General features: G+C 41.2%; 4 protein-coding genes across 6 annotated transcripts; 2 read left to right on the plus strand and 2 right to left on the minus strand.

Moving 5' to 3' along the window:
- The first annotated feature begins 4,844 nt into the window (after nt 1-4,844).
- On the plus strand, nt 4,845-95,762 carry svep1 (sushi, von Willebrand factor type A, EGF and pentraxin domain containing 1). Of its 2 annotated transcripts, XM_022764181.1 has the most exons (49): nt 4,845-5,870; nt 29,304-29,559; nt 31,316-31,492; nt 49,688-49,846; nt 50,527-50,706; nt 54,104-54,283; nt 56,393-56,587; nt 60,000-60,118; nt 60,313-60,442; nt 62,135-62,242; nt 65,027-65,158; nt 65,410-65,601; nt 65,856-65,977; nt 66,071-66,176; nt 66,282-66,485; nt 66,830-67,063; nt 67,259-67,420; nt 67,674-67,835; nt 68,292-68,453; nt 69,507-69,595; nt 70,002-70,098; nt 70,810-70,923; nt 71,447-71,560; nt 71,648-71,849; nt 71,989-72,146; nt 72,433-72,631; nt 72,851-73,026; nt 73,245-73,369; nt 73,604-73,733; nt 73,943-74,113; nt 74,837-75,010; nt 75,143-75,262; nt 75,476-75,652; nt 77,501-77,585; nt 77,744-77,935; nt 78,475-78,642; nt 79,131-79,803; nt 80,336-83,046; nt 83,476-83,710; nt 84,059-84,214; nt 84,904-84,967; nt 85,609-85,782; nt 85,878-86,054; nt 87,193-87,375; nt 89,072-89,242; nt 90,968-91,063; nt 92,602-92,697; nt 93,566-93,659; nt 95,460-95,762. In XM_022764181.1, exons 1-49 carry the CDS (start codon nt 5,322-5,324, stop codon nt 95,488-95,490), a joined length of 10,881 nt encoding a protein of 3,626 aa, XP_022619902.1. In that variant the 5' UTR covers nt 4,845-5,321; the 3' UTR covers nt 95,491-95,762. The 2 variants fall into 2 exon arrangements, with proteins under 2 accessions (XP_022619902.1, XP_022619903.1); XM_022764182.1 differs by lacking the exon at nt 89,072-89,242.
- A 95-nt stretch (nt 95,763-95,857) lies between these two features.
- On the minus strand, nt 95,858-100,531 carry LOC111235661 (thioredoxin-like). Its single transcript, XM_022764183.1, has 5 exons — nt 100,414-100,531; nt 98,405-98,509; nt 97,669-97,734; nt 96,606-96,671; nt 95,858-96,263 (listed from the first exon to the last, which is right to left on the minus strand). The coding sequence occupies exons 1-5, from the start codon at nt 100,435-100,437 to the stop codon at nt 96,201-96,203; spliced, it is 324 nt and encodes a 107-aa protein (XP_022619904.1). The 5' UTR covers nt 100,438-100,531; the 3' UTR covers nt 95,858-96,200.
- A 1,923-nt stretch (nt 100,532-102,454) lies between these two features.
- Nucleotides 102,455-106,955, minus strand: ptgr1 (prostaglandin reductase 1). Its single transcript, XM_022764149.1, has 9 exons — nt 106,883-106,955; nt 106,171-106,314; nt 105,920-105,965; nt 105,715-105,774; nt 105,018-105,185; nt 104,043-104,316; nt 103,795-103,900; nt 103,356-103,474; nt 102,455-103,246 (listed from the first exon to the last, which is right to left on the minus strand). Exons 2-9 carry the CDS (start codon nt 106,274-106,276, stop codon nt 103,136-103,138), a joined length of 990 nt encoding a protein of 329 aa, XP_022619870.1. The 5' UTR covers nt 106,277-106,314; nt 106,883-106,955; the 3' UTR covers nt 102,455-103,135.
- Nucleotides 106,956-108,548: 1,593 nt separating this feature from the next.
- haus3 (HAUS augmin like complex subunit 3) lies at nt 108,549-116,634 on the plus strand. Of its 2 annotated transcripts, none has more exons than XM_022764140.1 (6): nt 108,549-108,617; nt 109,916-110,980; nt 111,108-111,317; nt 111,747-111,979; nt 112,138-112,423; nt 115,168-116,634. In XM_022764140.1, the coding sequence occupies exons 2-6, from the start codon at nt 109,952-109,954 to the stop codon at nt 115,390-115,392; spliced, it is 1,983 nt and encodes a 660-aa protein (XP_022619861.1). In that variant the 5' UTR covers nt 108,549-108,617; nt 109,916-109,951; the 3' UTR covers nt 115,393-116,634. The 2 variants fall into 2 exon arrangements, with proteins under 2 accessions (XP_022619861.1, XP_022619862.1); XM_022764141.1 differs by having other exon boundaries at nt 108,561-108,617; nt 109,921-110,980.
- Nucleotides 116,635-120,802: the final 4,168 nt, after the last annotated feature.

The following is a 120,802-nucleotide window of genomic DNA, read 5'->3' on the forward strand; positions in this document are numbered from 1 at the left end:
TTGTTTTAAACGGTCTGTAACGTTTCCAAATGATGACATTAGCCCTGAATACAATTACAAAGAGTTTCCCTTTCAGTCTAAATTACTCTTCAAAGGAAGGCTCGTTTTTATCAGCTAGCTAACAGCCACCAAAAGCTAAGAATTGCTTCTTTTGTTTATGGCCATTTGACTGTCCTCGAGCAGAGACAATAGACATTATTAACTAGCTAGTATTCCGCTGTAAACGAAGAGTCGTTACAGGAAAAGTGAACTTACGGTAGACGTAGAGTGATGCCAGGCGACATAAGTTACATTATGGCCCTTAAAGGTTAAAAGCAATGTTTTATTTTAAACACTTATCTCCTTATTGCATCCTCTTGCTTTGCACATTTAACCCAGAGGCAAACGTTTGACTTAAAGCGGGTAATTAAATCAAACAGGGCACACCTGTGCTTTTTCACGCAAGTAGACATGGGAAATGAAGTTTACAATTGTAGTTCCCATGATTCCAAATACATTGGAAGCTGCACAAAAGGTTGCTCAAAGACAATCTGGAAACTAGAATAAATGAAATGTATATGTTAGGGATGGGACAAACAATGGTTTTCATTTTTAGTTAATCTACTTGTTTTTCTGGTAAACATTTAATTTTAAAATTCCCATCACAGAAACCCAGGTGACATCCTCAAATGTTTTGCATATTTTTCAATTTACAGTGATATAAAACAGAGAAAAGAAGCATTATTAAGCATTATTTTTTGCATGATAAGTGTCTTAAATGATTAAATTATTAATTTTCTTTTAATTTACCAACTAATTTTTTTGCAGCACTGATCTAAAGCATCATGAAAAACAAAGCACAAATGCTAACATATGTGTTTAGTTCAGCATTTTCTCTCTTTCCTCAAGAGAAAAATATTTAACCTGGATTTAGATCAATCTGTGAAGCGGTGAAGGAATGTTTTGGAAAGATTATCCTCCTGCTGAAATGTGTGCTTCATCCTTCAGGCCAAAAATGCCAAGAAATATGAGGAATACGCTGTCAGGTGTTGCTACTGTTATCTGCTGCTCCAGCCTGCTGCCAGGAGGTTACGGACAGGTGAGGGAACAGGTGTGTGGATGTGTGTCAGAAATAGATAGTGATAATAAATATGAGATGAGTCTCTTTTAATTTGACTGCCATTGCGCGATACACTCTCAGTGATGCTATCTGCACACTGTTTGAGCATAGATCTGATGACTTTCATAGACTTTTTAATACTTCTTACAGATAAAAATACAATTTTCATTAAAAAAAAGAAAAGAAAAAGAAAGACACTGAAGACTTTCTAATCTTTTCTTCAGCCTTCAAGGTGTTATCTGAAAATGTTTAGTGAAAAAGTGAAAAGTGTCAAGAATCAAGCTTTTAGCCACTTTGCCAGTGACAAGATGTGATTTGCGTGTGTGCGTGCGTGAGTGCGTGAGAGAGACTGGAGGACAGCATCAGAGCACTAACCACAAGAAAAACTGTTCTCAGATTCTGTGTCTTGCATTCTGCTTGTGTCTTTGTGCGCATATGATCTCTACAGATACATGGTTACGCCCTATCTGCTTTGTCTTTTGTCCAATATTTATTTGGTCGGTGCATCTGCATTTGTAAGTCTAGTATTTGCACACATCCATCATCTTGTGTTTGCATGTTTCCCACAGATGCAGAAAAAGTCGTCATTTTTGTTTTTGAAAGTGTAGGTCTTAAAACTGAGGGCCTTAAATTGTCTGGGATTTAAGAGAGGCAGACATTAAATTTGATCTGTGGCAGACTGAATGAGAACGTCTGCTTATTTGTTCTGTCTTTTTGTATTTTGTTTAATTTTATATCTGGCAAACAATAACAATTTCCACTGCTTTATTTGGATTTTAAATGGTTTAGACTCTGCTAAATAGGTGGGTGCATGCTTTGTGTTAACTCGCTGCACATTGTAACCCAAAAAGAAGAAGAAGACAGCAGTTTGTATATTTGATCTAAAAGTTCAAGGAACAATAAGACTTCATTGTCTTTATTTAGACCCGTTTTGTAATGGAAATTGTATTTTTATCTAGGAAGTTATATAAACTTCCTAAAAGTTAATAAATTTGTTCTCAAAATGTGATACCAGATACCTTCGTAGAGGCCTTGTACTGTACAAATGGGCCACCCTTCCCTCATAGATTTTGGTTAGATATTCACTGTGACCAACACATAACCACCCCATCAACAAACACACACACACACACACAAACACACACACACATTTCAAAGCCTCCTCTCTATCCACCAACCCCCTGTGTCCCTAGAGACCCCCATGAAAGTCTGGTGAGGGGTCTCCAGTGCCAAAAAGCAGGAAGTCACAGCTGTGCTCATCCCCCTTTCAGCATGTGTGAGAGAGTGTGTATGTGTTTTCTTGTCTCTATCTGCATCGGTGTGTAGATCTGGGTCAGTGTGTGTGTGTGTGTTCTAGTCTCTATATGTCTGTGTTTGTGTCTCAGCTGCTCTCCCATCCAGTTTATCTGGCCAGTATGACGCTACTTTCTATTCCCACTTCTTTGGTGCAGAAGTTTCCAGTGCTGTTAAATCAGAGAGAGAGAGAGAGAGAGAGAGAGAGAGAGAGAGAGAGAGAGAGAGACCCTGGCTCATACAGACTATTAAACACTGTGTGCCTGAGCTGTGTGTCATTGTGGCTAATAGTATAAGACTGACTGCACTGGACTGCTCTGGTGGAAACACACACACTCTGTCAGCTCTGCTTTTTTATTGTTTCTGTCTCCTCCTCCTCTTGCTCTTTACTTTGTTAATTCTCCACTCTCTCTTTCTTCTTGCTCCCTCTGTATCTGTCTCTCTTTCTAAGCACTATGTAGCCAAAAATTTGTAGACACCCCTGACACATATCTTTGGTGGTTTAAGCCAGACCAATTGGAGCTGAAACAATTAGTCAATTAATTGATAAACCATTTCGATTATGGATTAATTGTTTTAGTCTGACCAAATATTCATTGGTTTCAGCCTCTCATATGTGAGAATTCGCCACATTTCTCTATCTTCTCTATGTCTATGTCACTATAATATACTATATTGAATTTCTTTGAATTTTGGATGGTTGTTTGTGGACATCACCTTGGACTCTCGTCTGTGAAATATCAGAAAATAGTGAAAACTGTCCATGAAAATATCCGTAAGTATGAAATAATTTGCAGACTAATCAATACTAATCAAAAGAAAATATTTAGTTGCAACTCTAGTTCCAATCAAGCAAAAGTTTAATGCTACTGCGTACAATGAAGATACAGTACGGACAATAGTATGCTTCTAACTTTGTGGCAACCTTCCTGTTTCATCATGGTTATTCCTCCTAGCACAAAACATCGACCATAAAGACATGGGTTTCCCTACTTTGGTGCTGAAGGACTCGACTTGCCTGCACACAGCCCTGACCTCAGCCCCATTCAGATCTTGTGGCTGAAAGGGAGTAAATTCCTGCACCCAGGTTCCAAAGTCTTGTGGAGAGCCTTCCCACAAGAACAGAGGCTGTTATAGCAACAGATTAAAGCCCATTGTTTTAGTATGAGATGATCACATATGGGTGTAACATTTGGATGTCCACATACTTTTGGCCATGTAATGTATCCGTCTCTCTCTTTCCCCTTATCTTTTTCTACATTGCTCACTCCCTTCATCTTCCTCGCCCCGTCTCATTCTCTGTCTTTTCTCTGATTCTTTCTTCTCCGTGAGCCTCTGCAGCTCCTTGTGAAGCCAGCTCTTTGCTGTAAATCTCAGGCCTTTGGTTTAATAGGCGCAGTGTGCCTCTGTAACACCGGCTGCCTTTGTTTTGGTTACAGATAAAATCACTGAAGGAAAACACGGCAGCAGCAGCAGCAGAGAGAGAGAGAGAGAGAGAAGGAGAACGAGGGAGAGGCTATAAGAGATGTAGAAAAACAGTGCAGTGAAAGAGTGTGTGCGAATCCCTGTGGTGCAGGAAGAAATAGACAAATCAAGAGAGCAAGAAGGGCAGTTGTTCCCTCCTCTTTTTTTATTTCTTGAACAGGGAAGACAGGGACGGAGGGTGAGGAGATGATGGCTACTAAAAGAGTGATGATTTGACAAAGCATGTATCCAGAGCAGACTTAACTGCTTCCCAGCTCTTGAGTATAGATTGAGATTTCAGTCTCGCCTCTAAGCTCTGCCAAACTTTGCTTCTATATGATATTATTTCTTAATTCTTGTCTGAGTTTTTAATCCGTATAATCTTTTTGTCCTCTCCTCCCTTTATCCCACCCTTCATTCTCACTTTGTTTGATCTCATTCTGATGTTATCTTCGCGTGCACGGTGAGTGTGCATGTGTGGACATATGGAGTTGATCACAGCGCCTGTTGCTGATGTTTTCTTTGGGAATGTTGACAAGTTGACAGGCGAGGCGCTGCACTGACATCGAACCTCACTCTGCTGTCAGGGCGAGAGAGATAGACAGATACAGGGAGAGAGAGACAAGAAGAGGAGGGTGCAAGGGGGAGGGTGAGAGACACAGAAAGAGATAGGGAGAGAGGGGGAGGTGAGAGAGAGAAGGAGGAGGAGATCTGAAGGGGGAAAAAAATGACTTCACGGCCACGGCTGGACTGCCCCCTTTTTTCCCCTCAGCCTCTCTCTGTCTCTCAACTTTTTTTCCTCCCTCCTCCTCCTCTGTGTGTTTTTTGAAATGATTTGGGGAGAAGAGGGGAACAAGCATTCGGAGCTTGGCTGACGGTGCAGGCAGGAGCGTCACATAGGCAAACAGGAGCCTGAGGGGCAGCACACAGGGACTGAAGAGGACTGAAGAGGCTTGGGGGGGGATTTGGATCTGATGCACAAACTAAAAGATTGACTGACAGAGCAGACAGGCAGGAGAGTGAGAGAGAGAGGACATATTGATTTTTACAGACACTTAACAAGCTTTAAAAAATAAATGTACCTATACAGACTGTACAAAAAGCAAGGATAAAGGCAGATATACTGTACAGATTTATTTTTGTAGAAAAGACCTTGTGAGCCTAAACATTTTTCCAGACGGGACTGTAGTTTTCTTCAACTGGAGAGGAAAGAAGCAGATGAACAGAGGCACATTTTGAATGACAGGAGAAGAAGCCTCCTCTTCATCCAGCAATGCTTTTGAGGAACTTTGCACTGGACTGTTGCTGTCTGCTATGTTCCTGGACGCTGATGCAGGCATAAGACATATATTTTCACTGAATTACTCTTAAGAAGAGGATCCACGTTTTGCTTTTTCTTTTCTTTTCTTTTTTTTTTTTTAAAACAAAGTCTTTCTTCAGTGCAGGTGTTTTGCTGACTGTCACTATGTTTTCTCAAAGGTACTCTTTAACACCATTATGGACTTCTTGTCTTCTGGTCCTGTGCATCCTGGATGTATGGACCACAGCCTGGCCAGCTGCCCAACAGTCCCAACCCCAGCTGAAGTCCCGCCGGTCCAGGCAAATGTCACCCCTAACCACCTCCTCATCGGCCGGAAACCTGTCAGAAAGCGCAGAGAGCAAAGTGGAGCGCCTCGGACAGGCTTTCAAGCGTAACGTCCGTGAGCTGCGTGAGAAAAGCTCCTGCTTGGACCTGGTCTTCCTGGTGGACGAGTCGTCCAGCGTGGGGGCCAATAACTTCCTGAGTGAGCTGAGATTCGTACGCAAGATGCTGTCCGACTTTCCCGTTGCGCCGGAGGACACGCGGGTGGCTTTGGTCACCTTCTCATCCAAGACCCATGTAGTGACGAGGGTGGACCACATCTCAGCGCCAAAGTCCCACCAGCACAAGTGTTCCCTGTTCAACCAGGAGATCCCGGCCATCAACTACAGAGGAGGAGGCACCTACACGAAAGGAGCCTTCCAGAGGGCAGCGGTGAGTCAGATCTAATGATAAAGTGAAAGTGGATCGAAAGCTGATCTCAGTTAAGCATGTGCGTCAGTCTGTGTCCCTGAATGTGCCAACACATTCTTAGATTTTGCTCACGCTCTCATTTTCCTTGAATTTTGGCCCATTTCTTTTGCAGAAACCTTTGTGACTGCACAGTATCGGTATGTGTGTGCGCCAGGGAGTGATTGTGGCTCAGTAAGGTTGATGTTAATTAGACCCAGCATGGCCTTGCTGCTGCTGCTCCTGCTTCCTCTATATTACACTCCAGCAGATAGTGAGGGGAAGCCACTTGCCAGCTAATTGTTCAGGAGTTTCCAGTGATAAAAACACCATTAAGAGTGAACACACACACACGCACAACACACACTCACACACACACACAGATGTGAGCACATGGAAAACCCACAGGTATGGAATAGCGGAACAGATAGCAGGACACACATAAATCAAGTCAGGGTTTTTTTTGTTGGTGTATGTGACGCGTGGGCAGTGCATCTTAAATGAAGCTTTGTGGGTGAACATGAATTACTTCAGTGTTACTGATAAGGTTTTTTACCAATACCCCCTTTGCATATTTTCATTACTCCAGACAGTTTTGGCTCTTAAACAGAAGCATCACAGGTTGTGTGGCTGTATTTGTTGTAGAGGCAGGGATTTGGGGGTTATGTGGGGTTACATGGATTCAAAATGTTACCTTGTTTAAGGTTTGTTGATTTGAACTGCCTGACACCCATCCGCGTGCACACACACTGAAACACACATGCACCTAACATATGGCCCAGTTCATCCGTCAAGTCCAAACAGCCCAGCTGTAAAAGCTGTGTTGGTGGTATACAGGCTGGTCCTGTATAAACACACACACCTCAGCTCATGCCTCAGATCTGCCTTCAGTTAGGAGCTTGAACGTTTTTTTAAGAACACACAGGACAAAATTCAGGTGCTGTTGGGGTCAGCAGACATGTTAAGAAATACTGCAGCCTGTTATTTCTGTTATTTTGAAGTCAGACGAAAGGAGAAATGGCTAAAATCATGGTGTGGTCACAAATATGCAAAATAGGTGTTATGACTGGGACTGACAGGAAACAGACTTCACTGACTTAACTGCAGGCCCACATGAAAACAGAGCTAATAGCTGTCCAAATAGCTCAGCTTGTTGCTGACTGTTGCAGCATCATCTGCTTAAAGTCAGTGATGTGGTGTTAAACAAAAAGATGGTTGAGGAGCAGCAACGACTACATCCAGCCAGTGATCATGCTAAGGTGAAAAATCATTAGTTTTAATAATAATATTGTCAGAAAATGACAAATTATGCCTTTTCACCCTAAAACCTACACGCACTGAGCACTTTATTAGGAACACCATACTAATACGGGTTTACACTTCCCTTTGCATTCAAGATAGCGTAATTCTTTGTGGCATGGATTTAACTCATTGTCATATTCATGAAAAACAGTTTGACACAACTTTTGCTTGGTGAAGAAAACATTTCCCAGACCATGACACCGCCGCCACCAACCTCAACTTTTGGCAAAAGGCAGGTTAGGTCCATGAATTCATGCTATTGACACCAATTTCTGACCGTACCATGTGCAGCCTCAGCAGAAATCCAGATTCATCCGACCGGGTCAGTTTCTGCAGTCTACAACTGTTCAGCTCTGCTGAGCCTGTGCCCACTGCAGCCTCAGATTTCTGCTCTTGGCTGACAGGGGTGAAACCTGACATGCTGTTGTAGCCCATCCACCTCAAGGTTCAATGTGTTGTCCATTCTGAGATGCTTCTCTGCTCACCACCTACATCAGCAGGAATTTATTGCTGCTACATGATTGGCTGATTGGATAATTGCATGAATAAGCAGGTGTACAGGTGTTCCTGATAAAGTGCTCTAAATCACTTTGATGTGTTCTAACGTTTAATGAATGCATCACATCAGCCCAGCCAACTTTTGGCAGGTTTACCCTCCACTTCATCCATGTGTAAAGCTAATAGCCTTGGACCGTATTCTCCGGCTTAGCGCTGAAAGCTTGGCCCTCAGGACAGATTTTCAGCTTGCCTCCTTAGTTAAGTGCTGATAAGGAGACCGCTGGCTGTTTCCCAGCTGTTCAAGACCACAACAATACCAAGAAAAGGCTTTCTTGGGGAACTTTAGTGCCTTATCGTTATTCACAAACACTCACATTGATTTGGGTGATTTATCAAGTGATGTAGTTGTCTGAATCATCCAAAGATGACAGAGTGTACTGCTACTCAGGCTTTTAAGTTGGCTGTCATTGATTAAAAGTCTGATTAAAATAAAAGATTGAATTTCTGATATTCTATCTCTGATATCCACATAGCCAACAAACACTCCTGTATTTCTTTCCAGTATTGCATCTGCATGGTGAGAGTCCGTAGGCCGGCTTGAGTGATGTATGAGTAATGGGAGAGCTACGTGCAGCCTACACACAGAGCTGAGATTTTTTTGGAAAGATAGATGAGCCTAGCAGATACCGACCGAGACGTAGCACACCAACCAGTACTCCAGAAACCACACCACACCTGATAGATTCAGTCTGGCGTTTGCCGTGTCTTTGCATGATCAAGGAAATCAATGTTAAGAAAAAAAAAAACCAAAAAAAAAAAACAGGCCATCTGTGATTTATCGCCTGATCTCATTTTTTTTTTTTTTATCATCCGTCTGAATCTGACTGGAAAGAGAAAATAAGGACTGTTTGTCGTCTCTTTCCATTAGCCATATAAAGGATGGGTCTGCTAACACTAATCTACGAGGCGCATATCCGCCTGTCATCGTGGACTGACTGAACTGTACAGCAACTGTCCCAGTGTGTGACTGTGCTGAACTGGGAATTTTGCGATGTGTGTGAGTGCATGTAATTACTGATTTTTGTACTTTTGCCCCGACACGTGCCCTCGTGTATTTCTGCTCCCACGTATCCATCTTAGGTTTCAAGGAAAAATAATGTGTGTGTGTGTGCATGTGTGTTAGACAGAAAGAGAGACAGTGAAAGTAAGAGAGAGAGAGAGAGAGAGAGAGGATAATTGAGAATTGCAGTATAATAATAATGATGCCATATTTTATTCCCTTGGCTGGTCTTGGCTGTTCTAAGTGCTGTAGAAAGCTGGAATCCATTAAGAGAGACATTTTTCCACCAGCCGTGCATGTAGAGACAGGGCTCTCCTCCAGCACTCTTCATCTCTGTCTCTCTCTGTCTCTCTGCTGTCTCTCTTTTCACCTAATACATCATACAGTAGGTTTAAAGCATCAGTGTATGCAGCTCCCAAAATGATTCCTTATTCAGGAGTTTTTCGCTTAGTTTAGGCAAATATTGTAATTAGTGTTAATCTAATATAAATACACATTATATATTTTATATGATCAATTCTCTTCGCCCCTCCCTAGCTCTCTCTTATGCTATCACATGCTTCAAGAAACCAGCCTGTGTGATGTGTCATCTGACCACATTTAAAGACAAGTGTCTTTAGCTGTTCTTAATAGTCTCACTCGAAAGTGGTCTCTGTGCTCCGTCCAAACTGCTATTCGGATGATCACGTAGCCCTCAGACATCCCCCTCCTGGCATCACACACTTTCGACGGTGAATAAGGAGATGTCTGCGACCGACTGACTGATGATCTGGCATTCAAACCAACTTCACGCTGTGATTGGTCAGCTGTGCGGAGGTGAGGCAGGATACAAGGATTAAATTTCTCCTTCGAGTTCTATCATTTTGATTTGTTGCACAACTATTTGTGTCATGTACATCTGAGTGCAACACTGTGAATATCTTCCTGTAGAGACTGCCTGAAAACGTCCGCCATTATGAGATCACATCTCCTCCCTCACTATGACGGCTGACATGAATGAAATGTACTTAATTGTTAAAAAAAAAAAAAGCTTTGGACAGTCTTTCCTTGAAGACATTCATGGTTTTGCAGTCTTTTACACAGATGAAAATTGACAGAAGTAGTTATGTAGAGAATGAAAAAAGGGTAGCGTGAAAGAGACGTTCAATTCCAGCCTACTTTCACACCTCTGCACATCTGGCCAGTCGCTGTGTGAGGTGAATATGATTGGCGGTTTGTCTGTTATCCACATGGACGCGGTACCAATTCAGTTCCACCATAGGGAAGGGTTTTTCAAATGCTGAATCTGATAAGTTCTTTATTTGAGGCATACTGAGTCCTATAGGATGTCGTTTGAAATGTTTTGACACCAGCGCCAATGTGATACTGTTCCCTTTCTCCGTAACAATACCAAAACAACGGTAAACTTACAAACATGGGCTGGTTTTCCCCATTTAATTTACATCACGGTTTCATCATGTCATAACAATTGCTACAAGAATAAAGCAGTAGTACATAAAACTATAAAATCATAAACAATATAATAATAGATTTAAGAAAAGATTTCAATTCAATTCTACGGAAATTTCGGCAGTCAAACATACTGAGGTCTGATACCAAGTCTTTCTCTCCCTACTGAATAAAAACCATCATTCTGTGTCTGTGAATGAAATAATGTAGATGGGGGTAAATGTCATACACGATGAGTTAACTAAGAGTGCAGCTCTTTGCTGTGATGATTCGCAGCGCCTCATTTTGGGATCTGTCTCTCCTCAACCTCGTGTCAGACATGATAACCTGGTAACTGATGACATCACTCACCCTGTAGTTTTCCAGCGTATTCCCGACCCTCCTACAAAGGAGCTGGTTGATGACTTTATAAATAACTATGGTAATGTACCTGAGACAGAAGTAGTTCAATCATCTCTCCTCTGCTTACTGTAAAAAGCAATCCATTTTCCTGTTCTTTTCAGCTCTCATTTTTATTTATTTTCCATGCATTTGCCTTTCAACATGGACAAATATCTCCAAGGCAGTATGGCTCAAAACCTTTTATTTTATTCTGTTGGTTGCTAGTAATCTTGTTGATCCAGGAATTACGTTTTTTTCCATTGTTGCTTTTATTAGAGCTTGCTTTGGATACGAATGTCAGCCATAAAAATACAGGGAGAGAAATGACTGTATCTGTAATAGCCAGTAAAAAAATTGCAATCCTGCCACCACTTGTTTTTTTTGTATCATCGCTTGTCTCCATCCTGAAGATTTGCCTCTGGGGTTGCCATGTGTTGCCAGATAAAACCCCCTCTTGCTCTCTGCAGGCAGGCCCGGCTTTGGCAGAGAAACACTGAGCACTAAACTGGACTTGGCGGCCGCACTGTGTCAGTCTGCCTTCACAGTTGCATAAGACACAGACAGATGGGCAGCGTGTGAAGAGATGATGAAAGAAAAAGAGTGGGAGAAAGATGGAAGAATGACAGGAAAAAAAAAGTAGAAGAAAGAGGGGGAAAAAGCCCTGGATCGAGGAATTGGGAGAAAGAATGTGGCTATAATGTTTTTACCTGACTGTTGGTTAGTGGTGTGCTGCCTTGCCTGAATCTGGGTCAAAACAGATATTGGAGTAGTTTAACAGCGTTAAAAGGAGCCACTTAATAAAGGGAGCTTTCTGCTCTGCCAGCCAGTGTGCTTCTGGGACTGAAATCTGTATAAGTTGGACTAGCAGGTGGGTTATTTTCCTCTGCTTCCTCAGTGAAAAGTTCCAGTGACTCCTAATGTGCCCAGCTCACTGGGAAAACACACGCATTCACGCTCATTATTCACACACAATTCCCTCACACACAGAGTTTATGTAGCAGCTGCATGTCTTTACATGGTTGTCATCATATATAAGTCAGAGAGGTCATGTTATAGACTGCAAACTGGAGTGTGTGCATGGGAATGTGCGTGCTTGCATTTATAGACATACTGTATGTCTGCAGGATGTCTATAAATGTGTAAAGTCAACCTACAGCCTGTAAACTCTGCTGGATTTTAGTCCTGCAAACATCCACCAAAGATGTTTTAGACAATATTATGGAAGGAGACTTTGTGGAGCTGTTTCGGTTTCATTGTGAATTTGAATCTTGTCTTGATGGCTCCCAAACCATGTAAACAAGTGCTGTAATTCAAATAGTAATTGTAGATTTGAAATGAAGCGTAATACAGTTGAAAGTTTCTGACCTCGTATTATTCAGAAGCACTTCTTGCTGGATAGTTTAGGTAGTTTTTCCAGTTTGAAAATCTGAATCAAAACCAACCTTTCTCCAGTGTTGTCCAAGTTGATGTTTCATAGAAGGAAATCACTTGTCAATCACACTTCGTACAACTCCACATGAAATGATGCCTTTCTTTACTGAGCTTTGCCAGACCACAATAAATGAAATAAATATTGTGGGCTGGGTCTGTGAGGCCTCATTCCAGTGGGTCAGCGTTATTTTTCCCATTTCTCCCATTTCTATGACTTTTCCATCACGCTCTCCTCCAGAGCCACAGACATCCCCAGCAGCGTTTTGGGCAGGGGAATGTCATCGTCATCAGCTTTGACGCATTACAGCAAAAATATGCAGTATTGTCTTTCAAAACATTTTCTATTAGATTAAATGAGGCTTGTGTAAGTTGCTCATATTTGGCCTGTGGAAATGAACTGTAGAGATCCTGGATATTCTTGGCCTTTCTGAAGCACAGACACAGACACATATATACACTTGATGTTAATGTCTGAGCCTTCTTCTGAATTTCTGAATAACCAGTAATGAGATGTAGAGCGCAGCAAATTAAGGTGGGAAATGAACACCATCCATCACCTGGATGCTGGAAAATTTTGTGCATGGTGGGGTGATTTTCAGGTGCTTTTTCATTTCTAGAAAACATATTTGCTCACCGAAGCGTTTTTTATTCTCCTGGCTGGATCACAGGGGAAATTTTAAACAAGCCAGTGAGTTCTCACCAGCAGCTTTTGATAAATTCGAGCTAAACTCTCAGGAAAGAGTCATAAGGATAAAGCAAATAGCCGCAATTTCAGCGAAAGAGCCGATGCAAACGAGGACTCTCTGCAGCAAATGAAAGCAAGGTGCATCTCTTTGATCTGGTCCCCAAGGCTGGACCCAGTCATGATAAGATGATAAGAAAAGACTCTGTTTCCTGTCTGTGCAACTGCCACTTCCCGCCATCTCACCCTTAATCATTTCCTCCCCCTCAGTGTGTCTGCGTCTTCCCTCTATTCAGCCCCTTTGCCTCCTCCTCCTCCTCTTCCTCCTCCGCAGTATCAAGAGGGTCTGCGGCAGGGATGGGTGAGACAGAAGGATGGAGCAGACAGGCCGCTTCACCCTCCAGCTCAAAAAGCCCTGATAAGACTGAGGCCAGACAGGAACGTCCACAGACACTCGACAGCAGATTTACATTTTCTGAGTCTGCAGTGGGATGTGGGTCACTACCATTACTGTATGTAGCACCTCATGAATCTGTGAGGTGTTTACTCAGGACTGTAAAGTATTTCTTTAACGCCGCACAGATTGCTTTTTGTCATAAAACAAGATCAGTGGTGGAGAGAACAATCCTTTTTACTCTGGTGACATTCACATGAGTAAAGGAGAATTTATTTCTGTTTCGCACTTAAAGCTGAAACCTGTAACTTAACGTAGGTTCAAACGACAGCAAGGATAATGTAGGCTCTCGTTTTTTAAGCTCTTTCACCATGTTGTAGTTGGTACGCAGTGACCAGAGTAAAATGCTGATGGATGTTAACTCCAAATTACAGCTTGAAACTTCTTCAGTACATGTTGAAGATCAGTTAGATCAGTGCGGTTCCCAACATGTTTGACTGTAGTCCCATTAAACATAGATGATACATTTCAAATGTAAGTTTTGTTGTAACGCGCACACACACACACACATGCACACACATAATTTACTGGGTGCTTACCTGGCACTAATGCTCAGGGCGTATTTGGAAAGTTAGTCAGACACTGTCATGGTGATCGACACAATAGACTCAACATGACTGTGTGTGCTTTGTGTGTGTGTGTCTGTGTGTGTGTGTCTGTGTCTGTGTCTGTGTCTGAGTGTATGTTTTGGGTTTAGGAGGAAGAAATGCATTAGTCTCAGGTTCTGCTCCTCTGGGCCTCTTCACACTGAATCACTCTGACAGGAAAATTCTCCATTCTCTGATTTTATAGCTTTGTCCATCAACCTCAAATATGCTTTGGAGCATTTTTCTCACACAAGTCTTTGACTGAGCTGCTCTTTGTCAGTGTTGTCATCAACAATACTTCTGTTTGAAGGAGAAGAAACTGAGAGCTTTGAAGTGATATTTCAACATCTCCTTACTGTTTTATGAAATTAGCCTTGATCTAGGAATATTAGTATTTCACTAATCAAAACTATCTCCATCATTTAACATCAATTGGTAGCCCTTTGGTAGGACTCTTTATATTTAATTCCCCCCACCTTCTTTTTATTACTCTATCCATTGCTTTCTTGAAAAGATTTTTGAGGGTACTGGGTCCTAGAGCTGCACAGTTTCCTGGTTTTCAAGGTGACATCAACAACAAATTACTTGATTTGTTTGAGCAACAATCAAAAATTACTTAAAACCAAGAACAGCTGCACATCTGCTTTACTTGAGAGGCTGGAACCAAATAATATTTTTGCTTAAAAAGTGACTTATATTACTTAATTACTCATGGCTAATTGATTGTCAAAATGGTTGATTCATTCAACTTTATTGATGAATCAACACATCGTGTCAGTTCTGCTAAACATAAAAGTTAAACCTTACACTTGCAGCTTGTCAAACTGATGCTGCACAGTCACTCCAAGCCTGAGAAAAATCATCAACATCAGATGACACAAAGTGTGACATATATTTTGTTTTACAGATTTGTTTTAGAGTGAAGCCTAAATTCTTGCATAACTGACCTTCCGTGAATTCAGGCTGCGTACATGCTGCCCTCTACATTGGTTAAACTGCGCTCTGTCTTCTTATGTCTAATTGAACAGACAGTATTTGCCTTTGTTACTCAACGGCAGCCACAGCACTCCTGTTCCTTCTCTCGTCACACTCCGCTCACCCCTGCCCTCCTCTCTGAAATGGATACTGAATATTTTCCAGAAATACGGGAACTATTTTCCGACCTCTGAACGCCTAGAAGACCCTGAGGGCCTCCTCATTCGCCATTATCTCACACACACTCAGACAGACGCACGACGTAACATGCAGACTGGCCTGATGTAACTGGCCTTAGACAAAAAGCAGAGAGAAACAGAAATGAAAGCTTAAAAAGAAAATTGGTAGAAAATAAAGACTTGGCTACTGTGTGAGAAAAGATGAAATAAGGAATTGGCAATGGAGGAGTTAAGATTAAAAGTGAGCATGACATTAAAAAACAAGAGCCCTGATGTGTCATTTATTAAATAGTCCCTCTGTGAAACCATCTTTCAGACCAAATCCAAGCCAAAGATGTGATTTATAAAATAATTTTATTCCCAGAATCAGCGTTTCAGTTTTCTGTGATACATCAAAACTCTGAATATATTTTTGACCTGTCTTTTAATGTTTTGTACAGTGCTCATAAAAGGGTTTTATTCTCAAGGGTGTGATTCAGCTCATCCCTCCGTTCTCTGTCACCATATATTGATATCTGAGGGCCTTTTAAAATTCTCTGATTATCACATATCTCTGGGAAAGTGTTGACAGGTAGCCAGTTGAGCAGAAATATGCACACGGAGAGTTCAGCTGAGTTCAGTGGTCATGGCAGCGAGTGCATCTGCAGCTCGCCACAGTGCAGAAAGGCTCATAAGAAGCCCGAACCTGGATCAAACATGTGCAACCTGTCAGAAAACTGGGCAACGGATCCTCGCAGGGATCTCTTTGAAATAGTCCCAGTTGCTAGAGATGCTGCAGTCTCTTATCTTTGAAGTCAGACACAGCCGATCAATAAAAGTGCTTCAATATGCAAATTATTTTGTCTGTGAATGTGCCATTTTGTTGACTAAGAAGTTAAGTCGAACAATTGCTGATTTACAATCTCAAAAATACCAACACAAGTTTGTTTCAAGCGTTTTGGTCTGAACCATTTTCGAATAGATTTTCCAAATGCTGGATATCTCATTTGGAACAAAATGCTTCAGTTCAACAGTTTTTTTAAGCCCAATCCAGGGTCATTGGTTTCCTCCAACAACTCTCCATGCATCCTGCTCCCATCTGTATTCACTACAGCAACCACAGACTTGGCGATGTAAGACCTCAACAGATCTGCTTTATCCCTCTTCATCTTCTTTACATCTTTCTTTAGGAGATCAGTGGGTCTTCCCCCGTTAGGAACATCCCATGAGGCATTAAACAAATTCAGAAAAACCCAAGCTTAGGTTTCCACTCGTCTCGTCTCACTGTTACTAAAAGTCCTGGTGTCGAATTGTTAAGGAGACAGGTTCAGAAAGCGACATGGTCTGATTAGGTTTCACACAATACCACTTAATTTTTTTACCAGTTTCTTCTGTCTTTGGGTGGGTGGTGGCCTGTGTAGCTGAGTGTTGAAAAACCCTCATTGAGACAAACTAGTGCATGTCGGATAGATCCTGAAGGAGCTGGCAGCTGCCGGTGGCTTTGAACGAATTTGAAATAGATGGACAGAATCTGAATCTGTCTTTGTTTTACATCAATATTTATGTCGAATGTGTGTTCAGCTTTTTCGACAGCTTGAAAAGTTTTGCTGTCCGTCTGTTTGGAATTGCAAAGTGAAAAACCCCAAGTCAGTCTTTGTTCGGTTGTTCTAGACTTTGTTGAAAGGTTGTAAATTACTGCAGTTAATGCTGATAAAGTATTTGGCTGCTGAGTTTGGAGTCACTGTCTCTTTGACTGTAGTTTGAATCACACCGACTGTTTTTCACTGTCTCAGTCTTCCAAAGGTGATCTGTCCATCTGTCTCTCTTTTATTTCTGTTTCCAGTTTGTCTTCTCTCCCTGCATCACGCCTAATTTTCCTGCCTCGAGGGTCTGCCCCAGCATTTTTCAGTAGACTTCAGTGTATACAGCACGGTCGGGTTTGGATGCTGTGGAGTGTGTCCCACTTGGCCTCGGGCTAAAGCTGCTGCGGTCAAATAACTGGGCTTTTCTCTGGCCAAAACCAGCGACTTCAGTTAGAGAAAGAATTAGAGAATGAAAATGAGGTGATTGAGGCCAGTGGAAACAACAGGGAGCGCGTGTGTGTATGTGTGTGTTGAGTGTATATGAAATACATATGTGTGCTTAAGCAAGTTTATGAGCATTTATTTGTGCAGCCAGGTGCCGATTCTGATATGTCAAAATCAGGGCTTCTTTATTTTGCTCCTCATAACTGACTCTTTTAAGTGTTAGGTAACACACATCATACATGCATATAACATATACTTTTAAGACTTTTAACCATCTTTAATTATTTAGTTTTATTGGTATGCATATGTTTACAACAGCAACTAAAACTGTAGACAGTATAATGTGAATAGGTCAGATGTGGCTTAATTTGGTCAGGATTGGCTCTGATAACCAATCCAGTGTATCAGACTGATGTATCAATAGCTTACAGGTGTTTGTACACTAACTTGGAAAAGATTTAAAAAAAAAAAAACATAACTCTTTATTTTTACTGCCATCAGTGTGCATGTTCCTTTTCTGTGCTAAACAACTGTTTATTTGTATGCTTGAAGATGGGAAACACACCCAAAACCGCCACTTTAACCACACTACAACCCATCACCAGGACAATCACTCAGCCAAATTCTTAGGGGAAATGACTGTGGCTCTGCGGTTGTGGATACTTATCAGTGTTAGTCGCTTACATCTTTCCATATCTTCGCTATATCTGTAAAAAAAGGGATCTACATCATGATTGAATGTATGAAAATGCATAAAGAGAGGAAGAGGAAGTAGGAAAAGCCAGGGACAATGCAAGTGACTGATTTAATTTCATTAACATGTGTCACACAAATGTTCCGTTACCTTTCCTCGAGGTATTCCTTATTCTCGCTCGCTCTGTTCTCCTGTTACATGCATCAAGACTCGGCCGCTTTGCCAGAGTGGAAATTACCACGAATCACTTTGTCGTTCAACCAAGGCTCAAAAGAAATTATTCACTTGCTACTTGCAGGACTGGAGTCAAAATTACCCTCCGAATGTCCCTCCTTTTTCGAACATTGGAATGAGCTCAGCAAAGGGCGAGGACAATCTTTACATTTCCCAGCTCTGTAAAACACAGATGTCAGTAAACCCCCTCGTCGGAAACAAATGTAATTTCAGACCTCTCCACGTCGGCCCCTACGCATCCATCACTGTCGTTTTTCGCGTATAACCTACATACAGTTAATTGTTCCCCAGTGATGAGGTTTTTAATTTAATGGCTGCAGAGAGGAGGAGTATAAGCTAGTCATAAAAATGAGATGTACGGTAGAAAGTGGGGAGTCTACAGAAGCTGCTGTTAGCTTATAAGGGCGAATTATTCACTGCAGCTGCAAACATGAATAGGACACACACACACACACACACACACATAAAGTAGACTTTGTTACTGTCACAAAACAGTTTAATGCTTGGTTGACTTTTTCTGTTGTTGATTTAGACCCAACGATGAACACTCATGTTAAGTCTCATGTGCCTAAAGAGATGCCCAAAGAGAGCTGCATCGATTTTCTCACTGCTAGTCACCATTTCTTGCTTGGAATGGATTCTGGCTCTGGTACAGGCATTGATGTTACCGTTATTAAACATCACCTACAATGCTCAGATTGGCTTGATTGATTTGGAAAAAAAGTGTGGAAAAAGCTGCCAGTGATCACAACACCAGACCTATTTCAAACCCTGAAAAAAAAACAGAAGATGTGGGTGGTGATTCAGACATCTGGGACCAGGCTAGAACTGAAGACCTCTACTTATGTTTCTCTTCAGCAGACGTTATTTTCACAGCAGACATATTGACTTGTCATAGCAGGAAAATCACAGATGTAAGTGATAACGTTCATGATGGCTTTGTACCCTTGGGGTAAACCATGGCAGCATGCGAAGTGAGCCAGCATACACACATGCAGAGGGATTAGAACCAATAACTACAATGCAACCTTAATTAAGGTTGTTAATCACACCTGCTATGTTCCTGGCATCACGTCACACCGTCTGTCCTACCGCACACTTTCCAGCGTAAGTTTTATTGATGGAAATGCATCTAATTTACATTTTAGTTTCTACAACATTTTCAATAATTGCTCAAAATTAGCTTCACCGTTGGATGCAAAAATAAAGCATTTACAGCTTTACACCATTTGGTAGCTTTACACATATGGTCGTGAACACACACTTTCCTACACACATCACGCTCACTCACTTAAACTCACACTCTGTTCTTTCCACTGAGCGTGCATGCACACATGTACACGCACACACAGATTCCCTCTCACTTAAAATACTGCTCAGCGATTGATAGGCGCTGCTGACACCAGCCTCTGTGTGTGTGTGTGTGTGTGTGTATGTGTGTGTGTATGTGTGTGTGTATGTGTGTGTGGAGAGGCATGCAGTGAAATGTGCGATTCAGAAACGAGTGGTGAGGAGGCTTTGAAGAGTAATACCCTGTTGGCAAGGTGAAAGGTCAGGGAGGCGTCAGGAAGGACAGGAACTGACTGTCAGCAGCTTCAGTGGCCTGGGTTCAACTGCCTTGATCAACTATGTATATGATTAGAAAACAGTGGTTTCTTCCTTTCACTGGAAAAAGTGTTTCCACTGGGCCGCCGTGCTGTTCAAACCATGGTTCTTTAAACCGTGCCACATATTTTTTGGATGAAGCTTCTTCTATGTACCAAAAGGAAACCCCACTGAAAGAGGATTTCTGAGGCTGATATTGATAAAAATGTTTGAGAATTGAAATGACAGGACATTTGAATTCGTACTCAGCAGTTATAATTGGCATATTTCACGGCTCTGTCACATTATCTAGAAAATCAATAAAAAATGATTTGCAGATTAATCAGTGATGAAAGTAATCATTAAGGAACCTTTAAATTGGTAAACTAAGACTAAACTTGTCAGTGATTTCTGGTGGACAGACTAGGTAATAGAAATTAAATCTTTGGGATTTCGGTGCTGCGACATTCAGATGCTAAAATCGTCTGATAACATCTGCCATGCCGACATATCAGCTGGCACAAACATGCATTTTCGATAAAGGCATAAACTGCGTATGATTATGATAAATCAGTCACGTACTGTACCTCTGAAATGCTGGTCCATGCTCACAAAAGCTAATAAAGTCTACAGCTTTGTAATTAAAGACACAAATCACACAAGTGCTTTAAGCGTATGGATTTATTTTGGCATCTTGAGATTAGGATTTACCAAAAGCGTCATACATTGGCACCTAAAGAAACCAAAACTATTTCAAAGAGCCAGTAGTGGCAAACTAAATAACATGTTTTTATGGGCTAAAGCGTGTAGGTCTATTAGTAAACCACTTGCTATGTTGAGGTTAGAGTTTGAGAGTGCCAGATTCCATTGGCTTGTTTTCTTTGCTGAGTGTGTGTGTGTGTATGTGTTTGTCTGACTGTCTGTATGTCTCTGTGTGAATGACTATAAGTAGGTAATTGGTACATGAATGTGAATCCACAAATAAGCCAACATCCTGTTTTCTTCTTTGTTTGCTTTTTATGTGATTTTTTAAAACAAAAAAAATCATGCCTTAGGATACTAAGGCATGATTGTGCAAGATTTCAATTTCTGGAACTATTGACACCCCTTTTTCAAGTATTTGCCCAAATATAGAGACAAAATACGCACTTTCCTCAACTTTAATCAGTTCATGTTTGAAATGTTGTGTGCTGGCAAGAAACTCGTCCCCCAAGACACGATACCAATCACCCAAAACCCCCAACCAATTTCCAGTGGAGAACACTAAAGCATAGAAATATAATCAGTTTTATTTCAGGGTATCCAAACACTAAACACAGGTGTTTCCCAGCAACAGCATATTTGTATTGGTATTTTAGTGAGTGTTTTTGCAGAATGAGTATGTGCAACATCGTTCTATGCTCCAAATTTCTCTTGATTTATGGTGAGGTTTAGAGCTTTTTTAGAAATCAAGGCAACCAAGGCCAAGTCCATATGATCTCCAAGCAATACCACCCAAAATGTGTCCTCCTCCTCATATGACCTCCCAGCATGCGCTTCCTCTTGATGTTATGAGGTCTAATATAATTTATCCTAACAACGAGGGCCGAGTCCAGAATAAACAAGAGAATCAATAATTTGAAACCTCTCCATTAATCTGTACTACAAACACTGACGTCTCTCCAATTCCCCACTCTATAAGAGGAAATCTCCCCCTCCAGCTGGGGCCAAGACAAACAAACCCCTCAGGAGAAGAAAGAAGGGGAGGACAGTAAGAGAGAGAGAGAGAGAGAGAGTGGAACATGAGGAAGAAACGCAACTACAGCAACAACAGTCAACACAACAAAGGAAAATGCTGCGTCTGTCTGCGCAGTGTGGTCTGAGCTAAGTCTGGACAAGATGGGATACATTTACATGGATGCTTTAAGACGGCGACAGTCCCCAAATCATTCCCTGTGTATAAGCACTTCTCTCAACACTCCAGTCTGGAGTCAAGAAAAGCACAGCACTTCACCACACTGTTGCCTTTGTTTATTTCAGAAAAATCGAAGCTCAAGCCTCAGAGATGATGCTGTGGCTGCCCTGTGCTCGGGTAGTGAGGTAATGATCTCATGAAAGTCACCAATATTACATAACTCATGGGATCTCCTCCACTCTTCAGCGTAATTCTGTGGAAAATAGCTTTTTATGTCACATGTAGGTGATTTTCAACAGAGCCACTCAGTTTAGTGGCCCTCTAAAATACTCATAGTTACGTATCAGGCTTTGGTGTTTTGATGCTGGTCGGTGATATGGAGATCAGTCAAGAAAACTTTTACTATGCGATCACTCTCACCACCTATGGTTAAATTTGAACATAGCATTTTTTTTAATGCCGGTTACTCAAAGCCATGATAATGATTATTTCCTTTATCGATTAATCAGCTCATTATTTTCTTGTTTGAGATCTTGTCTGTAAAACATTGGAAAATGGTGAAAAATTTACTTAGCAATTTCCCAGATTCCAGGATAATGTCTTGAAATTGCTTTTTGTATTATTTCCCAAAACCCAAAGATATTCAGTTTTCAACAGTATAAGACTGGAAAAATTGGCAAATCCTCACATTGGACAAACAGACCCCATCAGAGTTTCACATTTTTACTTAAAAATGCACATAGCTGATTCATTGATTATCAGAATAGTTGCAGTTGCAGCACACTGGTCTTCATCAGATTAAAAACATCAGATTAAAAGTGTAAAAGAAGCAGGCCTCCAAAATACACAGTGAATGAAACTGGCCAGTAACATGCTCTCAGCATTATGTTTCATATTGTGCAGACTATGTGACTGTACATCTACATTCAAAGTAAAACAGATGAGGTCACATATTCTATAGTACGAACACACACCATGAACACATAAAACAGATTATAATCAATACGAATAACCAAAACAAATGACATAAGGCAGATTGCCAAACCAGGCTGAGCCCAGCATCGTCCAACTGGCACTCGGACCGTAACTGCTCTTGTTATTCTTCCTCCCACTCAATCAAACTGGCTTTCCCATTCCAATTACCCAGAATGCTGTGTCCGATTGGAGCACGGTCAGTGCCTAAAATGTTTCCCTCGGTGCTTCGTTTCGCCAGCACAGCACAGAGGCCGGTGGACAGATAATTGAATGAGTTTCTCATTTGCCAGCCAAGATAGCCTTTCCCCTTGGCATCACATTGTGGAATTAGCCTCTCTCTCTCTCTCTCTCACTCTCTCTCTCTGTGTCTCGCCCTCTCTCATCGTTCCTGGTTGACTTGTTGAGTTTGATGAATGGTGTTGTGACAGAAACCGTCAAGCTAACACACACAGCCGTCCAGCCTACCGTGTCTCGCAATTAACTGACTGTCCGCACTCTCTTCTCCAACACTCTGGATGCCATCGCACTACTCAGTGAAAATGGGTTCACTTTGGGCCTGCTTACAAATCCACATTACACAGGCAGACTTTAGTGAAGACTTTAAAATCATTAGGTAGCGGTAAGTCAGTGGTTGCCAAATTGGGAGTATTTTCCTGTAATGGCTCTCCTGTTCTAGGAATAGTTTTCCATCCCTTAAAATTTTGCCAGCTATACCCCAGACAGGTTAACAATTATCTACGTAGTGTGCAACTTCAAAAAAATCTTCTGTGGTTTTTGAAAACCCCTACTTTAAGCACAATGATTGATGATTGATCTTTCTTAAAATATTGTACTCCTTTTTGCATTTACTTTTCTTAAAGTACAGATACCTGCACATCAAAATCTCTCTGTGATGGGAGGTTGTTTCATATGCAGACAGAGTTCTCCAAGACTTATACATTGATGTTTGATATATTAGTAATATTAATCTAAATTAAATTGATCAGGACATTTTTTTTTTCTCCATATAATCTCCATAAATCCACTTCAGGTGCTCCCCCCATAATCCTGATAGTATAATTATGCTATACTGGGTTTGACAATATGAAAACTCTCAAATTGTGACTTTTAGGACCTTGAAATTATGTCAGGGGCCAGAAACCCTTCAATACATGCCACTGACATAAATTCACACATTCCAACAACTTGTACTGCTGTACTAAGTTTTTTCTGTATTAGTCATAAATCAGAAACAGAATTATTTTTCCAACTGTAAAAGCAATACTTGCAAATACTTGTTACTTGTCAGGAGCTACAGACAGACGGTGTACAGTCATCCTGACAAGGTGTCCTGGTTGTATGTTTGTGACTTTATCTGTCACATACGACTGTCGAGAAACAGCTGGAAAGCAGCACGGGTTCAGCTGTCTGTACTGCCATGGGTAGAGAATTAATTCACCATATGAACTTAAATATAAAAGGTTTGCATACTTTCGTCCAACAAGCTGTGCATGCTTCATTGCATAGCATTTGCCAAAGCATATCATATGTTTTTAGATAATCCATCACAGAGAATGATTTCTTCAGGCTTTATTTATTTATTTTTTAGCTACTATATGAGCAAGGACCGTTTGAATTGTCTTACGAACATCAGCTTTTTTAAAACAAAGAACTGCAGGTTTGGTTTCTCAGTCGTGGATGTCGGAGCCTTCCTTGAATGCACCAGCGTGAGAGAGTTCAGGCGATGATAACCTAACATTGCCAAAAACATGATAAGACATTTATGAGATGGCTTGCCTGCTGTATCGGAGACAAGATACAAGTCTCTGCAAGTTGATTAACATACCACGCAGTGATGAACAAAAACTGACAAGCTGAGCGGAAAATCAATCTAAAAACTTAATTTAAGGGCTTTAAGAAATGTTTATTGTAAACAATACATTATTTGCAGTTTATATGCTAAAACATGCGAGGCCACCTGTATGGACTTTAGCATCCTGGGTGGCCCATGTGGAAACCAAGCTTCTTACTTACTGTGTGAGACTTGTCCACTACTCTCTGAGCACAACAAGAGCATGGAAAGTTTTGTGAAATAAAGTTAGCAAGACAGAGATTATGTAGCATGAAACAATGTGTGAGAGGCTTGATGGCAAATATTTAGCAATACAAACAGAAAAGGGGATACATGTGCTCTCTAGTCAAAACATTTCAGGATTAATTTACCTTTAAAAGAATCAAATCACAGTTGAAAGTTAAGACACTTTGAAGCAGAATCATCTCAGCAGATCACAACAAATGTGCTATTCCTGTGAGGCACGCGATGTGTGAGGAACGAAAACAACATGTTCGTGGCACAAAAGATCGTGGCTTTTCACTGATTTGAACAGGAAACTTAGTATTTTTGCAAGTGACCTAGTTTATCTCAAATATCCAAAGTATGTGTCCCTGAGATGTTGCTCAACTATACCAAAGCTGAGTCTAGTGTCTGTAATTGTTGAGATCCTGCAGTGTTGTTGTTGTTATTCTTACCACCCAAGCCAAGAGCAGATAGCCTGTAAAAACAAGCGCTCTCACTTCCGACCGATGGGGAGAAAGCTTCCCGAACGGATGCAGTTGAGTTGCATTTTTTTTTTTTTTTTAATCCGCTGTGGAATGCCTGCAAATAAGGTTTTTGTTTTTATTTTTGGAAGGTGGATCTCAGGGAAGCAAGAAATCATATAATAGAAGAAGGGATAGACTCTCATGCTGTGGTGTGGTGTTCATTCTCCATCAGTGACACAAGAAGAAAGAGTCTGAAGTGAAGGAGATGACTGAAAAAGTTCAACATTAGAGTTTATAAACCAATATTTTTTAGGACCCCATTTACACCCTTATCTCATTTAAGTGACATGAAAAAGCAGCTCCAGCAATTTTGACACATATGACACATATTTCATTCATTTCATTTCATTTATCTTTGAGTCTCGAGCTGATACTCAAGATAATGTATTGCAACTGTGCATTTCTTTGAGCGTGTTTAATAGTGAACCACATTTAAAAAAAAAAAAAAAACACTTGGCAGTCAGTGAAAAAATACAAAGAAACATTAAACATTTGACTCACGTACTGAACTTGACTTTGTGTGTCTTTCCATCCCCCTTTTTCACTGCTGTGGTTCCCACTGCTGCAAATAGAGAAAGAAACAAATCATTAACCAGCTTTGCTCCAAGCCAGGTGGGTTCAGGCTCTGATCAAAGTCACAGGAGGGGCTGATTGGAGGCCAGCAGTGTGGTGGTGATGGGGTGGGGGGTCCTCATTTAGCATTCAGAATAGCTGCCATGCATATATAAGCCTTTGATTAACAGCTGGGGTACCTTGGCACCATCATTAGCCCCTCAAGGTGTGGAAAGGTTTCCTAGTCCCTCTTGCCAAATGCAGCGAGGTGCCCGCTTTTGAAGTTTGAATCATACAAGCATCTGTTTGGAAACGCTGAGCCTGTCAGAATAAGGATTCACATTTTCATCATTGGACTGAAGCTTTTATTTATATGGTTTATTTATATCAGTGGTTCGTCGGTGGGTTGGAAAATGACAGGGGTATGGTGCATATGGCATATCTCATTTCAAGTTGTGATAAATTTCGTATTGAATTCTTCAGCACTTCTCCCATTTATTATTCCTAAAAAAAAAATAAAAAAAACTTCAAGTAGTTATTTATCAAAACTTTGAATGGCAGTCTGTCAAACCACAAATATTATGGCCAGTGTAATAAAAGAGTGTGTATGTACACTTGTATCTTTGTTGTTTTGCGACACCCTCCAACTGTATTTTATGCAGTAGTATTATCCCTTTGTTGTACTATGTTACTGTGTGTACAGTTTAGTGTACGTGTATACTGTAAAAACAGCCACCAGCTCCACATATGGAGCATCATCGCTCTCTCTCTCTCTCTCTCTCTCTCTCTCTCTCTCTCTCTCTCTCTCTTTCTCTCTCTCGCTTCTTGCCAAAGTTTGAGGCATGTTGGAGCGGGGACAGATTCACTGCTCTTACCACTAATCCCTCCGGGCCCGCTCGTCACCGTGCTATCACTGCTGCTTTGACAGATATCATCGGCTCCACAGCAGACACACTTAAACCGTCCCATTGCTGCTGGCTTATTATCTCCTCTTTGGACTAACGCCGGCATTGAAGGGTCTGCCAAGTGAGTAATTGAAAAAATACATGGGATGTACAACATAGAGTGGCCTTGAGCTTGACACACAGCTGTTCAAGGTGTTTGTATGCTATAAGATGGGAAACTTGACAACATAACACTTAAATCTCTGTTCTCTGCATATGACTCCTCCTGATTGTTTAGGGGATCTTTACATCAGATCAGTATTGAGGTCCAAGTCAATTTGAAGAAGTTGGCTTAAATAGTTTTCAGGGATAAAACAACATTTCGTTAATGAGGCTGTTGCAAATGTTTCAGACATGACACAGTTAAGACCATAAGCAAAACACTCTCAACCATTTGTTTCATGCAGCTTTTAACTTGATTTCGGAAAGATTAACTTTTTTTAGGAGTGATACGAGAGAATAAATGACTTGCAGTTGCCAGAACTTTTATAGCATGTTGGCTGACTCTCACACATGTCTGTTAACCTTTTGAGGTTTAACCTTTCTTTTATCCTTAAGTTCTTACAGAATTACTTGTTTCTTTTCTTCTTGTGCAATAATGATCAGAAGATTTTCATGAGCAAAATGTGCTGAAATTTAGACAATATTTATTAGTTTTTATTCACTCGTTTTCTTCCCCGTTTGTGAATCGTATGCATATTGTACCTCTCTACCACCTGCTGTCACCGTTTGCAGCCTATGTGATTGTTTCAGTTTGTTAGATGCTGCAGCTGCATCATTATTTGCTGCTCTCTGTATCCAATGTCTTGAATGATAAGGTGCAGGCAGAGAGTTACTGTAAAGGGCATCCCCTTCCCACACACTGGCTCCTGTGGTTGCCTTTATGTTAATACTCTGACCTAAAGTATGTGGAGACTATTCAGAAGGGTGTTATTAGTGGGTATGCATGCGTATGCTCCGTTTGGTGGCATCTCCACACTCGCTAACACCAGCCACTGACTCATGGCTAAAGCAGAAACCACTGTGACCCAGCAGCACTTTGAGCAGACGCCTAATAAAAGACCTAAAAACACCCCAAAACATTCAGCATGTACACATAAAGAGGAGATGGCCAAGCATACCAACATGCGTGCACACACAGATCCACTCATTGTTATTGTGCTCTGGCATGAAAAGACTATAAATGTTAACACTTAGACACAAACATCACTGTGCTGACAGCTGGTGGGAGCCAAGGAGAACCAGGGAGGGTGGCAGCCTGATGGGGTGCACTGACAGCTGGGAGCGTGCGCAGCGAACCTCCCCTGAGCTGAGAACCAGAGCTGCAGGCAGCCCGAAGCTCTGAGGATCAGAGAAAACCAGGCTCTCCCTCTCCTCTATTCTCTCTCCATCTTCCTTTTCCTCCTTCACTCCCTCGCTTCACGGGCTCTGTAATTACGTCGCTCCTGCCAGAGCCGCTTGAAGTTTAGCCAATTAGACAATAAAGACCAGAGCTTTCTCTCCTGCTCTGTTTCCCTCCCTCGGTGGTCACACCCTTGCATGTCTCCTCTCTCCTCGCCTCCTGTATTTTACATTCTGTCATGTGTAGCTATTACGTCCTGTTTGGACTAACACACATCCTTTGTTTCCCTCCAGTCTTAAATTCTTTACAGTATACCCACGACCTCTCTGGCTTTCAGTAAGTAAGTAAGTGGATATCTGTCCTACTGACTTCATCTTGGCTCATTTTCTCTCCACCTTATGCTCCAACTTCTTTTTCTTTTCATCCATTGTTCACTGGTTTTTATCCACATACCCTCTTAACCTCATTTAAAGCACGCTTACAACAAACCCAGACACTTTCAGCTTGGCCTCCTCAGCGAAGCTCAGCAGATGGTCCTGTTTTTTTTTTTTTCGTTACTCCAGAGAAAATAAAGATATGTTTCTCTGACTTTAATGTCCTGTCTAATTGTATGTGGTGGATTGTAAACGGTGGCTAAAGTTAGTTTGGGAACTATAGCCGGTGTCTGGGGCGGACGCAGCAGCCTGGCCTGTGTTGCCCAGTGTTCTCTCGTGGTTTTAGACCACTGGCAAGCAGTCTCTAGTCTGTAAGAGAAATAACTACAATTGTAGAGCTTTCTCCTTTTTTTTTCTGCCCCTCCTCCCCGTCCTGCCCTCTCTGCCTCTCTTGCTGATGTAGGGTTTTGAGGAACCCTAGAATTGAGGGCTGTTTTTAGTGGTTGTGTGTGACGTTCTTCGTTATTCAATTTAGTCATGTCACTAAAGCTGGAGCTATGTTGGTAGCATGCTGGCAGGCAGAGCAATGTGTGGGATGTGTGTATTTGAATGGATGACCTTTATAATAAATACAGGAACAGCACATCTACATTATCAAAGGCACAATTTTGACTCGCTTGTCAGCTTCATCTTCATGGTTTTTTGGAAGTGCAATGTCTATCATGAGTCCACTCTTTTTTTTTTTTATTTAAACTTTATTTCCGAATTTAAAGGAATAGCTCAACATTTTGGGAATATAAGCTTATCTGCCTTATGGCTTTCATATCTGCCCATTCAAAATGAAGCTGGAGCCAATGGTTAGCTTAGCTTAGCATAAAGACTGGAAACAGGGATAAACGGCTAGCCTAGCTTTGTCATGACATAACAAAATTCACCTACATATCATGTTATGGTTGTTTAATCTAAACAGAAACCGAGATGTAAAAATTACAGTATGTGTTTCTATGGGAGATCATCACAGTGATGACAAGACTCCAGGAAGTCACTGTTTCTGGCCAAGAAATAGTCCAATACGTAATTCCCTGTAAAACCACAAATTGTCGCTTTTATACTTTGGTTTTTTGGGTTTCATGATGCAACTAAATTGAAAGTTCCTCTCGGAGTTTAACCAACCAAGTGGTACAAAGATTTGATTCATTTTTCTTCTCCACTTAATGAGTTTATATTTTCCCCTCTCACAGCAAATCCTGCGTCACTCTCGTGCTAACGCCACCAAGGTTATTTTCCTGATCACTGATGGCTACTCTAACGGAGGAGACCCTCGACCAGTGGCGGCAGCTCTGAGGGAACGCGGCGTTGAGATCTTCACTCTGGGCATCTGGCAGGGTAACATCAGGGAGCTCCACGACATGGCCTCGCAACCCAAAGACCAGCACTGCTACCTGGTGCACAACTTCGCAGAGTTTGAGGCCCTGGCTCGTCGTGCGCTGCATGAAGGTAAGAAAAACAGGCGAGGATTACTTAAATTGATTTGTTGTTATTTTACATCTTGTAAAGACAGAATCACAGCCCTCCTGAGGTCATGTAACTATGTTCAAAGAAACATCTGTAATGTCACTTCACAGCTGCAAAGACATATCAGATCTCACCCGTTTTCCACTTGCACAATTTAGCTGCAAGGTAGTTACATCGAGCCTTATGTTTTGGGAAATTAAAATTTAAGCTACCACGGCTACTCTTTTTTCTCTTTGAAGCCTCATTGCTCCATTTGACCTGTAGCAATATTTCTTATATGAAGTTTTTGACCCTGTTAAAATTCAGTGTTTACTTAAAAGGAAGCAGATAATATTTTAAAAGGAATCTGACAATGTACATTTCACATGGTCTTTTTTGCTGTGTACTGCCAACAGCCATTAGGCCTCACTTCTGTACAGATTGGACAGAGCAAAGCACTTTTCCCACACTTCAGGGGGACTTCCCACAATTTGGTGAAAAAAGGGATTCAGTCGTATCTTTAAAACTTAAAATACAGCCATAAAATATCACGGCTAAGTGCAACACTGAGCGTGTAAAAAACTGTAAATCATGCACATGCACTTGCGAACTGTTTGTGCACGTTCACACACAGTTTCTGAAATCCCAGACGGTAGGTGCAGCAGTAGAGATCAGTGAGACGGCGCAAGGATAAGTCTGCAAAAGCCAACACAGACCGTACTATCAGCTCAGCGTCCGCCGTCTGTCACGCTCTGTCCTGAAGTGTGCCCCGGCGACTCTGCCAACACAAGCACAACATGTTTTCAACATGGAGCCACATTTTGAGCCACTCTTGCTGCCCATGGATCAAATCACATAAGTTACACCAGAACTGTCTCCTCTTCTTCTTCTTCTTCTTCTTCTTCTTCTTCTTCTTCTTCTTCTTCTTCTTCTTCTTCTTCTTCTTCTTCTTCTTAGTTTTTGTCTTCTTTTGTTTCATCTTTTTGGTCTTCTTTGGCTTTGTCTTTTTTCTTCTTCATCTTCTTCTACTTTCTTCCTCTTCGTCGTGTTTTTCTTCATCTTTTTCATCTTCTTTGTCCTTGTCTTCTTTCCCTCTATATCATTTTCTTCTTCTTCTTCGTCTTCATCTTCTTCCTTTTTGGCCCTGGAAAGACCATCAAAGGAAAACGTCTCAGCTCAGATTTATGGGCTTTTATTACTGATTACTGTCTTTCGGAGCAATTTTTAATAAAGGGAGAAGAGGATGTGGCCGTTTGCTTTTAGTCAGTTGTACATGTGTGGCTTGTAGCTGCTGCAGATTTTTATTTATACACTTCTGCGGTTAAGGTGTTTTGTTCACTTTGCTCTCTGATTTCATGAGACATCAGAGGCTGAATTTAAAACCAACTTCAGCCTGTAGTCTGTCTCAATTACACACTGTACAGAACCAGAAACAGACATTTTAGACTGTCCTTTGCAATTTAGTTTTTTTATTACAACATCACGATATGAAGAAAATAAACTCCAGCCACACTAGTATTAAGAACAACCTTACTGTCAGACAGATGTGTTTTGGCTTGCTGTGGAGAAAACTGTTGCTGGATCTTTTACTCCTAAGACAGTTTCCTCTTCTGCACCGTCGGCCCTGTGTGGCTTCTAAAATGCAGCTATAACAGTCTCCAATTAACTGAACACTCAAAATAAATTTTCTGATTGCAAGGTGGTGTAATTTGATCCTGCTGCAACCTGCAACTTTCCTGTGTTTGTTTCCCACCCACAGACCTCCCCACAGGCAGCTACATCCAGGAGGATCTGTCACGCTGCTCCTCTCTGTGTGAAGCAGGCAGGGACTGCTGCGACCTGATGGCGAGCTGTAAGTGCGGCACACACACCGGACAGTACGACTGCATCTGCGAGAAGGGATACTACGGGAAGGGTCTGCAACACGAGTGCACAGGTAGGACAGAGGGATGTATACTTGTATATTTCACCAGCCTTTCCTCCATTTTTCCTGTCTCAGCGAACTCATACTTTTTTTTTTCATTCTCAAAAGTCCTCTTCCTTTCCTTGTCAACTTGTCTGAGTTGAAGGTGCTTTCAGAAAGCAGTGACATAATAGTCTAGCAGGTTAGAAACGATCTGTTTGCCTGAATTTGAGGAGAGTTGAGTTTTTAACTATAAATCACTCATATTACCATTTATTCTGTGCCAAACACTGATGCTGATTGATTCCTCTTACAACTGTCACATGTGGTAAGTGAAAGATAAATCAACCCAAAGTACTCGTAACATGAGCAGCTACGTTTCTGTGTCTGTGTGTATTTTTCTTTGTAAACGAGTCATAAGATCTAAGCACAACAGTGTGCTGCTCGTCGTCTCCTCGTTACCGAGTGCAAATGTCACTTGTCTTGACAAACTGTCGATTTGAAACAGCTCCTAACTCGAGCAGTGGCAGCCAGCATCGGAAAAACAGCACCACTTGAATAAGCAGACAACAAACCCAGTAAAAGCTGTGTCTGTGGCATGTTTAGCATTGCTGTGTTGTTTTTGTTTCTTACCACTTTCCACAAACTGACCAACATTGTTTTTGCCCAGATTTTGTTGCACTAAAACATGCTCGTGCCTTAGAGATTGACCTTTTTGGAATTCCTTTTAGTTTCTCTTGTTCTTGTCTTCTTTACCTGCTGGTGTTTCCTCCAAATCACGTCCACTTGGCCTCAGGTTGCTGTCGAGCTCACTACGGGTGAAAGTTAAATAAGCAGCCTTTCCACCACTCAGTGTAAGCTGTTAACAGGGCAGATCACTATCAACAAACCCAATAATGTGGAGGGGGTGGAGGACTGAGACAGACTCCCAGCTGGACCCACCACATCCTGCTCTCCACCTTCAGTTTCCTCCTTTAAATCACATCTCATGCATTCATTTCTTTCTGCTCTACATTCAATGAAAAAACGCTGCTGTCATTTTAAAACTAACTGACTTTTTTTTTGTGGCTGTTATTGCTTTGCCTCCCACTTCTGTTTCATGCATATCCATCCGAGGAACTAAAACATCTGTTTCATCTGTTGCCAGAGTGCTTTGCCTTTTACCCTTCTGTTCCTTACTACTGGTTATTTATGATGTTGGGGCTCTAGGAGTTATTATTCTATTATTGTACACAAATTTGATTTTAGAGCAAAAGTTGCACTCGTCTATTTGTGTGTGCGTAGATGCAAACGCAGGCGTGTCCATGTATAAATGAATGTGGTGTACACACATATATGGAAATATTTCCGGGGTTTGGAAAATTATACAGATCCATGAGCTGTAAATTCAAGTTGAAATGGTAATGATATAATTTCAAATACACAGGCTAAAGTGCAGGAATGAATAATGAAGAGTGAAAATATGGGATGTAGAGAGCTTTGTCTCTTTGTATTTTCTTCTTCATAAACACAAACATTTACCTTTCTTTTCATCTGTCTTGTAGTCTCCTCACAGTCTCCTTTCTGAATCTCCTTAAAGTCTGAAAATATGTTTTAGCTAATATCATTTAAACAGCAGTATTTTAAATGATGTGAAGACGATGGAGCCTTTTGGTTTCAATTTAAATTCAGGGACATGCCAAACAGTTCTATTACTTCCACACCATCATTTGGTGGAGATCAGAAATAATAGAAACACTCTCTGTGAATGAAATATATATATATATATATATATATTCATCTTTATTCCTCCCCAGACAGAAATGTTGGATATGTCTTTGCTGAGTGGAAGTGGTGAGGCAGTGGCTCCTCTTTCTGTCAGGAAACCCTCATATTCAGCCTTTAATTCTTCTGAAAGGTCCCACCGCAGAATTGATAGATGATCTTTGTGGCAATGCTTTAATTATGTTTTGCTTGAGTGTGTTGCTCAAAATCAAGCCAACACTGGAGACAATCAAGCTTTAACACTTGCCAGCAGCCTGTGTAATGACAAATTAATTTGCCTTCAAAATGTCCATCCTTCGGTCTGTTAAATCTCCATGTTGCACAGCGTAATGCTGCAATTTGATGCAGGTGGTCTCCATCATTTAAGAATAAAGTTAAAGGCTTTTTTTTTTTTTTTTTTTTTTTTACTGAAAATGCAAAGAAACAGATGCACTGGCTGGTGTGTGTGTCTGTGTTAATGTAACTGCTGTGTTTGACCTCGGTCATTCAGACACTCAGGTGAGACAGGTGGGGAGGAATGGGGAACTAAGAAGAAAATCAGTGCTGAGTGCACAGACATTTGCGTAACTCAACTCTAAGAGGACAGACACAACCAGGACATAATCTGAGTTGTGTTTGCCCTCTGTGTACCTGTGCGCATGTTTGAGAGACGTTTGAGTGACAGATAGGTTTAAACGATTCTGATAAGTGTTTAAAATTCAGAGGGAGAAAAAGAGAGCGACAGGGGGAAAGCCAAAGTAAAGGGCATCAGGGTCATCGTGCCAGAAAGCACGCCTCCTTAATTCTCATCAGATGTTGTCGAGACTGGAGCCCCACTCCGCTTATTAATCTGTTTTAATGGTTTAATTAATAGCAGAGAGCAGACTGCAGAGTTGGCTCAGTCAGCGAAAGGAAGGAAGGACACAGTGAGGCGCTGCAACCGCAACTGAGGATTGCTTCCTCTGACTGTCTGTCTGTCTGTCTCTGACTACCTCATATAACAAGGTCTCATGGGAGAGCAGTGGGCTATTTTGTTGTGGACACTTAATTGTCTATAACAAGTCATCATCCTCGTGGTATAGAGCTGACATGTATCCATAGTGCGCCGACCCATGCTGGAATTTGTGCCACTGCAGTTGCTGTTGTGGATATGTTGGCAAGCTAAGTCTCTATTAGCTCTGTTCAGCTTAGTTTTGGTTTTGTTAAATGGTGCGAAATACCCTTGTATGTGTTTCTGAGCACTACATTTATGGAGGGTTTTATCCTCTAATAACTTGCGAGGCTCTTTTGAAGTAGTGGTGGCTCCAAAACCAATTAGGTTTGCAGTGAGAAGAGTACGTAACCAAGGAACATACAAGTAAACTCGACAAGCCCCCGCTGTTTTCAGAAAAACCCAGCGTTCTGCTGTAATATTCTGTTGCTTTAACCTCAATGAGCTTGGCTGAGCCGTAGGTGTTGTGCGAATTATGGGTACGCCGTGTGCTTCGGTAATGCCAGGGCTCTTGAGTGGCAGACAGACGCAGCCATACACTGCCAGAGTTATATGGTCGCTCTGGTTTGCATGAGCTCGATGGTGGGCGTGAGGCTTCAGGTGAGTTTGTTGTCTGGACTGAAAGTTTGGAGAGTTTTCTGTTTTTCTGACTTTGTTTTCTCACATCTAATAGTCTTTGACACATCTGAAAATAATATGAGCAAACCGTAGGCCTGTCAGTGAATTATTGTTATCATTGGCTGAAAGGCTCTGTTGGAAACACTATCCAAATCCCCACAGTGCACAGCAGTGTTGTTTATGAATCTGTCGACAGCCAAGTGAAACAGCCTCTTCCACAAAACACAACTGGAATCCCAGCAGATAGAAAACGAACGATGAACCCAGATCCTGCGCATTTTGGTTTACTCCGACATGTGAAGCAGGACAGTGTCGTCTCCCTTCTAGTATCAACCTGAAGCTCTCAACATCTGTATCACGGAGGATCACCGGTGGAATGGGGAAGTGGATAAATGGAGTGAGAGGTTGAGAGTGTATGTGGGGCGGGGGGGTGCATGTTTTCCTCCTGTCACACATTCGGGCTTATCAGCCTCTTCTGTAGCCCGAGAGAATGACAGGAACTCTGGACTGTGTTAATGTGGTGTCAGCACAGGCTTTGTTCTGCTCAGAACGGCTTTGCTCGGGGTGAATGGGGGAGTGAGAGAGAGAGAGAGTTAGAGAGGTAAAGAGCAACAAACAGCTTGAAAGCATGAAGGAAAAAACGAAATGGAGAGAAAGAAATAGATAGAAGAGATGGAAGGTGTGTGGAAGGTGCGGATTATTGCATCTTAAATAAGCAAGAATCACTTCAGACTGGCATACATCTGATAGGAGCTTTGTGGTAGGTATTATATTGAATAGTTTAATATACTATATGTTGTTATTATTCAGGGCACTCAAGCATTCATTTGAGTTCTTTGTTAACACAAAATAAAGTGAAAACTAACGAGCCCTGTTGAATGAATAGTCGTGACAGCAAACCGTCTGAGAGATGGTGTATGGAAGGATTTTGGATTCACCACCACATTAGCTTGTCACTCAAGAGAGGCAGTGAATTCATGGAACTTCGTCACTTCTAGGCTTTAGGCTTTGTGGGTTGTATTTGGAATTAATTGCTTCTCATTTGTTTGAATTCTGTGCATCTCCGCTTAGTGCACATGATAAATGTAATAATACAAACATGTGGGATGTGCAAAAAAGTCAAAGAATTAGAGATAAAGTTGAGATAAAATACTTTAAATTCAACATGAATGTTATTTATTAGGCAACTGTCCCCTTACCAGCTAATTCTGGAGCAGCAGATGGAGTTTGCGTAGTTGACATGGCTCAGATGGCTCAGTTGTAGTATAATAGTAGTATAGTCGTATCTGAACAATCTCTGTGACAACTGACTAAACAAACTGAAAACTCTAAGGAAGAGTGAGAGGAGTTTGGAAGCTCCAGAAAAAGCTTATGTGCTGTTTTCTTTTCAAACTGTAACTCTCAGGTTTACTATAACATATACATCGCTGTTCCTTTGTTCTTTAAACATCCATTAATTTTGTTTATTGATGGATGTTTGTGATTGGAGTATGAGGAAATATATTTAGATGGCCTACCCTTTTTCTCTTATCAGGATATGAATTGCTGACTGGAATGCTTTGCGTGTAGAAAAACATTTCCTCAGAATTGACACTGGTAAAATTGCACAATGTTTACAATATTAATTTCATAAAAGCCTCTTGATCCCTGGAGGAGACGCGTGGCTGCGGTGAGCTTCGACTCGACCCCGAACATAACGCATCTATCTCTCGGCGGATGGACTGGACTTCACCGCATCTGCATTGTAAATATTTACGGTCTCGATGTGAACGACCGAGAGACTTCAGGAGGGGAAGCCTCGAGGTGGACATAAATTGAACAGAGGAATTAAAATGACAAGGGGAGAGGTGGAATTTGTTCAGTGCTAAGGAGTACAATGAAAAGTGTTGAAATGGGAGGAATGTTGCAATCATTATTTCTTTTCCTCTCTCCTTTCACTTTTTTTTGGCTTCACCGCCTTGCAGATGTCGCCAGTGTAAATGAAACACAGTCAAAATAAAAATAAAAAAGCTACAAAGGATAAATGTTTTTTGTGAACTCTCAGGAATGCAGCTGAACTTGACGCCGCACTGGTTATCGCCGTCTCAGTCCTCGACGCTCTGCAGCTCATCCCGCTCTACACGATCACGCTAACACTTGCTTACACACAGTCATCAACACACACGCACAGCCGTGTGTTATTGGCGTGCTTTGCATGCCCACACCTCTGACCCATTTAAATATACCACAGTCAAGCATCTGACACATACCAGATGCCTGTCTGAGGAGGCAATAGTGCACAGTCTGTTTATACCGCACACACTACATTGACATAATACATAACACTAGTGAGCTTCTAAATCTTACATGTTTAAATACACCGTTAATAGGCTTGTTGCAGCTCACTCAAAATATAACTCTTTTTTTTTTTTTTAGATCTGTATTAAAAGGTAAACAAACAATTCTGCAAGGATGTAAACACAGCAGTCTAAATAAACAGTATAGCTGATGCCTACACTAGGCCTTACTGGAAGAATCATTTCATATGTGCCGTCACACTAAATATGGAATAAAACATAAACAGCTTCACTGAACATTTCAAATTTCATGGCAATCTGCCAATTATATTTTGATATTTTGTGGGAAGAAAAATTGTGGTCTGTGATGATACTAGAGGAAAGTCAGGGGGACAAAAACATTAATATTCAAGCCCCAGGGATCACGAAAAACATGAACTAACTGCCCTGCCGGTAGAATGGCTGAAAAATGACAAGAGTCAGAGATGAAAGATATTGAGATTCATCTCTTGGAGACCATTAATATTTAACATTGACCAGAAGGTTGTTTCTCAGTGGTAAATGTCAACCCCCCAGGATTACTAACATGTTAGATCGTTCTGGACCAATGAGTTGGATGGACAGCCAACTGACATCCATTAGCGTCACTGCCTAACCTTGCAACCTTGCATCCATCTCGTCAGATTGCAACTTATTCGCTTAACTCCGGACCTCAGTGGTTTGGTCCAATCAGCGTCCTACGAGGGAGGAACTGCTGGCAGCTACGGAGTCGCAACAGTGTCTTTTAAGCACAAATTTTCCTTACAAAGACGACAAGAATCGTCTCCCTACATGCTAACTAGCTTTCAAAGCTCCTCAGACCGTCTGTTGTTGTGTTGCGTTTCCTCTGCGGTGCTCTCCCACTACGTCATATGATGGACAGATGGTTCATCCAATCACCTGCCAAGTATTTTTTTTTTTTTTTAAGCACTTGCCCTTTCCAAAGAGTTTCCAGTGAAGCCTTCCCAGATGGTTCTGTGTAACAAACCATCTGGTGCGTCTGGTCAGCCACTGCCAGCAGATGGATGAAAGTGGCCTAATATGTGACACTGGACTTCTGTTTGCTCAATCTTCGTAATTTGCACTTAAATGTTTTCAAAAGTAAATATGTTTCTACCAGAGGAGTGTACTTAGTCAGCTCATCCAACATGTTACATAAACTCTCTCATAAAGACTCTCTATTTCCTCCGACTGCATAAATCCTAATCCCCACAGCATCAATAACCACAGCAGACTGTCTGCTTCTGTACAGTATGTCTGCATCTGTCCAAGTCCTTGTTTCTCAATGTTTTTGTGGTGAAAGTAAAAGCTTCAGTTGCTCAACACCAATTCTGGCTCAGTTTTGGTTTAGTTGTGAGCAGGAGGCAAATGCCTTGGATCTCCTGAGGACAAGTGGAGGAGGGTTTTTGGGGGGTCAAGTACCACCACTCCCCCCTACTCCCCAAACCCCCATTAATTGCTTAAACTGATTGGATGGAACTTTAGGTTTGTGTTTTTCTTTGGTGAGCAGAGAGTGGAAAGAGAAAGAGGGGAGGGCGATTCCTTCCCCCGGAGCCATGCGTCTTTTGTGGTGGATGGATGGAGAGCTTTCAGTGACTGGGCAAAGATCAGACTGGCTCTGAGCCAGACGGACAGAGAGGGGGAAATACTACCACTAATAAGCTCAGTAATAAAGATTATTTATATGGAACATAATTGCAAAGTGATTTACAACCAGTAACATATTATGTGATGTTATGTTAATAAAACCCAGACAAATAAAACATCAAAATGTGATTATGGAGGAATGAAATGGGCATATAAGTTGGGTTCAAACTATTTATAAAGTGTGCTGTATAACATGTGTAAACCTACCTGTGGAATTGTATTTATGAGTGAGTAAAAAAGATAACCTTAACACCTTAGTAGGACTAGCTGCGGCTCCCCATCTTTTTGGCGCTTTAATGCAAAGAAACAAATTTAATCCCAGATTTATTGCCAATAAATGCGTTATTGAATAATAGGCGTTTTTTTGTTTTGTTTTTTTAACAGTTTTGTTTTTTGTATCTTTTACTAACCAGAGCGGGAAAATGCCCAGAAAGGTGTTTTTACTGCTGGTTTTAAAAGGTCCCAGTGTTAAACTGCCCTCAGGTGCTTTCGGACAGTCTTTAATGTAATTTGGTGTTTGAAGTTTTTACTTTAAAGCAGATTGTATACATCAGGCTTACTGTACAGTGCGGTGTGTTAAAATCCATATTAGTCCATCCCCCAGCACCACATGTTTTAGCCCCATTCCACCCTCTCTTCCCTCATTAAATGACACATATAGGTCTGTAAAAGGCCTTAATTGATGATTACTGCTGCCGTGTTTGTAGGTCAGGGATGCTGTAAAGCAGACATGACTTGTGTTATAAGCTGAGGCCACTCTGTGGGTGAGTGTGGGTGTTTGTGTGTGTGTGTGTGTGTGTGTGTGTGTGTATAAAAAAGAAGACAGAGATGAAGGAGTGAGGAGGCAGCAAGGCTATAAACTGGCCCTAATAGGACCCTCCTCTGCAGGAGAGCATGAAGAACAAGGAGCCGTGAAACAGCCAGCGGTGCGAAGCAGAACCTCACTGTGTCATTAACACTCCACCTCTGTCCATCCATCCCTCCACCTTCCTTTCCATCGCTCCGCCAATTTCTATTTTATTTTCCTCCTGCCTTCTACCGCCTAGGTCTCCTCCCTGCTCCCCGCCCTCACAGCTTCCCCTCTGTCAGCCACTGTACCGTGTCACCAGGTGCGCCAGACACAAATTAGCCATTTACAGAGGGATATTTTAAACACACCAGAAACACCTCTTTTTAAGTCTGCTCTGATCTGATTCCAGCTCTCAGGAGCGACCAGGGGCAGACACACAAAGTTCGGATATGCTGACAGTCATGAATTCATAACTTATGATTACTTTTACTGTCAGTTTGTGCTGATTGATTTATAATTTACAGAAAATGTCAATCACAGTTTCTTAAAGCGGAAGGTAATTTCTTGTTTAGTCTGAACAACAGTGTCACAACTGAGAAACTGAAACCAAGGGAATCTTTGGTCATTTTGCTTGATGAGTCAAGTCAAATTTTATATTTAGAAATTTTATATTTTATACAACCCAAATCATAAATTTCTCAATGGACTTTTACAGTCTGTACAGCACACACCACCCTCGGTCCTTAATCGGATAATTAAAAACTCTCAGGAAACCTCAGGAAGAGCAAAAACCACAGTTAGGCAATCGTTCATATCATTACTCTGTGTTGACTGACAAACTTAATTTCAGGTCTTCCTTGTAAAACTAATTACTGTGAGCAATTTTCATTTATAGTTTTGGAATTAAGATATGGTTTGTCTGAATTATCATTTGTTTCTTTGAAAATCCTTTTTACATTTTATTGAAAACTTATTTGTTACTTGTTATTTCAGTAGTTCTGCTCAGTGACTTCTGCTACTACTGACAAAACAAAAACTATTCATAAACAACATGATCAATAATGATTCCCACACTGTGGCCAGGAGTGATAACACTGTTTTTTCTTATTCTTGTTTGAGCTTTTTCAAAGGCACACACTGTTTGAAAGCACAAATTCAATCATCGATCAATGTCTTCTCCACCTTGACTTTTTGCTCTTCAAATATCTTAACTTTTTTCTGCCTCCATTTCACTCTCACACATAGTTTAGATTGACAAATGTACCCATGAGAATTTAAGGTGGGATGAATCTGCTTTAGCATCTTAAGTGCTTTTCTCCAGTATGTTTTTCAAGGCCTTTGCCCTCCTTCAAATCCAACATGTTTGTCCCTTTCTGTGACCCTCGTCTGCCTCTGGATTCTTTCACTGACCCTCCCACTTCCTTTCACTTTCTGATCTCCTCACTGTGTGGAGTGTGTGAGCTGACTGACTGAAACCTCTCTGGTTGGAGGGAGGCGATGAAGAGGGACTCGTCTGGCTACGTCAGAGGTCAAAGGCTAAAAATGGAGGAAATCAGCAGCTGCCAGCTTTCAGGAAAAGCAGCATTTTTCTCTCTGTTTTTGTTTCTGCTCTGACACAACGGCCTCTTCGACTCCAGAAAATGAGTTCAGTTGAACCAAAACAACAAGCAAAATGAATGCAAATGATTCTGTGTGTGATAGTGTGAAAGAAAGATACATAAACACACTAGCACCCAAAAGTGGGTGGATCTGTGTCCTTTTAGTGAATCTGTTTAGCAGGATCCCTCCCTGAACTCCCACTGGGAAACACCAACTCTGAGGCTACTGTGGGAATGAATAAATGTGTGTGGTGGTTTAGTGTGTGTGTGTGTCTGTGTGTCTATGTGTGTGTGTGAGAGTGAGTGTGTGTGTGTGTGAGAGTGAGCGAGCGTGCGCGTGCATCTGGTGGGATGTTTCATGCTACGTTTGTGTATGTGTGCATGCACAATCTGATGACACATCAGCCTTCAAATCACATCAGGAAATGTGAAAAACATTCAGGAATCTGGTGAAATGGTGACGCAACAACTGAAAAGGATATGAAGACAGGCCTTTTTTTTGTAGACGTGTTAGTGTTAACATGCTTAGTGTTATGCTATGTTGTCCCGAGTGAACTGAGATCATGCCGCGGCCTTCTATCGCAGCGTTTCTCGGCACACTGACATCTGTAATCAGGCACACCAGACTGGAGACCAACCTGTGTTTGTACAGTTGTTTAGCGGTTTGCCTCGCTCTCCCGATCATTCCCAATGTTCCTGGAGTCTGTAATAAGCAAGCAGGACAAATCTCCCTGTCCTTGGGAATCTGTAAAATGTGTCCAGTAATTGCGGTGAAATCATTCTCCTTTGGGAAAAGGATTGAATAATAAGCAGGAAAACAGTGTTGGAGCAAGCACTAAACAACTAAACTTCCTTAGTTTCCTCTCCAAAGACCACCTTGCATCACATTGCAGGAGTTTCACATTCTTTGGATAAGGGGGTCCGTGGAGGTCTCCCTCCCACCCGATGGAGGTTGTGTAGGTGGACAGCTGTGCAGCAGCCACATCTCGCCCACATCCACCCCCCCACACCCCCCCACCCCCCTTTTTCTTACTCTGCAATCCAGCTGGAGAGCAGACAAGACTTCAATGAGACTCTGGCGATGTGATTTAGAGCCTCCTGACATTCCATGAAGATAGGATTCCCAAACTTTTTCAGCTTCAGGTGACCCACGTATCGAGGTTGGAAAATTCCTGTGACCCTTATTGTTGCAAACACGGTCTCATTGCACGTCTTGGTTTCAGTCTTTGACTTGATGAGGGCACAAAGTGTCTCCCCAAGTGGAACCATAACTAAACCAGGTGACAGCTGTCTGTAGGATGGCTGCATGATTTTTCTCGGTCTTATTCTGAAACCAGCTGCTGGATGTTTCCTGGTTCATGATAATTACCTGAAATGGAAGTTTTATTACAGCTGGAAGGGTTCCAGTGTCTTGCTGAGGGACACTTCAGCAGGGAGGGATTTTCCTAGTGACCTTATATTTGCCACTCATTTTCTCTTGTTCATATTGTCACTTTAAGAACACATAAGAACACATATGGCAGCTTCTTGGTTCAACGGGGCCTCACAGATTCATTCACTCTTCATATTCCTGAAGCAAGGGAAACTCAAGTCAAACCCTGCCTTATATAGCGACTGGTGCTGGTGCTCTCTCTTGTCATGGCGGCTTGTCACTGAGGAAACCATAAGTGACATAGTGATAGTGTGGTCTATAGCTGAATCTGGAGGTGTGGTATTTAATCAGGGCCATTAGGGATGAATGTGTTTTACTTTCTGACATTTAAAGGATTAAAATATCCATCATGACCGGACATATGTATCATTTACATTCTTCACATCCTGCCATTTTAAGCTCCCCTGGTGGTCCAGATGAATTCAATGTGAGATGCATATAGTGTGCTGGCTTTGAGTAAATGTATATACAGACTGTGTTTACCTGAAATGAATCATTCAAACTGAGCAACAGTTTCTTCATGCCTTTGTCAGCCTACTGCGTGGATACATGTCTGTTTTTGTAGCGTAGACTATACATTTTAATTGTCCATTTCCATTGTCTATTTATGAACCTCAAGTGTGCATGAGAAGTCTCAGTTAAGAGCGGAAAAGTTCCTTGCATGTGAACATTGTTTTCTCAGTGAAAAACCCTGGAATTTAAGGTCCAACCTAACAACATTTCTCGTGTGAGAGAGCCTTCGACCACAGGACTCCGTCCAAATTTAGAGCCTATTTGCAATATTGCTGGACTTCCTCTGTCTCCATTGTTTGGCTTTGAAGGCGACAGACAGACAGATCTGGGTCACTGAATCATGAATATTATAGGGTCACAAAAATATCCGTTACTTTTATTGTCTGTTTTGCACATCCTGACCATAATGTTACCTATTCATTGTGACAGCGCCTGGTCGTGTTATCTTAGGCCTGTTAAGTTATTCTTTGATCAGATATTTTCTGATCTAATACAGGACACTTGTATAACTTTTGACCATATTTTAAGCAGTTTGGCATGTTTTATAAAATGTTTAGAGTTTGAAAAAGGTATTTTACCTCCATCAAGGTGGTTTTAACATGTGTCTCTTTATTTATTAGCAGGATCACACAAAAAGTACTTAACTGATTTGTACCAAACTTGGTGGAGGGATGGGGCATGGGCCAGGGAAGAGACCTTTAAAGTTTGGGGCAGATCCAAATCATTTACTGAGAAGTTGAAGTTTATCTCTGAAGTCTGGTGTATGTTGTTTGACATTGGTCTTGGCAAAGGTCTGCGGTCTCTGGGTGGCCTTCTAGTTTTGGAGATGAACTAGAAACAATATTGGCACAGATATCGAACATTTTCAAGTGATACCCAGTCATAAGTGTTTTTTTCCCTAGTTTTCACAAGTGAAAAGCTCAAACAAAAAACAAAAAAATCACAGGGGGAAACTGTTTCGTTGGCATTTTTAGCTGGATAGCATTTCAGTGGTTTTAGATGTTGATATCAACAGTTCATAACAATGTTCAGTATGTGGAAAATGACCATACAGAGATGCTATGTGTCAAAATAAAAGAATAGTGAATCAAGTCAAAGTAAAACAGGCATTTCTCTGTTCCCTTAACTGGCTGACTACCTTTTTGGTCATTGCCTTTGTTCATCATTCATCGTGATTCATCGTCCTGGAAAGTACGTCTCCCGTTGTAGTTCTGTATAAATCTGCCTGATTCAGTTGGTGGAAACTGATTATCACTCCCAGCTTGCCAAGTTTGTGAATAGGTCTGGGTATTGTTTAAAGACTTTTTGAATGGTGATGTAATACCTTAATACCAATACCAATAATATATATTTTTGAAAACCTTTTGATTCATCTCTGTAGTTACCTATTTTCAGTTTGTTTGCAAAATGTTGTCTAATCACAAGCAGCTGTGCAAAAACTTTGCCCAAATAAAATTGGCCAAATTTCTATTGAAATCAGGCACAAGGAGAATAAGTAAACAAGATGACAGACCTGACCAAATGTATGATGCATCCTAGATAGTTTTTAACACTCTGTGCTACAGATACATTTAAGTTGGTACCAAACATGTTTTGATTTGATGCCCAGCTCTACTACACACTGACCTACAGTTTAAAACAGTTTCTAGCTGGATTGGAGTTGAGATGTCATTTTTTTTAGTTCATTCTCCCTTAAAAAAAATAACATAAATCGTTTATGTTCAAAATAACATTTGGGAAGCAGTGTGTGTATGAGTACTATATGGACTGGCATGTGTGTTTGCAAGCGTGTGATTGTGGATTTTGTTGGACGGAGCAGAATATGTCCCTCTAAGATGAAAACCACTCTCTCACTAACTCTCGCTCTCTCTGTTTGTCATTGTGGCTGAGGAGGCAGATGTTCTTGCTCTCCCTCTGGATCTCCTTTCATCGTTTCAAAAACCAGTCTGTTTTTAGGCCTGGCTAATCGAACACAGCATCCCCCAGAGACACGAGAGATTCTCGTGTGATAGTAACTTTGGCTCCCAGACCAGACGTTGTCTGCCAGTTTAAATGACTTGCTTCATATTAGGAGAAAGGAGTTTAACAGATGAACAAGCCTGTGCTTGGTTTTGTCCTTGCTTTTTCTTTTTGACTTCCTATTTAATCCAAAGAGAATTGATTCATATTTTTCCCCATTTTAAATGTTCACTAAGCTAAGGTATTTTATTCTCACATGAGTCTTTGATTTTAGAGGTGAGCTGTCTGAGTGAGGGTTATATCTTAAACACCAACTCCACCAATTTTACATGACATAGTCTGTTTATTTTGGGAGGACTCCTGCATATGAGAAAAGGTTGTATCAAGCCTTTTGTGGTAATGTAGACACCACAGTTTGACAAAGAAGAAGAATGTGTGGAATAAAAAAGATGATGTCATTGTTTCCGCTACATTTTTTAACTGTCCATCGTGAGTCTGTTAGCAGTGTCATGTTAAATTGATGGAGTATTCTTTTAAAGGACAATGCTGCTGAGATTCTGTATTTTTCTTATTGTCCATGAAAACACCAAAACCAACAATGCATTAGAGTCATTCTCAATACTTTCCAACTTGCCAGCGAACCTGCTGGTTGCTACTGTAAATGTAAATCTTTAAAAACAAGTCATAAATGTACAGTATGATTTCATTTGGAAAAGAGGTTAAGTAATTTCCCTAAACAACCGGGAACTCAAACGGGAGTAAATCATGAATTTGTTGGGGAATTTTAGGAATTTGGTGCATGAGTGAGTATTTACAGCAACAGGACAGTCCATGAGGAACTGACTTAAAATAAACTGTAGTTCATGATACTGAAGGAACATGTCACCCTGTACAATCGTGTGGGTCACTGATGTGTTTTTGGGCAGCAATGAAGCTCCATGGCAGAGAGAAATAAGATATATGTCAGGCTTTGGCTCCTGTACACAGGCAATAATGGTTAAAAGGATAAATTCTTTTTTTGGTTTTGGTCTTTTTATGGGGTTTGTTTACAATAAAATACAGAATGTTGCCAGACTTGTGCTTTAAAAGGAGGCAAAGCGGACCTCAGTGCAGTGGTTAAGGGAGTCAAAGCCGCTTGCCAGTTTGTAGGAGTGATGAAGGAGGCATGCCATACTGGAAAATCAGACATCCATTTCGTTATCTATTTTTAATTTATCTAACTGTCTCCTCTCAAAGTGGATAGTTTGGCCTGCTTACAACTTCTTTTATTAAAGTAATATTTCTCTCTGAGCAGATTTTTAAAGAAACCATTTGAAAAAATAAAAAGGACGTTGTGAATCAGAAAGTATTAAAGCTGGTGATGTTATGACATGTCATTTCACTTCGTTATTAGTCATCAGGATCGCTCAAATATTGTTGGAACTCTAAGTAAATAGCTCCTGATCTTTGAGGCTCATGCTTTCCTTTCCTAAGATCATTAGTTTGTACAGTAGTTTTCTTTGACCAGCTGCTGTCTCTACCTGTGGTTACAGCCAGTTCAGACACAGCAGGCTCTTTCGCTCTTTCTGTTTTATGGTCATCTGGCCGCTGTCGCTCCACTTCCTCTCTAAATGAAGGGTACAGTGCCGCAGAGTTAACGCCACAGCCATAGACAGTAAGTAGATGGACCCAAAATGAAACGATTGGCTGCTGCGTAATTCAAACCAGCACAGGGTCCAAACACACTTAGTTCCACTATGGGGTCTGTTTTCTGGCTGAAGTCATGGATATATTTTAAAGGAAATTTACACAGTTTTCTCCATGTTCACCTTCCAGCTTTTCTGTTTAATTTTAGATTCATGGGTACTTGTTCTTTCATCATTTATCCCTTCCTGTTCATCCCTCCCTCCGTCCTTCGTCCAGGTTCCCGTAGCTAGAAGCCGGGTCTGGTCTTTCTACACTCTGTGTGGGGATGTGTGTGTGTGTGTGTGTGTATTTGTTTTATGTGTGTGACGATACATCTGTCTGTGTACACTCTACCTGCCAGCACATACAACATGCCAGGAATTGAAACTTTTTCTTTTTGGATACAGTATTTCCACTGTTGTGCTGCGGGTGAATTATTATTCACATTAAAAATAACTAGATTTCCTGTAAACCTTAAATGAAGCTGTAAAACAGATTCCCAAGCACTTGAACAGGGGACACTTTTAGCTGTCGTTCCTTCTTATGTAAGACGCCTCCTCTGAGTTTAAAAGACACACGATGGAGAAGTTGCTGCTTTTCTTATCAAATGAAAACTGCAGACAGGCTGAATGACACAAACGCACTGTCTGCACCAGAACAGGTATATTCTGTGTGTGTGTGTGTGTGTGTTTGATATGGGTTACTGGGTGCGTTTTAGTGCCAGTAGTCAATGCTTGCTTTACAGTCGGTTAACATCTCCTGGCTGACCTGCTGCTGGGTTTCAGCTGAGAGGGAAGGGAGGGAGAGTGAGTCTCAGGCTGGCACTGGCTCAGCAGTGGAAATTCACACCTGGCCTCTGGCTTAGCGGTGAGTAAATGAGTTGTGAAGAATATTAGGACTGTGGATTCTCTGTCGCACCTACAGTACAGCTTATAATTGAACCTGCTTGTTATATGTTGCTGTTTGACAGTTTATTAACTAGATACGTCTGAACTGCCTCCAATAAACTAAGATTGTGACAAAAAGTCGTATTGTAATTGTTTATGTTAGATATTTGTAAAGTTTATTACTTATGTTGGTGCTAACAGTAAAGGGCTTTGAATCCATCAGATATCCCAGTGGGATACAAGTTTGTTTTTTCTTATTTATTTAAAGTGTTTAAATGATGTGTATGGGTGTGGGTCAAGAGAGTTTATGATTTTCTCATTTGAAGTGCATGGCACCAAATTAAACTGTCTAAGAAGCTGTCGGAAACTCCCTTTTTCCTTGGAGCCTGTTTTGATTTGGGAACTGCCTGCACTCAATATTATATGGGTTTGTTTTTCCAATTAATGCAAACAACATTTGGATTGACTTGAATAGCCTATGACGTTAGTAACAGTGCAGCAGCGCCCAGGAAAGAAATGACACCTGTAATCTGCTGCAGCTACAGTGTCAGACTTGCAGATGGTAAACAATGGCATCCGGAGAGAGACAAGCTTGCGACAGCCATCTGATTTAACACACACTTTAACACGCGTTCATTAAACATATGTCATATGTGGGTGCTGTGAATGAAAGTGGATCAGAAAACTAGTCAGATTAAAGAGAAGACTATGTTAAGATGTCACTGATTACTTCACACTTGATTGTTCTCAAATGTGTTTGAACATGCGTTCATGCTCATGAATTCTTCACACCAATTTACAAGCATTAAGTTAACCAAACAATTCTGCAGTAATTCCTGAGAGGGTTGTGTCAGCTATGACTAAGAATGTGATGTTGAAAACAGTTAGTTTGAGTCATGTATACATGAAAATAACAACGGCAGTCATCAAAGATATTGTGGCTTTTTTTTGCTGTTTTAAAAGCTTCCTTTTAAAGTAGTTTGGATACACAGGAACAAAACCAACACAGAAGAAAATTGCTTAGAGTTCAGTTTGCAACTGATAAAGGTTTTACCCCTCTAAGTGGACCAGTAATAGCCGTGAATTACGGGAACTGTCAGCACACCAAATTGCTTGTGTGAAACTACCCATACTATGGCTGATAAGGGCTGTTGTCCCTTGTAATAACATAATTCAAATAATCATAAACTGAATTTTAGAGATAATTCAAAGTAGTTAATTTAAAAAACATCATAGACTCATTAGATCACTGGATATAATGGAATAAGATCACGTCAATGAAAATATCACAGCGAATTACATCAGTGATCGCGCTTTTAACCAGGAATAACCCATGAATAAGCCCGTGTGAAAGTAACCTTTGAACCCTGATAAGACTCATGTGATGGATTCAGTCATTCATTTTCACTCTGTGACACAAGCGATGCACTTGCTGGTTTTTGGAAGTTGATTGATGGCGAATGAAAGAATGCTGGAGGAACTTCATATGACCCCCGCCTCTTCATCTTTACAGCATGTCCTCTGATCCGACTCAGGTGATGCTAATGGAAAACATACCCCATTATGTCTGCGTGTATCTGTGAGTGTGTGTGCGTGTGCAGGTGATCAAAAGGGGTTTTTTTTCTAATGTAGCCCATGTGTGCTTACATGCGAACCATAACTGGTTTTAGATGCTCATAAACCTTTCTTTGATTGTTGCATTTCTCTCTAATGAAAATGGTCTATGGTGTTCGGCGCCACAAAACAGTTTTCCCTGCTTGGAATAATTAAGATGTTGAGCTGAACTTGTCTTTTTTACCTAGCCAGTGAGATCATTGTGTCATTTTTGCCACATTTTCCGCCACTACATGTCCAGACATGAATATGATCAAAGTCTCCACATAAATCTGCAAAGCTGTTTTTTTGGTTTCGGTCACGAAGATTTTTAGCTGTCCTGTAGTAGTGAGACAGTTTTTCATTTCAGCTAAATTTCTTTCTAAGTCTTTTCTTGTACGTGACGTTACATAAATGTATAATGAGCAATTTTAGGATTCCTTTCTAACTATATCTCCTCTCCTCTCATCCCACCAGTGTGTCCACCCGGCACTTACAAACCAGAGGGAACACCAGGAGGTCTGAGCACCTGTCTGCCATGTCCTGACCTGCAGCACACTTCCCAGCCTGGGAGCACTTCCCTTAGTGACTGCGTCTGCAAGCCAGGATATCAGCGAATCGGCATGACCTGCCAGGGTAAGAGGGACTGTTCACAGTATACAGATTTCCTCTCATACTCTCTCTTAGGAAATCAAATTTCTCCTTTCAAATGTACTGCACATGGCAAGTCAGTCAATACAGATCAGCAGTATTTGTGTAGGCCTCCGACTGGAAACCTGGAAAAGTGTAACTTTCAGGTCACATGTGGTTATAATAATGAGATATAGGGTTTAACACATGAGTGAATATGCTCTATAGAAGAAGAAGTATGGGAGAATTTATTGCCAATAAGGCCTCAGAGTGAGGGCAGTGAAAATCAGATGCTGCCAAGAAAACCAGGAGGGCTGGTAAATGCAGTGATATACTGATGAATCAACTGGAACACAAATAGATTAGAGCATCCTGTATCGTGACCCGGATTCCAGTTATTTCAGTGACCCTCCCATTTCTCAAAGAATGAGCCAATGATTTCCACACAGCAGTTCATCTGAACACAGTGATGCTCATCAATCACCAGTATCATGGACTGCATCGTGCTTCATCTTACTCCCTCTGTGCAGATTGGGGAGGTGATGTTTGACAACCTGTAATTTTCTGTTTCCAAGATTTGTTATTGTTTTTGACAGGAACATTAAGTTTCTGGTCTGTCCCACAGCAGCCTCCGCCACAGCACCATCAGTATTGTCTTTTTTAACTTCCCTTCTCTTCTCTTTCAGTGGTTTACTGTCCAGCGCTGTCTCCTCCAGAAAATGGCTTTTTCGTCCAAAATGTATGTAACAACCACTTCGATGCGGCCTGTGGTGTGCGATGCCAGCCAGGTTTTGACCTCCAGGGGACCAGCATTCGACTGTGCCAGGCTGATGGCATCTGGTCAGGGACACCTGCCAGCTGTAGAGGTGAGGAGGGAGCAGGAGGGAAGCAGGTCTTCTCTTAACAACCTTGAAACTTTCTCTCATTGAAAAAGAAACAGAGCTGCAGCTATAGATTTGCAGATTATCATTATCATTGTGAAAAGTGTGCATCAGAATTTCACAAGTTTCATATTTGAGAGGCTGGAACCAGAGAGTTCTGGGTGTTTTTGGTTGATATTTTGTACTTAAAAATCAGGCGTTTAAGGCTCTGTCCATCTCTAGTTCCAGTCCGTCTGAGGAACCTCCCCCCTCTCTCTGTCTCCCTTCTCATTTCCTGTCATCTTACAACACTGACGTTAATAAAGACACAAAAAACAAAACGGAAAATAAAAAGCTACATTGTGTTGTTTGGGAAAGTAAGTAAGCACAGAAATCTGATTGGCAGCTATAGCTGATGATTGCAAAGAATTGGTCTTTTTCTAGCTCGTTGATCATCTCAATATGAATAAAGCCTCTCGATTACTGGGCTCCGTGAGGAAATGAATGGGGTTTTGTCAGTTTGTTGTGTTGCTGATCATATCGCTTGTAGTGTAAATGCTAGGTAACTGAACTCCATTCTCCGTTCTCCAGATATTTTTCAAAATGTTAAATGTTAAGTGCCATACTTTTTGCATATTGCATCTAATCTATTACACAGTTGGACACTTTGTATTATCTTGCATGGTGCATCTTACAATGCTCCTGGTTATATAGTGATTACACACAAACATACAAGCTTGTCTGATTAATTCCAGCAAGTCCTCCGCACCACATGTCTCATATAATTCCTCATTAAACTATGGGACGTTCATCAAAGAATTCAGAGCCTGACGCTTCTCCTCTGATCTCGGCAACTTTCATAAACATTTATGCAGTACTAAATCAACTTATTGAGATGAAGCATTACAGTTGATGTGTTGCGCTGATTCACTGCAAATGTCCACCAGGCGAGAACAGGACGGAGTCCGTGTGTGTGTCAGTGTGTGAAGATTTCTTGCTGTATATTGAGATCACATGTGTTTAGCTTGAACAAGGAATCAACATTTACTGGGTGGCTACTGCTTTTCTGCCAGACCAAATGTTGAGAGGAGGAAAGGTAGGGAGGGTTGATTCAATCAAAGAGAGGGCGAGACTGACAGGAAGAAACGGTGTAAGGAAAGGAAGGACAGAAGGTTGCACGGAAGGAAACAAGAGTGTGAGGGAGTTCAAGAAAGTAGACACGACAGAAAGAGAGGAAGAGGGAGTTGGAGGGGTCAAGACATTAATGATGCCAGTTTTTACAGAAAGACAGCAACTGAGTGACTCATAGAAATACCAAGACACTGAATATTCAAGGGTGTGTGTGGGAGATTTATAGTACGTGGCTTTGGGTTTATATATTTCTGAGTGTGTGTGCATATGTCTGATTGTATGTGTTACACTAAGTTTAGTCTTTGCCACATACTGTAGGACCTCCCAGCTAGTTAAGCCCTGAGGGAGGGGGTCTCCCCAGAACCGCCTGTCTGTCTATGGGTGGTGATGAGAAATAACACACCACACGCCCTTTTCTAGACCTCAGCATAATAAAGAACAGACACACACCGGATTTTTTTTTCCTTTTATTTCATAGGGGATTTCACGCTTTGGGTTAAATGAAAGGTCCCAATTTATAGCTACAGATGACATAGAGCTGTACATTCCTGCAGCTGATTTACTGCTTTCTCTGCCCCAGTGATTTATGTACAGCACTTGTGTTTATCAACTATTCCTCAAACCTGGATGAGAAGCATTTGTAAACCATAAATTAATAACTAAATTGGATTTGTTTTAGTCAACTTAGAGAAGCACACAGGTGGGTTTTTGCTGAGTCACGCTAATGCACATTTACAGTATGCAACAAAATTGAGTACACCCCTGTACAATATCACTAAAATGGAGGGTAGTGTAAATAATCTTATAAGGTGAAGTGTAGGGTAAAACAAACAGGCTAGACTACATTGAAAATATGGACCCCTCAGTACAACCTTAGTGCAGCCAAAGTGTGTACACCTGCTAACTGCATGTACATGGCACATGGTGAGGACTCCCCTGAACAAGTAACAGATTGTGAGACTTCATAATGACGGGAGAGGGTAGTTGCAGTGGTGAGGAGGTACAGGAAGAGCCATGATACCAATCACGGAAGGCGTAGCGGTCGTCCTTGAAAAAATGACGCCACGCACAATTCACTATTTACACAACCTTGCATTAAAAAACAGACGGGTAAGTGCTTGTGACTTGGCACAAGGATTATCTGTGGTGCTTCAGTGACTGATCAGACACTGTGAAGGACACTGCATGAAGTCAACCTCTGCGGACTGCGTCCAAGAAGAAAACCATTGCTCACAAAATGAGCAGATTAAGCTTTGCCAAAGCACATGAAACGAAGCCTGATGAATATTGGCAGCACATTCTTTGGTCAGATGAAACCAAAATAAATTAGTTTGGATCAGATGGGGTCCAGCATGTCTGGCATGGACCTGGCCAGGACTACCACAGCGCCGACTGTCAAACACGGAGGAGGGAGTGAGCTGATATGGGGCTGCATGAGTGTGAAAGGTGCGGGGGAGATGACATTTATAGATGGCACTTTGAAAGTGAAGGTTTTTACCCAAATACTGAATGAAAAGATGACTCCCAGTCTCGAGGAAGCTTGGCAGCAGAGGAATTTTCCAAACACAATGAAAAAAATCACTCAGGAATTTGCAAAGAAGAAAGAAGTGAAAACTATGACCTGGCCAAGTCTGTCCCACAACTTGAATCCAATTGAATATCTTTGGTGTATTTTGAAGCAGAAGGTAGAGCAACAAAACCCCTCCAGCAAAGAGCATCTGAAAAGAATCATGTGAACAACGGCAAAAAATCTCCCCACACATTGTGCAAGTTCAGTATCATCCATGGAATCTCATTAATGAAGGACTCTTGGTGCAGCTGGTTTTTAAAAATGAACCTTTCATTAGAGTTTAATTAGTCAAGCATTTCTGTTTTTCCAGTGAATTGGCTTCATTCTTCTTCGGTTTTGGTTAAAAACAAACACAACTGTATTAAATGAAGGTTGGTTGCCAATAATAACATATATTTTCTCATTGTGAAATTGTCATAAGTTCCAAAATTGGCTATAACAAACCATAAAATGTATTTGCAAGTGCTTTTTCATTACTGTTGAATCAGTTGCTCATGCTTTCTTCCAGGCTTTCCTTTTCTGTCGCTTTATTGTTTCAGCTTTCAAAAATATTCAAAAGTGCCTACAGCAAATTAAACACAAGAGCTGAAGAAATAAACAATAACAACACAAGCCACGGATCTTTCAGAAGAAAACAATATGTGTTTTGTGTCTCTGTTTTGCTGATTGTTCATCTCATGCTTATTCTTCCCGACCCTGCAGTGCGCTCCTGCCCGCCCCTCTCTCGGCCGCAGCACGGCTTCCTGAGGTGCAGCAATGGCGGCGCCTCCTACAGGGCGGAGTGTCAGGTGGGCTGTGAGCGAGGCTACAGGTTAGAGGGAGACTCCAGACTCACCTGCCAGGCCAACTCCCAGTGGAGTGGACCCCAACCTCGGTGTGTGGGTAAGCCCTCATCACCCCAAGCCAATATCTTATCCTATATTACACTGTGTGTGACCGGTTTCTTTTTAGCTTTAGTCGTTCACTGTCTCTTTGATCTGTCAGTGTAAAAGAAACTCCAAACACCCTTTTCCCCTTTTTTTGAGCCACAAAGTAATGTTGTTTCATTTGTCTTTTATGTATCAAAATGCATTGCTGAATATCTTTGTATTCTCAACGACATTTCTGACCTAATATCAAAAGGTAAAATACGATTCCTGAGCAAAAGAGGCCTCGCGATTCATTGCAAGAATAAAAGAAAACATTACAAAAGCACTGCAGCCTGTTATGATAACTGCAGTTAAAATAGTCACATCTTAATTGAGGTGTAGCTGCCATGTTTGTTTGTGTTGTAAAGAGAGAGACATAACCTGTTTTCTGCTATCAATCATTTTGCAATCACAGTTTATTCATGTGATATTTGTCTTGTTTTTGCCTGTAAACTTTTTAATAGCTAATTTATACTAGAGCAAGTAATATATGTGCTGTATAGTTTGCCATTTGGTCATTTTGGCAAACATCCTAATAGAAATCTGCTACAAGACACCGGGTCACAGTTTCCTCTCTGTTTAATCTCTCTACTAATGTCCACCCCAAAGGAATTCATCTATTTCGACCACTGTTTTTTGTTTTCATGTGTCACATCCTCATCCAAACTCTTGTGTTTCCCTCAACTGTCGAGGTAAATTAGATTTCTTTATTTGATTATTCAATTTGCATTATTTTCCATGATAGATCACGCAGCCCTGCGCTCACTCACACACAATAGAGTCTCTCTAACAGTACGTCTTTCTCTGCAGCCTGAATGTGTTTAACTCTAAGCTCATATTATCTGTTTAGGTTATTGAATTCTGCGTGGCTGAAAAAAACAGAAAGATCATTTATCAAATGACTGACTCTAAAATAATCTGGATATTTCTATGTAAAAACATGTGGCTTTATATACACATGAGGTGATGCACATGCACAGCGGTTACACATATGGTGTGTGTTTGCACAGAGCTACATCATATACAGAGAGATACATCTGCTTTCTCATCGCCAAGCTACAGTCACCACATATACACATGCACACAGAGTTGCCCACACACTTCAAAACTGATAGTTAAGTTAAAATAGTTGCACACACTCATGCCCACCACAGAGAGCACGCAGGTCAGGCATAGCAACACACAAAAAAGGGACAGTGTGAGAGTGTTTAGCCACAAACCTCCGGCCTCCGCTGACTCACTTCCAGCCAACCAGCTAGCTGCTCTATTTAAAACATCCGACCAATTCGCTTCTGGAAAACGCTCGGTTTATCGATAACTACCATCTCTTTCGCCTGGTGCTCTGACAGAATTACAGATTGTTTGTTTGACCATCTCAGTGTTTACCCACAGACTGTCATTACCTCTTTAACACGACGGAGAGCGCTCTATAGGCTGCTGTTGCAGCTGAGCAGTTTGTTTTAGTGTTTGTTTGCACTGTGGTGAAACAGGATCACCTCAACTGCCCTGAGAGGATGTAAAGATATTTTTTTCATCTGATTGAAATCTCCCTCTCAGTGAGTTTTTCCCTTGATAGCTCTTACAGCCAAAGACAGTGAAACAGGAGATAGAGAGGGAGAGAATGAGAATGATCTATCCATCATCAAGTAAAACCCACATGAGCCTGCATCCGAAAAATGCATAAAAAGCCTCCAGTGTACGAGTCCTGTGGTCAGTGCTTTCTTAGGTTGACTTCCGACCAAATGTTTGTTGTGTTTGTGCCAGTTTCAGTTACACACAGCCTGAAAATAGTTTCGTTGTTGGCCTTTATAGTGGAGCCTGCTCAAAGTAAGATTTTATCACATTTGGGTAAAAGCACAGGAAACATGCTCATGATCCTGAAGGAGTTTTTTTTTTTTTTTTTTGTCCGTTCTGCTTTGACTGGCCTTATCTTCAAATACTCAAATTTTCCTGCAGCAAGCCTGATCAGCCCATTGCAGCACTACTTTTAATAATGATTAATAAAAGTTTTGGTCTGCAGATATTTAAATAAACGTTATCAGATATCAGATTCATCTCTTGGTCTCTCCCCCTCTCTCCCCAGAGGTGCGTTGTCCCCCCATCATGGCTCTGAAGAACATCTTGCTGTCGCCCCCTGCCTGCGGGAGGAGGGCAGCGTCGCCAGGTTCCATTTGCCTGCTCACCTGTCGTCAAGGTTACAGTCTCCAAGGAAACAGGAAGGCGGTGTGCATGGGCTCAGGGAACTGGACAGCTAATGTCCATAAAGCCGTCTGTACAGGTGACGCACAATGTGTGTGTGGGATGTGAAATATGTTGAGGTCTAGAGACTCTGAATGGAGATGAAATTAGTGTGTTTTTTTCACTAATTACTTGGGTTAGGGTTTATTTAAAGCAATACTTAGACATTGTTAGAAATAAATAGTTATTCTCCGTCTCGCCAGGAGATCAGTCCCATGTCTGTGCTCTAAGTATGGAAATAGAGCCGGGCAGCAATTACCTTAGCATAAACACATCCAAAGCCCTGTAGTTAACATTTATATCTTGTTTGTTTCATATGTACAAACAGAAATGCAAAAACAACATGATGAGTGACATTGATCTTCCCATCTACATAATTATCAGCAAGAATTGAATTTGGGTATTTCCCAAAATATCATACTCTTTCTTTAAAATCTATATGAACGGGTAGACCAGGACCAAACTTTATTTCCTCACTGGCCTTATTTGGTCGTACTTGTCTCTGCCAGACAGTTTTCCATCTTTAAGTTGTTTGTAAATTCAATATGTCTGCTTGGAAGAGTCAATTAATATTCCAGTGCTAGACTGAATGACACTTGTAATGTGTTGAGTTTATTTGCAAGGCAGAAAAAGACGGATTGTTAAAGGAGCTAAAAAGAGAGATACAGAATATGTGGAGAAAGAGAGGAAGATATAAAAATAAAACAGCAGGAAACTTGGAGGGAGAATTTTTTTCCAGTCTCCTTTCCCCCGCTCTGCATTTTTCTCCACTTTGTGAATGGTGAGAATGGTGCTAACCCCATTTTGAAGCAGGCTTCGGGTCACTAACTGAAACCATACCATGTCCGAGCTCTCATCCCCCCCTCCACTCCGCCCTGACTGGGCTCTGGAGATCATTATAATGGACTTCAGCCCTCCAGATGCCTTGCAGGTGAAACAGGTGGTGCAGAGCGGCTGCGCCTGCCTCCCCTCAAATGTCCTCAATCCCCTCATTTCCTCACGGAGAAAGTTTTCTAATGAAGGAGCAGATGTCATTAAGCGGAGGAAGAGGTTCAATAAAGATGAAAACGAATGGAGAGGTAGGGGCGGACAGGGAGGTGAGAGGGGAGGATGAGTCATCTGTAGGTGTTTTATAATGGTATGGCAGAGAGAAGGCACAAATGAGCTGATGGAAGGAGGAGAAGGGGAGAAAAATAGGAATTAAATGTGGGTGGGATGGAGAGAATAAAGAGGGAGAGCTGCATATTATGAGGAGATCAAGAAAGAGAAAGTTTTTTCAAAGTCAAAAGCGCTCTTTGTCAGCTTCTGGCTCCTTTCGCCTCTCACTTCATGTTGATGACACCCAAAGTGAAATATTCCTCCCTTGTTATGAAGATGAATAGGGCCGATTTGAGCTGAGTGTGTTAGTGTTTAGCACAGATGGATGCCTAAGTAGATGGGTCATCAGGTCCAGATGGGAGCTAGCTCTCTTACACAACGCAACAGGCATGACCACTGTCGATCGATGGGAGATTCAACTCTTGGAGGCTTTCCTCATTTAAAGCAGGCTTGAACTTAGTTGAACTAAACTGTGCTGGGTTCACATTATTACAACATGCTGCATGGAGAATGAGACCAAGGAAGATGCTGTTTCAGCCAAGGGTCATGATGGCTAGTGAGTTGCCACCAGCCAAACAATTTGACGTTATTATAACATTGTTTTTCTAGCGACAACAGAGATGGCTACTACCCATGACTTAATGTTTCCTACTGGAACAAATAGAAACTCTGAAAGTCAAATATAATGAAGGGGAGTGGACTTTTATGCAGCCAGTCTTTATCTGCTTGTCTGAGAACTTGCAGACACAACTGTGTTAGTCAAATCTTTATCCTGCTTCTAGCCCCATTGCTTTTTACTTTACCTGGCAGTAAATACAGTAGATCAGCGTTTGGCATGAGGTTTGTGTACGTTTTAATCCTGCATTTTTGTACTTCAATTAATGTGCCTCTTAAAAATCTCTAACTAGCTTCAAATATGTATGTGTTGCACATTTTTGTTCTTCAGGACAACCAGGGAGTTCGGAAAACAAAGAAATATCTGATGTGAATAATTGCATTAAAGACTAGCAGTCTGTTACAAAAGCTCATTACAGAACAGTAAACTAATGAATGAACCCTGTGAGGTGTTTTAGTGAAACTGACAACAATTATGGGGTTACCTCAGCCTCATATGTATCTGATAAATCCTACAAGCTAAGATTTAGTTCAAGTGCAACAACAAACATGTACTCAGAGTAACTTATACTTAGGTTTTTCTCAGGTCAAACCATGTTGTTAACATTCCTGTCTTCAGAAGGATGTCAAATGTGAATAGTTTGTAAAACATCATAAACAACAGATAACATAAGCAGCTATTCAGGTAACTTTATGTAGCCTCTTCCCAAAGTAAGGAGAGCGAGGGACAAGCACCATTTGATGCACATATTTACTGGATTGCCTTACCAACATGCAAGGGGTAGTTACAGCCAAGCATAATAGCTAATTTTACTAATGACTGATATATTGGCTGCAAGCAAGATGCACCACTCACTTCATGTAGAAGCATTACTTAAACAGTTTCTCAAGGGCAGTCTACTGGGACTGATAAGGGTTAATCACAAGGGAAATAGACTTGTTGGCCATTTTTCCCTTGAATTCACCCACACAGTTTAATTTCAGAATTAGCTCATGTCGTTGCTAGGGTCTGCTGCAGTCCTATCAGTAGCTCTTAACATGAGCAAATCCCTCACAACAATGGATTTGTGATTCAGATTATGATTATCAAGATCAAAAATATAATTTGTGCAAGATTAAACTTCCTTTTCCATGAGCCCAGCTGTTTTGACAATGACATAAAGCGTGTTTCACACGTCATCTCACCTCTATCTCTTTTAACCTATGCTCCACCATTGTGGTCGGATGTTGAGGTAATGGATGGAGAGAGATAAAGGAGTCAGAACCACATACAGTGTAAATGTAACATCAGTGGGGTCTGGTCTTGTTGGAACGGGAACAGTCTCTCTTTGATTCAGTAATGACCAATAATAAGTGTGTGACGCGTTGTGATTAAAGAGGTCAGGGGTCAGATGACATCACACACCTACTCCCTCGTTGATAACAAGGAACAGGCTGAGTTCAGTATATATGGTTTGTGGTGGGGTGAAACATCTGCGATATTTGAGTCTAATGTAAATTCTAATTTAATTTGCTGGAGTCAGTTAAAGCATTAAAGATAAGATAAGAAGATGAGATGAGATGAGATAAGATGTACCTTTATTGATCCCCCGTAGAGGAAATTCAAATGGACATAGCAGCACAAGGGGGCAAATGTAATAAAAAAAAATATGATAAGAATAGAAACAGAATCTAGAATTAATAAGATTATTGGAAATACAAGTGTTTAGTTCCTTGTCTGATTCTCGGTGTCTCTTCAGATGCTGAACCACCATGGATCCAGTGCCCCATGGAAATCGTCGCAAAGACAGATGGTCGACATGGAACTGCCAACATCAGCTGGAACGTCCCAAATGCGACCGACAACTCCAAAGAGGAGGTTGGATATTTAACAGCTGATCTCTTTTTAAACTGTCAGAGATGTCAAGCCATCATTGTGCATAGCAAAAACAAAAAAAGAGTGCGTCTTATCAATTACTTTGCACATGCTTGGACAGAACAACAGCACCTCTCATCATTTCTCTTAATCCCAGTTTCTCTTTTCCTCTTATTTACTGTCTCTCTCTCCTCCAGGTGGTGGTGCAGGTGAAGCCAGTCTACACTCCTCCCCAGCTGTTCCCCATCGGAAAGGAGACCATCACCTACATTGCGACCGACCGTTCCGGGAACCAGGCCAACTGTTCCTTTACAGTCACAGTCATTGGTGAGCTCATCCTTCTGGAGACTGCATCAAAGCAAACAATGGATGCTGCATATGGCCTCCATGGCCTTTTCCAGTGAGAGAGAGAGAGAGAGAGGGAAAGGCTTTCGTTCACACTGTGCGCTATTACCTCAGTTCGACTTTTTATATGCTTTTTGGATCACTATTCATATCTTCTCTAGAGTTTAATTAATTACAAAAATGAGTGACAGAACGAGTGTAGAATGAATCAGAATTCGCAGCCCCCCAGTGTTAGTATCACTTTCCCATACCGAGTCACTGCTGCGCCCAGTGTGCCCTGACGAAGTAGTGCTGCTCGGAGGGCGTATTATATATTCTTGTCTTGAAAACGCAACAATGGCTGAAGCTCTCGGCAAGTAAACAGCTGTTAATGCTAATGCTGGCTATGGAGCGATAGCGAAACTTACAAATAGCTCCTTTAAAGACCTCACAAATGATAACCAGACATATCATCTGATGAAGTGAGGTGTCTCCCTTTCTTTCTGTTGTTGTTTGGTCTTTCTCCCTGCAACTGCTCAGTACACACAGCTGAGCTGCTTGGTATATGAAATGTTTTTGATGACTTTATATATTAACATTTATTTTGTCATGGCAGTGCTGACAAATTTCCATTTAGTCATTCAAGTACATGTGGCATGCCCCAGGAGTTGATCTTGTACCACTCTAAATCACAATATCTACTTTGTGGTTCGCCTGAAAGCTGATTAAAGGGAAAGGCACACATGTCTCAAATAAAAAACTAGAATCCACATACAGTTTTTGCTTCTGTAATCAATTAAGTTCAGTGAGCAGTGTTTCCATCAGTCAGAGGTTTTTCATCAGAAAAGAAGCATCACACACAAGTTTCACAAATTGATGACAATTAGCAAGACTGACAATGCATAAATTACAACACAATATAACATGTGGAGTCTTTTTCCTCAAGCAGATCTGTGTCACATGTCAAAAGCAAGAATTTTTGTATTGAGACACACATAAATGTGGGTCAAGAGTCGACATTTTACTTTTTTATTAGTTTAGATACCTGCATGATGAAGCCTGAAGTGACCTAGTTTTAGGCTTTGACCTTTTTGAGGTTCAAACCAGTGGCCTCTCAGTTACAGGACAGCCTCTCTAACCCTCAGTGCAGACCCTCCCTCCTGATCTGTGCTGCAGCTTATTTCTGTCATTCAATGTAAAACTATGATTTAATTCATGTACTCACCAGTGAGGGAGAGTGTCCGCCCCAGCAGGTGCCAAATAGTGTTACTGTAGAGAGTGAAAAACAGGGGTGTCCTGTGTCAACCGCTCAATAATCACAGCAGTCAGGGGGAAAAACCTCAAGCATGGTAGCCGTGAACATTTCCATATGTTATTATGGTGGTGGAACGTTGTGGTTTTTTATTAGAGACATGTGTTTAACTTGTGCCCTCTGACACTCTGTACTGCTGCATCGAGTCCGATCACAGAGCAGCAAACTGCTCCTAACTGTGTGTCTCTAATATTGTTATAATGTATTTCAGTCATGGGAGCAATTGTGTGTTTGTGTGTTAAAGCCATACCATGTTTTTTATTAACCTACACGTGGCGGAAATTGTAGCTTTGATTGCTTTGTTGCTAAATGACCGTAATCGATATGTTTAATGTTCACAAATCATCTCAGATCTTGTTAACAACCTCGTATCCCTTTTGTAGATACGGAGCCTCCAGTGATTGACAGGTGCAGGTCGCCGCCCGCAGTCCAGGCCACAGACACGGAGACGGCGGTCGTTTGGGAGGTGCCACAGTTTTCCGACAACTCAGGTATGTCTGGTCGCCGCTCTCAGACGGCTGCTTCGGAGATGGTTTATTCCTTTGCTCCTGTGTTCCACTCCACTCCACCCTCCTCTTCCACTGATGATGGTTAAACAGGATCTTTTCCATTGGGTGGCTGGGAAAAAAAGGGGATCAGGAGAGGGCTCTGTGCTTTTGTGTGTGTGTGTGTGTGTGTGTGTGTGTGTGTGTGTGTGTGTGTGTGTGTGTGTGTGTGTGTGTGTGTGTGTGTGTGTGTGTGTGTGTGAATAACAGTGAGTGAGAGACACAGGACACAGAGGATGGATTGTAATTGTGTGAATGAATGCCTCATTTGTGTGTTTCTGTGCTTAAGAGAGACAGATGAAGTTGTTACAGTGCCTGTTAATGTCATTAATGTTAAGACAGACAGCGGAGAGAAAAGCAGGTGTTTTTGCCATGAAAAATTTTCTTTTGTGGGGGTGTGCACTCATTCCATCCATTTTTTCACACAGTCATTTATATGATTATACAAGCACACATAATACTTGACTCTTAAGGGAGTTGCTTTTCAAATAGTCTATTTTTTCTTTATCAGAGTATCTGTCACACACAATAGATCTGAGTATTAATCACTGTCTTGGTAAAGTCGACATTTCACAAGTAGAAACAGTTAAAGTACTCATTAAGAACAATGACCCTTTTCAGTGTCTTTCAAAGTGTTAAGTCAATTGGTCTCATTAACAGGTTTTTATATGTAAAATGTTTATCTCTTAAGTAACTAGTAACAGCTGTAAGATTAATTTAATTGAGTGAAAAGTACAAATGTCCTGAGGGGGAAACATTGAGCCCTAACAGTCCTCTGCTACACTGTGATCCAACTTGTACTGTTAACTTTACACAAAGGCATTTCAGGACAGCACAGTCTTTTCTGTTTGAACCAAACAGAGTTTTTATTTAATAATCAAACTTTTTTTCTTTTCTTTTTTTTTCTTTTTTTTTACAAATTAAACATGTAGTGTGACGATTTTGCGGGATAGAAATTGTCCCAGGGTTTGACTGTCAACATAACTGAACAGTCCAAAGTATTCATAAATAAACATGTCTAAAAAAACTGAATCTGACCCACATTACAATCAGTGTCATCCACTTTGAATTGAATGATATAATGATCTTGTTCAGGAGCAGTTTGAGGCTGTGATGGGAACACACTAGCTGTTGTGAGGACTTCAGACACAACTTGCTGGTTTCTCTTTTTAGACTGGGCCACCCTGCAACACTCACTGCATTGATGTTTAGTAAATCAGACCGATAAAGAAGAGTATCAAGGCCACTCTGCCAAATAGACTAAATATCGTAGAGCTGTCTGGCTTTCTCCTGGCGCTCTAGCTGTACCCAAACAGCTGTGGTGGTGACAGACAACAAACCAGACTTCTCCAGGGCTCCAGCCCACAACCAGGCCCGTGTAATTCACTGGCTCTAGCTCCACGTACACACACATAAATAACACTGACACTGCTCACATATGTGTTTGTGTGTGTTCACAAACTTATGCAGGCCTCAACCTCACAGAGGCCCAATGGGAGCGTTCTCCACCTGTCCACAGAGGTGCCCCCCTATCAAACACGCACTCACACACACACTCATCTCACACACATATGCTGTAATAACAGGCTGCTGCGGCTGCTTCGGGCCGCACGACGTCAACACAGCGCTGCTTCGACGTCAGTGTTTTGTTTTTCCAGGCCCACACCCTGATGCCAGAGCTATATATAGCCACGACTCGGTAGGCACACACATAAACACACGTGCAAACACACACACAGGCTATATATAAGGGGAGACACCAGACTCCAACAGACCAGACGTGTGTCAGCCCTGTTGGAACGACGCTACTACCATTAATGGAGGAGGTGGATCTGGGTGAAACGAAAGGTCACTCACTCACTTTTCCCACCTTCTCCTTTTGTTTTTAATCCAGTCTGTGTCTCACACTTAGTGCAGATGTTTTCACAGCTTCTTGTTCACAACCTGCATCTGAGTGTCCAGGAAAGGCCCACAGTATCACACACACATGCACACACACACATGCACACACACTCATACACTCATACACTCCTCTCATCACCGCTGACTCTCCAAAAGCTCTATCCATCACTCTCTGCACATTCAGGTTTTTTTTAAGCCAACCAGACTTTTTTCCAATTTTCCTCTTCAACCAGCAGACGGGGATTGTTCTGCTGCCGTGTGATGCCCAGACACAATTTTCACATGTCAACATATCATAGTTTAACATAGCTTCTATGGTTTACTAAGAGTGACTCATTTCGTCCTAGACACTGGAGTAAGGCCAAGACTGCCCTCTGTAGGTTAACCAGAGTAACATTTTTTTGACTCAAGAAAAAGGTTCTGCACTTGTTCCTTTTAAAAGCAAATATGAGTGAAAACTAATATTTATGGTTACAAGTCATGCTTATTTCATCTTGGTGTTAATTTCAGTTTTCCTGATTACTTTAAGTTTAAAGATCAACACAGGTTAAATCAGTGTAAACCATCAGCTAGTTTCTCTCAATTCCCAGAAAGCTGCCTGTTACTGAGCACATCACCATGATGGGCATAATAGATTTCACCACTGTAATTATATTAGACAGTAACACACACAAGTAATTTTAATGTGTCACTAGCCAATAAAGAATAAAAATGATGCATAAAAATATAAAATTGTCTATAAAATTATTAATATGTTGTTGTTTTTACATTCATAACACAATTGATATGTGTTAAATGTGCTGTGTATGTGTTGTGTGTCTCTTTCAGGTGGCCGCCTCACAGTAACCAGTAGCCATACTCCAGGCTCTCTGTTCCCAGTAGGAGAGACTCTGGTCCAGTACACAGCCACCGATGCCGCTGGAAACAGTCGCACCTGCAACCTCACCATCAGTGTACAAGGTACAGAACGGACAGATGCAACCTAGCTTTTTAAATGACATGTACTAAATTATGTTATTTTACTTCCTTTATATAAATATAGGAAATTAGCACAGTCTCTTAAAATGTATTAGAAGTGTCAGTATAAAAAGGTATTTATAATATTTGCATGCTAGAATTTCACTTATGTTGTGTAATGGTGGTATTAATAAATACTGTGCTCCAGTATGACCAAACCCTGGAAGTGTTACAGTATATTTTTATCTGTCCAGGGACAACCTGTGACCAGCCATATGTCCCGGTGAATGGAGAGTTCATGTGCTCTGAAGAAGAGGAGGGCGTTAACTGTACTCTTCAGTGTAAGGATGGCTACAGCTTCACTCAGGATGCAGTGCACAGCTACTTCTGCGCCTACAATGGTGTGTGGGAGCCACCCTACTCTGCAGACAGACCCGACTGCTCAGGTAAGTGCAGCACATCTCCTTTTAACCTCTCTTTTAAAATATTTAGTTACCTGCCATCTCCACTGCGTTACGGCTTCCTGTGTGCACCTCAGTCTCATTACTGTAGCTACATTTCAGTGTACATGAATACCTGTATGTGCACATCATTGAATTGGTTTTGGCCAGTTAGATAAGAAAATGCATTCAACATACATGTGCAGCAACTTGAAATAAAGCACTGTGCTGTATAAAAAAATCATGTTTGTCTTTGTCAGTGAACCGTATTGCAAACAACGGATTCAAGCCCTTTGAGATGCTGTTTAAAGCGTCTCGCTGTGATGATGTGGACCTGGTCAAATCATTTGCTGGGGAGTTCAACAACAAACTGAGAGGCATGGTTGGAACCTTTATACACACACACACACACACACACACACAAAGACACTTATTTGCTATTAACGAACTCTCACGCACATGTTGCTTTTTTCAGCTCCCCAACATTTGCAGCAGCGATGATGTCACGTGCAAACTGGAGGTGATGTCACAGGGTCACTGTCTGGAGTACAACTACGACTACGAGAACGGCTTTTCTATTAGTAAGATTTACACGCACAAATGCGCCCTCACTAAACATCCCACCTTTTTAATGAAGCATCTTATCAGCTCATTATTCCTCTCTCTCTCTGTCTAATATTTATCAGCACCGGGAGGTTGGGGCAACAACTGGAGTCCTCAAGGCACCCAGGACTATGCCTACTTTGAGTCAGGCTTTGCCACCGGCACCCGGCAGCTCACCAGCAGGCAGCAGGACAGCAGCATGCAAACACAGCACCGCACCAAGAGGCACCGAAAACTCAGAGGCCCCACCAGAGACCAGAAGATCCAGATCTATTTCAACATCACAGGTAAAATAAGTGTGGCTTTCTTTGTGTTTTTGGACCTTTGCAGTACCAGGAATACATGTATATGTACAGTATATGCTGGTCTATATATAAATTTATCCTGATGTATTGTTGCTACCATGCTGTGCTTGATAGCCACAAGCTTTTTGGATAGGAGCATATTGAGGTTGCACAAGCTAAAACATAAATAGCAAACTCAAAAAAATGTGAATTGAAACATAATGAGAACCATATTTTTATTATTGTTAGTATATAGTACAATACAAATCAAACTATAGGGCATTCATTTTTGTATAACGCCATCAGTTGTTAGTTATCAGTCCTTTAAACTTTGTCCGTTCTCCCAGCAAGCATCCCTCTGCCCCTGTCGAGGAACGACTCAATAGAGGTGGCCAATCAGAAGAGGCTCCTGCGGACCCTGGAGCAACTGACCAACCGACTGAAACGAACACTGGCCAAGCAGCCGCTGTCCAGTTTCCACGTGTCCTCGGAGATGATTGTGGCCGATCCCAAATCTCTGGAGGGCAAGAGGGCGTCTCTGTTCTGCAGGCCGGGCTCAGTGCTCAAAGGCAGGATGTGTGGTGAGTAGGAGGGGATTGAATGGAGGATACATCCACCCAAACTCACTGAACCACCTTTTTATTTGTGTAATAGGGTTTACTTACATTTATGACAATATAAATACATGAAAATTTATGGGATTTTTAAGAAAGTCTAACACTGCTATAAACTTTTTATGTTTCCCATTAAATTACTAATTGTGAGCGCTCTTGCAGTCCAATGTCCGGTGGGAACGTACTTCTCTCTGGAATATAATGAGTGTGAGAGCTGCTGGCTGGGCTCGTACCAGGACCAGGAGGGTCAGCTGGAGTGTAAGTCCTGTCCTGAAGGAACCTCCACAGCCTACCTGCACTCCCGCAGTGTGGCTGAATGTAAAGGTACGATGCATGCTCAGGTATACAGTCAGACTTAGTATACGACAAATTTAATAACCTACATGATATGTGGTACATTTTGACAATAAAAAAGTATGATAATTGCCTCGACTTTCCGCAAAGAGGATACAATAATATTCATTCACAAATAATGCTTGACTTTCATTTGTTTTCTTGCTTGTCCTCAGATGTAAATCAATACTTCTTTCTGTATCTGATTCTCCCTCATGATGTGGTGATTTGCATGTGTTTGCAGGTCAGTGTAAACCTGGTAGTCACTCTCTGAATGGGCTGGAGATCTGCGAGTCATGTCCGCTGGGACACTTCCAGCCTGGTTTCGGCGCCAGGGAGTGTCTGGTCTGTCCTGACGAGACTTCCACCGTCACCAGAGGGGCGGTGGATGAGACAGAGTGTGGAGGTGATACAGTTTGACAGTGCAGAGCACACACCCTTAATGTCCTATCAATTTGCTTACTTTGACTTTGAAGAGCTTTAATCATTACTTTTAAATGCTGCTAGGTAACAAAAACAAACACAGTTGCTGCCTGTAAGCAAAAACGTGTCAGTTAGAATTTTGGCACTCGTGTGCAGTTATATCAGAAAGGCAAACTCCTTTTTGGAAATTTCATGGAAAGTTGGATGATAACTCTGGAAGCAGAGAAAATTTTGCTACCTTAGTTTCCGAGTTAAAAATACAAAAATAACCTATAACCTTTCAAATTGTGGACTTGGAGCTACTAGATGTTGGCTTTTCCCCTTTTTTCCATTTTTGGGTGATGCTGGAACTTCACCTGCTCCTTCATATTCATTAATTCCTTTTTTTCTTTTTATGGTGCCCCTCTCCTCTGGTCCTCTCTGGTCTCCTCTCCTGCAGTTCCCTGCTCAGCAGGTCATTTCTCCCGCACCGGTCTGGTTCCCTGTTACCCTTGTCCTAGGGATTACTACCAGCCTGAACATGGCCGCTCCTACTGCCTCTCCTGCCCCTTCTATGGAACCACCACTGTTACTGGTGCAACCACCATTCAGCACTGCTCCAGTAAGTGTCCCAGTTTAGAAAAACACATTTTATTTCAATGTTAGTTCAATGTTAATACACTGCACAATCAGCCCCAACTGATCATGTTTTGTTTCTGCTGGGAACCAAGATCTTTGTTTTTATATTTGAATTGGTGTAGACATAAAATCTCTGATCATCAACTGTTGTTTGTACAAATAATCTTAATGTCCTGCAGCAACTCCAGCCAAAATGATAATGGTCTTAATGTTTGGTGCCCACTTAGATCAGCTTTAAGATCTCCCTGATAGTATCACGACCCCATTTTGGAGACTAACGTGCTATTATCTGCTTTATTGTCACTATAGAGAGAAAAAAAATTCAATGTGACACTGATCAACAGACAACGACTCTTTAATGTCAAAGTGAAAATCTACAGTGTGATTTATAATAATTACAAATATAAAACAGGAATAGGTTCCTCTCCTAGTTTTTTTGTTAACGAATGAGAAAATGATGTTTGTTAAAACTAAAACTACACTATCATGGTTTGTTCTACCCCCAGCTCCAGTTTAGATAAACTCTGATATGAGCAGATAAACGAAGTTCAGAGTTTCACACAGCAGAGTTCTATTTTAACAACTGCTGTGTCGAATTGGCATTTAAAGTGACTTATGTTGGATTTCAACGTGCCAAGTGAAGTCACCAGAGAGCAAAATATATGGAACTGCTCTGTGTCAGCCGCTCTGTGTCTGAGTGAAAATCCATTGCCGTCCCTGCAGTTGTGTGGTGTCTGATCTGTGTTGTGACAGCTCAATCCAATTGGAAAAGGGATTACTGCACTGGGATCAGGAGGGAAAAGGAAATAATATGACTTTTATTTCTCTGCAGCAGAATGGAAATGAATAACACTGTTGAAGTGTGGGAATGAACAGTGGTTAGGAGATGCTGCCAGTTTTCAATAAGAATACAGGCTTTTGTTCACTTGGATCACAACTGACTGCCAGTCTGGTAGCAAGGGGAAAGATCCTTGCTGTGTTTTTCCGATTTGCCTTTGCTTACATTGTCTGTGTTTTCTGTGGGTGTCATTGTCAGGTTTTGGCTCCAGTTTTCTTCCGAAGGAGGAGAGTGTGACGGCAGCTCCAGAGGTGGAGGTCAGTGAAGACTACCAAGCAAGTAGTCAGGTTGGTATTTACTTTGTCTAAATTTATATTATTTCTAAAAACAAAAAAAGTTAAAGTTAGTTAAATTACTTAGATTTTTACCAAGAGTATTGTTTGTTTCATGGATGTAAATCATATCCTAGTTCCAGAAACCCAGACATGATACCTGTAGTACTTATAGAAACCATGATTCAGTGGCATATAAACAACTTATCCATCCTCAAATCGAGACACAACTCCACACAGATGATTTAAAACCCTGGATAATGTTAGAATCGTGTATCAGAGATATGAACAAGCAGGTTTCTCATGTTAAACATCAGATCATGAATATTTATGAACAGAATCTCTATGGGGTTTTTACTGAAGGAGTTGTTATAGAGTGTGTTTCGCTGTGTGTGTAACAGAATGATCTGATCGGCTTTAGGTTTTCCATGAGTGCTTCCTGAATCCCTGTCAGAATAAGGGGACTTGTGAAGAAGTCGGGGCGGGATACGTCTGCACCTGCATGCCTGGGTTCACAGGTAAAACCACCACTCAGAGTTCTACCCAATGAGGTACCTGGTGTTTAATCCTCTTCATTCAGGCTGAGAGCTTCATGTCACAGGCACAGCTGAGCCTCGACCTGCCATTGATCAGCATGTCAACCCTGAACAACATGTTCTCTATGCCTTTGCCTGATGTAGGCAGGATTGTTGTCCTTCAGTGGATGCACCATCAGGAAAACTATTTGCACACACAGACCTGTCATTGATTTGTCTTTGTTATCTTTGTTATTTGTTTGTCTCATGCTGTTTTGTTGACTTGTAAAGCAATTATTGACACTTTCTAGAAAAGTGCTGTATAGCTAAAAATGCATTTCACTGCCTCCTCACTGTGTTTTCATCAAGAACAATATGATCAAACTTCATCTCAATAAAACCAACTCATGCTTGAATGAGCTTTATGGGCTGCTTCATACACACATCCACCATGTGGTCTATGATGACCCAGCTGTGTCAGCTGGTAGAGATGGAACAGATTATATTGTTTAATCATCAAGACTTTGTTATGTGTCAGAATAAAATAAAAAACACTTTTTCCTACATGCATCCCATTTTATTCCTGACACCATGTTCCCCGTAACAAGCTCTCTCTTGGCTTTTGTGGAACAGACAAAATCTTCCTCACACTCGTGTTGTTCGTCACTTTGTTATGATGAGAGTTTGATGCAGCCTCTGATATTTCTCTCTCAGGTGCCAAGTGTGAGATCGACATAGATGAGTGTGACTCTGCTCCATGCCAGAATGGAGGCCTGTGTAAGGACGGTATGGGGGATTTCCAGTGTCAGTGCAAGCCAGGATTTTTAGGTATGAGAGCTTTTAATGAACTCATAGTTGTTAATATAAAGGTTTAGGGTATAAAGGGCTGTACAGTACAAATTAATGGAAAAAACTGGTCTTGGAGGGCTTGGGAATTGTTCAAAAACAATGGAAAGAAATTACGTACAGGCCACACATTTTATGCAGGTTTAAAAAGTCAGGGTTATTTCACTTGAACAGTCTTGAAACAGACATGTTTCCTTTCCACTATCTTATGTCATTGGTCTCAGGTGAAAACCAAACTATGAACAGCTGTGGCTTTAGCCTGATAAATGTGCCTTTTTGAGTTAGCTGTTGTGGTTTGAAATGGTTTTAATCTCTCTAGTACGTCTCCATCCATAAAAAAAATCATGTGGTAATTTGACTGGACAGAGTTTTCCCATGATAACAACCAAAATCTTCAAAACATGAAACCATGAAATAAAGAGTAGAAAAAAAAAACACTGTTTTAAGCCAACACATATACATATGAAATAAATTGACTCTGAACTTTTGCCCCCGTTCATCTCAGGGTCTCTTTGTGAGGTGGAGGTGAACGAGTGTATTTCCTCCCCCTGTCTGAATGAAGGTGTTTGTGTGGACGAGGTCAACAAGTTCACCTGCAGTTGTGCCGGCGGCTTCACAGGTCGGATAATAAGACTTTCTTACCTTTTCACCAAAAAACATGTGAAAGTGGGTAAACGTTACACTGTATATATTGTCTCTTTCGTAGGATCGCGTTGTGAGCTGGAAATAGACGAGTGTCTTTCCAACCCCTGTCTGAACGGAGGTGTGTGTGAGGACGTGACAGGTGGCTACACCTGTAACTGTGCCGTTGGCTTCTCAGGTGATAGCTGTGAGGTCAACATTGATGAATGTTACAGCGCTCCCTGTCTGAATGGAGGCTCGTGTCTGGATGCTGTTAACAATTTCAGGTAATAAAAACATCAGAAAACCCCCGTTATCAAAAACACATTCAACACATTGTCCCATGATGACGTCTGTGGATGTGCTTCATGATACGTACTGTTTTGTGTACCTGAGAGTGGTAACGGACCGCCTCTCCTCTCCCAGGTGTCAGTGCGTGGAGGGCTACAGGGGCCGGCTGTGTGAGGTGGACGTGGATGAGTGCGATCCTAACCCCTGTGTGAATGGAGCCAGCTGCCTGGACGGTCTGGGGTCCTACACCTGCCGCTGCCTCCCTGGGTTCAACGGAACCAGGTGTGAGACAGGTACTATAGGACAGATGACACATCACCATGGAAACTTTGGAGGAGCAGAAGAGAGATAACTGATAACTTAGTATTGACTTATTATTTTTTCAATGGTTATATTGTATTAATAAAACAACAGCAGAATTAAGAGCTGTAAATCAAAGGAGAAATGTCTCATGAAATAAGTAGCTACTAGAAAATCTAATGAGTACCAAAGCAAGTTAAGTTGATAGATGGTATCTGCAATAATTAGATTATTTAAAAATGACTGTTGTTTTAATTATTTTCCGGTCTCTTTCATCAGAGATGTCCTCGGCCTTCAACCTGGACTTTGAGGTGTCGGGTATCCACGGTTATGTGATGATGGACGGAGTGATGCCGGCACTGACAGAGATCACCTGTACCTTCTGGATGAGGTCATCAGACACCACTAATTATGGCACACCTGTCTCCTACGCTGTGGAGGGCAGCGATAACGCTTTCCTTCTCATAGACTACAATGGGTCAGTGATTTACCTACGGTTAAGACATACTCTGTAGTATGTCATATGGTGCATGTTTAACAGAGTGCATGCTTCAGGATATGTGAATGTGATATATAAAATCCTTTTCTTTGAACCTTTCCATGTGTTTCATGTTTCCCCTTTCCTAAACCCTCCTTTCTTCTGCATTAAATCTTCTGAACGATTTTGTCCTCTTCCCATTGATCCCCCTCCCTACAGGTGGGTGCTGTACGTGAACGGTAAGGAGCGGATCACTGACTGTCCCGCGGTGAACACGGGTCACTGGTACCACATCGGGGTGTCCTGGAGGAGCTGGGATGGCGACTGGAGAATCTACATCAATGGGAAGCCCTCAGACGGAGGCAAAGGCCTGTCAGTCGGCACCACTATCCCAGGTGTAGTGCTATCCTCGACCTGGTTCACTTTCTGCCTTGACAAATGTTTTCAATATCCAGTAATGATTTAATTAATTCAATAGAACAAAGTTGGTCTTCGTTTCTGTTAAAATACATATAAATTTTCATATTTTCTTACAACAATATCCCAGTAGACAAGGGGTACACTTTCTCAGTGAGTAGTAATTAATCTCGGTGCTTTTCCCCGTGTCTTGTAGGTGGTGGGGCCCTGGTATTAGGACAGGACCAGGACCAGAGGGGTGAAGGCTTCAACCCTGTTGAATCCTTTGTTGGATCCATCAGTCAACTCAACATCTGGGATCGTGTTCTCACACCACAGCAGGTACACAGAAAATATCCACTGATGCATTTTTATCTTTAATGAGTGACTCAAGTTTAGCTCAATTTGTTTGAGATATTTTCTCAGTAGCCGTCAAACACATGCAGAATTTTAGATATGTACTCACTGATGTTTCTGTTATTTAAACCAATGTCTATAAAACCAGGTAATTTAAAATGTGTAATATTTATGTGAATTTCAATATGATTATGTGATATGTTGTACTTGTTACTATAGATCAAGGTCCTGTCCAGCAGCTGTCCAGCTTCTCATGTGACCCACAGAGGGAACGTCCTCGCCTGGCCAGACTTTCTCAGTGGGGTGGTGGGCCGAGTCAAAGTAAACCTCAACAGCATTTTCTGTGCAGGTAAGAAATCTATACAAATGTCAGTAATAAAAGGAATGATGAATTTGCATGATGAAAGCTGTTCATTACATATGAGAACAGCGTGCTGTATGCTGCTCCTTGACCACTTGTTGTTAGTCACTAACAATGACAGATGGCTCTTTAAATCTGCCCTGATGTGTGCAACTAAAGTCACAGTGACTCTGACTCCACCATATCTGTTTCTCCAGACTGCCCCAAACTGGAGAATGCAGTGTCCCACCTGCATGCTTCTACAGTGGAGGTGAGCCCCGGGGCTCAGGTCCAGCTGTCCTGCGATCCTGGTTTCTACCTGGTGGGGGAGCCAGTGCTGCAGTGCCAGAATAAAGGAGAGTGGAGCCATCCCCTGCCCAGCTGTGAACGTAATGCACAGACATGATGATTTGATTTGCATTGTAAATCACCAATAATTTGATCTTGCTTTGCCTTTCTGTGGCTGTTTTGAAGCTCTGTCATCTGGATCTTTGGAAAGTGTTTTTCAAAGAACTGTAAATGTAAATAAGCCTCTAGGTTTATTATGTTTTCATCCCTAACTGTTATAATTCTGTGTTTGGACTGGATCAACACAGTTTGGCATTTATCTCCAATCACTGTCAAATATGGTTGTAAATTTCCTCATGGATCTTGATACATAAATACAATACCTTGTGTAAACACAAATGTGTTTGTCAGTTTCTGTGTGAAAAGTTATGGAAACTAATTCAAAAGTTTGGCTTTTTTCAGGCTTTGTTAAAAGTCAAGTCTTGTTTGTAAAACATTAACCTAAATAGGCTTTTCAGGCTCCCACACATGAGTCCTAAGTGATCATTTTAATTTGACAAAACATGCTTCTTTCATTTATTCATTCATTCAGTTATTCATTCAGCTATTTGTCACAAACGCTGCCAAATTAAAAGACAAAATTCCTTTAATTTAATAGAAGTACGACTTCTGTTGTGACTAATGATATAAAAACAATAAAACAGTATTTTTTCCCCTCCAGATGGATAGTAGTATTATTTTTCAGTTTTATATATTAAATTAATAATAGGTAGAAAGCCCTGAGGCCTGTGACCCTGGACAACATCCCTGTGCATGTGTTACAGGTGTGTCCTGTGGACCTCCTCATCCTCTGGAGAACGGCTTGTTTCAGGGGGCAGACTTTCATGCTGGCAGCTCTGTGGTCTATCAGTGTAACGCTGGTTTTTACCTGCTGGGAGACGCCAAGATGCACTGCACCAACAGCGGCAAGTGGGGAGGAAATCCACCGGCCTGTCTCGGTACTTCATAACATCATACTGTACATCTGTTTTCAGTTCAGTGGTATAAATATGGAAAAGAAAACTCCTGTCTGAAAGTTTGACAAAATATCTGTTTTGCATTTCTGCCTGTGCATTTGTCTCTGTGTTTAGATGTGGATGAGTGTGCTCTGGGATCTGACTGTGATGATCACGCCAGCTGTCAGAACACAGACGGCTCCTACACCTGCACCTGTATTCACCCATACAGTGGAGACGGTAAAAACTGCACAGGTAGGAGACCTCACAAGCATTTTAATGTAGATATAGATTTTTTTGCTTTCCTTCTAATAATGCCAATGACAACAGTAATGATGAGGCAATTATAGAGCATTTTTCAAATAGTGAATAATTATAAATGAAAGTCTGTAATGGAAGTAACAAAAAGAACAAGTATTGATTAAAACAAAACGCTTATGTGTGGGTGTATGTGTGTGTTCCCGCCAGAGCCAGTGAAGTGTGAGAACCCTGGGTCTCCAGAGTTCGGTCACAGAAGCGGCAGCAACTTTCTGATGGGCAGTGAGGTTGTGTTCGGCTGCGAGGACGGCTACGAGCTGATCGGCGCGTCACGACTCTACTGCCTGGAGACAGGAAACTGGGATGATCCTGTCCCGTACTGCAGAGGTGAGAGGTTGAGTGGTCGTGTCATGACGCTATGATGACAAACTATATGTTAAGTACCACTTTTTTCCCACATTTCAAGTGACTCATATTCAGAAGGTTTTTGTTTGCCTTAAGTGAAACAGAGTAACATTTTCTTTCAAACTACTTTCCTGAGCCCACTTGCTGAGGAAATTACTGAGTTTTAAAAAATTATATACATTTTATTGTAGTGCAGTTTGTATATGAAAGGTACTATTGGGTAAAGTCTCTGTGATATAACTTTCTCCGAGTATCACCTGTGAGGTTTGATATTTCCTGTTATACATAAAGCTTTTGCTGTCACTATGTAAATAGTGGAGCAGTTTCATAATGGATGACGTGAGACAAAATACACAGATATTGTGTATGCATTCACACTCTAGAGGCAAATAGCACTGACATATATATTTTTGTCCTCCACTGTGCAGCGGGTTGAAAGGCATGATCACCGTAGCATCTCCATCTTGGCTCTAAGCCACATTCTTCCTCATAGAGAATGGGGAACTGACTTACTGAGCACCTGCAGACTGTGCCAATCTGTTGCATTCAGACCACAGTGGTTGTCTCACTCTGTATGTCATCTGAAATACATAAAGAAACTGCAGGATGTTTCATAATGTTCTTTTTTTTTTTACTGCCTCCCTGAGTGTTACAGGCAGAGATAACGGAGGTTAAATAATTTATGTATCAGTGAAGAGCATACTAATGGCTCAACATATGGCTAAAGGATTGAGGTTTTTCTGCTAAGTAGTAGTACACACAAATATAGTTGCGTCATTGTGTGTGAGGTTTAAAAAGGTTCGAGGTGGTGGAGATGTTGCTGGTAAACTCACTGGTGGGAAAGTTTGTGGTCTTAATGTATGTAATCTTTTTGATCAATCCGTGGACGAGGAATCAGGAGAAGTTGAATCAGGGTAAATACTTTAATTCACCAATTTTACACATGAAGATTTACAGTTTACATGATGAGAGGTACTGTACTATTCAGCTTGTGAAGATGAGATCAGGGGAAAGTGTATGGCAGTATTTATGGTGGTAGCCACAGGAGTAGAGCCAACAGGTGGATGATGAAAACTTTCAGTTTCAGTTGTGTCCCTGGACGTCCTGGAAGTCAAAGTGGTGATGGGAAGGAGCTGTGTTGTGCAATAGTAGGTCTGAGAAATAGTGACAGAATGCAATGATATCAAAAGTACAAATTGTGAATGACTGGATTTTGGCAGCATGGAAAAGCAGAAGTGATGGAGAAAATAGAAGAGCAGGAAATATCTGTCATCCACAAAAGCAGAACTTGAACTTGAGGGAACTTGTTTTCTTTATTGATTATTCATACATGGCTCTGAAGGGACCTTTCTAAAGTCTGAAAAAAATAAGCCAGATGATGTCATCAAGTCAGGCTATGGCAGCCTCTGCTGCTTCGGTCTTGGTCTGTCTTTCTTTAAGTAAGTCCTCCAACTTCATGGAAGTGCAATATAAATGAGTGAAGTGCCCCTTTAATTCATTCTCTTCTTCATTCAGTAATGCCTCTCAGTCGTGCCTCTTTAGCTTCTGTCCATTTATATGCTTTTCCTGTGTGTCTCTTTCATCCTATCAGCATAAAATATAATGGGCCATTGATCCCAGAAGAACTCTCTGCCAAAATCTGATTTACATTTCATCAATAACACTCACAGGCGTCTGTAAACTTGTGTCTCCTCGTAGAAATGTTTATTGAGGTTCTTAACTCTGAAGATAAATTAAACTTCACTTGGACTTAGTCAGTTTTAGTTTTCAGTGAAATATTAAACGACTGAAAACAGCAGTTGCTAATCATCTCATTTATGTTGTTAATAGCCCTCTCCTGCCCGACACCAACGGTTCCAGAGAACTCCGCAATGAAGGGAAACAACTTCACCTATGGAAGCAAGGTGACTTTCAGGTATCATTTGCATCCCCTACAACACCATGTTGTCATGTTGACAGTAGGAAATACAAACATTGGCTGTTAAAGCTATAAAAAATTAGTACGTTTAGATCAATACAAGCCAGCCATTTCTTAACAACATCTTTATCTAACCCTCTTTTCATCCACCTCAGCTGTATGAACGGCTTCCTGCCTCAGATCCCGTATGAGTTCCAGTGTCTCACTAGTCTGCGATGGAGCGGGACGCCACCTGTCTGTCACCCAGTGACCTGCGGGAGGCCTCCAAATGTTGAGAACGCTGATTACAACCTTGACACAAACACATACCTGTCCACTGTCAGATACATCTGTGCTGAGGGATACAGGTATGGACAATTTACCGTCAGCTGCACCGTCCACTGTCAATCCTGAAGATGATAGTTGTGAATAATTGATCATTTCATCTATACATTTAATAGCTTTGATTTGTTTTTTTTGATTGTTGAATAGAGTGAAGTTATGATACTAAAGTAACAATAAAATTGCTCAATGTGCTGAAACAAATTACAAAAGTAATTTACAAATGCACAGGAACTAAATGGGACCATAAAAGCACATAACACTGTAAGAGCAACAAACTGTGGAAATGTCAGGAAAATCAGTTTGTCCTCTTAGTTTATTAAATCTGTCCTGTCTAAATAAGTCCTGTCTATTTTCTAAACCTTTGTTAAAATAGATTAGAGTTATAGTCCAAGTGAAGTCTGATTCATGTCGGCACAATGCTGCTGCAACCTGAAGTGACTCTGTATGCTGTCATCAGTTGTGATTTATTTATTTGTTTTCACAAGTTGTCGTCTATAAGTCTCTGTGACTGTATTATTGAGCTGGTGTGAGTGTGTAAGCTAAGTAGTATGTTGGTGCGAAGACCACAGGGCTCCATGGAAGTCGTCTGTGAAGCAACAGGGGAGTGGAGCAGGCCTTTCCCACGCTGTGTGAGCATCCTGTGCAATGAGCCTCCGGCCCTGAGAGACGCCGTGACCATAGGAGAGAACTTTGAACTGGGAAACAAGGTGCACTATGTCTGCAAAGAAGGGTAAATGTGGTTGAAGTCTACTCAGTTATTGTGTTGTCTTGTCAATTGAAAGTGTGAACATGTTAAAACTATGGAATCACTGTATATTCTATGAATGCCTATGAAGATATTTGTCCTCTGCGTTAATCTCCACTTAACTATCTTCATGTGCCATCATGGATTTCACAGTGATGCAGTCTTTAAATATAGTTTAAATTTTTTATCTGCATATTTGATGTACTATTAATAGAATTTCTGCATTAAAATAATTTTCTGATATACAACACCTAAATAAGAATTAAAATTTGCTCCTTTATTGCAAACAGTTACTGTGGAATACAGTCTACCATGCTGGGAACAATCAGCATGTTAGAACATGTGTCACTGACCAATAAAATTTATTGATTTACATTAGTTACTGGAATATTATTAGTGTCTGATATCCTATTATATTTTGCTGCAACTTGTTTTTGCCTTTGCTAATCTCTTTTGGTCTCCTCCATCTGCAGCTACACTCTGATTGGTCCAGAGACGAGAGAATGTCTGTCAAGTGGCCAGTGGAGTGACAGCTCCGCCCAGTGTGTTCCTCGCTCCTGTGGTCCCCCGCCCGCCATCGACCACGCAGAGCCCTATGAGAGCCACCAGCTGTTTGGAGACACTGCTAACTACTACTGCACTGACGGATACACTGCCAGCAACAACTCTAAGATGGTGTGTAATGCTCAGGGTGTGTGGGCGCCTCCTGATGGCATGGAGGCCCCTCGCTGCATCGCAAACTTCTGCCTACGCCCGCCTGAGCTGCCCCATGCAATTTTAGATTCTGTCAACAAACCTAAATATGCCAGCAACACTGAAGTGAGCTATAAATGTGAAGAGGGCTTCATGCTCAACACCACAGCCACTCTGAGATGTCTAATGGGAGGAGAGTGGGAGCCTTCACCGTATAATATCGGCTGTGTGCCGGTGAGGTGCTCCAAGCCTGAGAGCATTGATCGTGGATATGTGATTGCAACAAACTACAGTTTTGGGGCTGTGGTGGCGTACGGCTGCGATAAAGGCTTCCTGATCCGAGGGGAGAAGAGGAGGACCTGCAAGGCCAATGGAGAGTGGGGAGGAGCTCTGCCTACCTGCGTACCTGTGTCCTGCTCCTCCCCTCCTTCACTCAAGAACGGACACTTCCAGGTTAGCCACAATCACCAGAATGAATACACATTTCAAATTAATAACAAAACAAAAGGGGAAAAAACGTCTTTGTTTTTACAGCGATACCATCTAACCACGTTCTTCCGTGTTCTACATGTGAAGAGTTTTGTCTGATGTAATGGTTGCTGTTGATGTCATTGCATTGAACATAATTTTAGATATTTTAATGCCTGATTTTGCATATATTTGCCATATAGAGATATATAAATATATATATTTAAATTGAGTAATTCTGATTAAATACTAAGTGAGCATAACCAAGAGAGTCTTTCAGTCAGGGCACAGCAGATCAGCAGAACCCACCAAATGTGCAGTTTGTCTGCAGTTCAACGTACTGTTTGTCAACATATATGGAGAATTCATTTTCGAATGGTAAATTAACTATTAATAAATATTTACTTTGGCATGAATTGAGTCACTCTTTCAAGGAAATTCCTTAGGAATTCAACGACTGTTGATAAACTAATACAGTATGTTTAAATGATAAATCTCTCTGTTTATCCGCCTACAGGTCAGACTTCGATACACCTTCAACAGCAAGGTGACATATATCTGTAACGCAGGCTACAGACTGGTTGGTCGTCCAGATCGATTTTGCCAAGCCAACCGCCAGTGGTCCAACAACGACCCTCCCACCTGTGTCCTTTTGACCTGTGACCCTCCTCCCAACATCGCCCACGGACATTACAGGGGCTCTGAGTTCCAGGTGGGTCAAAAAGTGGAGTATGTCTGTGATGAGGGTTACGAGCTAGCCGGGGATGCGGTCTGGACCTGTCTGAAGTTCGGACGGTGGGATAAGACGAGGCGCCCACGCTGCTCACCGGTGCAGTGTCCAGAGCCGCCGCTGGAGGAGAACCACCTGGTCCTGAAGGGCATGGACTCTGAATCTGGGACAGTGGAATTATCCTGCGAAGATGGCTACGTCCTCGAGGGTGCTCGGTTCCTCCGTTGCACCCCATCCCAGGAGTGGAACGACACCTTCCCGTTGTGTAAGCAGGTGTTTTGTGGCCCACTTCCTCAAGTGTCATTCAGCGGTCCTTCCTTGTCCTCTCCCCCGTTCCCTTACGGCTCAGCGGTGACCTACACATGCATAGACGGCTTCACTTTAAGAAAAGAGGACTCTGTGTCCTGTCTAGCCAGCGGGCAGTGGAGCAGTCCTCACCCAGAGTGTATCCCAGTTGAATGCCCTCAGCCTGTGGAGATTTCTAATGGTATAGTTGACGTCCAGGGTCTGATGTACCTCAGCAAAGCACTGTACAGTTGTAGGACTGGATATAATTTAGTTGGCAACTCCACTGTCCTCTGTGGAGAAAAGGGACTTTGGATTGGAGGGGTCCCCTCTTGCCGCCCAATTGAATGTTCCATTCCTAATCAGATAGTCAATGGAAAAGTGGTTTATACAAAACTCCAGTTTGGTCATAGTGCCACCTACTCCTGCCGTCGTGGTTACCGCCTCCAAGGCCCAGAGACTCTGAAGTGCCTGGCCAGTGGGGAATGGGACGTTGAGCAACCGGCGTGTGTGCAGATATCTTGCACCCCACCTCAACCCATTGAGAACGGCTTCGTCGAGGGTCAGGATCACAGTTTTGGTGTCACTATTTTCTACAGCTGCTTCCCTGGCTTCCAGCTAATGGGTCAGGACCATCTGACCTGTGAGGAGTTCGGCTGGTCAAGCTCTGTTCCCGTCTGCGTGGCGTCAGACTGCGGCCTGCCTCCTCACATTGACTTTGGGGAGTATGTTAGGGTGACAGAGCAGACTTCTAAAGACACTGGAACATTAGCCTCACCTAAAGACTTGAGCTTCCTTCATGGGACATTGATTGAATACCGTTGCCACAAAGGTTACGACCTGACAAGCCCCACCAGGTTGGTGTGTCAGGAGGACGGAGGCTGGAATGGGACGGCCCCGTCTTGTGTCCCGGCAGAGTGTGAAACACCGCCCAGTCCGGAGCACGGCTGGGTGAATGTGACTGATACCGCCCTCGGCAGTATGGTCAAGTATACTTGTGAGGAAGGTTATGAGATTAAGGGCGAGGCTGTGAGGCAGTGTGTGTCAGGTCGACTGTGGACTAATGACGCCCCCATTTGTCAGCCGGTTTCCTGTGGCAACCCAGGAGCTATCGCTAATGGCACTGCTCATGGGGGCGCTTTTGTGTATCCTGAGGTTCTTCACTATGAGTGTAGCCCTGGGTTTGTCCTCAGAGGTAGTGAAACTATCGCCTGCCAGAGAGATGGAAAGTGGAACAGACAGAAGCCGCACTGTGAGCCTCTGTCTTGTGGCCCTCCTAAAGTCCCCAGTGATATTACTGTCAAAGGAGAGGAGTACACTTATAATAATGAGGTAGAACTGAGCTGCCAGCCTGGCTTCCTCTTACAAGGGAAATCTGTCAGCGTTTGTAAGGCTGATGGCACCTGGAGCCATGAGTCTCCCACCTGTGTACCTGCCCGCTGTGGGAAACCCTCACCAATACCCAATGGGCGTGTGCTGGGATCAGAGTTTGGCTTCAACAGCAAGGTAAAGTATGAATGTGATGAAGGATACACACTTAACGGAGACTCCACACGTGTTTGTCAGTCAGACGCACTCTGGGACAAACCAGCACCTCACTGTGATATCATCAGTTGTGATCCCCCCGAGGACATCAGCCACGGCTTCCTGAATGGCTCCAGCTTCAACTACGATGATGTGGTAGAGTACGTCTGCTTCGATGGTTACGAGGTAGTTGGGGATCCCGTCCTGCGATGCTCTGCTCAAGGCTTCTGGGTGGGAACCGTGCCCCAGTGCCGGCCCTGCCTCTGTGCCCTCCCTGTGCTGAAATTCGGGGTGGTTCTCGGGCGAGACCGCGCCTGCGGGGACCGAGTGCATTTCCAGTGTGATGACGGCTACAAGCTGCTGGGTCCCTCTCAGGCGGTGTGTGAGAAGGGAGGGGTGTGGAGCCCTGGGGTACCTGTGTGTGGCCGGGGGAGGTGCAGTGTCGCTCCGCCTACAGTTGCTAATGCTGTTCTGCAGGGCGGCAGTGCCACCTTCCCAGACACAGTTATATACAGGTGTCGGCCTGGCTACCAGCCAAGGGGGTACCCACCCCTCTCCTGTGGAAGAGACGGCAGATGGGGGGAACCCAGGATCAGCTGTGAGCCTGTGAATTGTGGAAGACCTCCAGCTGTAGCCCACGCTCAGGTGGTGGGAGACACTTTCACCTTCCCAAAACAAATCACATACAGGTAAATACTGAAATTATTCCTTTAATTTTATTTGAGTTGAAACTTTATTTTTCTGGCATTTCTGATAGACATTATCTGCCACATTGTCTTTTGCATTGTTAGTTACACACGTGTCTTTGTCAATTCTCTTTGCAACAAACAAATCCCAGTAAGTGTGTGTGATCAGGTGAATAGGCTATTATCTATAAACTTGTCGTATATCACCTGACCTCCAGCATGTTTTTTAGGAACTCATATGTCTGATAGCCCTTATTTCTGTATCAAAATCATTTCTACCATAAGTAGACATGTTTGTTTACATGTTGTATTCTTTTTTTAAAGACTAAATGCTTTGTGGTGGACAATAAAGTTTTTCTGAAGCTGTTTTTCTCATGTATGTCCCTCATTTTGTTTTCTTCCCTGTCATGTGTTTCCCCCCTTGCTCTCCAGGTGTGAGGATGGGTATGAAATAGCCACACAGACAGATTCTCTCTCCTGCCAGAGTGATAGCACATGGTCCAAACACAGCATTCGGTGCCGCCCCACCCCCTGCCTGCTGCCCACCAACTTCTCCGTCCCCCATCTGGTAATCACTGGGAAAGAGCTCACTCCTGTTGGGGGCACCATCACGCTCTCCTGCCCTCCTGGCTTCTACCTGCAGGGGTCAGCACTAGCTGAGTGTCAGGTAGGAAACATGTTGGTGAATGATTTGTCCAAGTCTCTTAGATTATTAATCTTTATGAAAGTAGCTGGTTAAATAACAAAACAGGAGGTTTCCTGGTCACTATATGCAAAGAGGATGTTCTGACCTGCTTTTTTTTTTTTTAAGTAATTTAGCTTTTTTGACACTTAATTAAAATATTGTGCGTCATCACTTTGATCCAAAAAGTAGACCTTGTGGTTTTGCAATACTTTTCTTATCTAAAGTGGCAACACTTTGCTTATCTCTCCCTTCTTTTCCGCTAAACATGTCAATAAGAAACCATGAATAATGTAGCATTTTCCGCTCCTGTCTTTTGTGGTATGTGATAAGCTGGGTGGAAGCTGGACTCCAAGCATCTTGACAGTTTCCTGCGAGCTGGTGGTGTGTGAGAAACCCCCTCCTCTTCATCACGGTGTGACTGAGGGGGACAGCTACAACTATGGAGACTTTGTCATGTACTCATGCCTCCCTGGCTTTAACATGAAGGTATTTCTCACCAGGCCACATTTTCTTCAGCTGCTGACATTACAAAAACAGGTCTCATAAATGACATCACCATAAAATAGCAAACAAACAACTTCACAATGACAAGCTAAAAACACAGCTGTACTGGAAAACCAAACCTAATACAAAATTGTGGATGATACAAAACATTCATCTTTTTGTGTGTAACTGAGTTCAGGGTTTAACCTTCACAAATGTACCTTTTTCCAGGTTTTCTTGATCCCTATAAGATGTAATTGGTATCTGACAGTGCCTTCAAAATCTCAGTCTCAGCCACTCATTTCCTGTAATACAGCAGGGGGCTTCCCCTCCCCTCCTGCACTCTGTTTTTTAAACAACAGTCTGTCCACACTGAGCTAATGGCTAAGAATCAGATTACAGAAAGTCACATGATTTCTCCTCAGCAATCAATAGGAGTGTGTTGCAACTGAGCAAACAGAAGGAGCTGAGTCACTGATACACTGATACCCGCTGCTGAACTAACTTCCTTAATTTGTATGTTTGAAACAATGAGCGCCTTTTAATCCACTGAAGACACACAAAGAGTGCATTGCTGCATTTAGAAATGAAATCCATGAATCCTAATTGTCTCATACTTATACAGCTCACACTTTGCTGTGTCAAGGTTGTCTGCTATACTTTGCAGCTTTACACTGTTCTCTTTGTTGCAGGGAGACTCTATCCAGACCTGCCAGGGAGACAGAACATGGAGTGGCACCCAGCCAGTGTGTGTTGGTAGGTTTGTGTTCATATGAGACAGACCAGGGCGTGTCTGTAACAACATCAAATAGTTCATCCTAGTGTGTTGTCAGTGCTATTCTTAGAAATACAGGTGGGAAACACACCTTAAGATTAAGGAAACTTTTTTTAGTCATGACAGTGCAGTCACAATCAACACAGAATGAATGACCGAGTAAATAAAGAGGACAACGCCACCACTGACACCCTTCAAGAACACAAATCTTCATGTGATCCTATTCCATAACAAAAGCAGACATTGGTCAGGAATTATTTGCCTCCCTGCGGTTCTGCAGAAGAGGATATGAAAAGGGAAAATACTAAATTTGGATGTGACTGTGAATGGAGAAATGTTGGCAACAACAACTCTCCAGAGAGAGCTGCAGGTGTGAAAAGAACTTCAGTCGAGCTGTAGCTCTGGATTATAAAATAATTTTCACTGTTTGCTGTTTTTGGACAGTTTTAGTGAAAATCAGTCAATTTTAACAAATAATCTCAAAGCAAAGTGAATAGAAATTATATTGTACGGAGGGTATAACCTAGAGTTCCTCATGATGTTACCTGTTACATTATGTACATTATATACATTCCAACCCCACCTTTGAAACTTCGGTCATGCTTGTTTATTTTCTCCTCAGCACAGTCCTGTGGGCCTCCTCCCACAGTAAAAAATGCACTGGTCCAGATGACAGGAGAGACTTACCAACACAATGCAAGTTATGTATGTAATCTTGGGCTGCAGCTGGTCGGCTCTAAGACTCTCATCTGTCAGGCCAACGGCACATGGAGCCTTCCCGCTCCTACATGTGAAGGTATGAAGGGCGGTTAGTAAGCACTTTGGGTAAATAGAGGGATTGTTAAGTAGCTACACAGAATAATTCATCTTTACAATTGTTTCTCATGTCAGGGGTCAGAGGCTGCGACAGCCCGAAACAGATGCTGCACGGCAAAGTGCAGGAGCACAACCTGAACACTGGGCGCGCTGTGGAGTTTCAGTGTGATAAAGGCTACAACCTGGTGGGAGATCGTCTGGTGGTGTGCATGGGGGGCAACGCCTGGAGCTCCACTTTCCCCACCTGCCAGCGTGAGAAACTTTGCCACACGCGCACACGCACACGCACACACAAACAAACACACAGTTACATGGAAACATGCAGGCCAAACAAGTTTAACTGATGGGATATGATGAATGATAGCCACTGTCTCACTTAGTTTCTCTTCCTGTTTGTCCTAACGACATGATCACAGTTACAGTCTCACAAACTCACTCCTGTGCATGTGGAAACAATGCAAGTCAACACCCTACACAAAATTCATCACTCAGTTTCATAATCTGTTTCACAGTGTAGACTGTGACAAGAGGTCAGTGAATCAAGAGTTCCTCTCACTTGTCAAAATGAAACAAAATTTAAAATAGTCATATGGGAAACTTACATGTGGCAAAGAACCGTAGGAATTCATCTCTGTGAGCTCAAAGTGAAAAAGGACACTACAAAATTCAAACATGCTAAGAATAAAACCATATGCATAAGAATATTTAAGAATATACAGAGATAAGATTAAAATGAAAATAAAGATTTTCAAAGACAACAAACCAATTATTCAACAAAAAAATCTTAGTTGGTTGAATCCCTAATGCAAATATACTTTGGGAATATAAAGTACATTTCTTTGTATGCAAAGCATATCAAGTGTAAACATGTTGTTCAGAACATGGTGTTCAGTGTAATATAACTGAATATGATCCCTGCAATCAATCCAGTCTTTGTGAAACCTGTGGCCGTGTCACAGACAGACAGAGTCTGTGGTATTGTACAGCACCTGTGATGGTGTCATATTGGATTACATTACACAATGAAAAATGTCTTCAATATTTATCTATCCCTATTTACATATGTGGAAACAAGAGTATCATCAAGTACAGGCTACCTACTGTATATTATTGTAACACAAACTTTAGTAAAAACTAAAATCTAAAACTTTAATTTTTGTTACCATAGGTGTAATACAGTTTTCATTTAAAATACAGAAATATACTTATTACCGTCTAAACTTCCTTATATGTGTGTGTTTTCAAACATAGCCTCATGTCATGACACCAGCCATGTTAGATTTTACATATTAAAAATATAAAATATGTACTTTTGTGTTGCTCACAGACACAGTCTATCAACTCGATGAAGATTAGTCAAAAATAAATCCATCATTTCTGTCCCTGACAGCTAAGTCCTGTCCGGCTCCTCCAGGCTGGAGGGGGGGCGGTAGCGGGAACGGATCCCAGCAGGAGTTTCCTATCGGTCAGTCAGTGCGTGTCGCCTGCCCCAAAGGTCAGCAGGTAAAAGGCAGCGGCACCATCACCTGCAGGCCAGACCAGACCTGGAGCCCCATCAGCTCTGTGTGTGAAAGTAGGTACAATTTGCAGGCTGTAAGTTCTATTTATCCAGTTGGGGAAAATATTGCACATTGTGCGAGCCTTCAATTTATATCACAATACTTTGACAGAACAGGAGGCATTCGTTTGATCCCTCCTTTCAAAACAAGACTTACCAAGCTTGTTTTGCTTGTTTTGAAGCTCACCAAGTTAATCAGTTATAAGTTGAAATCCATCAATAATAAAAGCTGTCTGATATATTGTACTAGCAGACCACTATTATTGTCTGGTTATGACAAATATATCAGTATTGCTGTCTGTGTTGGGAGATGCAAATATAGATTTCTGTACATAAACATTTCATAGATTGTACTTCTATTTTATTGTACCTTCATATTGACCTCCATTCTTATTAATTCAAGTTTTAAGTAATTTTATTATATTTGTGAATGAAGTCTACTTTTCAAAAATGAATTATCTTTTCTTTATTGATATAATATTTGCCTTGTTTATGGTTCTGTAAAATACCCTGCCTCTCTTTTTTTCCTAACCATATTTTATGATTATTGTTTGTGTAAAAATCAGTATCATCTCATGTATGACTATTAGATATTTTTCAGACAAAGTTAATTTGTTATATATTCGGGAAATCGACAGTTCATCAACATTTCACACCTCTGCATGCTCCCCTCGTCTTGTGCAAGTGCTGCTCCACACTTGCATGGCTGTTGGCTTAAATCTACCTGTTATCTCAAGTACCGTTTCTCTCTGTTGTCGTCTGTCTCTCGCTAGTCTTTTATCAAAACAAATGAGGCTGCTTCAAACACTGTCCTGTACGCTGGACTAATTATGGGCATCTCTGCGGCTTCTATGGCAACCTTTGTCAGATAATCCTCTGATCTTTCTTAGGCACAGTTGTCCTGAATATGCAACACAATGGTGGTTATGTTACTATAGCTCATTGTTTGTATTTGCATGGAGTCTATTCTCCTATATGCATGCGTACCATAATCCTTTTAGTCCTGTTTTTGTCACAGACAATGTTTAAGTGAAGCCACACAGCTGAACTATGTGACACATTTGCATGAAATTCTCTGTCTGCCAGGGTAATGAGGGATACAGAAAACACATTTGATTTCATTTAATCAACACAGTTTTCTCTCTCTGCAGTGCACAATTACATAGTTGTATCTTATAAGTACATACAGGGGGTAGACAAAATAGCAGAAAAACCTACAATACAATATATTAGTTCTGCAGAAAATGAGTGAGGTTAATGTAGATGGTTTTTTTGTTGATGCTCACAGAGGTTCAGTTTGGCCACTTTTAAGATTGTTATTATTCGGTGTATTGTGCATGAGTGGCAAACACTCATTTGCTAAGAAGGAAAGAGCAAATGACGACATACTGAACAAAGAAAACTCAAACTCAGAGCTGAGTTCACCTCTGACACCTCTGACAATCTCAAACAATTTGACATAATGAGCTTCTGTTGTACAGTATTGTAAGGTGTCTCTTTTATTTCGTCCGCTCCCTGTAGGCTTAGCACCTTTTCAACTTTGCTTTTACAGGAGATTAAAATGTTTTTCAGCTGTTTAGGCCATTTAGTAAAAAAACATGTTGTGAGTGTAAGAACAAAGACATGGTTAAGACAGCAGCAGCCTTTTCAAAAAAACACTAAGTAGTCTAGTGAGTAACTCGTGGGTCGTTCCATCTGGGCTGTTGTACAGGGGTGTCCTGTGGCCCCCCTCTCCATGTGGCCAATGGGGTGGTGCGGGGGGCGGTGTTCCAGTTCGGGGACGTGGCGGTGTACTCGTGTTTTGGCGGATACACCATGGAGGGCGTTGGAAGGAGCAGGTGTCTGGAGAACGGCACCTGGACGCCACCTCCCACATGCAGAGGTAGAGAGAACACAGAGGGGACTCTGCCCTTTTCCCAGGACACTTCTGCTTCAGCTGACTGTCCCTTTCGCTCATGACACCGCGCTGCTTCTCAGCTTTTTAATTCTTTCCTGGACTCCTACTGCTGCTTTGTTCTGTGGAGGATATTAACTTTTCTGTGTTGAAAAAGGGCAGCTTCACCACAGAAGCTCCTCCCTACTGCTGTACTGTTACCGACACCTCTTTCTGTGATCTCTTGGATCTTATGAGTCATGAGTCACTCATGACTCATTTACATGAGTATGTTCTGTAGCCTGGATCCAGTCCCATTAAAGAAACAAATCCATCCTTAGACATGTTGAAACATTTGGTCATGTGCTTTACATTTCAGGCAGAATTGCACTGCCTAGTGGTGTCTTTTTTTGTTGTTGTCATTTTTGTGAATGGTTGGATAAAACTATACTTTCTGGCATCATGTCAAGATTTTTCTAGTGCACCTACAATATAATATAACACAGTTCACAATCTATAACATCCATAGTTGTGGATTTGGTGTACAGCCCTCAGTTGTAAAAGTGGAGGTGGAGCTTCATTCTTGACTTTTTATTACAGAGAGAAAACCGGAGGTCAAGTCCAAGATATGTTTGATTTATACTTTGTCCTGAAAGAGAAAATTCACAATCATCACAAGCCAGAACGAACACACAACAACACACACACATAAACTGTAAACTGGATAATCACCAAGGTGCAGAGAAAAGTGCTGTCACTTGCACAGGAAACAGACATGACAACATCCATAGTCTGCTTCCCTACATATCTGTCGACACTCACCCATCTGTGGTTAAAACATTGACTCCTCTTCTGAAAAAGGCCATTCATGAAAATCATTCATTCATGAAATATGTGGGAAGGTGACGGGGAAAATGGTTCAAAAGGGGAAAAAAAGTATCAGACTTTATCATAGAAATGCTATTTATCTATTAAGATAATGATAATGTTTAACAGTGTTGGAATATCAAAAGCTTTCTTTTGATCGGAGCTCGCATTTCTTTGTGTTTTGTCAATCAGGTGACCAATTAGAAAATACGGTTGATCAAACTGGCACAGCTGACTTCAGAGTTGTTCTTTTAAATTATATTCCAAATAGACCATTGACATGTTGTCCTCTGACAAAAATGTATGTGTTAGTGTGTTTAAAATAACAAATCAGAGGATCGAATCTCTTGTGTTGCTTTGCCACACTTTTAAAGAAACAGAGAAAGCACCACTGATCCCATGCAACATGAAATTCAAATGGCCACTCACATGTTTTGCATATGACAATAAGGGCTGGATCCAAGCTAGCCTTTCTCTAACGGCTGCTGAGTTTCATACAGAAGTACGCAAACACACACACTCGGGGCGTCTCTGTTGATGATGAGTTTTTCTACAGAGGACTTTAATCTGCAGCGTGTGAATGCTGTTTTTGTTCTGTTGCATGAGGTTGCATGGTCAAGAGTAGCACCAGAGGCTGTGACCATAGAAATAACAGAAATTACTTGAAAACCCAATTCCAGTGAAAGGGGACTGAGTCTGTTCAGTATGTTGCTCTATTCTGTATGAGTCTCTTTCCACATGTAGGATATATGCTGTGCACGTGTGTGTTTCAAGCAGGATTCCTCTTATCTTAATCTCTGATATGTTGTTGTCTGTGTGCGTGCGTGTGTGTGTGTGTCTATGTGTGCGTGCGTACATTTCCCTTAGCTGTGTGTTGGCTGCAGTGTCAGAACGGAGGTGTGTGTCAGCGGCCCAACACTTGCTCCTGCCCCGAGGGCTGGATGGGCCGACTGTGTGAGGAGCGTAAGTATTTAATCATGATATATTGTTCAGTAAACTCTGTGGACACACAGTTAATACCAACAACATGACCCCAAGTGTTTTACAACACAAACTCAAACACTCATTAATTCAGCAATCCAGCCAGCTTGTGAAACAGATTTTAGCAGACAATGGTGCACAAAGAGTTTCAGGTATTTGTTTTGTGTTTAGTCATCACGTAAGTTAAAGGAGCAATAACTCAATAACAACCAAATATCACACAAGAATGGAACCTGCTGTTGCTCTCAAATTGATTGAAAGGCCTTTAAATAGATTAATTTACAAAGGTCAACACCTACTGTGGCTTCAGTAAGTAGTCAGACCCCTTCACTTGTTGCAGACTTTATTGTGTTGTAGATTTAATTGTAAATTAATATTATCATAAATGTGAGATTTCAGTTTTAGATTTTTAACACATTTGAGAAGTTCTCAAAACATGTTTTCTCTTTGTTATTATTGGTTATTGAGTGTACATTGATTGGCAATTTTATCCATTTAGAATTAAATCCACAACACAGTAAAGTGTGCAACAAGTGAAGGGGTCTGACTACTTACTGAAGCATCTGTAAATATAAGTCAAAGGTTTTTATTTATGCTAGCAGCACAGCTATAGGGATGGTGCTATTGGTCAGTACACCACTTTGGTCCAGAAATATCTCACCACCTATTAGATGTATTGTCATGAAATGTGCAGACATCAACTATTCCAGTACTTTGGTTTTTGACTAAATATTTACAAAACTAATGACATTCCCATCAGCCTTAGCTGCACTTTGAGTTTAAAGCTTATCATTGAATGTTAGCAATGCTAACATACTAAACTAATATAGTGAACAATGTAAACATTCTACCTGCTTAACATCAGCATGTCAGCATTGTCATTGTGAATATGTTAGCATGCTGACATTAGCATTTAGCTCTAAGCACAGCTGTGCCTGAGCACAGCCTCACACAGCTGCTAGCATGAGTTAAACCTACTGCAGTGGGGCCCAAGTCAACAGTGTTAAATATATTTTAATAAAACACTTGAAGTGATAAACATTTATTTTTAAAGTGGCATAAAACTTTTACACATTATTGTGGTGAAGTTTTGCTGCTTTCCTGTGTTTTATATTATTGTTAATTGAATAAATAAGCAGTTTTAAGGCGTCATGTGTAAGGCGACGTTGGGCTCTGGGAAATTACAATGAACATTTTTTATATAGTTCTCTGATATTTTATACACTAAACAGTTAATAACAATTAGTCATTTATTTCTCTACTGTACATTATTGTTCTTTACATTTACATTTGCAAAAAAAAACAACTTGGGCTTGGCTGTTAAAATACAAGCAGTGGAGAGGCTCTTCTCTTTCTTCATCAGGACAATAACATGCATAACTCAAGCCTGCAGTCACAAATGGTTTCAAATGTCAACACTGGGATCAACTGTTTAGGATACCAACAGAGAGAGGTGGGATTGATGACCTTAAATCCCTTCCTGTTTCCACTCATCTCTCCCGTCTCTTCTTTAATAACAGCTATCTGCATCCTGCCGTGCCTGAATGGAGGCCGTTGCGTGGCACCCTACCAGTGCGAGTGTCCCACCGGGTGGACGGGCACACGCTGTCACAGTGGTGAGTTCATGTGTGAGTCAGTGATGCTTTCACATGTTTATGCTGGTACATATGTGAGTAAACCTGTACACCTACTGTGTGCATTGATAGCTCAGTGACGTATGATGGGAGTGCATGTAGAGAGTGAGGCCTCACGTAACAGGATTCCCTGCACGTCAGCATCATAATAACCCTCATGGCACTGACTCAGGAGGGCGGTGATGCCACAGCTTTTTTCCTTCAATTAATGTATTTGATTATTTATTTATTTATTTATTATTAATTAATAGCGTATAACTTATTTATGACCTACCTGCCGCTGACTGATGACTGACATATAAGATGATGTCTTCTATAATATTCTTACTAAAATTGATATACTTTCCTTTATGGTTCAAGTCAACTATGCTTATAAGCTATCTCAGTAACTTCAATTGTATGTTGGACAGTTTTATTTATACTGGGAATCAGCAGAACTTAAAAAAACTAACATTTATAATTAAATAAAGTGGACCTTTTCCACCTTCCCATTGCATTAGCAGATAGAAGATTAGTCAATCAGTCTGGAATCTATGTTGTCTTAAATGGTTGATAATGAAAAAATATTATTTAGACAAAATAGATATTTTTATAATTTCTCCATTGCCCACAGTTCAGTAACAGCAGTATGACTGTTTGTAGAATAGTTGTTTCCCACCTGATCATAAAAGACACAGCACATTTCCTCATTACAATGACAAGATTTCCAAGTTATTAGTGTTACTTCCTCATAAGGAAGTATTTGCATTTATGGTAATGATGACGTGTGTGTGTGTGTGTGTGTGTGTGTGTGTGTGTGTGTGTGTGTGTGTGTGTGTGTGTGTGTGTGTGTGTGTGTGTCTCCCCACAGCTGTGTGTTCATCACCTTGTCAGAATGGAGGCAGATGCATCAGGCCGAACCGATGTCACTGCAGTTCAGGGTGGAGCGGGCACGACTGCTCCAGGTGATCAGAGACAAACACACAAACACGCTGGAAAAATATAAAAATAAATACAGTGACAATACTACAATAAGTTTATTTGCATCAGTGATAAATGTGGTTATATGTAGCTTAATATGCAAAAAAAATGTTTTTTTTTTTACAACTTTTAGTATAAAAATTAGCACCTTTATAAAATATATATTATCTTTAACTGTTTACAAAACTAGGAACAATTTCTATGGAGTTCATTAAAGGGCGGAAGGTAACTGTTATTGTAACAGTTCAGTTAAGGCAAAAAGACAACACATGTTAGAGCCATGTTAGAGGCTCTGTAGAGCTTCACTTAAACACAACGGGGCTTTCAGTGACTGTAAATGCTGACATCAGCAACGTTAAGCTCACTGTCATGTGGGGGACTGACTGACGGATACACACACACACAGAGCCGTGCTGCTAACATGGCTAAAAAATTGCAACCACATGCAGCTTGTAACAGTGACAGTTTTGTTTTTTTTTTGGTTTTTTTATTCGCTGTGTGCAGTTGTTAAAGTTGTCAAATGACAGACACTTTTCATACATAACATTTTAAATGTCCACAATAAAACACTTACTTTTATGTATTTGATAGAACATAGAAAAAATAGAAACGTTTTATTCAGGAGAATTTTACAAGCTCTATGAATTCTATATTTATCTTATTAATAGCTGCAACTCTGTGTGAAGCTATAAAGATACATATTTACTGTGGAAACAAACGTGGCAGGCTTGATGTCAGCCCCTCAATAACCCAGCAAGGTGTTAACCCTGATCTTATTAATGATTCCTTTGGGTGACAGGGCTGTAAACCAGGCTCACAGTATGGGACTGGTTTCCTGGTTAGCTGTGGGAGCTTATTCCAAAGTTGTGAATCTATCATGTGGTAAAGCTCTTGTCTGCTTACTCAGAATTATTCCACACATTAAAGTGAATCATATTACTTAGCTCTGTACAGTAACATCTGCTAGGGGTGTACTTGATGTTCCTGTCTCCATTTTCTTGTTGGGTAGTGAGCTTTTCTTATTCATGTGTCCAAAGTTTTGCCAAGACACCTCCAGAGCAGCTGTGAGGACGTTTTAACAGGAAAAAAAATACCAATTCAGGCCTTGATTTTTAGATTTTATATTTCAATCTTAGTTCAATCTTAGTGGGAAGTCATTATGATACAAATTCTTTCACAGACAGAAGCAACATGGAACTACATGGAAGCCCAAAACCATGTTGCGGGTCAAAGTAATTGTGTTGCACATTTTTTTGCCATTACCACAATCTCACACCCTTTGTTAAATCAGGTTTACTTCCTGTACTTCATGGCATAAGAGTTAGAAACAATGAAGGTCCTCACTTGAACTCAACCTGGGAATGTCCTGGAGAGTATTTACTTGCACACTAGTATCCGGGTTGGGATCAGGTTTTTAGCAGGATCACGGTTGTGTTCATGTCTGTTATTATGTCCTGGCTTTAGAAACCTGGATAAGCCTTTATTCTTGTTCTGAGAAACTGAGGAAAAAAAACAGTAACTGTAGCATGCACTTTATCCAGGTTTTGAAGTACTGTCTGCTGCATGTGCAGGTCCGTCCTCAACTTAAGTTATAGTTTACTTGGTATAATAAAAACTAATGACAATGAAGTTAAGATCTACAGTACACAAGGAAATGAAAATGAGAAAACATTCAGAATTATTCAGTGTTTCTTCTGACTGTATACAATAAAAATGTTTTAAAAAAGTGCTAACCCTGAATTTCCTTCACATGAAAGGTAAAACTTATTTCCCTCTCGTTGCAGGAAAAGGAAATCAGGATACTATCACTTCTAAAGTTTCCACTCAGCTCCATGTGAATCATCTTATGAAGGGAATTCTTGTATAGTTAACTGACACACTTGTAAACCGTTCATTCTCATCTCTCTGCAAAAGGCAAAGCAAGAACCAGTTTGTAAAATAAAGCTGTATTTTTTCATATAGAGACTCAACAGTATTAAACGTATGCTGCTATATACTTGTACGATGTGTAAAAACTATTGATGCAATTGTTCAATGTATATGTGTAAACTATTCTCACATTTTTATTAAAGCATAAAATACCATGAAATGCTCTTTTGATCAGATTCTTCACCCTTACAGCAAGATGTTATGTATTATTGTGCTTAATGTACTGAAATGGGAATTACACAAAATTACAACATTTCTGTAAGTCATCTTCATTTATTAAATCCACTTTGTTGAACACAAAATACAAAAGAAAAGTTCTGGAGCTGGTCAGGAGAAGCCAATTCTTCATAAAACAATTTAAAAAGTGTTGTCACATCAGGATGTAGTCAAATTTCAGCTTGTTGTTGAGACAGTCGATACACACATTGAGCTTACAGGACTATAACCAATACATGATGAGTGGAATAAATTAGTACCTGTATGGAATAGGACACCTGATGCTTATTGTACATAAAATGAAACTGGAATTTCTGAGATGTGGACAGAGGGTAACAGCAGCTTCTGTGTTTATACAAAGAAGGGTGTGCGTGGATTGGTCACGCATGTTGTTGCAGTTTCTGTATCAGCGTCTCTGCGTTAGCACCAGAGAACTCATCCACCTGAAAGACAGAACACACAGAGGGTTAAAACCAGCTTTAATTACAAAAAAAGTAAGCAATGATACATTTTCATATTTTTACACTAAAGCTTCATTAACTTTTTTCTGTTACAACTGCTTATGAGGGCCTAAGGTCAGATTCACTAAGCTCGTAATTGGACAAACCTGATAAATGTCTCATGTTCTAGGTGCATGTTTGTGAGATTTGATAATTAGCATAATAAAACACCCCTTTAAAAAAAAAAAAAAAAAAAAAAAAAAAAAAAAAAAAAAATGTTACCAAAAGAGTAAAAAGAATACACCAATATGTGCTGTTCCATCTTTGCTGTATATTTAAACTTACCTTATTTTCTTTCTTGTAAAAGTGGAATGTAGGCATGCAACTAATCTTGCAAAAACCGCTCACATCCTGAAAAGAGCAAAAAGGGACAGACAGTCAGATGGCTGCACGAGTCATAACCACTGCTACAGACTCCTGATGAGCCAACCACAATGATACATGTATTAATTGTACAATACAAACAGAAGTGTGTTTGTTTTATTTGTTTGTTTTTTTTTAATTAAGCATAAACATGTTGAATCAAATATACGGTAAACTTTGACATGCACTGCCAGCCTTAACATGTTAGCATACGTTATATTACTATACATGCATTAACCCTGGTAGTACGATTAAATAAGATTAGATTGTGAGCAACCTGGTTGTTCACTTGTATAATATTAATTGGACCAGTTACTGAAATCAATTGCTTGTTCCAGCCCTAGAATACTATTCTCAAAAAGGTTGATGTTAAATGTTTCACAGATCAGATATAAACTGGAGTTTGGACAAAAGATAAAATATCCTTTGTATGTCAGTACAGCCCTTATGTCACAATGTGTGTCAGAGGGTTACCACATGTGGGTTACAATAAGCCGCCATGCAGGAAAAGCATTCTGCCAAAAGCCGTAATCCCCCTTAACAGTGCTGGTAATGTTTAAGGCTTATTGGTCATTTATTTGCATTTTTATGTCCCAGATTTTAACACCAAAATGATAACCAAGCATGGTTTGGTCTCATTTCACCACACTGTATAACAGACAAAATCTCTGGTCACATGAGCCAGCTATGGATCCACACTGGCTGGTGGAAGGGATTTCATGAATAGTCCACATTGCTTTGAGTATTAATGGCATGGCAACCCCATCAACGTAAGCTAAAACTACCAGAATGTGAAAAGGACAATTTCTTTAATGCTTCTCTCATATAAAGTTTCCTTTCCAGTTCTCCTCAGATGGAGAGCTGTTTCAGGTTATGTGAGGTAATGTCAATCTTGTCTTTTAGGAGTGGCATGGTTAACACACTGCTCTTTTGGACTTCCCCAGTCGACCGCAACAAATAAACAAACACACACACACACACTCACCTCAGCCTCATCCACGTCCACCTTCAGGAAAATGACGTGCTTGTATTCAGGCTTTATTGACAGAGCCTGCAAAAGAATGGATGGGTGAGCATTAAGATACTCACGGCACGTGATGCACATGACAACGGCTGCCCTATGATTGTGAGAAAATATAGTGATGCATTTCTGTTCCTGGTGTGAACTCAGTCTTTGAGGGAGAAAAAAAAAAAAAGAACCCTTACTAAACTCCTGTATTATTTATTTAATGCGTTTACAGCCATTGCATCACATTTCCAGTGAAGCATGTTTTTCCTACTTGAAGTGGGAACGGCTTGACAAAAGGGTTGCCTGAGCAACAATCTCCCTCTCCAAAGAGGTGCTCTTCAAGCAAAACATATCCCTCAGGAAAAGGCTCATTTAAAAACAACCCTAACTGACTACAGACATTTGTTTCAAAAGGCTACAACTACTGTATATTTAAAGATAAAATACCTCATATCCACACACCTATGAAAGTGACCAACATCTTTCTTTGTGCCCATCATCTACTGTAGGTTCTCCCTTGACATTTCCCTTGTTCATACTGACATATAATCAACCGTTTTCCTCGACTTTAAAAATGATTTAGAATATGAAAAAAATAAAAAAAAAATAATAATAATATGATCCTACTTTGTGTCTGTAATTGAAACTTCATTTTACAAAACAATTTCAAAACACATTAAACCATGTTTTTACAAGACAATCATCCACTTACTTCAAACTTCGGGCCGATTTGTTTACAGGGGCCACACCACGTGGCTGTGAAGTCAACCACCACCAGGTTGTCTCCGGCTTCCTTCAGGATGGCCTTGAACTCGTCCTACAGGAAATGAAAACAGTTAACGCCTGTAACTGGTTTTTGATCATGCAGCCACATAATTATTCAGAAAGTACTGCTGGGAATATGTAAGTTTGTGTTTGTCTCCAGTCCATCATCTGCAGTTATTTGTTTGGCCATTTGTCAATGGCTAGTTACACTGCAAATTTAAAACCCAACATTTCCTTCATTATATCTTAAAGCTTTTACTTAAAGCGTGTGTGTAATAGTAACTTGGATTCAGGCTTCAGTACGGTACATACAACCAGACCATAAGACACAAGGCAGCTCAACTATATAAATGTATCCAAAACAGTATTACTGTGCCCTCCTGGGTAGGTTATTCTAGAGGGTTTACCTTTTTTTTTTTAAGCTTAAGAGTTTCTATTGTTGAGTTTTCCCTTATTTATAATCATAACCTCTAAGGCATAATTGTGATTTTGGGCTGTAAAAAATAAAATTATGACCTCTACTATAGAGTATATATATACTATATTCGTGGTGTAGTTACCTATACACTCTGTACATATAGCAGTCATTACATTCAAAATCGAGAGGTCCAGAGTGTGAATAGATAAACTATGTTTGTATAAAATAAAGTGACTCTTCCCGCTATAGACCCTAACCCTACAATAGCAAAGCTACTTTTCAATAACTCTGCTTGCCAATTATAAATATGTGATAAACAAAACAAACACACCCATGTGGCAGTTGAGTTTGGGTATTTTAAAGTGCTCCGTGATAGAAAAGGACACACCAGTTCCCACGCTGAGACACCGGGTAAAATGGGTCTGGCCTGTCGTGGACAACCAGTTACCCGACCTTATGTAACAGCTCTGACGTTAGCCATCCCTTTAGCCTCTGTAGCCGCAACCATTAGCAAACAATCCAGCGACATTCACAACTAACGTTATGGTGATTTAATTCAGTAAACAACACAACACAGCCGTCTGTAAGGCGTTTCCACTGCAGCCTAACGTTAATAAAAGTAACTGTATTCCCGCCTGGCGACGAAAGGGTAAAGTCTACCGTCCTACACATGGCCGCGGCTTTCAGCCACGACACTGACGTGAAGTTAGTTTCAGTCCGCGTTTCGACACGAAATGGAGAAAAGTTATGATTACATTATGAGGCCGATTCTTCGTTTTTTTTATTTTTTTTTTATTTTAAAAATCCATTTACTGTTGTATAAGGATATCAGACAGACTAATCCAAGCCTTAACGCTGTTTAAAACCAACTTTCAGGTTGGTTAAACATTTGTTTAACTTGTTAAAGAAAGAAATCTTCATCCAGACAACGTTCGTAGATCAGGACTGTCTTAGAGACGTATTTATTTACAGTTATCAGATCTGGATTGGATAACAACAACAACAACACTCCTGCAACTGTTTAACTCAGTTTCACATTTATGAAGCCCTAATTTCATATGAACACACAGAAAGTGGCGATTTCACCCACCGCCCCACCCTAACCAGAGCAGACCAAGTCTAGATCAAAATCACCATATTTAAATTTGTCAATCCTGGACTAGACTGAGAGAGAGAGTGTGTGTGTAAAAATTGATTAAAACACAATTGTAACATGTGTTAAACCTACGAATGCAAAACTAACTTCAGTGCCGTCTATCAAACCGTCGTTATACATGCTGAATCATCCACTCACGTACCAAAATGAGGACTCAAAGCCTTAAACCGAATGTTTGATCAAATTTCAGACTCATCTCTCTCAATAAACGAGCGAGAAAATCCGACTAAATGTATTCCTCTCAAGAGGAGAATGGGCAACGGGAATGGCGCGGGGCTGGCCCGCCGGAGGAGCAGCGTTTAACGATGAAGCACAGACCTCTGTGTTCACAATGGCGGCTCTTAAACGACAAAAACAGTGATATAAACAAGACACAACTTACCAAACTTTCCACTTCGCGAACCATGATAGCTGTTGAGTCAACCGGCCTAAGATGAGACAACAATCGGTTAAGTTTGGCAATGCCCTTTTATGAGAGGAGACACCGCGCTTTTATTGCAGCATTAAGCGGAAGTCACTGTGGTGTACCTCAAAAATAAAAGTCTGTCATTGTTAGACGAGTTAATGAAAACTTAATCTATTGTATGTTATTGTATGTCTCCTACTGTATGTAGCCAAACTTAAGTTGTAAGGAGAAAAAGATATATATATATGTATTTTTTTGTTGTCTGTATGCAAAATATACAATTGTCCTGTGCTGGAAAAATCCACCTTCCTTTAGACAATGGCTGAAAGGACTTTCAAGCTCACTATCTATGGAAAAATGTATGTTTGCATTAAAGGGAAAATCTAAGACTTTGAAAATATGTGGCCACTATTTACGGACTTCCCCTAAAAGACTCTCATGGATGAGAGAATTTAGTTTATTGCCAGCGTAAGGTAGTTTAGGTAAAGTATTTAGGGGAACTGGGACCAATTGTGCACCATCAGTATTTTTCATCTGTCTTTTCCTTTATCTGTTCATTAAACTATTGATCTATTAAGTATCTTTATGAAATACAAAGGTGTGCCCAGCTATAACTAATGCAGTTTAATACAATACCGTTCAGTTCGGGTTGAGACTGTTTCAGAGATGTTGATTCAACTTTGAGGTCAATTTGGAGGCTGGCAGGACTTTTACTTGTAATGAAGTATATTGAAATTGTGGTATATGTTTACATAAGTAAAGTATCTGAGTGTCTGTACTGTCTGTATTAAGCAGAGCCAAGTAAAGACGTTTATTTTGAAAGTTGTCAGCGACGTAATACTTCATTTCATAGCTTTACACCTCATTGGTTTGCTGTTGGACCATTTTTAATCCGTCACTACAACTAGATGTTGCAGCAAAAAAAAAAAAAAAGTAAAAGTAAAAGTATGTCCTCCGATGGGTGTATCCTCCGGTGGGTGTATCAAATGCTTCCCAATCGTTTGGATGAATCAGTCGTCAAATCTGACCGAAAACATTAAACCGATTACTAGTAGGTCTATGACCAATTACGCTGTATTCTGTAATATTAAATAGTATGATAGTTTGTTGAAGTATGTGTTATTATTTATCTCATAAGCATTGGTAAGAACAGGAAAAGCGGCTGCAGTGATTCGAGTCACAATGACTTGACAAATTCTTGGTTTACCGTAAGTGACTAAGTCTGCGCAGCTCAATTTCACTTAACTCCACCCACACTGCAATGTACCGCAGGTGACTACATGTCTACCAAGTTTTTCCAGCCTCGGTTTAACTATCTCCAAATTATTTTATGCCACGTTGTTTTTTCAGTGTGTCCCATCAAGCTTCCACCAAACTGAGATCAAGCTACTTAAAAGTATTTAAAGTCATTAAAACCAGCTCCATCTTGAGGAGCTGCAGAACAATGCTGTTTACGCAATGATGCATCAACATGATGTTTTAACAACCAAATAATAAAATGTTTTATATATATGCCGTAAAATCAAAAATGTCTATATTTCTTTTTCATTCGGTGGAAAGTAAACAATGTTTTTTCCAGCCTCACAATAACATTATTTTGGTCACTTTCATATTCATACCCCAGAGTGTCTTTTACTGTTGGATCAGGACCATTCTCCAACAGGTACACAAACTATCACACTACTACAGGGCAGTGGGTAAACCTTGTGCTACTTCACAGGACTAAAACTGGCCATAGCAGACTAACAGCATCCTATGTAACCATGGAGCCGGGGCTCTCCACAACCTTATGAAATTCAGATTAGTAGCTAAAAATACAGTCTATTTCCTGATGAAACAAAAAGCTCCACTTGGCAGCAGGAGGATAACAGTGCCTCCGCTATTATCTAGACTCCACTCCTTTTAGAATTGAAAGGATCACACAGGCCTTAAATGCAGGACATGTACAGTATAAATTAACATCAGATTTGTATGGTATAGATACTCAGTCAGCCCAATAACACACAAGTAAAAGACATGATGCCAACAGAGACTTAAAAAAAAGCCAAACAGTTTTTATTACCTATATAAAAGCTTTCACTAAATACAAAGTGCATGGTTAATTATGTTACAGTAAATGAATGTATGAGCAGCATACCCACACAGCCCATTCAGGTACTTCCTGGCACATAGTTATCACTTATTTCCTTACTAAAACTGCCATCTCATGCCTTACTGTTTTCCCATAGCAGTCTGCTCTCTCCCACATGAAGTACACTCAAATATGTGACTAACTGTCTGGGTAGTGGTGCCATGAAAACTGTCAAAACCTTAATAAAAAAAAAAAAACTAGCAGTAAGAGCTACTGGTATTCATGAAAAAAAAAGCACCTTTTTCCATGAATGAGAATCCAACAAACTTACAGAATAGTTCAGCCTCATACAAATCATCACAATTTAAGAACTTTTAGAGGATGAATTGTTTCAGATTGAATCCTTTAACAGTGAAATTATAAATCATATTTCCTCACGACTAAACTACAGAAATGCTTTCATCAATAATGTTTTGTTAATGTGACTACAAAAATATTCAAATAAGATACATTGACATGTTAATATGAAAGTATATGGTTAGTTGTCAGTCCTTCATGTATGAATTCTGTAATAATGTATCACTTATTGTTAATACTGTTCCGACTCTATTGATCCCATGGTTCACATCAGACTGCGACGACAGCCTTGCCGATGTTGTCTCCCTGCAGCAACCCCATGAAGGCAGCTGGCATGTTTTCAAAGCCTTTTGTGATGTGCTCCCGACTATGCAGTTTGCCCTGCAGATGCAGAGTAAATAAAGCAGTCACAAACGTTACAACTGACGACACACAGAGAAATTTCTGAATCATATCAGACATTATAATAAATTTGTTTTCAGTCACTAACCTCCTTCAGCCATCCCATCAGCCTCTTGAGGGATTCAGGGTGTTTGTGCTCCCACCTGCTCTGCATGAAGCCCTCCATCTTAAGCTGCTTGAAGATCATGGTCAGATGAGGGTACGGGCCTGAGAGAGAGAGAGAGAGAGAGAGAGAGAGAGAGAGAGAGAGAGATGTTGAAGAAAAATATATAGTGACTTTCAGTGGGAGTCCTAAGGAAAGAAATTCTGTTAAGAGTCTGTTCATACATCTCCAAAGCTTTTCAGTCACACTGTGTCGCCCTCTAGTGAACAAAGGTGTTACTACATGTGAAGTTGTGAAGGGGTGAATAATTTGTTTGCACACTGTAATTCCTGCATTTCACTATGTCTTTCACAAGCAGGCATTGAGTTAAAGTGATAAAATTAGACTAAATAATAATAATAAATGGAAGGAGAGCAGTGCACACCTGTCTGAGGCGTGGTGTCATTGTACACAGAAATACTTCCACACACAGCTATTCTTCCAAAGTTCTTCATCTGTTGCAAGGCGGCACTTGAAAAAGGGCCTCCCACCTGAAGTCAAGACAGACATGACAGTTGCACCGATGAAAACATAAGCAATAACACAGTTTTAAACATAGGACAGAGTGTAATAAGCAAACAAGAAGAGCTCAAGGACACTTTTCGGAGTTGGAACTACACCACCATTGCTTACATTTTCAAAGAAGCAGTCGTATCCCTCTGGAGAAGCCTTCTTCAGTGCCTCCTCCAGGGATCCAACAGTCTTGTAGTTGAAGGCCTCGTCGAAGCCCAGCTCTTTAAGGAAGGCCACCTTTGCGTCAGACCCTGCTGAACCCACCACCTTGCAGCCCTTGATCTTGGCAATCTGGCCCACCACAGAGCCCACTGCCCCTGCTGCAGCATTCACCAGCAGGGTCTCACCTTTCTTGAGTCCCAAGACCTCCTCGATCCCATACAGTGCTGTGAGTCTGGAGAGAGGGAACAAGAAATAAAAATGCAACCTCTAAAAGTTGAAAAGCATGAGGTATGTTTTCCTTTCAGTTCTCCAGAGGAGCCCCTGTGACCCCTGTAATGTAAACTCTTTGTAATTGCTTCCAAAGCAAGGTTATCAGTGTTTGTAAGGTCACTTCAGCTCACCACTGAACAAAACATCTGGAGCCTTTCCCGTTTATTTTCTCAAAGGAAAACGAAACTCAGCCGTTCTCCTGAGCTGAGAGCCTTAAAAACAGCAGAGGAACAACACCCTCCCTTTTCAAAAGGTAAGTTCCACTAGCAGGAAAATGGCTAAATATTTTTCAGGTTAGGACTCTCCTCTGATATTTACTCAGGGAAGGTTGAATGTATTGTTCACACGTGTGAGTCGCCCAAGCTTACCAGTTATCTATTTTTGGCTCCTAAGCATCCTTCTGCTTTTTAGCAGTTGCAGCTTCATGTGTTTACTAAAGCTGTTGTGAACAGTCTTTGGCTTTTACAAACCAAAATGTTTTTTAGTGCATTTGCTATTAGTCTGTATTTATGATTCAGCAGCGACAACTTGGGAAGTTGGGACAGCCAATCACAGCTTAATGTCTATAAAATAAATTGTACTTTTACCTCTGGAAACCTGGCTCCTACATATAACTCCTCCGCATTTAACTTCTAGTTCTATTTAACTTAGCATCTGTCCTACCCTGGCATGCCGATGATACCCAGAGCCAGCGACAATGAGATGTCTTGAGGCCACTCAGGCATGATGGGAATGAGGTCTGTCCCATCACAGACTGTGTGGGTTCTCCAGCCACAACGACCGACAACATGGCTTCCCACGGGAAATGCTGGGTTATTGCTTTGGATCACTCTACAGAGAAGAAGAAGAAAACAGAGGAGGGAGAAGAAAGTCACATGTGTTTCTCACCTGGCAATTCAATCCATGGTGTCATATGTAGAGCATACACACAACACACAAAACTCTTAAGATTGTTTTCAAGTGTGTCATGATATGGACAACTGTGTGATTTCAAGCCATGCGGCAGATTCGTTTTGCACACTGTAAGTTAACTAGAAGGTACAGAAAAATCCAGAACATATGGGTTTGAATTTGATTATTTTGACAAGCTTTGGAAAGTTGGAAAGTGGTCACCAAGTAATTTATTCTTCATGTTTATCAACAAAAACATTCCCACTGAAACAGATGGAGCGTCTGAACACTCTGCCAAGAACATTTCAATGGTCCAATTTCACTCTTGAGTCACTGGGAATCAAAGGCTGCAGTAATTAACAGCAGGTGTAGGTTTTGGTCTGTTTAGGGAAACATCATGTGTGCAGTACATCATGACAGATAAAAGACTGTGTGTGTGTGTGTGTGTGTGTGTGTGTGTATGTATTACTTGGCCACTTGAGTTCCAATCATCACATCGCCTTCTTTCATGCGGACCCTACTGAACGGCCTGGGGAGACAAACACAGCGTTGCATTACATTTTATATGCTTTTTCTTTTTTTTCCCCATTAAGGAATGAGTTTGTAATGTTAACGAGAATTCACAATGATAACCCAGAACATTTCTCAGATGCATGATTCTGCTCTTCGCTCACCTCATGTACGGGTCGATACTGAGAAACACTGCCTCCAAAAGCACCTCTAAACCAAAAACAGTGAAAAACAACAGTGTTTAAGTGTACACTTAAACCACAGAGGTTTGCCTCTTCTGTATGTGAAGGAGTCAAGTAAGCACTGACTCCTTTTAAATGCTTGGTGTTTAATGTTTGAGACAAAGTCAAGACAAATAACACCACCACCTCTTCAAGCCTAAGCAGAGTGAATCAATTGACAAAATTGACCTAACCTCCATCTTTGGGCTTGGGAAGCTCCTCCACCTTGAGCTCAAAGTTGCTGTCCTTTGGGAAGCCCTCAAAGTGCTTGGTTAGGATCCACGTCTTAGCCTGGACCATGACTGCGTATTTGGGTGTAATAACCTCCTCACTAAAGCCTGTGTCATTCATGAAAGTAAAAGAAAGGACCATGTGAAATTAACTGGTGGTGATACAGTGCATCAAACTAAATCAATAGCAGCACAGGTAGCAGTTACATTTTATTGTCAGTGTAAGTGTTAAATGAAATGTCCTCAGGCTGTAGTATCATGACTGGTTATAATTAGCTGTTTCTGAAGTCTTACAGTAAATCCAAACTGGAACAAACAACAAACAGTAATTTAAAAGGAATGCATTCAACTTACACAAACACTTGCAGCCATACACATACACACCCAAATATCAGGAAGAAGCAAGTCCAGTGAGATGAGCTAACATTTGCTTGGAATAATTTCTCTGAGAAAAACAACAATAAAGTCAATATGTGATACTATAAATATGACTGTTATCAGTTAGATAACACTGGTTGTTGATTCCACAAAGCAAACAGCAAAAATTAAAAGCTTAAAAATGAGAAGTGAACTCCCTGCTGTTGACTAAAGGTCCTCACTGATGTCCCTTCTCCAAAAATAGCAGGTAACAGACAGACCCACAGACAGCCCTCTCAACTTCATTCATATAACTTACCGGTAGCAGCTGCCCAGAAAGAAATGGCAGAAGTTGGCAGCTCAGTGCGGATAGGCCCGAACGCGGCGGGTTGTTGAAAGAATGGGAGGAGAGAGAGCGGGAAATGAGCTTCGATCCTTAAATTTCTGATTGGCTGGAATTTTAGCGCTGCCCCTGACGTATGACGAAGGACGTTTACGTTTTCCCTGCGTGTCGACGTCCGGTCAGAGGTGCTCCTCAGTGACGTTTTCTCCAGTAAGATTTCTTTTGGTGGATGATGTGGCTGTGTGAAAAGGGAAATGAATATTTTCTGTATTAATGGGAAGATAATTGATAAGATAGAACAGTGAGCATTTGATTAAGGATTTAAATTTACAGTAAGGAAAAGAGATCTCCCTGCAGACTGCAGCTGTAAGGAAGATCATTGGGGAGGGTACATGCTTTTAGATCCCTAGAATTCTTTTTAATTCATAATTATCATGGGCTGATCATATAGATAAAATAAATGGATAATGTTAGAAGGTTTTAAATACCATGATGTGTTTAAGTGTCTAACTTCTCTTCATTAAAAAACATTTATGTCCCTTATAGCAAAGTGAAACTTGTGGCCCAACATATATAACTACCTTTGCTGCAAGGTAGAGGGCAAAGAGAGGGATTTGGGTGTGCTAGCATTATACATGTGGAGGATATGGGAATTAATAATTAAAGTGAGCCTAACAATAGTAATTCTGGAGATTGAGCCATAGAGCCATACAACAGCTCAAGAAGGCAGAGAGAGGGAAAGTGGACCTGTTAACAGCATTTACAGTCCTTGTTAGACAGCACTTACCCTAGTACACACAAGTGTATACAGATGGGTGAAAAGACTCAGAACATCAGACAACTGGGGCTTCTTTTTCAGTGCCAAACAGGAAAGTTGTTGCAATAAAGTTTACACACTAGAGATGCTGCCAGTACTCTTGGTTCTGCAGTGGGTAGAGGAAAGTAAACCATTAATCTGCTCTGATTCTGTTTCAGTTCTTCAGAGCCTGAAATCCTTAAACACCAGTTAGCAAAATATCCTGTTCAGAGCATTACAAATATGCTCAAGACTAATTCAGAAAGGTGTGGTAATTGGGTTTATGTGGGTTCCAGCACATGTTGGTCTGAGGGGAAATGAGAAGGTGTATATCATCATAAATCAGAGGTCAAGGTAATAGTTTGGAAGTAATAGAGTAATAAAGAAATAGATATGTGGCAAGGGAAGTGGAACACTGAAACAAGAGGTAGATTTCTATAAAGTTTAAACAACAAAGTTCATTTAACAATAAGAAATATAGGTAGGTCAAGGAAAGAAGAGGTTAGTTGCAACAGAATGAGGGTAGGTCATTCCAACTTAAACAGCACACTCAGAATAATAGGAAAACATCAAATTGGTTTATGTGAGCACTGTCAGATTGAGGAGACTGTAACTCATGCAATATGATCAAGAAAGAAAATATATGAAGGAAGGACTGGGGGAGACTGGAGTTCAGGAACTCAGCATTAAATATTTCATGCACCTGTCAAGTGTACGGGTTGAGCAGAGTAGTTTTCTTGAGTCCGGGTTTAATTTGGCCCACATTCCGGAGCAGAAGGTGGCGGTAATGCACTTACTAAGCTGGTTGCCAACCGCCGTTAAAAACCAAAGAAGAAGAAGAAAACTGCCGTTTGGATGTTTGGCGCGTACAGCTAACTAGCTAGGAAGGAGTGCTGACGAAACGGAGTAAAACAAGTAAGTAATACGGTACCAATTTGTTTTTTTGTTGATAAGACAACACACTAAACTCATTACTTTCGATACAACTGACAAGAGCCATTGTAGTTATTACCGTGCTAGCGACACTTTCTAGCTATTAACTGGCTGTAAATAGCAACGGTTTACTTTAGCTACAGAAGCTGAAAGAAGTGAAGCGACTATTTGCCCATTTTCAGCTACCTATCCAACCTGAATTTAAGTTGGAGCTGAAAGAGACTATGTTGGGAAGACTAGATATCGTTGGGCTTTTTTCTTATCATGATATTGAAACATAATGTTGGTTGGTTAAAAGTCCGTCGTGGCCCTAACGGCTACAGCAGCTGTTAACAGAACGTATCCATCATAACCATTCCCCAAAGGATGTCTTTAAGCGACCATATTACTCAATATTAATGTGGTATGTCTTGAGCAGGGATGCTCCTATTGATAATTTTGGATTAGATCCCGGGTAGACGACTTTACTATTAATTGACTGACAGTAATTTTATATTTCTTTGATCCATTTTTTTCTTACATAGTACACTGCACAGTGCACACTTTACCAAAACCCCCTCACTTTTACTGGTAAAACAATTCAAATATGTGTGACAGCTCTATAGCTTTGCAGTAAGAACGTCTAATCTACATAAGAACTTTTCTTAAATGGTTTCATCAACTATCCTGTAGTGTTTTGTGTTATGTCTAAGGAGGGAGCAGTGAGGAGCAGTTGTGGCAGAAAGGTTTGGATAGGACTTTTATTATTGATTTTGCAATAAATCTTACTTAGAAGATCATAATGTTCAGATTTTGTTGAAACTGTTTTATGGAGGTTTTGTTTCAACTTTATGGCCATTTTGGTATTTGTAGCTGTAGTTTGTGGTGATATTAGTTGCATTATTGCATTAATCTGAGAGGAATTTTGAATATTCAGCCTTATGCATTTTAGGCACCTCTCAGTATAACACAATGCAATTCAGGTCCACCACCAACTATAGTTGACAGAATGATGATAAGATGATAAACTGTTAACAAATTAAGCTGTGTGCTGCTATGTATTTTGTATGCTCTGCAGGTTACTCACAATGTTGTGTTTTAGATTTAACAGCATTCATTAAGAGTGTTTTAAAATAGTTTAGGTTTTTCCAGCTAATGTAGCTGGAACAAACAAATGGTGCAAACGTGGGTAAAGCTCCAAAGAGCTGATCATTGCTTTGTCATATCTTCACTTACTTTGTTTGTATTTGCTTTTACCTAATTCTCCATATTCCACATTGTGCTGCTGTGTGACTGACTAGCACAGTAACAAGGGGGAAACAGGGTGCTGAACCACCATGTTAGACGGTGGCCACTTTGTGGAGGCGCTGGGCCGTCTAGGTTATCCTGATGCATCATCACTGAAGGCCTCAGAGTTCGATTGGCTGTTTGACTGTGCCCCGGAGAACCTTCACTTTTTGCGCTTTGTCTGTCGGACCCTCAACCGGAACAATGTTCTCACTGTGGAGGAAGCACGTGCTTTTCAAGAATTAAGGAAGTCCGGCAAACCAATTCTGGATGAAGCAGCCTTGGGCGAGGTCCTAAAAACCATTGGCCCTTCAGATGGTAGCAGTGGAAACATCTTAGGGCCCTCTTCTTCATCTTCATCCTCTGGGTTTGCAGCAGAGGGTGATGTGGCCATAGAGGATTTGGAGGCAGAGCTCCAGGCACTGCGTAAAGAGAAGGAGCTGAAGCAGCGACGCTATAACAGGTTGCAGATTGTGGCTACATCCCGTGCAGATGTTGACCTACGACTTGGTGCAGAGCTTGAGAGTGCTGCGTGTAAGCTAAAGGAGTGCAGTAGTTTTATTGGAGCTGAGAATGCTGAAACGAACACTCTGTTACAAAACCTAACAGATGAGGTTAGCAAACTTGCTTCATATCTCCCTGCTCAGCCAGAAACCAAGCAAAAAGCAGCAGGAGAACCTATGGCCCCATCAAACCCCTCTGTTGCCAAAAGGCCCACTGTCCTCCTCTCTCAGCAGTCCTTGGATCCCTACCTGCATCAGGAGGAACTCAACACCAAAACACTTGCCACCTTCACTCAGAAGCATTTCTTCCAGGGCATCTCTGACATTATTGAGACGTCTTGCTCCGAGCGCTTCCAGGTCCTTGACCTCAGTTCTTGTGAAGATGAAGAGGAGAAAGAGATAGAGCAAGAGGGAAGAGAGAGGGAGGAGCGAGTGGTGGAGCGTAGGAGGACAGAGATGGCCAGACTTCAGTGGTCTCATGTTGTGACCCAACACCAACTGATGCAGGCTATGGCGGAGGAGAAGAGTGTCAAGGCTGGACTGGACTTTCTTTCGGAGAACTCATCTCATACCAAGGTAAAGCAGACATATACAGTATGGTGTATTTTCTTGTCTATTGTTTTTAATGTCACCGTTCTCATTGTTTATTGTTCTGGGTTACTCACTTAAGCTCTCCCTCAAAACTATCTCTTCACTCTATCAGAGCATTTCCACCTCCTCGTCACTACATGTGCGTGAAGTCGTGTCCAAGAAGGAGCTGCAGGCTGTGGAGGCTGAGCTGGAGGCTCTCCTCCATGGACCGCTACCGGCTGCCCTTAGGGAGTCAGCCAGGCTGCTTAATGTGCCAGTGGTGAGAGGAGACCTGGCTCTGCAACTGGCCAGGCAGGACTACTACACCTCCAGACAGGATAAGGTTAGTTGGTGATGTCTCGCTTTTCACCTTGATATAGTTGAGCCTCTGTGATTAACCTATAGTATTTATTACATATGATTATTTTTTGCGGCCTCACACAGACAAGTAAGAGTTCAGGGTCAGCTAGTAAACATACACAGTTGGCAATGGTGAGAATTTGTACCTTAATCAAAAAAAAAAAAAAATGTAATGACTATTTCTGTCTCCCAACACATATTGTTTCATGCGTTTTCCTTTAAAGATTGATTTTCATACTAATGGATAAATAATCAAGAATTAATCAGAGAAAAAATGGTTTTGATCCATGTCTCCATAACAGCCGTGTGAACTGTGACCTGAAGACTTGAAACCACGTCTGTCATTGTAAGACAACGTGGAAACAAAAAATTGACAGCCACACTAAACTGAAATATAAATCTCTCCACCTAGGTTCGTGATTACTTGCTCCGTCAGAAGGCGTCCTTTGACCTGGTCCTTTTGGCTCAGGAGATGGAGTTGAGGAGGTGGAGGACGTGTCTGAAGAAGCTGGGAGAAGTAAACAACAGAATGGTTAAGGAAGGTGAAGCAGTAGCCCTCAGGATTGAGTCCTTGGCACACCCTGATCTATCTATTAACCCCAGGCCCAATCCAATCATCAGCTGCAAGGATGCAGCCTTCAGCAGGTAAGAAGACTCAAACTCCTCCTGTTTTAGAGTCTAAACTGTTTTGAGTTTTTCCTTAGTGTCAGCATTTTATAAGTATATGTCACCTTTTCAATACCTGTATTGTATTGGCCTTACTTTGGAATGTAATTTTGTATTATACCCAACGCTTTCCTCAGACTGCTCCAGATCCTCGACCATGATTCAGACCATGGCCGATCAGAGCCTTTTCGGACATATGAAGCGTTGGACCAGGCTGCTTGTGACCTAGGAGGCAACCTCCAGGTGACCCGAGATGCTCTAGCCGGTGCTGGCCGTGAACAGTACTACACAGCTGCTCGTCTTTATGGTGACTGTGAGGCGCTCCACAGGGCCATGTACACAGAGCTTCAGCAGCTGGTCTTAGGGCCGCAGGTACGTCCAACGGCCATAACTGACCAGGAGCTGCTCTGCCCCAATGCACAGGTGGGTTTGTTTCCTTTTATTTTATAGCACAGTCATCTTGGTCAACCATACAGAGTGCGTTTCAAAGGCAATCTTTAATGTGAGTCAGTTGATTTTTAAATTACTCATCACTGTTGGTGAGGGAAGCTGGTGGCACAATAAGTTTTTTCTTTTCACATTGTTAACATATTTCATAATGTCAAGTACTTAACTTAAAGAGATACGGGTGTTTGCTATAAAAGCACTGTGAGATAAATGGCTCTGCTTTGCTGCATGACACAAGCTTTAGTATCAGGTACAGTGAGATTGGTATTTGTCTGCTGATTCTGTCTGAGAATATTCACATTTTCCGACTCAACATCTTAACAGTTTGAATGAATAGCCTTTGTGTTTCGGACGTGTGCGCAAGTGTATTTTTTCCCTTCAAATCTGAGGAATCTTGAGTAGATGTTGGTTTAATATCATTGTAGATTTTGTTAGTGTCAGCACTACGCAACTCTCATTCTATTCTATTCATACTTCTATAAACTAGCTAATAGAAATTTTTTAACATGCGTCGTCAAGGATCCGATCACAAGTGGACAGCTCTCAGTACGTCAGTTCACACCTGACTAAAAGGCATCTCCACATGCGTCTTGATTGACCACTTCTGATCGGATCTCACTTCCCCGGTTTATATTTAAATAACCCCTCCGTGCCCCACTCGCTCTCTCTCTCACTTGCTCGCTCTCACACACACCATAGACTAAATAAAGAAGGATGTAGCCTCCGTGATGTCACCCACAGGTTTCTGGAGATGGGTTTTGAAGCTCAGAGTGGGCTGTTCCGTCATCACCATCTTACCAGTACCCGACTCCGCCTACCTTGTGGCTAATACAAAAATGGGCAAAGAGGAGGGCCGTGTGTCGAACCGAGTCTTCGGTGCATGCCTTCTTGTGGCAGGCATACGCTCACCCGTCTGCCACTCAAAGCGGCGGATAAAATTTAAACAAGTTAGTTAAAATTCACCCCCCGTACAGTTGTCATGGAAACTAGCTGTAGAAACCAAACAGTTTTTTGCACCAGGCTGTTTATTTCTGCTGTAAAGATGGGAGTAAACATGGGAGTCTATGAAGATTGACTCACTTTTGGAGCCAGCCTCAAGCTGCCATTCGAAGAACTGCAGTCAGTTTTTGGTACTTCTGTGTTGGCTTCATTTTTCAGCCTTGGAGGTTGCCGCTTCACACACAAACACACACACACACACACACATTAACAAGTGACCCAGCGGTTGATTGGCTAAAAACAATAACGCATACCTGTGTATTTGCATATAGAGCAGGGAAATGTGATCCGATCACAAGTGGTCAATCGAGATGCATGTGGAGATGCATTTTAAAGGCAGGTGTGAACTGACGAACTGAGAGCTGTCCACTTAGTGATCGGATCACCCGAGAAGGATGTTAATACCAGGTGTGAACAGGGCCTATGAAACTAAACTGTGGCGGGACTAATCAGACTGTGTCAGAGGAGTCAGAGTAGCCGGTCCTTCAATGTGGCCCAGGACGCATTTGCGATCACACTGCTAAAAGAATGTGGACACATGTTGCACAGACCACCTCTGAATGTAGTCTGAGTGGTCAGATGCGTCCTCAGTGCATCTTGTGTGCGTTCACACTGAGGTTGTGACAATGGACAATGGTATCAGTGATTGACGATCATTAGTACTATCGCCAATTGCTCATGCCTTTGCAAATGTCAAGACAATATTTGACTTGTTTTCCTATTAATGTAGTTATTTATTATTTGTAGTATTAAATTAATACTAAATTGAATTTGCCTGCCACAGTTTAACGTATATAACTGCATATAACTGACGCTTGCAACACGTGAGAGCACACACACTCTGAAAAGACAGAAACACAGAACGCGTCATTCAGTTCAGTTTCTGATCCTTCTGCTTTATATGCTGGTAAATAGTAGTAACTTCTGGAGTCAATGAGGGACACATTCCCTTTTTTGACCACTCCTCTTTCTCTCTCGCTCATAGGGTAACGTTGAAGTGACACACAGGTGTTGTGCTACCAGAGCCACCAGAACAACGCTCCGCTGCTTTTTTTTTTTCCCCCTAGATGAAACAAAATATCTACAGTTCACATAATCTTGTTGATATTTATATAAATTTTAAGCACTTGAAGATCTGATCATCACTAAAGCATGTGTCATGTAGAGAGCTAATAAAAACAAACTAGTCAAAGTTGTCATATTGATGTTTAAAGTGTATTTATTGACGCAAGAAAACATTCCAATTAATTTTTCTACCACCATAGTTCATAGCCTATATGACATTATGCATCAGCGTGTCTATCAATCTGTTTGTGTAGTGATGTTTCTGTCATTGCAGTTACTCAAGAATAGCACATTAGAAAAAAACAGCATGTTTACATCAGGTTCCCTCTGTGTTGCAAGGAAATTAACATTGCATAAATATTGCTATGACAACTTGATGATTTAATATGGAGGGTTTACTTAATATTTATACCTTCTGTCTGTTATGTAACTTGTTAAGTTACTATGTTAAGTATCTTAACAGAATTATTTGCAAAATAGTTTAATTACGACAGAAATGATCTTATTTGCATAGCTAGTTACGTTTGATTTTTTTTGGTGTTAAAAGCTAGCCATTAAGTGGTTCAGGTACCTCATATTTTTATATATTTGCTCACTTAGCCTGTTCCTGTTCACTTTTTTGTTAATTTCTCATTCCTCTTCTTTTGTCTCTACAGGAGCTGACAGCAAAGCTTGTGGAAGCAGAGTCTCAGCTGCAGAGTTTGCAGCATGTAATGCAAGAAATCATGGGGGAGGTTAAAGCCAAGCGTTCTCAGCTGGAGCGCAATGCCCTCCTCAGGCGAGAGAGACAATTATACATCTATTTTCACTTGGATGCCCGCCTATTGCAGAAAATAGTGGAAGATCTGGAGAGCAAAATGGCAGCGAAGAGAGGGCAGTGATACTCGAAGCTAGCAGAATCGATGGGGAGCTTTTACTGCTAGCTCAAACTCAGTGTGTAGTTTCTGTGCTGAGGGAGAAAGCTTGTGTAATTAAAGCTCGAAGAGATGCTGATCTGTGAAGTACACTGTGTGCCTTCGGTGGAGGATTACTGATTAACCCCTGCTCTGCTACAATGTGTGAAACCTACTCAGAATTTGAATCTTAACTTGGTTTGTGTAGGAGACGGAGATCAATCCCTTGAGTCCTCATTGACGCATCTTTGGGACAACACTCAACTTGGGAAAAAGTTTGGTTGTATAAGAGCAGTGCTGTCTATATGGTGACTGGGATTCATTTGAGTGTGTATATTTCAAACAAAGAATTTTACATAAACTAACAGAAAAATTTGGGAATTCCGTATCTTGTGATGTTCTAAAATTTCCTACTCCCTCTTTATTTTAAGTCCTCTGATAAATAAAGTAAAATGTTATCTTTATGTAAGTTTATTTGTGAATTTTTTTCCATTTTATTATAACAATATACATATTTGTGGAAGGTTAGCAGCATACTTGGTATAGCTTTTTTTGGGAATGGCCCTGTATGTTTTTGCACATTGTTTGATGCACTTGTCAGTCGCCAATTTAAACCAGGTCTTTGTGTAACTGATCTGACTCTCCCTTTTTGTCCCTTTGTCCTGTGAGATCCTCAGGTAGGGAGAAAGAGTAACAGACATTCTGATAGGGAGAAGATGGAGCGGTCTAGCAGCAGGTTGTACTCAGGACCTCTGTCCCAACCGGCCCAGAAGATTCTGGCTGTTCTTCGCTCCCAGAGGAACTACTCCCATAATAGCAGGCAAAGTCAGTCAGGGAACAAGTAGAGAAAATCTTGCTTAAGCTTGTAGTTTATTGTGACAAAACAGAATTATTTAAAGCCTCAAATGAACTGGTTTCTTGTAATATGCTTAACTGATGTTCACAATATTTGTTTTTTCATTTCGATGCGTGTCCGTAGTTCCTCATCATCAGACATTTCAGCTCTTTTGTAATTGATATTTTCTACTTTATTCAAATTAATTCTTTGATTGGCATTTTTTAAACCAGTAGGAAACAATGTTTTAGCCGAGTAATATTTGGGTTGATGATTGTAAAATATTGGTGGCAATTGTTGCTCTGGGCTACTTTGTGTTTTCTGAGTTGTGGAGTTGTGTACTTTATAAATCACAACAACATACTGTGCTGCTTGACAGAACCTATGTATTACAAAATTTGTCACCTCACTTTGTGGACATTTACTGTTTGTATAAAGTGTAAAACAAGGAGACATGATGTGGAATTAACTGGTCAGAGCTTCTCAATTAGACATTTTATATAACTTATTTAATACTTTAATAGTTTTTCTGTTCTTCCCTTAGTTTGTTTTTTTCCTTGTTTATGTGGTAGTGGTGAGGTATTATGGCAGCCAGAGGGAGCCTTGGGCTCAGGGCAGCAGGAGCATGAGTCAGGAGGAGAGAAAAGACGGACACACAGATCGGTAAGTCTATGCACAGTTGTCATGTCATGCACTTGTGTTCACTTAGAGTATCCACTTTGTCATTGCATTCACATTACTACATTTTACACTTACATTTTTGCCTGAGCAGAGTAGTGAAGAGGCGTCTTGGCCTGCACAGTGACACAGCAAACACTGGCAGTTAATAATTAGTATAGTACAAGGGCAAGAGGATGTCACTGAATTTTAAATCATAGTCTTTGTAGTAGTTAGATTGTTCTAAAATAGACACAATTAATACATTTTCCTATTAAACAATATAAATGTGACACATTTATATGCAAATACAATAACAAATCCAAATCCTGAATGTAATTAATGCAAGTGTAAAACACAAAAAGTAAAATAAATCCCTCTCCCAATGCTATGGTTCCGGCCATGGTCCAGGCCCCAGGTGTCCTCATTTTCCACCTCTCACCATGACTCTTCCAACATGGGACAGAGCTCTCAGACCCCGGCCTACTATCAGTACTCGCAGACACCAGAAAGCTCCCTATCATCCCAGACCTCCTCCTGTTCCTCCTCCTGCTGGGATTCCTCGCTCCAAAGGCAGACGTCTCAGAGTGAAGCCTATTATCAGTGCTTACAGACTTATTCCCACAGAAAGTGCTCCGAACCCCCTGCTTACCAGTCCAGCCAGTCTCTGTCATTCTGGCAGCATGAGGTTTCTGAGATGGCAGCATGCGTCTCCTATAGAGACAAATACACCCTGTCCCTCCAAATACCTGAGAGACTGCCTGAATATCAGTGTAGAAAGTAAGTAGCAAAGGAAATATGCATAGCATTATAAGGTACAGTATTTAATGTCCTCTGAAAATGTCCCCAGATATTAACAGAAGGGCATAAATATTAACTCTGCTTTGCATTTGCCCTTTAAGATATTCATATACTGTATAACTTTGACATAAAGTTTAGCGTTGACACTCTTCTGCTGCTGGTTGAAAAGCAGGGATTTTAAAATTTACATGCTCATTTTCTTTTCTCTCTCATAGCTCCACTGAAGAAATCAGGCCTTCTTTCATCCTCAGTCTTTCTCCAGATGAAGAGAGTCCTGATGAGGTATACTTCCCCACAGTGGAACACCCAAATACTCATAAAGACAAGCCTGGTCTGACTTGTCATCCAGTCTCATCCTGCCTTAAAATAAGTGTTGAGACAGATAAAGGCACATCAGTTGAACTGAAAGAAAAGAAAGATACAAAGGGTTGGAATATCCTCAGAAATGATCTAGAAGACCCTGGAGCTTCAGACAGTCGACAAAAGTGGAAGCAACCTCTGTCTGACCCCACTGAAGAGGCCCCCAAAGGAGAAGATGAGGGCATATTATATCAGCAATCAGAGTCTGAAACAATCAGAACCGGAAAGATACATTTACCTCCCAGTGGTTTTGCAACAAGACAGGAGACAAGCTGTGATGCACATTCACCTAAGTGGATGAGACATCTAGATGAGGAGGAAGAGGTGGAGCTGATAGTGGATTCAGAAAATATGACTAAGGCAGGTGCAGGACAAGTGTCAGACAGAGAGTATGAAATACACAGTGGAGCAAATGGAGTTAAGTACAAAGACACAGGACAAAGGGATGAAACCCTGCCAAATAAGTCAGGACCACTTAGTGAAATGGAGGGATTTCTACTGCTGGAATCCAATGAGATTACTAGTTTGCCGAGGAATTTGGACTTGGCATCTACAGCAAGTAATGGGGACAAAAGCCTCCATTGTTATTCTGAGGGTGCAAAGTCTGGGCAGAAAAAAGATAATAAGCCTCAGTATAGGCTTAAGACACCTGAAGTTAAAGATGTTGAGCATCCATCTGGCTCTGAGAATAAAAAGATATCAGTGGGATATCATACCAGCAGTCCGAAAAATATCTCAGTATCTTTAGAAAGAGGAAACCACAAGGTGAGCCCATGCCAAGCTGAAACCCCTCCAGTCTTGGGTCAGACTGTGACTGAAAGAGCAGAGAAGCACCACACAGAGGGAGCACTGGTGCAGTGCGAGTCCTCCAAATTAATCCTGGGCAGAACCACAGAGGAAAGGGTGGATGTAATAGAGGTTGGATTTGAAGTGGAAACAGAGAGCAGGACAAAGACAGGCACTGAAGATGAGATGGAGACTGAACAGCCCCATTGTTCTGATGTCCAGCAAAGAAACTGGCAGTGTGAGACAGATTATGCAGAAGTCAAAGAGGTACCTAGAAGAGACACTGAGCCAGGAAAGGGGGCGATAGACAGAGATGAGTCAGTGATGCCACCTGTGGACAGTCAAAATGAGAGTACATCTACAGGTAAATGCATTATTCGTGATGCCGTGACACATAATCTTAGCTTCCATTAGGTGATTATTTTGAAATTGTGTCTGTAGTATTTATATTCTATTCACCCTCCTCACTGTCATTAGTTTACGAGTTGTTTAAATTTCAGTTCACCAATTTAAAATATTATGATAGCAGAGAGTAATTGAGGGGTGAGAGAGGGTAGAATCAGTTAAGGCTTTTATAATGTTACCAAAATAAATAGTCATAGTCAAACAAATAAAGATATCAGCATGACTCTCCAGTTTTATAATGAATGCCACCTTTTTATTACTTGATTTTTTGACTAATATGTAGTTCAACTAATAACCACTAGAGAGTGTTAGAATACTTTTCTATGTGCATCCTATAACCAACTGCAGGAATACATGCACTCCAGCAAAACATGCCAGTATCCATTTGTATGGTCAACTAGTCACACAAGAGCTCATTAAACCACAGGGTCTGTTTAAACTACTCTAGCAGTATGAATTCTACAATTTAAAGGGTTGATGGACTCAAAGGATTACTAATTAGTACCCTTATGGTCAAAATCAGATTATTGGTGCTGTATTAAATTAATGAGGAGTCTGTGGTGTTTTAGGTTACGAATGTGGACCCTGAAAATATACCAATACAGCCTAAAAGTTTATAAAGCTACACTCGCCATCAAATGTATACAATCCTAAATTGAAATTTGGAACTTCATTTGTAGTTGGAGTACAAATGAAGTGTTTAAAAGTGCTCTTGTTTAACCCAGGAAATAAATGTTCTTTTATTTTTTGACTCAAAATTGTTTGGACTGTTTTTGATGCTAGTTTAGGCAAAACAGTACTAGGGGGTGCTAAAGCATTTCAAGTTGTGCCAAACTCTTGCTAATAGCTCTCAGCCATCTTTTTTTTTTATTGGAGTGGTAGCGATGACAGAGCAGTGCTGAAGAGACTCAGCACTGACAAGAGGTGCTGTGTGCCTGCTCACCTTACAGCCGCAGGAAGGGAGCTTGAGTCTCAGCTGCTGAGACCATGCTGAGTCAACTCAGACACATACACATCTACAAACACATACTCAGCAACACACGCACAAGTTGTGTCGTAACAAAACGTCAGTTTGATCTTAGCCAGGATTTATAGCGTTGGCTGACCTTGTCCTGTCACACACTGAGGTCTCACGCACACACTGCGTTGAGCGCCCACACGTGCTTACTCAAACACATGATTGAGAATGTGTCTGAAAAGTGATGAGCAGATAGAAATGGTCTTACCTCCTCCCTTCCAGAGGACTCAGGCAGAGTAAGGTGTCCCACGGCAACGTTGTCCCAGGAGTGCAGGGCAAACGAGTCAGGATTCAAAGTGCCATGTCTCTGTGGGAACCACCAGCAGCATGACAATGTACAAGTGAGTCTTTGTGGAGCAAGGTTACAACTTAATGATTTAAGCAGTGTTGATTGCCTCAGATATATTTCAAGATTGTTTTATAACTTTTATGCCCAATCTGAGTACATATTGTCGGCAAGATGGGGGGGGGGAGCATGAGGCAAAGATCTAGTCAAATTCAAAGTTTTATTGGTTGTAAGTCCACTTTTTTTTACT

The sequence above is a fragment of the Seriola dumerili genome, unplaced genomic scaffold (assembly GCF_002260705.1).
Source record: "Seriola dumerili isolate Sdu_G_001 unplaced genomic scaffold, Sdu_1.0 BDQW01000531.1, whole genome shotgun sequence".
Taxonomy (NCBI): domain Eukaryota; kingdom Metazoa; phylum Chordata; class Actinopteri; order Carangiformes; family Carangidae; genus Seriola; species Seriola dumerili.

Coding starts and splice junctions, on each gene's coding strand:
- svep1 (XM_022764181.1), top strand. CDS start 5,322: ATGTTTTCTCAAAGGTACTCTTTAACACCATTATGGACTTCTTGTCTT. Junction 73,370..73,603: donor GTGTTCTCACACCACAGCAG/GTACACAGAAAA, acceptor TTGTTACTATAG/ATCAAGGTCCTGTCCAGCAG. Junction 87,376..89,071: donor CATCAGCTCTGTGTGTGAAA/GTAGGTACAATT, acceptor GCTGTTGTACAG/GGGTGTCCTGTGGCCCCCCT.
- LOC111235661 (XM_022764183.1), bottom strand. CDS start 100,437: ATGGTTCGCGAAGTGGAAAGTTTG. Junction 97,735..98,404: donor AAATCGGCCCGAAGTTTGAA/GTAAGTGGATGA, acceptor ATTCTTTTGCAG/GCTCTGTCAATAAAGCCTGA. Junction 96,264..96,605: donor TTTACAAGAAAGAAAATAAG/GTAAGTTTAAAT, acceptor TCTGTCTTTCAG/GTGGATGAGTTCTCTGGTGC.
- ptgr1 (XM_022764149.1), bottom strand. CDS start 106,276: ATGGTCCAGGCTAAGACGTGGATCCTAACCAAGCACTTTGAGGGCTTC. Junction 105,186..105,714: donor ATTGGAACTCAAGTGGCCAA/GTAATACATACA, acceptor TCTTCTCTGTAG/AGTGATCCAAAGCAATAACC. Junction 103,247..103,355: donor TGATGGGATGGCTGAAGGAG/GTTAGTGACTGA, acceptor CTGCATCTGCAG/GGCAAACTGCATAGTCGGGA.
- haus3 (XM_022764140.1), top strand. CDS start 109,952: ATGTTAGACGGTGGCCACTTTGTGGAGGCGCTGGGCCGTCTAGGTTAT. Junction 110,981..111,107: donor AGAACTCATCTCATACCAAG/GTAAAGCAGACA, acceptor TCACTCTATCAG/AGCATTTCCACCTCCTCGTC. Junction 112,424..115,167: donor TGCTCTGCCCCAATGCACAG/GTGGGTTTGTTT, acceptor TTGTCTCTACAG/GAGCTGACAGCAAAGCTTGT.